Below are 121,896 nucleotides of genomic sequence, written 5' to 3'. Positions count from 1 at the left end.
CTTCCCCTAACAACTCTCTCTTGAGAGACTTTAAACTCATGATACTTCTTGGGAATTGGGGCGGAGGTCTCTTTCTTTTGTAACTTCTTTTTGTTGTGCATGGGCATAGGCCTATCTAGTAGAGCAGAAGTCTCTTTTTACCTGATCTAAGTCAAGGTATTTTTTTTGCCTGAAACCAGCATTCACCCTAACCCTAACAGCAATTTAGTTTGAAACCGTTGGCCCCTCTCAGAGATGAAATGGACAGGGGCCAAACAGGAGACCTAACAGGATGGCCATCTCTGGTCCCTGGAAACAGAAGGCAACATTTGGGGTGAGGGTTGCAGGGTTTGTGACCCTTTTTGATTGGTTGGTGGTGAGGCAAGAGAGCTGTGCTCCAGGAATCTTGTGTTCAGTTGGAAGTTACCATCTTTTACCTGGATGGGGGCTCCAGTTCTGTAGAAGAACTCAAAGACATTGTTATGTATATTTTTTGAGTAAGAACCAGGACCCTGTCTGGAGGCTGTACCAACCTTTGATTGTTTTTTCTGTTTCTGTACCCCCTCCCTTTCCTGACTAGCAATTGTTTGAATCCACCTTTTGGAACTCAGGGAAGGTCAAGGAGGCTGAATGAAGCCTATATCCTACAGACAAGAAATGGAGAACACAGAACAGGTCTGTACTCCAGAGCCCCACAGAGTCCTTCCTGTTCAGTTTTATTTATGGAACTGGGCAACTGTGACTGTGATAACTTCCTGTCAAAATGGGGCATAGGACTGTCTCAGCTTGGAGAAGAGACACTAAATTGGAAGTATTCTTGAGTTCCAAGTCCTAGATCTGAGCCTTGTATGATTAAAATCTCAACCCCTTAGTCTGCCATTTTGTTGTAACAGACCCAATTAGAAGTAGCTGGAGGAGGGATAACTGGAATTTTAATAGACAAAATAAATCTCATTTTTTTGAGAAGAATAGGCCTGAAACCCGGAGAAGGCAATGGCACCCCACTCCAGTACTCTTGCCTGGAAAATCCCATGGATGGAGGAGCCTGGTAGGCTGCAGTCCATGGGGTCGCTGAGGGTCAGACACAACTGAGCGACTTCACTTCTACTTTTCACTTTCATGCATTGGAGAAGGAAATGGCAACCCACTCCAGTGTTCTTGCCTGGAGAATCCCGGGGACAGGGGAGCCTGCTGTCTATGGGGTCGCACAGAGTCGGACACGACTGAAGTGACTTAGCAGCAGCAGCAGGCCTGAAACCCAGTCTGGACCTGGCACTTCGGGGAGACTTGTAGCCAGGTAGCCAGTTGCCTAGTTTTATAAAAAGTAAGGTTGCAGTTACTAGCTTTCAGCAGACATTGTTTTGAGAATGGTGGCATTTAAGCCTGACAGAACTCAGAAAACTCAACTGTTAGCAATACAATGTCTAATCTGAAATTACACCATAGTGTCACCTAGTTATTTTCCAGGATGTCTGAACCATAGCCACTCTATTTTGACTTTTTAACTGTAAAAAAATTTTTAATAGCCAAAGTAGATGTCACCATTAATGACGTCAGTGTTTCTCTAGGTATGAGAAGATGTAAGAATTGGAACTCATAAAACATTTTCTTGAAAGGATCTATCTGAAGGCCTGTTCTGCCAGTTTTTTCCAGAGCAGAGTGCCTCATTCTTGATTTTTACCCTGAACTCTTTTTAGGGGCGTTGAAAGTCAGCAGTTGCAGTGGCCATGATTTAATCTTTGTAGACATAGATGGCAAGTGTCAGTTTTCAGCTGGCAGAGCCCCTTTTTGTTCATAAACTTGACCATGATTTTGAGGGGGGCATTTCATGACCATTTTATCTCATGGTGCTGAGAATGTCCATTTTCAGGTTTGGCAAAGATTTTGTTGATAAGCCACTCAATGTGTTGTTACTGGACTAGGCCATAAAACAGTATCCAAAATTTTCTGGACAACCTGTCTTACTAGCCTCTTGGTCCAGGAAAATATTTCCTCTTGTTGCTTTTTTCCATATCTAGAGTTACACTGTTACCATCATCCATCTCATATGGAGCTATATATTATTTTATCAGAGGCCTCAGTCACACATTTGGCAGCGTAAGAAACAGCAATTTTGTAAAACAGGTGAAATACAAATAACATAGCTAGCAGTATTAGTAAAGTCACAAGTAAGACTTAGGAGCTTTCATTAGATGTGGCCCAGTACATCTCAGGTCATCTGACTTAGTCTGCTCTGTAGAATCTTTATCTTTTAGGGAAATTATATATTGGCACTGTCTATAAGGCACATAGTCCAGTTTTTTAGTGGTACTAGACTATCTTTAGTATGATTTAATTGTTTTCAACACAGAGACTTTAAACCTAAATTACCATAGCCTGGTGTTATCTATATAAACCTATCTCATAATTGTGGGAGATTTTTTGTTGTTGTTGTTGAAACTTTTCTTGTTGCTCTGATTGAGCTTGAGTAATAGAAGAAAGCTCAAATTTATGGCCAGAGTCAGAGAAGGCATTATTAATTGGCCCGATGAAGGGATCCCATCTAGTAATATCATAGTGACCTGAATATGACTGTAATTTTTTTTCCATGTCCAGTTTTTTTTATTTTTAAACTTTACATAATTGTATTAGTCTTGCCAAATATCAAAATGAATCCACCACAGGTATACATGTGTTCCCCATCCTGAACCCTCCTCCCTCCTCCCTCCCCATACCATCCCTCTGGGTCGTCCCAGTGCACCAGCCCCAAGCATCCAGTATCGTGCATCGAACCTGGACTGGCAACTCGTTTCATACATGATATTTTACATGTTTCAATGCCATTCTCCCAAATCTTCCCACCCTCTCCCTCTCCCACAGAGTCCATAAGACTGTTCTATACATCAGTGTCTCTTTTGCTGTCTCGTACACAGGGTTATTGTTACCATCTTTCTAAATTCCATATATATGCGTTAGTATACTGTATTGGTGTTTTTCTTTCTGGCTTACTTCACTCTGTATAATAGGCTCCAGTTTCATCCACCTCATTAGAACTGATTCAAATGTATTCTTTTTAATGGCTGAGTAATACTCCATTGTGTATATGTACCATAGCTTTCTTATCCATTCATCTGCTGATGGACATCTAGGTTGCTTCCATGTCCTGGCTATTATAAACAGTGCTGCGATGGACATTGGGGTACACGCGTCTCTTTCCCTTCTGGTTTCCTCAGTGTGTATGCCCAGCAGTGGGATAACTGGAAGATTATAATTTTTTTTTTCAGTCAATTTTTTCAGGGCCAACCAGTTAGAGTCTCGTAGTAGAGAAATTTACAAAGGTAACCCAGAACTAGACACAGGTAATTGGACACAAACCCAACAATTGGATTGATTTTTAAAACTAGCTTAGGATCAGGCCTATGATAGAAAAGCATTTGATTTATATGCAAAGGTCTAAGAAGTCAAGGAAACATTATAAATGATGATACGAATCAGGTCCAGCATCTTGGGCAAGTTGTCCACCTCTGATGTCATCGTGTTCTCATCCTTGGTGTAGTGTAGTTTCTCCTCTGTTTGAGCATCATTTTAAGGTGAGATCAGGTCAGCTATCTTCTCTATAGACCAATCCAGTGTAGGGGCCTTTGGAAGTGGGAATTAGTCTAAGAGTTAATTTTTCTTTAGTTTCATTGTGCATGAGCTAGTTAAAGAGTACCTGATAAAAAAGTCCTTCCATCCAGGTTGAAGACAGTCCCTTAAACCATCTTTTTTTAGTCCTGGTTGCAGGTCATGAGGTATCTGATCTTCATCCAAAGATAGATTACTGAGATAAGCTTCAGAAACAAACTTAGGGTATTCTTTAAGAATGTAATTAAATTTTACATTAATATCACATAACAGCAAAGAACTATCTAAGAAATGAGTTTTACTATATGCAGACCTCCATTAACAAACTGGGATTTAACATTTATTGAAACATCTTTTTCTCCCTAAAATTACCCTCATTTATATCAAATATAACCAAATTAAGCCCAGTTTGTTTGCAAAATAGGTCTGTTTTCACTAATTTTGGTCTGATGATTTATACAACCATAATTGATCAAAGATTTTTTATCTTGCTGAAACATTTATAGAGTCTCAGATTGAATTTTTAAAATAAAACAGGGCTGGGAAACTCACACCAAAGGCTTATCACAGATTTTGCCTAACAAATCTAAGTGATTTTTTTCTTTTTTAAGGTCTCAAAATTTCTTGAGATTTTTGTACCTGTCAGATAACCTTCCTAATTCATTTGATAAACTTACTGGAAACCTAAGAGTTTCCAATTTTTGGAGGTGTCAGAGAGAAAATATAATTGTTTTGTTTATAATGTATAATTTTACCAAAGTATTGTCATAATTAGTTTGAGAGGAAGGTTTTCTCTACTCCTGGAAAACATAAGATTTAAACCCATAATTTTTCAGACAGAAACCATAAAAGTTATAAGCATATTCTCTGGTTTATTCAGTCCTTTTGTTAACTTTTGTGAAGTCATCAGGTTTTCCATTAGAATACCAGGACATATCAGAATGTTAAGAACTCCATATAATTTCTAGGATATCTGTATTAGTAATTTTACTATACATTATAACATAAGTGGATTTATTACTCATTTGATAATCTTTTTCATGTAATTTAACCAAATAAACACAGTTTAATATCTCTCTTTGGAATGTTTCAGGGGGTCTCTGAAGCACCCCTAAGTTGGCTAGAGGTCAAAAGGACTTCAAAAGGATTCGATTTAGGAAGTTTTATCAAAAAGATCAATTAAAAGGGTTTAGAACATTTGGTCAGATTTAGTTGATGGGTGTATCATTTAGCTTGTTGATATGTCACAATGGGCATAAATACCAAGGCTTAAGGTCTAGTGAAAGTCAGCTCCGCCATCTTGGACCTAATTGGCTCTAACTAGTTGGAGAAGGCAATGGCACCCCACTCCAGTACTTGTGCCTGGAAAATCCCATGGATGGAGGAGCCTGGTAGGTTGCAGTCCAAGGGGTCGCTGAGAGTCGGACACGACCCTGTGACTTCCTACTTTCACTTTCCACTTTCATGCATTGGAGAAGGAAATGGCAACCCACTCCAGTGATCTTGCCTGGAGAATCCCAGGGACGGGGGAGCCTGGTAGGCTGCCGTCTATGGGGTCGCACAGTCGGACATGACTGAAGCGACTTAGCAGTAGCAGCAGCAGTTTTCTTATGGCTGTGTCATTCTTAACAAAATCCATTTATCTAACTAATTGTAATCCAATTTTAGAAAATCCTGATCATGCATAACTCTTTTTAGTATTTTTCATATCTTTTTTTTTGAAACTGAAAACACTTTTTACTTTCCTTTAGCAATCAAGAACTAACCTTTATATTAGCATTTTATAGATTGGTGAGCATAAATACCAGTGATAACTTCTAAAACCCTTGCTTTCTTAGAACATTTTAGGATGGCACCAAACATTATTTACTTACAGTCCCAAATCTGTTTGTTTCTCTGTAAAAGGAAATTAGTGTAGAGTAGTAAATGTTTCAAAATCTTATTTTATTTGGAAATGGCCTAACTATTCAATTGACTTCTAACACTTAGCATACTTGGCACAGCCCTTAGAAATTCAAGTTACACCAATCTGGAGAGACTATTTTAGACATATTTTTAAAGAATAATTATTTTTAATAGAATTTATATAAAAGCTCATATCTCATTTACATTTTTTAGAAGTTTTTTCAGTCGAGGTAATTTTCTTGTTGACAAATTTGTAACAGATATGATAATATTTAACTTATATTAAACCTAGGTACAATGAAAATATTTTACTTAATGTTAATTACTCTAAGACATGTCTATATTAGATAGGTCAACAAACAAACATTAATATCAGGTATTTAATACTGAATATTTACCGGTTCACATGAACCTGGAATTTATTGTTTAATTTAGAATTATTTGATTTGTAAGCACTTACCTTTTTTAAGCCAATTAACTAGAGCTCATTTACAAATTAATCTCATAAATATTATCCAGAGATAGACACACATTTAGACAGATACAATGCAAGATCTAGCTTCATTTTCTAAGTTTAGTCATGAATTAGATATTATAATATAACTTTTACTAGTTTATAAAAATGTTGGAATAAATAAAACTTTTAAAGGCTTTTTCCCATTTTTCCTCAGTGTCAAGGGTTAGAGATGGTCTAGATAAGTGTTCCTGAGAGCCCTGGTCTCAAGGCACAGGGAAAGAAAATCAAGTTCTAACAAAATGGCGGCAGGTCTAAACCAAATGGTGGCCAGACAAAGCAAAATGGCCATCAAAAATTACAACACAGAACAGAGTTAAAACACACACATATAAACCTGGCAGTCCTCATCAGACACTCCCTTAAATACAAGAATACAATCTCTCAGAAAACCTCCTATAAAGACACAGAACTTCAGACAAAGGAAAATATCTCAGGTCTTCAAAAATTTCAAAGGGAGGAAAGGAAGCCAGGTTGAAAGAAGAAGGGGGAGGAAGCAGGAGAGGGGAGCAAAAGGGGTGGCCTTACAGACGTCTCCTGCCACCTGCAGATACCCAGGTATTATGAGACTTTACCCTGGGCCTCCAGAGAAGGGAGGACTAGAACTTGGCCCTACCAGAAATCAGACCAGAACAGAACCAGAATTCAAGTTCTCTGCCAAGAGGAGGTGATCAGTCTCCAATCCTCAGCTCAGGCTGAGGCCCTTCGACCAGATTCCTGTGTCCAGGACCAGGGGACTAGAAAAAAAGGGGAGGATAGGAAGGGTTAAGGAGAGGAAAGAGAGAGAAAAGGGGAGAGAGGTCAATAAAGTCTCTTGTTCCTTACCGGTTGGGGCACTCTGGCCAGTTGTCCACGTCAGGAAGAGACCAGGGACAAAAGGATCCCAGTTGCAGCCACTGGGTCTGGTCATTAGCAGCCAAGCTGGCCCCTGAGTACCCCAAGTGGTCAGGATGTCAGTTGTAGCGAAGAGTCCCACCAGAGTCGCCACTGGTTGCAGGAAGGGGGACCCCTTCCAGGGCCTGAAACTGGGCTCCTGTCTAACACTCGGAAATGAATTGTCCGAGGAGACACATGTGCTGACAAAGCAAGAGACTTTATTGGGAAAGGGCACCCGGGTGGAGAGCAGTAGGGTAAGGGAACCCAGGAGAACTGCTCTGCCGTGTGGCTCGCAGTCTCGGGTTTTATGGTGATGAGATTAGTTTCCATGTGGTCTTTGGCCAATCATTCTAATTCAGAGTCTTTCCTGGTGGCGCACGCATCGCTCAGCCAAGATGGATGCTAACGAGAGGGATTCTGGGAACTGGACGGACACGCGGTGTCTCCTTTTGACCTTTCCCAAACTCTTCTGGTTGGTGGTGGCTTATTAGTTCCGTATTCTTTACCAGGATCTCCTGTCACAAAACAACTCATGCAAATGGTTACTAAAGGGCCTGACCAGGGTGGGCGGTTTCAGTCAGTGTGCTTCCGCTAACAGTAAAGGCTGCTCATGGACCCTGAACTCTCCTCTTCCTCCTTCCCTGGCATAAGGCAAGAGTTTATCCCCAGGCCCCTGGTGGGAAGATGTGGGCACCTGTCTAAATCCTCTCTGATGGAATGTGACGGGAAGAGCTGTGTACACTTCCAGGCCTTAGGGTGTGTGTACATTAGGCCTTAGGGTGACCCATACACTCCCTGATGCTTCCTTTCCTCACTCACTAGAACCCACAGCTACCTGGCCTTGACCACAAAGGCGGCAATGCCTTAGAGCAGGAGTCAATAAACTACAACAGCCACAAGTCAAATCAGGCCCAATGCCTGGTTTCGTAAATAAAGTTTTACTGGAACACAGCCAGGCTCACTCATGTACACGTGGCCTATCGCTGTTCCCATACAACAAATGGCGGAGTTGAGTAGCTGAGACAGAGATGAGCCCACAGACACTAAAATACGGTCTGCTCTGTTTATAGCAAACATTTGCCAACCATTGCTCTAATGTATACAGTAGGCACTCCATAAGTGAGAAATATTAACTTTCATTAAATGGACTCCACTACTTCCACCACCAAATGTACTTGAGACACATCTATCTTGACAAAAGCCTGACATACTTCCAGCCCTTTCCTTTGTTAACTACTAAAGTTCTAGAAATACATGATACAGTGACAAACATTAATATCTTGCTTCCAGCCTCCCCAGCTCCCGAACCCCACATCAGTCCACCTTGCACACACGGGGGCCAGAGGAATCCTCCTGGAACACTACTGTAATCCCACCTACCTGTCTCCCTGCTGCCTTGGTATCAAATAAAAAGACTTACTACATTTAGCTTGCCAGCCCCAGTAACCTGACACTCTATCCCCCAAATCAAACTTAACCCCAGTCCTACCTGAGAGCCAGGGCTGGGACCAGGTGAGGTGAGTGAGATACCTCGGGCACACAATATGGATGGGCACCCAAAGTCAGTCATCGGAACAGATATTTTAATGCAGTATTTTTTAAAAATCAACATGAATGCAAAAAGAGTTACAAACAACAAAAGACCCAAATTTTAAACAAGTCTTTCAGAATTAACCCCCACCTGCTCTGCATGAGTTCAGTTTCTGTGACACAAAAAGGAGGTAATCACTCGTCAGGGGGCCAGCTGCCCTCTGCCCAGGTAAAACCCACGGATCTGCAGAGAGATCCTTCTGAATCTCGCCCCCCCCAACCCCATAACCCAGCCTCCTTGCTCTGCTTCCAGCACTGACAGAATCTTAGCTCTTACTAATGAAGACATAATGTTTTAGCTTTGAGGTGTGGAGCCCCCTGCTGACTCTGGAGCCAGGTCTAATCGCTTTCCATTAGCAGCAGAACCTCTTGACATTTGCTGTATGTACATCCTGCCATCGGTCGCTGTTCTTACACCCAGTGATCCATCCCCTCACAGTTACACTGGGTGACCGTTGCTGTCTCCGTGGACAGAGGAGCCTCACTGTCACATGTAGTTCACTCAACAATGACCCCGGCTTTGTTTTAGTAAAATAAAGATGCGGGTGGCACAGTCTTTGTGGTCCAGGAACCCAGACTCTAGCAGGAAGGGTGCAGACAGGTACTCAGATCGGTGAAAACAATCAGTGAAAAGGGTAAACATGTCAGAGGCAGTGCTGCAGAAGCTCAGAGACAGCAGTGATCTGCACACAGAGGCAGTCAGGACAGGGGGCCATTGGGCCTTAAAACAACTAGGGATGGAGGCTGGGTCAGGGTGAAGAGGGTGGGAGCATTTTGAGGAGAGAGAAGAGTGAAACAAAAGCAGAGAGGGGAGTGTCAACTACAAATTGGCACTTGCCATGGGCACTTGCCATTTGCTTCTAAGGATTAAATCACATGCTGCTATAGCTGATTTTCAACACCCATGAAAAGGAGTCCAGGGTGGAGAACAGAAAGGAGGCACTCTGTGCTGGGGAAGAGAAACTGGCAGGACAGGTCTTCAGATAAGATATTTTCAGGAGTCAACTTTATGAGCCCAATCCTATGAGCCATCTCCTCCTCATATCTAGAAAAGCACTAAAATCGTTCGTGGTGAGGACTGTTCCTCATGACTAGCAAAAGCTTCACAAAACTAGAAGTAGTAAGTTTCTGGAAAAATACGTGTTTCATTGCATGTATTCCTCCTTCACCAAAATCATATACAGACTGACCTGTGCTCCACTGCCTCTTTGGAGCAGTTTCTCAGGAGCTATCTGAGGTGCTGTCTCCCAGGCTGCAGTCCTCATTTTGCATTTTCCAATAAAACTTCACTCACAGCTCTCACACTGCACATTTAAGTCGACAAGAGCAAAGGGCCTTGCACAGTTGCTGCTCAGGAGGCAGGTGGTGGGTCTAGCTCAGACCTTCTCTAAGTGCCTTCCAGCTGGAGTTATAAGACTAGAATTCTCTTCCCACCACTGTGGGGGTCCATTGTCCAGCTAGCGGTGTTTGTCTTATCACAATATGAATAATTTCCAAAAGGTGCTAAACATCACCTCTTCTCACACACAACAGGGAAGCTGCTCAGAACTTTCTTTTTTTTTTTTTTAAAGTCAATTCTTTTACTCAACATTTGCTTTGGGTAAGAATCTGTTGATTAGCTGTGTCCTCCTCCCCAGGGCCATTTACCTTCTATGACTTCTCTGACCATCTCAAGCTTTGGCTCCCCTACTACAGGAATTTCAAGCTGAAGACAGCAGCTGGACAGAGATTTTGCTGGATGCAGGGCCTTTCAAAAGTGCCTGGCCTTGAAAATCTTTATCTACAGATAAGAAGCTTGGCTGAGTGAGATGCTTTCAGAGGAACAGTGACTTTAACAGCTGTATGCTTACCACGTTCCCTGGGCAAACCGCAGCCCCCCGCCCGCTTTCCCCAGCGGGCAGTTAGTCTGCATGGAGTACAGCTTAACAGGTGTTAGCCATTCCTGCCGGTGGGGGGGAGGGGGTCTGTTGCCAGGCCCCCTCCTGAGTGCAGCTGTGCAAGAGGGCTCCTGCCTGCCCCCTAGAGGCCCCAGGAACGACAGACCCTTGTGTTCTGCTAATGTTTATCCCTTGTTCACCACCAAGGAGGAAATTTCCACTCCTCTCCTGCTGGGCCCTCTCCTCCACCCAGCTCTGTTTCTTCTCCCCAGTAAACACCCACTCCTCACCACAGCCCAAACCCCTCTACTATGGGGTTCACAAAGCCCTCCACACCCTCAGCCCTCACCTCCCACAGTAACTGACACCTGGCTCCCCCGCCCCTGAGGTCTGGGCTCTCCCACAGCCCGCCCCAGCACAGGTTGTTCACTTTCTCACACTCCACAGAGTTCAAGGTCAGGAGGTGGGGTCACCAGTTTCCGTACTCTCCAAGGCCACATCCACACCATTTCCTCTCCACTCTCCGAGGTTCAAGCCAGACCTCAGCCCATGCTCACCTCCCTCCTGGCCACTCCCTTTACACACTGAGCCTATGGCCATGGGCTTACAGTGGCCTCTGTGGTCGATCCACCCCACACTCTGGGATCTCTGTTCCGTGATCTCCAAATACCTTCTCCTCCACTCCATTTCAGCCAGATTCCCAGGGGCAGAACCTCCTCCTGATACCCAGAACCCAGACATTGTACCCACTTGTTCTACTCGCCCATCCTTCGGGGCCCGTTCGTCCAGTTTCTCCCACCGCATCAGCAGTCATGCCTCTGCAAGGCCTCAAATCTGTGCACTTCTCCAGTTTCTCCCAGTCTACCAGTCCCTTCTGGCCTTACATCACCTACTCCCTATCCTGTTCAAACTGCGTGCTCCATCTCTTCAATCACTCTCTTGTTCAACTTCTCAACATCAATGCTGTCTTTCCTAACTTTCACCCCAACAGCCTTTTTCTGTGTAGCCCTCACAATGGAGCAAAGCCCACAGGCTGGGAGACGCTGCACATCTCAGCTGTGTCCTCGACGCTGACCACTGCTTCTCTGTCGTAGTGCTCCACCCTGGGGAGCACAGTGCGCCGCTGACCTAACCCTGATCCATTCTCTCCAACTCCTCAGCGGCCTTGAGCCACATTCCCTGCTTTCCTTCTCCTGTCTGGACAACCTCTCCCCCGACCCAGAAACTTCAAGCAGCATCTACACACGTGAAAGTGCTCTGGTCTCTCTTCTCTGAAAAGAAGATAAATCAGCCTTCTCTTGAGCACATTTCCCTCCACCTCCTGCCCTGGCTCTCTCCTCCCGTTCTAATCATGCCTAACTCCCTACCTCCATTTCCCCACCTCCTTGCTTCTTGCCGGCCTGTCATCATCCGGCTCCTGCCTCCAACAACCACAGCTGCTCTCACAAGTCACAGGTGGGTACCACTTAGTGTGGTTCTGACACAGCAGAACCCCCTCCTTCCCGGTGTTTCTGAGACATCACAGTCCTGCTGTCTACCTGTATATCTCAGCCCCCTCCTCCCCTGACCCCTGATGTCGTCCAAGATCTCTCACAAGCCTTGTGCTCTCAAAATTTCCACGTCCAACAAACACGGATGCCTCACAAATCCACATCTTCAGACGTGTTCATCTAACTGCCTCCTCGACTTTTCCACTCATGCTACAGAGACTGCTCAGTAACAACATGGCCAGAACCAAATTATCTTTCTCTTCGACTCACTTCTCCTCTATGTCCCTCTTCTCAGTGAATGGGTGCCCCAACCGTCCTGTTCCAGGGCAGACCCAGGTCCAGTATGTAATTAAAGATCAATATTTGCGCGGCCTGAAAACGAACCCTTGAGCCTCCCTTATTCTCCACAGCGAATCACCAAGACCTGGCAATTTTACCTCCTCCTATATCACCGTGCTTCTTTCTGAACTGAGGCTGGCTGCCTCCTACACCTCCTTCGGAAAGCTTCCTGGACTCTCAACTCCGGCGGGCCAGGGATCTTGCCCGCTGTTCCCACGCCCAGGACTGCTGCCACGGCACGGACCACCACCACGCAATGTCCAGCCGGCCCCGGTGGGTGAGACCCCACTGCACTAGGCGCTCCATCTCCGTTAAGTCCCCACTGCCGGGCACAAAGGAGCCGTCCGGCAAGCACTAAACGGATGGAGTGAAGGAACGGAAGAGTAATAATGAGTGAAAGGGCCACGGAAGGCAAACGCCGCGAAGCCCAGCGCGCACGCGGTCGCGGCGAGAATGCCGGCGGGTAGCGCTGCAGGAAGAGCCTCTCTGGCTGTGCGAGCTGGGCGCCCTGAGAAGCCCGGGGCAGCTCCGGGAAGCTCCGCCCTCGCCTCACGCGGCGCTCCTCGCAACCAATAGGAACTGTCCCCGGGCCGCCTCTGCAGACGCTCCCGGCCCGCGCGCGGCTTCTCAGCCAATGGGAGCAGCCGGCGTCGCCCTCGCGGCGGGGCGGGGCGGGGCGGGGCAGGGCAAGGGGGGTCCCGGGACAGCTCAGGCGCGGCGCTTTCCCGACGTCGTGTTCCGGTGAGCGTAGCCTCGGCTCCCGCTCAGCCCAACCGACGGACGATGGGGACTCTGGGCGCCCGGCGCGGCCTGGAGTGGTTTCTGGGCTTCTACTTCCTCTCCCACATCCCCATCACCCTGCTCATGGACCTGCAGGGGGTGCTGCCACGCGATCTCTACCCCGTCGAGGTGAGGGCGCCTTCGGTCCCGGTCGCCGAGGTTGGGGCCCCTCGTCGTAGCGGTTGCCCCGGCGTCCCCATCGCGTCCCCTCCTCGGGCCTCGCCCACTCAGGGTTCCCTCCCACTTTCCTTGGGTCCCGCCGGCGCTCTTTACCTCGACATCTTGGGCTTTTCTTTGTTTCTCCCTGCGGCTTCTCCCAGGTTTCCGGGGGGGAAACACCTTGCCCCCTTTGAAGACAGTTCTCTCTCTCTCTCTTTTTTTTAAAGACTTCCATACCCCAGCTCTAGTCAGTTGTCCGTATTTGAGGGAAAGGGTCTGGATGAATGGGCTTCCCAGGTTGGCTCTGTGGGTAAAGAATCCGCCTGCCAATGCAAGAGATGCAGGAGATACGGGTTTGATCCCTGGGTCGGGAAGGTCCTCTGGAGGAGGAAATGGCAATCCACTCCAGTATTCTCGCCTGGAAAATCCCGTGGACAGGGGAACTTGGTGGGCTACAGTTGATAGGGTCGCAAAGAGTCCCGCGACGCCACTGGGCACACACACACAGTGGATGAACCAGTGTCTAAATTACATGTCGAATTGGTTTTAAAGTTGTGTTTCCTGGGAGGACTTTAAAAATACCGACTAATCGCAAAGAAATATCGTGCACGTAGAATTAGATGCGTCTATAAAGAAATTGGCAGAGAACGTCTTGATTTCAAGATTAGGATCCTGCAACTTCAAAATCTCGGAAGTGAATTAAGGATACCTTGCAAATAGGGCCTTTTAAAAATTGTGTTTGAATAGGAATGATCATTTGAGTAGAAATACAGGCAAAGGCCCCATTTCCTGGTTGTTGGAGAACATTCTTTACACTAAACTTTGCTTTAAATGCTTTTGGTTTTTTCAGGTTTATTTTCATGTCTGGACTCTATAACCTGCTATCATGGAATTCCAGTCCTCAGTTCTACCCTTCTCCAGTTTGTCAGCAGAACTATAGGCAAGCCTGACTTGTCGACCTAAAGATTTGATTTTGCCTCTGTTTGTCCTTAAATGCTTTTTCTCTGCAAAGCAGGGCTTCTTAACCTGAGGCCCATGAACCCCTCGTGGGGTATGCAGAATTGTGTGTGCCCTGTGTTTTACATAGCTTCCATCAACTTTTTCAGGGGTCTGACCTTACCAAAAAGGTTAAGAGCCACTGCTCAACAATATACCCCCACTCCATAGTCTGGTTTGTTTCTAGCTCCAAGCGTAACTAGGAAGATCTCTGACCTACCTTTTCCTGGGAAAAGTGTAGGCTGTGTGTGGCAAGAGCATTGGACTGAAGTCTGGGGATTTGGTTCTTCCAAAAACCTCTTGAGCGCCTTGGGCAAGTCAGGGCTCTTCAACTGTTAAGTAAGAAAGAGAGAGTTGAGTTAAATCACAAGCTCAAACATATACAAGGTATTGCTTCTGCAGCAAGTTACAAAAATAAAGTGGCTTAAAACAACACGAATTTGTTCTCTTTCAGTTTTCGAGGTCAGAAGTTTGAAATGAGTCTTGCAGGCCTGATTCCTTCTGAACGTCCTGGTGGAAGATCTGTTCCTGGCCTCTTCCAGTTTCTGGTGGCTGCAGGTGTTCTTGGCTTGTGGCCACGTCACATCAGTCTCCGCTTCTGTCCTTACTTAGCTTTGTTTTCTTTAGTTCAATCTCCCGCTGCCCAATGTTTATAAGAACACTTGTCATTACATTTAGGGCTCAACAGATAACCAGGATAGTCTTCCTATTTCATGATCCTGAACTTTAACCACATCTGCCAAGTCACTTCTGCCAAATAGGGTTACATTCATACATGCTGGTATGATTAAGACTATTCAGCCTACTGCCTAGGCCCAGGTGGTACATGATCTTGGCCAACAGAACTCAGGCAGGCTGCCTGTTTACAGTCTCGCGTGTTTTGAGTCCCTTTACTCCTGGCCAGCTCCGTGACTCCAGGTAGCCAGCCTTTCTGGACCGAACAGCTGTTAGTTTCTCTCTCTCTCTCTCTTTTTTAAATTGGATGTGGACTGTTTTTGAAGTCTCTATTGAATTTGTTACAGTACTGCTCCTGTTGTATAGTTTTGGTTTTTTGGCCTTGAGGCATGTGAGGTCTTGGCTCCCTGACCAGGGTTCAAACCCACATCCCCTGCATTGAAGGGCGAGGTCTTAACCACTGGACTGTGCCAGGGACATCCCTTCCATATCTTTTCTGAATGTGCCATTCCCACAAGTCCTTGCTCACAAAATACAATTAAAATTTGTTCAAAATCATAAAGACCCCATTTAAACTTACATATTTGATTTGGTAAAGTTTTCTAAGCTTTAGTTTTTTAAGTTGACTTATTGTCGAAGGTGGGAGAAGGCAATGGCACCCACTCCAGTACTCTTGCCTGGAAAATCCCATGGATGGAGGAGCCTGGTAGGCTGCAGTCCATGGGGTTGCTAAGAGTCAGACACGACTGAGCAACTTCACTTTCACTTTACACTTTCATGCATTGGAGAAGGAAATGGCAACCCACTCCAGTGTTCTTGCCTGGAGAATCCCATGGATGGAGGAGCCTGGTAGGCTGCAGTCCATGGGGTCGCACAGAGTCGGACACGACTGAAGCGACTTGGCAGCAGCATTGTCGAAGGTCAAGGGCCAGAGCAGGCCATATCTGACCAGAAACGGAGTGTGTCTATCTTTGGTGCTATTTAAAGGCCTTAGCTGTACCCGGGTGTCTCGGCTTTGAAGGCCTGCGTCTCTAATCACTTTTGTTGCTTTGGGGTGGGCAATGATTAGTGTGTTGCTTCCATATGGGGAAATAATAAAAGCCTTGAGTTATTTTCAGATTCTCCTTGAAAAAATGCCAAATTTTAACATCTGTTGTGTTTTTCCTCCCTAAAGAGAAGAAATTTTCTCCTCAAACTAAAAAGCTTGTAGAGATCACATAATGGTTAGGCTGAAATTTGCAAATATCTTTCTTGGTTTGAACCAGATCAACTCTTGGGGAAAAACTCTGAAACAGTAAGAATTCAGTTTGGATTAAGACATGGAGAGGATGGAAGCATTTTGTGATATCATTTGCATCTGGGTAGCATTGCTTCTATTAAAATAAGGAAAAAACAGGTGAGCATCTAGGCCTGAAATCAGCCTGTGTGCTCACTCTAAGTTTAGAGGAGTGCAAGACCGTTCAGTAGCAGCTCTGGTCTAGAAATCCATGTGCTTAGGCCAGGTGAATATTTTAATGGAAAACAGCGGTAAGTTGAGTCAAGTGTGAGTCAGGTATAAATGGAAACAGTTTTATTACCTTTTTGGGGAATAATCAATGCCTAGTTGCATGCTGAGATTGTAGTAAGATTAAACTGAACTCCAAGTCTGTATTAATTATATTCAAGTAATCTTAGCATTTATTGTGTGCTAGCCATTGTTCTAGGACTATAAGTATTAACTGATTTTATCTTACCAACAATGAAGTAGGTACTATAATTAGGTAACCAGCTTAGTGAGGTTTAAGTGCTTTGCTCAGCGGCAGGCACTCCGCCCCCAGGTACCATGCTCTTCACTCTGCTTGGGGGTTAAGGGTGTTGACCCTCCAAACAGTTGAAAATCCACTTATAACTTATAGTCAGCCCTTGGTACTCATGTTCCTCCCTATCCTCAGATTCAGCCAGCCACTGACTGACCATGTAGTATTTACCGTTGAAAAAAAATCCATGTATATGTGGACCTGCACAATTCAAACCCATGTTGTTCAAGGGTCAACTGTATTTTAAATTTTGCTATTATCATTCTGAACTTATTAGAAATTACAAATTTCTTGTACAAATCTGCTTGGATTTATGATATAAGTGGATCTGAGAGCATGAATACTAATTAGAAGGTGAAGTTCAAATGAATCAGAATGCCTTTTAAATTTTGTTGTAAATCTTTTAAAATAGGTCTGTCCCTCCAATTTTTTTTTTTTTTTAAGTAAATCTAGAAAGCAAAAGAGGATCTTAAAAAACATTTAGTCCAAGTTGCTTGTTTTACAGATGAGAAAACAGAGTCCAGGAGAGATGCAGGGATTTAACCTTGATGAATATTTTCTACCACATTACCATCCTGAAAAGTGCTTAGAAAGAAGCTAAGGATATTTCCATAAATTTAAGTTTCAAGTCAAATACAAATTCAAGATCACTTGGTCAATAAATTGGCTATCTAGCTGAGGCCCTTCTGTCATTAATTATACTAACTGTGTGTGTTCCTGGATATTTGCTTAAAGGTCACTCTCAGCAAAGAGCCCTCTTATTTCACAATAGTGAGTCTTTAGATTAAAAATTAACAGGAAAAGTATCTTTGGATTTTCCGTTGTAAGCCAGATTCCTAGCTTGGAAGTTGTCTTATAATATCAAGGCGCCATCCAGGAGGTTGAATGCCACAGACCTTCAGTAGTCTATCTGGGGAGAGCCCTAGGCTTCTCCTAGGAGCACAAAAGGGGCAACCTCAGAGCCCCCTGCTTCCTCCCCCTGCCTCCCCAACCCCCCGGCAACATAGATCTGCATCTTTGTTTTGACAGTGTTATCACGAAGCTGGGGCCCATGCTAGCACTGAGACCACTCAAAAAGCTATACAGTCTGTTCCTCTACAAATATCCCACTGATCTCCTAAAAAAAAAGCAACTTTTGAACTAGGGGAGTTAAGAATGAAGAGGAATTTGAGATTTGGAGATTATTTAAATTGTCTAAAATTGCATCTTCACAGAAGTTAGATTTACCTTCTTTCCATTCACCCCCCCTACCCCGCCAAAAAAAAAAAAAAAATTCATATCTGTACTTGAGGAAATCTGGCCCTTGGAGGTTGGTGTTGCTGTTGTGAAAAGACAAACCTCAGGATGGTTTTCATATCATTTCTTTATAAAGAAGGATACTGTTGGCCAATACATCCTGTTTGTGTGTTCAGCAAACTAAGAGCCTATTAAGTGCCCCTCATTGTTGCTCTTGACAGGCAACACACCTGGATGTATGTTATCACAGATAAATTCTGGGCAGCACACAGGGGCTGGAAGAGCTGAGAAAAGCTGCTGGGTGAAGGTAACAGTTGAGTTAGAGCTTGTGTGTGTGTGTGCTAAGTCACTTCAATTGTGTCCGACTCCCATGGACTGTAGCCCACCAGGCTCCTCTGTCTATATCGAATTCCCCAGGCAAGAATACTGGAGTATGTTGCCATTTCTTACTCAGGGGATCTTCCTGAGCCAGGGAGTGAACCTGTGTCTCTTACATCTCCTGCGTTGGCAGGTGGGTTCTTTACCACTAGTGCCACCTGAGAGAGCTTGTGAGTTTCAATTCAATGACCGTCTAGGCTGCACCACTAAAGCCAGCTGTGAGTGCTGCTGGCCCACCAGCTGTGAGTCCGCTGCCCAGGGGCTGGGTGATGAGAGGCACATCCGCAGGGTTGGAGCTGCGGAAGCCAGTCCTGCCAGGTGGCTGTACTCACCGTGTTCCTCGTCTTTTCCCAGCTGAGAAACCTGCAGCAGTGGTATATCGAGGAGTTCAAAGACCCTCTGCTCCAGAACCCCCCGGCGTGGTTCAAGTCCTTCCTGTTCTGCGAGCTTGTGTTTCAGCTGCCTTTCTTTCCCATTGCAGCATATGCCTTCTTCAAAGGTGAGTAAGTGAGAAATCCCATTTTTGCCCTGAGACCAGGTCTCAGAAATCTTTGGGGAAAGTTCCACCAAGGAAGGGGAGTGGTCCCTGAAGGATGTGTGAGGGTGAGACAGGAGTGGGAATGGTCAGGATTGATCTTGGGAAGGGACATCAGTGTGGCTGCAGGACTGCCTCAGTCAACTGGAAATCTCGCACACATGCCACCTGAGGCTACTTTACAGATTGAACTTGTTCCCTTTTGTTTTCCTAGAATTTTTTGTTTTGGCTTTTATTTTTCTGCTTTGGGTAGTATCATACTGGCTTATAAGCAGTAGCAGCAAGTTATCCCTAAGTGGCCTGACTTCTCACTTAAAGATTATTCTTTCAGTGTCCCCATATGACTATTGTTTTTAAAAAGAAGGCACCATACCCGTGTTCATTGTAAATAAACTTATACAGGCTATTTCCCACTGGAGCCCTCAAATCCATCTCTTAGCAGAATCTGTTGATTCTTCTCATCCATATATACTTACTTAGCAGAGAGATGCTGCTGGCAGAGCTCCCCTGCTCCTCACCTCCCTCCCCACCCACTGTATTTGAGACCAACTGAGTTTACCTTATAATGGCCACTTTACTGCCCTCGAGTTTTTCTGAATTCCGACTCCACCCGTGTTCTTTGGCAGTCAGTGCTAGGGCTCCAGCTGTCACATAAGGACTGCACGTTGGACGCTATTATATCATTTGTTTCCACTTGGAAAAGGAGGTAGAATGACTGAACTGAAGGGAGCAGGCATACAGGGTGGAGGGTATGGCGGGCTCCCCTGGAGCCATGAGCAGGCCTCACCCGACTTTCTCTCCTCGCTGACCTCAGGAGGCTGCAAGTGGATCCGCACCCCTGCCATCATCTACTCGGTTCACACCATGACAACTCTGATTCCCATCCTCTCCACGTTGCTACTCGACGATTTCTCCAAAGCCAGTCATTTCAGAGGACAAGGACCTAAGACTTTCCAGGAACGACTATTCCTGATATCTGTCTATATCCCCTACTTTCTCATCCCTCTTATACTTCTGCTTTTCATGGTGCGGAACCCCTACTACAAGTCTGAGGAGAAAAGAAAGAAGAAATGAAAGAAATGCCCCCAGGGCCAGGGGAGAGGTGAGCACTGGGCCGTTTCCTGTTGGACCCAGTACCGGGCACAGTGCTCGGAGCCCATGTTTTCAGTAGTATCTGAACCACAGCAGCAGCAACACACACGAGCAAGACCCTGGCGGGAGGCACAGCAAACCCTCACCTTCCAAGGGCTTTGACAGACACGCTGACTACCTGAGCACAGGCACAGGGGTGTGGGCTAGGTGATAGGAAGTGGTGCCAAAGGTCTCCTCAGCGTGTCCCCAGGTGCCACTGCAGGATTACTAAAAGCAGAACCAGACCAGAAATCAGATAGACTTCCAAGAAACATGGCCTGCTTGGCATATTCGTGAGTCATTTGACTCACAGGATACATGTGACTAAAACTGTCTCATGAGTCTCTACAGAGTATCACTGATGAGCAAAATTCAGTTTGAAATTATACCTAATATTCATTAAAAATTGTTTCCTTGCCCCTACCCTTAGGTAGGGGTGAAATATTCTGTAAGACGTTATAAATTTAGTTTTAAGATTCAACCTTGGCATGACTTTGAGTTGGAAATGGGTTGGACTGGAAGGTATATCGTTTCTGTCCTAAAACAGGTCATCCCAGGAGAAGAGAATTTTTAGAGTCTCCGTGTTCATTCTCTTTCTAAACCTTAGTCTTCCGTTAAGTTTTTACAGACTACATGAGTTCCTTTACTCTGAGGTCTGGTGTCTCAAGCCTGAGCTGGAGGAATGCTTCCTACTGGATAACTTCCTCCTACCAAACAGTTTCATAATTCTTTGTCCTGTACCCACTTGGGGTAGGGGTGGGGGGCTGGCCATCACAGGTCCAGTGTGTGCATATAAGGTCTCTTTATTTGGTATCCTGCTAGTTTTAAGTTCATACTTGAGGCCGACTCAAAAAGACTTGTGAACACACATGAAAAATGGTAGATGCTGGTCCTGGTTAGTACCCCCCTTTTGCCTATTTTGCTTACAAGCCCTAATGGTCTGATTTTTGGGAATATCATCTGACTCGTGTGTCTGGTCAAAATAAAGGTAGCTGCTGACTACTGCCTGGTTTTGTTCTGTGGACTAAGGGCTAGAGAGTCCAGGGTTCTTACAATGGGTTAATAAATGTACACTTCAAGGGCACGGAGAAGAGGTAGATCAAGCCATTTGAAAATAATAATTTATTGCTTTTCCTTCCAAAGCTTTGTGAATTTACAAAAAAGTTGACAGGCTGCTCAGTTGAGACTGAGAACGCAAGAGGTGAGAACCTGGACCACGATGGCCACTGGACGTTCGCCTGCAGATGTGCACTGACATCTGTAACGGACTCCCCCAGGTTTGTTACTGCCTTCAGAGAGGCTGCAGTTCTTCACACAGCTTCTCACATGACACACACGGGTCATTGGCCAAGTCATGGAATGGTACAGAGGTTTTTCTGGTTTGGGGGTTGGGGTTTTTTCCTTTTTTTGCCCTCCTGCTAGAAAATGAAAATTTCAGTTCATTTCTGAAAAATAAATTGGTCAATAAACTCATTTTGTTCTGCTTCTACTTTACACAAAGCTTCATATTCAACCCGATACCTGAAAAACAAAATTGTTAGAGGCTCTCAAAATGGAGGAAATAAACCATGAACTTAATTCTTCCAGAGAAGAATAGAAGTGATTTAGATGATTCCAAGAAATGGTGTGAGTTCAAAATGAAGTTAGTGAGGGCAATAGAGAGAGAGAAATGAGGCAAAGCTCTGCCTAGGCCCACCCCTGAGAAGTCGGCAGCCCTCAGTAGCTTCCTTGCAGAGAACCGGCCAGCTCCAGACACTCAAGTGTGTGTCCTCAAGCTATGAGAGGTCTGTCTGACATTAACAAATTTTCTTCCCATCAAATTAATTTTTAAAATCTTCAAATCAGGATGATAAGACACTATTCCTGGGAGAACAATGATGAAGAGCAAGGGTAACAGGTGACCATTCAAGAGGAAAAACAGAATTGCAGTTGAGTAAAGAACTTGCTTTACAACAAAGCTTACCTTTCAAGCTGCATTTTCTTTTCTGCTATTAGTGCCTGAAGTTGCTGCTGTTGGGCTTCTCTCTGTTTTGCTATAGATTTGAGCAAGTTCCGAGCACCAATGGCCTAGAAAAACATGATATTGCCAAAGAACGTCATTACTTCGTTAAAGTTCTCAATTGGGGAAGGAACCATGGGGCTATGGAGTGGGGAAAGGTCGAGCCTCAGAGTTTTAGGAGTAAGTCAGAAGAAGGCTTAACCTCCTGATCCCAAAGTGCCTGGTGAGAACAGCGCTGCAGCTGAGCATCTGTAGACCTAGGAATCTAGGGCCTGGCACACAGTGGCCCATCTGGTGCACCACTTAGCCTTGTGGCCTTTGCTAAGTCATCTATACTCTGCACACCTTCATTTCTTCATTTATAAAATGAGGGTCAGTTCAGTTCAGTTGCTCAGTCATAAATGAGGGTAAACTACCTATTCATCGTATCTCAGTGATGATGTGAAGATTGAAGGAAACAGAGTATACTGGCATGTAAGAGTTCAACAGTGGGTTAACTGGACCAGGAATTACTTATTTTTAAATTGCAGTATAATTGATATATATTAGTTTCAGGTATACAACATAATCATTCAATATTTGCACAGGCATTCTTATTTAAAATCCTGTTTTAATTAAAGAACCCCCCATCACCTAGCCCTCCCCACCAAAAAAAATAAAAGGGGACTTCCCTGATGGTCCAGTGGTTAAGAATCTGCCTGCCAATGCAGGGGACGTAGGTTCAATTCTTGCTCCGAGAAGATCCCACAGACAACAGGGCAACTAAGGCTGCGCGCAGCAGCTATTGCCACAGCCACTGAGCCTGCACACCCGAGAGCCTGTGCTCCGCAACAAGAGAAGCCACTGCAGTGAGAAGCCGCACACAACCAAGAACGGCCCTGGCTCGCCACAACTAGAGAGAGCCCACACAGCAGCAACGAAGACCCAACACAGCCAAAAATAATTTTTTTAAGAACCAGATTAAAAAAAAAGGAGGGGGGTGGCCAGAAGGATGAGAGACTAGTGAACCAGGCCAAAAGTTAGACAAAATACTTGCTGATCTTACCTTCATCTTCTCATTTTCTGCTTCCTTTGCAAGCTGGTCAACAAGCTCAATTAAGCCACCAACTATTTTCTGAAATTGGCCAATTTCTTTTGTGGAAAGAAGAACAAAAACAAATGTTTTATTTTTCAGCCTTCCTACTCTCCCTCAGCATTTCCTTGTGGCGAGAGGGCAGAGCTAACCGCCTCTTCTAATTTGTGTGAAAAGCCATTTGGTGTCTGACAGCCTTGATCTGAACCTAGAGAAGGGTGACTGTGAGCCCAGAGCTGGGTTGGGTGTATTGGGATCTTGAGTCCTCACTGAACCAGCCAGAAGCTGTAGCTTGGGCTCTGAGGCTCCTGATGGGCGCACCTTCAGATGGACCGCATCCTGCTGTCCTAGGAATGACAGGAAGCACAAAGGGCTGACCTCACGAAAGGACCGCCTCAGCATCTGAATGCTGCCTCTGGACAAGCCACAGGTAAGACACTAGATCTGACTTGATGGGGACTGGGGGCTTTCCACCTGTGACCAGAGCTAATAAAAAGCTCAAAGCATTTAAGGAGTTAATCTCATTTGTTCTCTTCAGTGTATAGTGGAACCCATGTTACTGAGGAGTAAACTAAGACCCAGAGGGTAGGACGACGTGCACACAGCGTTCAGAAGACGTGTGAGAGGACCCACCACCTTCTGCCAGTCAAGCTCTCTCCAGAGCCAATGGACTCCCCAGAAGGCTCAGATACAGGCTACATCTGCTCTATATTTGCTGCTACTGGGCTTGTTTGGCTGCTGGGACAGGAAGCATCCTGGTTATCACTAGCTTAAACCAAAAAAAAATGACTTCATTGAGTCTTTTGAACTGCCTCTCCAAACTCCAGGTGATCAACTCTGCAAACAATGGCAAGTCTGCCACTGAGAACACTATTTCTCCCAAGAAATCAAATCCTAACTCTCTTTCCCACCCCCAAGTCATGGTTCTGAAGTTGAAGGTTCCTGGGATGGCCTACCTAAACAAACACCCTCCTGTCTCCACTACAGTGTTTGATCGGTGCCCTGGGACTACCCGAGAGCACAGGAGGGCTCGCAGACAAGGTGGGTAGCACATGGGAATTCAGGAGGGCCAGGTTCAACCTCCTGGGAGACACCAGCTCCATTCGGGCAGGGCCCAGAGCTACAGTCAAGGGGTGGCAGCAAGACACAAAGCTGAGTGGCACCATGTCCCCCCAGACGATACTCACTGTCCACAAAGTCCTTGCACTCTTCCTTGAGCTCTATGGTCTGCTGGGTAACCTCTGGGTCCAACACCCGCAGCTTGTTCAGCTCATCAAAGTGCAGCCCTGCTTCAGCCAGGATGTCCTTGGCCATGGCTGTAAAGAAACCAGCCCCAGTCCCCGATCACTTCCCAGCCTCTCAAGGAGAAGCCAGCTTCCAGCCCAGCCCCACTCCTGGTCCCAGACACCAAGGCCAAAAGCCCAGATGTTCCAAAGGCTCCCCCTTCCCTCTGCCTCCGCCTCTCTGAGCCTCACCTGTTTGCCTTCCAGCTTCCCCAGAGAAGAGAGGTTCTCGGACAGAGTCAGCCAGGGAGAGGTGTGTCATAGGAGCAAGGGTCAGGAAAGAATAAAGTCCAGTTGCTTGTCACAGGCATCGTTCATTCAACACACATTCCTGGAGTGCCAACTACATGCCAGCACTGCTAGATGCTGGGGATAAAGGTGCGTGCAACGTGGTGCCTGCCCTGGAGGAGCACAGAGTGTAGCTGGAGGAAGACAGACACGGACACTGCAAAATTACACTGTGTTAAGTGCTTTTACAGAAATATCACTAAAGAGCTGGGGGAAAAGAGAACAGTTAACTTGGGGTGAGGGAGTGACATGTGAACTAAGCTGGGAGCCATAAGCATATTTCTTTATCCCCAGTTATGTACCCAAAAGGACATAAAAGAGCTTTTCAAATATAGTGCTGAACATGAAAGACAAGTAAAAGAGAAAATTGGAGTGAATTAAAAATTAGGGTTAAAAATAAACACAGGAAAAAAAAAACACAAGAAGCCAGGGGTAAGAATATTACCCACAGTGTATGCCACAGGTACACCTGCCTCAACTGGGGCCCAAAGCTGGGCCAGTCTCTTTCTAGCGGAAAACAAAAAGGAGTGAAATATCAGCGAGATCATGCCAAGTAAGGAGGTCAGAGAAAGGCATTCCAAGCAGAGAAAACAGCCTGGACAGGAGCGTAAAGCCATTGAAAGGGCCTATTCCTGACTAGAAGTTGAAAGGACAGAGGATGGACAGGGAAAGCCGGATGGAGCCAGATCAGAAACACCCTGTGGACCAAGCTAAGGAGTTTGGCTTTTTTTCTGTAGACAAGAACCAACAGAGGTATCCTCTCCCTTCCCAGGCCACCTCGCATTCCTGGTTCAAAGGATGCCTCAGTTCTGGGAAGGAAACACTGAAAACTCACCCTCATTCTGGCTTAAACACACACACAAAATAAAAATAAGAGAGCACATGCCCTGTCTAAAAAGGGAGGCAATGCTACTTAGGTCTAGCTCTTGGCTGCTACACCAACTTGGAAACCCCCGGTGTTCCAAAGGCTACCACAGCCTGGCCCTGCACCAGTCCTTCCCTCCCATCTCCCCCCAGCCTCCCCTGTTTCCCTTCCCGATACGTTAGAGAAGTTCTGTTCTGAATGGGGTGATTCTGGGAGCAACTTGCCGGGGTAGGTATACCACAGAAAGAGCAATGGTTAAAAAGAATTAAGTTCCACTGTTGCCAGAAGTGATTTTCAAGAGGACCAGAAATCCAGATTTATGTATGCAATCTGACTTTTAAAGAACAGTATCTCCTTTAATTCAAAAATTTTAAGAAAAAAAAAAAAAAAAAAAAAAAAAACACCCAAAACCCACATCCAAGATTGTGTGGGCCAACTAACGCATGTCTAGCTGTGTATGGCCCTGGGCCTTTGGCCTCACTACAGTACATTCAGGTTAAGTCAGCTAGCATCTTCCTTTTGAAACGCTTTAATCATCCAGAGTTCCCTTGTAATTGGGCCTTTTAAAAAGATCTGTCTTCCTATTTGTTCTGTTTACACATATAGTCTAAGTCAGGGGCCCCCAACCTCCGAGATCTAATGCCTGATGATCTGAGGTAGAGCCGATGTAATAATAATAGAAATAAAGTGCACAATGAATGTAATGCACTTGAATCATCCCAAAATCATCACCCCCGCCCTGCCTCTGCCCCCTGACTATGGGAAAACTGTCTTCCATGAATCTGGTCCCTGGCGCCTAAAAGGTTGAAGACTGCTTGTCTGAGCATTTAGCACCTACCAGGTGAGTGGTAAAGAATCCACCTGCCAAAGCAGGACACACGAGAGACACAGGTTCAATACTTGCGTCGGGAAGGTCCCCTCGAGGAGGAAATGGCAACCCACTCCAGTATTCTTGCCTAGAAAATTCCATGGATAGAGGAGCCTGATGGGCCGCAAAAGAGTCATACACAACGAGCGACTGAGCGCACACACAAGTAACTAACCAGACAAACGGCTTCAAATAACCAGAAGGCACAAAGATCTGCTTCAATTTGCACTACCTTCCCAGAGAGGAAGGGAGTATTTATTCACAAACATCTACTGTCCCGGGGATAAAGTAGTCAAGAAAATGCTTCAGTGCTTCAAGTTCCCGACCTCTGGACAGACAGTAAACAAATAATCACAAACTGTGATAAAAGTATGAGGAAAAGCACATGGTGCTACATGAAGCTGTAGCAGAAGGATAAAATTCATGTGGACACAAAATTACCCCCCAAAATTGCAAACAAAAGTCTTCTGAAAAAGTGACACGCTGAGAATTAAAGGCTGTCCAGAAGTTTGTCAAGTGAGGGGAGGAGGCAGAAGGAAAAGCATGTGTGAAGATGCTGAGGCTGAGAAATGGAACCTGTAACAAGAGCCAAGAGGCTAGTGTGGTTGAAAGGCTGAGCAAGGGAAAAAGAGAAACGGGATGAGGTGAGATGGGAAGGCTAGGGCTGGATGGCGGGGGGCTCTGAAAGCTGCAGTAATGAGCCTGATTTTCTCATAAGCGTTTAATGGGCAGCCAGTGGATTCTCAGCAGAGTGGCATAGTCAGATATGCCCTTTAGAGAGATCACTCAGACCCAGGATAGAGAATGGGTTGGAGGAAGAAAGAGGAGGGAGCTACAACTATCTTGCTCATCACTGTTAACCTAGCATCTAACATGATGCCTGCACAGAAACTGGCACTCGGCGAATGTATGTGGTATGAATGACTGTGAAAACAGAGCAGGCTATTTCAGTAACCAAGGCTTGGAGCTGAAGAAAAGTGTTCCGATTTGAGATGTTTTGTAAGTCGAGTTGATAGGACTTAGTAAAGGATGACTGAGGCAGGGGTTTAGGGACGAGTGAAAGAGAGTCAGGCAAGATTCCCGCGTACCTGGCCTGAGCCAGCCGCACGGCTGGAAAGGATGTTGAATGAGAAGCGTCAGACCGGAGAAGAAACAGAGAGCGTTCAAAGCCGACTACCGGATTCTCTCCCAACTCCCACCACACGCGCATCTGAGGAACACCGGGCACAAGAGCCGGACTGAGCTCCAGGAAGATGAGAGTGGTGACGCGCTCTCCTCCAAACCCACCCCCGGGCTCTCCCCGGACCCACGCTGGGCGCTCCGAGCAGGCTCCACCCGTGGGGTGTGGGGAAAATTAGGAAGACCTGGGTGTGGAGCTCGCGTCTTCACTACGTAAACTCCTTGAACTTAATCTGAGCCTCAGTTTCCGCCTAAGATAGTTGCGAGCAGCAGCGCGTAAAGCTCCAGGCCCTAGCCGGGGGTAAAACCGCTCCCAGAGCCTGGCGGAATTCCCACGTTTCTTTCGCCCCGGGATTGCTTTTCCTCGGGGCGCGGTCCTGTTAGGCTCATCTCACCCCGGGCCTGCCCCAAGCCCGCCAACCCAGGGTCACGGCCTACCTGTTCACTCCGCAGCGACAGCGCCGGAGACCCAGGCTAACGTCGGAAGTCAGCGCCTCTCTCCAGTCGGCTGCAGCCGACACCCTGCCCAGCAGCCTCAGCCGCTGCCACGGCGACAGAACCTGTTTACCTCTAACGTCACTTCCCGATCCCGGAAGCACTTAGGCCCATCAAGCCCGCAGGGCCTGCTGGGAAACAGAGGCCTGAGAGGAAGGATAACTGCCTACGAGCCCCAGAGCCTTTGCGCCCGAAAGGCTGCCGGAAGTAGCTATGCTCTCAGCGCAAAATACTCTCAGGGGCCCCTCCCTCCGCCCTGATTGGGTGCTGGGCCTGCCCCGCCTTCTAGTCTCAGGCTCCGGCCGGCTTGGGGCGGAGTCCTCGGGTGGAGGATGCGAGTTTCGGCCGGGATTGCTGGAGCTCTAGCGGCCACAGTTCGGGGGCGGCACGGTGTCGATTTGCAATCCGGCTGAGAGGAGAGGCGCCACCGGGAAGGGTGAGAGCCGAGCCGGTCCATGCCCTAGGGGAAGGGATGGTTGGGTCCTGGGCTGAGCAAACAGAGCCCCACGCGGTCTTGGGGAAAAGGCGTGGGACGGCGAAAGGGGGGTGGAGAGCTCAAATCCTCCCCTGGGAATGGGTGTCAGAACCGGTTTCTGTTTCTCAATAGTGAGAAGGGGTACGAGTTGGGAAAGACTCTACACTGTCATGGAGAGGTTGGGTCTGTATTAATTTCCCCACACCTTTTGGATGTAGCAGTAGGATTACACTTTGGATTTTCTGCTAGATCCGCCCTCTCTGACCAAGATCGGCTCCTCCCCTCGCCATCCCTGGTGTGACGAATTTCTGGGACCTTCTTTCCTTAGGACCCCACCTTCTAACACCGCCGTGATTGTTTGCCCGTTATTCCGCTTAGGTTCCCATTCGCTTTGCCTAGTGTGACACAGATAGGCCCCGAGCATCCCCAAATACCCACACACAAAGTCCGGAAGGAAGAGCTTTCAGTGGAAACTTCATTTTCACTGGAATTACCTTCTGGGGCGTCACCTGCCACAGGATTCCTGGAACCTATTGGCCTGGGCAGAATCTGAGCAACTGAAATCTCAGCCGACGTCGTCCAGGGGCTCAAAGCAATTGCTTTGTTGGAAAAGAATAGATTAGTTTGGATTTGTCTTCCTTTGTTGGCAGCCGCCTAACCTTTGGTGAGCTCCTTTTCTTTGATCTTGGGGAAATTGGGGCTAGACACAAAATGCATAGAGAACTTGTTAAAACCTGTTAAGGGGTGGATTTATTCCTTCCGGGTGGGCAGAGTTTGGTAAAGTAATCTCATACCATTCAAGATTACTTACTGATTGGGCAGTCTACTGGGGCGGGGCGCTCATCTCATCCATACTGTACAAACCACCAAAGGAGTTCAGTATTTCATACAGCACCTGTCCTGGCCCTTCCTTGGACATTCTTCCCAGGATGAATGGTCGGTCACTCAGTCATGTCCAACGTTTTGCAACCGCATGGGCTGTAGCCCCCCAGACTCCTCTGTCCATGGGATTTCCTGGGACAAGAATACTGGAGCGGGTTGCCATTTCCTTCTCCAGGGGATGATCCCGATCCAGGGATCAAACCTGCATTTCCTGTGTTTGCAGACAGGTTCTTTACCACTGGCGCCACTGGGGACCTACTTAAATCTTTTTGGGGACAATTTCAGTCTAACAGATTGACGAATACTTACAAATGTGCATGGCATTGTGTTAAGCACTGCTTGGGGAGTGGAGTAGTAAGTGTGGGAAAACCAGTGCACTTCTTCTGGGTTACACTTAGAAGAGATAATGATGTAAACTTCAGCATGCTATGATGATGAAGTGAGGTCATTTCACTTTTTTTTCTGACTCCCATTACCAGCACTGTAGTCCATGCCTTCGTCGTCTCTTGCTTAGACTTCTGGTCTTCACACTTGCTTTCTTGCATTCAGAGTCTACTCTCTACACAGTAGGCAGGGTGATCTTAGGTCATATCGCTTCCCTGCTCTAAACCCTACAGTTGATCTTCATTGCAGTTACTATAAAATCCACTCTTCAGTATGATCCACCCCTGCCTTCCCTGACTTCGCATCCAGCCATCTTCCCCCTTCTTTCTTTGCACCAGCCACCTTGGCCTTATTTCTGCTTCTAAAACTTGCGTCTGACTGAGGAACTTTGCACCTACTCTTCCATCCGTCTGGAATGCTCTTAAGAGCTTAGCTGGAATGTCACCTTCCCAAAGAGCCTTACCCTGGCTCCCCATCTAAATGAGTCTGTCTTCCTAGTCACTCGCTTTACTAAGTATATTTTTCGCTTCTTAAATTGCCTGCTTCTTTTTTCATTTTCTTGTTGTATGTGTCTTCCCACTATGAGGTTAGCTTCACGGGACTGACTCTTTTGTTCTCATCTGTATCCCCAGCACCTGGCACAAAGCAGGGACACGATAAATACTCTTATTATTTTTATTCTTGTTAATGAACAAGAATATTCATGTTTCTTTGAATTCCTGAACTCAAGGACAGTATCATTTCATCTCTTCCTCCTGCTTAACTTGGTAGGCACTCAATAGTCTTATTGACAAATGAGTTAAATGAGCTGATGATATATATGCCTTGAGTAGTTCCTGGAAAAGAGTAAACATGCAAAGAATGTTGGCTTTTTGTTTTCTCTTGGTGAATGAATTCTACCAATTCTTCATGTAGAACCTAGATCACAAGGGGTGGTCTGGCTTTGCCTTCCTTGCTTCTCCACCCTGTAAACTCCTGTCAGTGTTTCAGTTTCCAAATCACTTAACTGTTCTTAGACTGATTATTTGGTTCTTTTTCCCCATTCTTGTTGGGCGGGAAGAGAGGAGGAGATAGGGCTGGGTCCCCTCTCAGGAAAAAAGAAGCAAAAATAGCCATCCTGTAGTTGTTCTAGCCTGAAAAATGGTGACAATTTCAGGAACTCAGGGCAGGGCTGATGCCAAAAAAGAGGAAGGTCAGGAAACCTCAGCGGGAACCAGGATAACCTCTGCCAGGAACACTGGCCAGCTCCCTCCAGTCTGGCTCAATCTGTGTTCTCCTGAAGTTGCTGTTACTTGCCTTCCTGAAGCCAGACTCTGGGTGGTGCTCAAAGGAAGCACTGGTGCAGGCTGCCCCAAGCCTGGAGTCATTAGAAAGGAAGTGCATCCTGTCCCTCAGACTCCTGGGAAACTCCTAGGCTGGCTGGATTCCCAGAAGGTTTGGCTGGAAATCTTGGATCCTGGGAACCTTGAGAGGAAAACAACTGGAGTCTAACTGGTGGATCCCCAGGGTGAGGTCTTCTGCTCTGCCTAGTCTGTTCCTGGAGCTATCTCTGATTAGCTCCAAGAGTTTGCTTGACCTCTTTGTCACCCAGAGCTGGGAGGGGTCTCAGGGACACTGATGAGGTGACCAGCACTGGGTTCTGGGAAACTCTGCTCCCAGACCTGGTAACTGGTACCATGAAGAACAGCAGGAATGTCTTTTTTGTCGTTGCCTAAGGCTCAGCTTCTGTCAGGGAGTCTTGGGCTCAGAAGGAGAGAATGACTGGATGGTCAGCGTTTGTTTTCCTGTCCCCTCCCAGCTGCGGGCTCTCCTCCACTGACTCCTGTCTTCTCTCCCATGTCCTGCTCACAGCGCTGAGAGTATGAGGCTCTGGCCTCCACTGGCCACTCACTCGTGACCCTTCCACCACGGTGGAGCCTTCCAAGCCAACCTCCTGCCGTGTGGTGATCTACTTGCAGCGGGAGATGTCGGGGGATACCTGTCTGTGCCCAGCCTCGGGGGCCAAGCCCAAGCTTGGTGGCTTCAAGGGAGGAGGCCTGGGCAACAAATACGTCCAGCTCAATGTGGGCGGTTCCCTGTACTACACCACTGTGCGGGCACTAACCCGGCACGACACCATGCTCAAGGCCATGTTCAGTGGGCGCATGGAGGTGCTGACCGACAAAGAAGGTGAGGCGTGGGGGCCTGTTGGGCGGGGTTGGAGTGGGGGGTGGGAGGAGGAAGTGACTTCAGAGCATGGCCTAAGCCCGGCAGATCTGGAATCTAGATTCATTTTTCTTCTTCATGTAGTACAGGACTCCTTCACCTGGAGTTCTTATGCAGCTTCAGAATTCTCTGAAACTGTACATGGAATGTTGTGTGTGTACATATTTTTCAGGGAGAAGAGCTGTACTTTTTAAAAAGTTCACACAGGACTAGATTCTCATAAGAACCATCACCAGAGTGCCTGAGCAGTGGGCAGAAAGCAGGCAGGGCTGGGTGGGAGTGTTGCCAGGAGGTGGGCCTGGAGGGGCTGTGTCTTCTTGGTTTCAGGGAGGAGGGGTGGAGAGCAGCCATGGACCTTAGAGCCGGAGGTTCCTCCTGTTACCCTGTGCCGTGGGCTCTGTGCTCCTTATCACCTGCCACCAGGCTCATCAGGTGGTTTTTGCCTGCTGTCTGCCCTGAGGTACCTGGAGACAAACAGTAACCCTCGGGGGCCTGTCTGAATCCCTAGGCTGGATCCTCATAGACCGATGCGGAAAGCACTTTGGCACCATCCTGAATTACCTCCGAGACGACACGATCGTCCTCCCTCAAAACCGGCAAGAGATCAAGGAACTGATGGCTGAAGCGAAATATTACCTCATTCAGGGGCTGGTGAACATGTGCCAGTCTGCCCTGCAGGTGTGGAGGCAGAGGCAGGGCGGGCTGATGAGGTCGGGGTTGGCTCCCTCCTTCAGGGACGTAGGGTGCAGTTCCTGGAAGGCCACATGGCACATATGAGATGAGTCCAAAACTAGTTAGACACACCATGTTGCCCAGGCTAAGCAAGCTAGCAAAGTGAGTGAAAATCGCGCAGTCATGTCTGACTCTGTGGCCCCATGGACTATACAGTCCATGGAATTCTCCAGGTCAGAATACTGGAGTGGGTAGCCTTTCCCTTCTCCAGGGGATCTTCCAACTCAGGGATCAAACCCAGGTCTCCCACATTGCAGGCGGATTCTTTACCAGCTGAGCCACAAGGGAAGCCCCAGCAAGCTGGCAGCCAGTCAGTTTATAAGGTGACGGACTCAGGCGGACTGACCGGACCCTGCTTCTAGTTTATATGCCTAGGTATCTGGAGTTTAGGTTTCTGGAAATGGGGATCTGCTTGCCAGTTGGCAGTTTCTCCTGCCAGGGGCCTCCTGTCTCTATCTGATGCCTCAACAAGCAGGGGGTGGCCATGGCAGAGGGGCTCTGACAGCTCCTGGGAAAAGCCTGGCAAACAGAAGATCTGGAAAAAAAGGATTGTTTGCTGTGTGTCACCCAGGACAAGAAGGACTCCTTCCAGCCTGTGTGCAACATCCCCATCATCACCTCCCTGAAGGAAGAGGAAAGGCTCATCGAATCCTCCACCAAGGTACTGGGACCGCCAAAAGGTCGCCAGGGGCGGCAGGCTGGGGGTGCCAGGTCCCCGGCCCTCACGCTCTCTCCCCTCACAGCCCGTGGTGAAGCTGCTGTACAACAGGAGCAACAACAAGTATTCCTACACCAGGTAGGGGGCACCCTGGCAAGGGTGGGGGATGGTGCCCAGGGAAGGGCTGAGCGGACAAACTGGGCAGCAGACTCAAGGGAAGCCACCTGCACGCCTGGCACAGTTGGCATGAGTCTGGGTCTCGGGAGAACAGAGCAGAAGGGGAATCAGAGCCGAGGCATCTGGAACTCAGTGCAGGGCCCTGGCCGGGATGGAGACAAGACTGAACATGAACGTGTAACTCAACATGTGTCATGTCAGGCAGCGGGCCAGGGGTTTTCCCTGCATTCTCTTACAGGGGTGGGAGGCCAGGCGGCTGGAACTCCTCTTGAGGCAGCCTTTGTTCTTTGCATCCGGGCCAGTGGCCTCCTCATCCCGCAGTGTCCTCTCAACAGGCCATAGCTAGGTACAGGCAGGAGGCTGCAGGCCCTCAGTGATTCCCCGGGGCAGACATATTGCCAGGGTCACCCATGCAGCAAGGGAAGGAGGCTGACTGCCGTCTTAACAGGAGGACCTGTTGAGATGGCAGTCAGCCTCCTTCTTTTTGGGCCTGCTGAGAGGAGGCCCTCCCTCAGCTCTCTGTTGTAACTTAAGTCCAATTCACCTCCTTCCCCTCAGAGGCCCCCAGATTCACAGGGGACCCCGTGACCCTTTCTCACCGTCCCTCTGGCGTCCTGACTTTCCCTCGTTTTGTGAGCACGACGGGGGGGGGCGGCTGGGGCAGGGCAGGGGAGGGCCCAGCCTGCACCACCCTTGTGCTGGGCCCTCACTCCCAGGCCGGTGGGCTCTCACCGGTTTTTCAGCAACTCCGATGACCACCTGCTGAAAAACATCGAGCTGTTCGACAAGCTCTCCCTGCGCTTCAACGGTCGCGTGCTCTTCATCAAGGACGTCATCGGCGATGAGATCTGCTGCTGGTCCTTCTACGGGCAGGGCCGGAAGCTGGCAGAGGTGTGCTGCACCTCCATCGTGTACGCCACCGAGAAGAAGCAGACCAAGGTACGGGGCTTCTGCCTGCCTGTGTGCGGCTGCACTTTTCACCGCCGGGCGCACATCCTGCTGTTTCCCACACTCACCGCAGTGGCGGCGGTCAAGGACAAAAGCCAATGCAGGGAGTTCAGGGAACGCACAGAACTCTGCTCTGGTTAGCTGAGAGGCAGGGCTGTTGACCAGCGAGGGTAATTGGAGTTGGCCCAATTCAGATCTGAATCCTGGTCCCAAAGTCAGTTTTCTGATTTTGGATAAGACATTTAGACCATCTGGGCCTGTTTCCTCATTTGAAGATCTGAGAATGAAAGTATGAATTTAACAGAACTGTTATGAAAATGAGACAGTTCTGAGGAGAAGCAGTGCAAGGCAGGAGAAAGAGCTGTTCAGTCTTCCAGCCCCTGCTGGTTGGGCGTTCCTGGTCAGTCAGCTTGTCTCTGCAGTGACACCACACTGCCAGGCACGAGTAAGGGATTTGACAGGAGATAACAAATTCAATTTTTATCATCTGTAAAACGGAGACTAGGGCTGTTAGAAATTTAATTCTATATATACACCCACATATATATATTCTATCTATATACACACATATATATTCTATATGTATATACATATATTCTATATATATACACATATATATATTCTCTCTATATATATATACACATATATACATACATATATATAAATATATAAAGATCTTGGGGCTTCCCAGATGGCGCCAGTGGCAATGCAGGAGACACAAGAGATGTTAAGTCCGATCCCTGGGTTGGGAAGATCCCCTAGAGGAGGAAATGGCACCCCACTCCAATATTCTTGCCTAGAGAATCCCATGGACACAGGAGCCTGGCGGGCTGCAGTCCACGGGGTCGCAAAGAGTTGGACATGACTGAGCGCACATGCACAACAAACCCAGCTCTCTCCCCAGGCTGCCAGCAGATGGTGCCTCCCCAGAGAACAGCTGCCCTGGTGTGTTTAGGAGACGACAGACTGCCAGGGTGGAAGGGCGGCTTGTCTCGGGGGAGAGCTGTGTGCATGTGAAGGGCTCAAAGCAAGTAGGCTTTTTTGTTTTCTGTGTGCCCGGCTCTCTGCTCAACACTTTACAATCTTCATATAACATTCACAACAGTCTCTGAGGTCAGTGTTAACATTTGGAAACTCAGGTACCACAAAGTTAAGCCTGAGACCCCACAGCTAGTAAGTGGGGGAGCTGTTTGTACCTAGGCCCTGACCTCTCCACATACTAGTCCACTGGTCTGGGATTGGGTGGGGCAGGGTACTAGTCTTCTGCATCTTTATGTCCATAGAATACATCTCCTCATGCCTCCTTCAGAGGAAACCTACACCCGCCCTCGCAAGACAGAAAGTCATGTCTCTTGAGAGACTTCTGGAGGCCTCATGGAGTTAGCAGGGCCAACGGCCCTGACATGCTGTGCCCTCTTTGGGATGAAACTTCATGCTGTTCTCTCGTCCCAGGTGGAATTCCCAGAGGCCCGAATCTATGAGGAGACACTCAACGTCTTACTCTATGAGACCCCCCGAGTCCCTGACAACTCCCTCTTGGAGGCCACAAGCCGGAACCGCAGCCAGGCTTCCCCCAGTGAAGATGAGGAAACCTTGGAACTGCGGGACCGTGTCCGCCGCATCCACGTCAAGCGCTACAGCACTTACGATGACCGGCAGCTCGGCCACCAGTCCTCCCATCGCGATTAATGAGACCCTCCTGGAGTCAGGGCACGGGATGCCCCATCGCCCCTCTTGTGGAGCCCTGCCCCCTCGGCCACCCCACTCTGCTGCTGGCTGGGTCTCTGCCCCAGCACCCAGAGGCACGACAGGACCTGCCTAGGAGGTCAGAGGGCCTGAGCAGCGGAGGGCTCGAATTTCTCTGCCCGGCTCCCTCAGCACTTCAGGAGGACTGGCCCCTTTGCTCAGCCCCTCCCTTTCTGCCCCTGGGCTGAATGGACTGACCTGTCCACCTCCCACTGGGAGCATTCCTCTCCTCCCTTGGCTGAGCGCCCCTTTGCTCTGCTGAAGGCTACTTTAGGCCTCAGGGGAGGCCCACGGGAAACAGGTCTCTCTGAGGAAGGTGGCTTCTGGTGCTGTGGAGGCCCAGTTTCTTACAGAAGGTGGGGCTCCTTTTTTCCTAAGCACAGGCTTGATGAGTTACATTTTTAACAAATAATCTAGGAAATGACTAGTTTTTAGTTTTAGTTGAATAATGAGGGGACTGGGTATTTCTGCTACCCCTCCAGGGTTCCAAGATCCGTGGTAAAGCAGAACCCTTGGCCCTTTTGCTACCTTTGGGATCTGTTTCTTTAAGCACTTTGTACTTTTATTCAGGAGATTTGTAATCTTCCCTGACCCACGTCATCTTCTGATCTAATCCCCTTTTCCCTGTAGAGTCAATCTAAGGGAGGGGAAAGAAGCAATAAAAAAACTGACCAGCTCTAGCTTTGCTACAGTGGCCAAGCAGCCAACCCAAAGAGCACTGACGGGGTGAGTTTGTGTAAGTTAGGACCTGTGGTCCTAGTAACACCCCTAGAAGAAAGGATAGTTTACCCCCACATCTTCAGAGTCACATATGCACTGACTTTTAGGGTCTTACATGACTGTTCTCTTTGATTCTCTCGCCCTTGGCTCTGAAGCAAGTTGTCCTCACTTACTGTAAGCCCAGAGGGCCGTTGTGGTGGCAGGGGGCAGGAGCTGCAGCAGAAGGCTGGAGCCCATGGGCCCCACACCCACTTGCCCATCATCCGAGGACAGCAAACACAGAGCCCTGCATTCCCGGGGTCCCCACTGAAGTGGTTATGCTTGGCCATCCATCCCCCCACCCCCATCCATGTTGTTGGTTTTGGGGATGGTGGTTCTGCCCAGTGGTGAGTCCCTGAACACAGGAGAATGTGTGTAGCCTAAAAGCCTTGAAAGGGTTCTTCATTTCTTTCCTGTTGGGTAAATTTGGCTCTAGAGATGCCGCACCCCTGGGTAAGGGTGCAAGTTCCAAGTTCCTCTTCAGGGCTTCGGTTTTCATTCCCTTCTGTTTGGCTTGGCCCGCGGGCAGCTGCTTATCTGAATTCTTTTCTAAAGGAATGCCACCAGGAGGGAGCTGTTCAGCCAACCTAACAAACCAGCACTGCACTCAGCAGTACCCACTCAGTCAGGAAAGGACATAACTGATCAAGTTCATGTCTCTTGACTACTCTGACCATAGCTAAGTGGCTGCTTATAGTTGAGCCTATGGGCAAATGCCAGGCCAGCGTTAGTAGACACAAAGACCTGTGCTAGGGCAGGAGAAAGGTGACTCTAATCAGGCGTTTTACGCTAGTCATATTCTTGAATGTATAGACTTTTCAGGTGAGGCACCTTGATGGTCAGCTATGAATGGTTCTTCAAGCCTTCACTGGAGTAACAAGATGAAGACAAATCCATTTCTTTGGCCAGATTCCAACTCTGGGTTTCCCACAGTGACTGGAATGCTTCTGCTTGAGGCCACCAGTCTGTTTCCTCAGCTGCCTTCCCGAAGCCCTTTAATACTCAAAGTCCCAGCTCCCCACTGAGGTATTTTAATGCTTGTCCCTTAACCTCCCCAGTCCCTGGGCCTCTCTTCACTGCTGGGACTTTGAGATCCTCAGCTGTCTCAGTGGTGAGCAGTCTTTTCTTCCTGAGACAGCACAACAGTCTGGGACTCTGGGCACTTACCTCCTCCAGTTGAAAATATCTCTTTGGTTTTAAAATACTAACATTGAACTCACTGAAGTAATCTTAGCTTTTAAAGTCAGACTGTGTTGTAAGGGTTTGGGGAATTTTGAGTTTCCCAGCCCCATTCAGAAAATGCTCTTGGCTGTGTGACTTTTTCAATTCTGAGCAGCCCTGGGGAATGTACACAAAAAGTGTGGATGAAGGTTAAACCTTGTCAGTTTCTAAGAAAACTGGAAGCCTGCTGTTAACCACACGGGCCAGCATTATTAGGTTCTGATCTATTACCTGACCAGGGTCTGCTGAAGGATGGCACAGGTCCTGGCATGAAAGAACTTCTTTATCATGTAACTTCAATTCTCTGTTGCTCAGCATAGGTGATGGAAACAAACACTAATTTCTAATAAAACTGTGTTACACTGCAGTGGTTCAGAGCCGTGCTTACAGGGAGTGGAGCTTGGTCACTCACTGCTCTGTGGACATAATTCATGTATTTCTGTTCACCACCTGACCTTACATTCTCACTGGGGCCTATGCCCCATTGCACTCAGTTGCCCTGCAACCCAGGCTCCCCCTGGTGGAGGATTAGTGAAAGTCGGTCAGTCATGTCTGACTTTTTACGACCCCAGACTATACAGTCCATGGAATTCTCCAGGCCAGAATACTGGAGTGGGTAGCCTTTCCCTTCTACAGGGGATCTTCCCAACCCAGGGATGGAACCCAGGTCTCCCGTATAGTAGGTGGATTCTTTACCAGCTGAGCCACCAGGGAAGCCCAAGAATACTGGAGTGGGTAGCCTATCCCTTCTCCAGCAGATCTTCCCGACCCAGGAATCGTACCGGGGTCTCCTGCATTCCAGGCGGATTCTTTGCCAGCTGAGCTAAGGTGGAGGATTAAGGACAACACTATAAAGGGCTGGAACTGAAATTTAATATTTAGAAAACGACCTCTTTAACAATCACTACGGTAGTCAGGGAGCAAGCAAGAATCCTAAGAATCGGGGCAAAAATGCAGCACATTTTTATCTCTGGCTCTTGGAGATCTTCAAGAAGCTCAGAAAGTAGCTTGGCTTAGTCACTGTCCATACCTAACGCTCCCTGGCTGAGTTTCTGCATTTCTGAACTGGAGGCCTGACAGACTCATGCCCATGGCTGGCAGGCCCACTGCTCCAGGAAACCCAACAGGCTTGCCTCACTCCTTTGACCTTGCTGCCGCCCTCCAGCTCTGCACTTGGCAGAGGGTAAAGAAAACAGAGTCCAGCCCATCCCCCACCTCACTGGCTGAGTGACCTGGGAGACATCAGGCAAAACCCTGCCCCACGATGGAGACAGACACCCTAGCTGAAGGGGCAGCTTCCTGGAAGGGCAGTTAAGGACAGTAACCAAGGGCCCGCGCCGGGTCAGAAAGGGAGCCTGAGACATCGGGGGGCAGAAACGGTGAGGGTGGCCAAGCGTGCACTGGTTTATTGCCCAAACCTCGCATTCTAACAACTGTGTGACAGGCTAGGGAACCCCCACACCTATGGCAGCTGAACACAGTTCCTGTTGGAAAGGTTTACTGGAACACAGCGTAGGCAGGGCATACGGGGAAGGCCAGCCTTGGAGGAGGCCCACGTGGGTCTTCTGGAGAAGAGTTATACTCCACCCGCCAAAGTAAGAACGCCGCAATCAAATGGCACAAACGATTAAGAGACCCACTGTGGCCGTGACAGAGTTCTGCAGCAACTCTCATGGGATGTGGGCTGTTGTTCGGGGCGGAGCCTGGGTGCTCAGGGCCTCTGCTGGCCTACCAGTGAAGGCCTGAGGGCGGTGTCTTCTCGTCTTTATTGCTTTCCAGGGAGAAGGGAGGGATCCGGACGTCAAAGTGGGAACCATCAGGCCTCTCGAAGCGGAAAGTGCCCCTGGGAGTCAGAGAGAAACTGGTTTAGAGGTCTGGAGAGCCCTGTGCCCTCAGCACCACAACTGAGGCAGAATAATGCAGGCCCAGGCTCTTCTGCCTGGCTCATGCCAGGATAACACTGGTCCAGGGACCCAAGAGCCCATCCTGGCCCTTCATGAAAAGAAGAAATGAAGTTGTCCTGAATTCAGCCCTTCGATGCACCCTGGATAAGCCACCCAACTATGCCTTCAGGATACAGAATGAAACACCAAGGGAAAAAACCAACTCATTGGCAGCTCTGTAGCAAAAAGTCAGCAGACCGCTTTGACCTAAGTCCTCATCCCGCAGGGGCCTTCCCAGATGGCACAGTGGTAAAGAATCCACCTGCCAATGCAGGAGATGCAAAGAGACACAGTTCGATCCCTGACTGAGGAAAATCCCCTGGAGAAAGAAATCCCCAGTATTCTTGCCTGGAAAATTCCATGGACAGAGGAGCCTATCGGGCTATAGTCCATGGAATTGCAATTAGACATGACTGAGCAACTGAGCATACACACACACACTCATTCCACAAAATCACGGAGAACTGGGAAAGTCATAAATCAGGCAAGACTCACACAACAATGAATGGCAGATATAGCTCCACCTCAGGACTTCACTGGGTCCAGAGTGAACTGCATGCTATGAGCTCTCACTTTTCTGACCCGCAGTGTCCGTGGACCTAAGCTGCCCCCACACCCACTTACTCACCACATGTGCCCACTGGAGGCCTGCAGGGAGACGTGGCTGCTGTACTGGAAGGCGGGCTGCTCCTTGGATAACACTGGTTCCTGTGAGGGTTCAGGCAAAATAGGTCAGACCAGACAAGCTCCCTGTACCCCAGGGCCACATGCTGACCATCACCGAGTCAGGACCAGATGCTCTCTCAGGCCTCCCACCATAATGGCCGGCCAGCACCTCCTCTCACAGCACCGCCATTGACCTGGGCCTTTTACTCTGGCCCTGAGAAAGATAATCTCAGACTAAACATCTGAAGTTTCCAGACAAAGATGACAAGCCCAAGATCTCTGCAAATATCCCTTTCAGGGTCCATTCACTAAGTGCCTTATGATCAGCAAACATCTGCTAAGTTAAGTCCTGGTAATCATAAGGTAATAGATGTTATCCTAAAAAACTGAGATCCTGGTTAAATAACCTGGCCAGTTATGCAGCAAATAAACAACACAGTGGGCGTCTGAAAAGAGATGAGCTCCAAAGCCCTGTTCTTTCTATCCCACGCTGCCTCCCCAAGTCCCTGCTAATGTGTATAACTGCTTACTGAATGCGGCCCCTTCTCTTGACTATTTCTCAGGAGAGTGGGTGGGGTAGCGCAGGAATTGCAAAGTCAGATCTCTTCAAGGGCCGGCAGAGGATGTACGTGTGTAAAGAGGCAGAGGAAGGACAACTGGGAGTGGTGGAGGGTGTGTACTACACCCAAAGGCTTCCCAATTCAGATTCTTAAAAAGGGTGACCACCAACGTCACTTACTTGGCTCCAAATCCAGGACCTGCTGCTACGAGTTATAAGGACCATGGCCAGTTAAATAACAGTCCCGGTGTCATCATGTGTGAAATGGGTTACAAGACACCTCCCTCACAGTGAGGCTTCTCACTCGCAACAGTCCTGTGCTTTCACACACTGAACCCCTGCCCCTAACCACAGAGGAGGAGACCATGCACCAAGCTCCCAGGCCTGCTGGGTGGGACCAGAAACCAAGACTATTAGCCCAAAGATGCTCACCCTGCCCACCACCCCTCGGCCTCGCACTGTCTCCAAGGTGCCGGATAGACTGAATATCCTCCAGTGTCGCTCCCGGAGCTGAACCACGTCACTGTCAAGGTTCTCCAGGCGGATGCAGTAGCGCCACTGTGGGAGCAGGGGAGAGACTTCACGTCTGAGAAGGAACAGAACCTGGGCTAGCCCCCTGGGAATTCTAAGAGAGAAAAGGGCACCAAAGGCCAACACCTGCACTGCACGGGTCTCATCTCCCGCCCTAGAGGTAAAGCCCCCACCTCCCAACCTGCCCCCACAGGCACGCCTCCTGGGCTCCCCTCCTCCGGAGATTAGACGCTCACCCAGTAGACGTGGGAATTCTGGGCTTCCTGGGGAAAACAAAACACAAAGAATTTCAGTCCCCCAGGGTAGAAAACGTCTATTCCAACCAACATCTCTCCAGTGGAGCAGATGTATTCCAGGACGGATGCAAAGGCAGAAGAAAGCCCCAAGTATCTTGATGACGTGCTAACTATGGCCAACATGCCCAGAGGGAGGCAGGCTCCCTGGGCCCTTCCCTGGCCTCCTTCCTCTTCATCCTATTAAGATCACAGAGCTGGATGAGAACAGAAGAGAGGGCCCTTCCCTCTCACCACTCTCCCCGTCAGCCGCCACCCCTTTGCCCACCACTGCTGCCCAGGCTGCTGTCTTCCTCCTCTGCCTTCCCACATCCCAGCAGGATTACAACACTTAGAAAGGTGTAGGCTGGCCTCCCCCACTACCGTGAGCTCCTGGAAGGCAGGTACAAGTGTTTCATTTTTGTCTCCCTAAGACCCAGGTTACGGCCAAGCAAGAAACAGCTCAATAAATGTATAAAATGTGGGAAGAGGAGCCTACGGTGATTTAAACAAGTATGTGTATGTTCTTCATAATCATGGCTCCCTTTGAGCCAGAAGAGAAGAGAGAGTCAACCTGGAGGCCTCCTTCCTGGGATCTGAGAGTTTCCTTGCTCTAGGTCTTGGTGTCAGCTCTTGCCAAGAGGGTGCTCAACCCCAGCCAATACATGCAGCACTGGAAACCAGAACCTCAGGCACATGGTTTAAATGTGGGACCCACACCAGCAGTCACACTGGGGACACCACACAGAACCCGGGGGCCCGGCCCTGAGGCAAGGCACCAAGGCTCAGCACCTACCCTCATGCCCATGTAGAAGGGGATGACAGTGACACGGATATTCTCAGTTGTTTCCCGGTGGACATCAGAGAGCTCCAGCCAGGGGTGATTCTTCTCCTGCCAGGCCCGTAGCGTCTCCCGAGCCACAAAAGGGGGTGCTGGGGCAAGAAATGACTGGTTAGACCAGGCCAGCGGCCAACTGCTCCTCTTATAAAACCCTTCCCAGTGATGGCCAAGGTATAGAAGACACATGAGCAAAAGCAGCACAGGCTGGAAGAAGGCACAGGGCTGCCTACCAAGAATAAGCCCCAAGGAGGAATATGATGTCAGGGGAAGAGAAGTGGCCTGGGAGTTAGGGGCCCTGGCTCTCAGATCTCACTCTGCCACTACCTAGCAACCCTGAGTTGCTCTCATCATCCCTGAGCCTGTTTCCCTATCTGCAAGGAGGAGATAAAGGCCATCTACCTGACAGGTCTAAAGGGAGGTTAAATCAAGTTGTAGAAACAGAGCTTTGAAACTGCTTCTGTGACACTGTCTTTGAAGAAAGGGCCCTCCCATTCCAGCTTCCCTTTATGAGAGAGGGTACCTTTTGTCTGGTCATACAGAAGAAATCTTTCAAAGAGCTCATGCTGGATAGGAACCTGATCAGTGGAGGTGTAGGGGAGGATGTCTTCGTGGCTGACATAATCCAGGCCTGGCAAAGAGACAGAGACAGAAAACTCATGGAGGAACGGGGAAGAGTGGGGCTGAAAAGAAACTCAATTTCTGGGCCTTGTCCCAGGGTGGGACGAAGCTGGCACCAAGGCTCTCAGCGTCTACACGCCCTCCAAAGCAGATTCAAGGACAGCAGAAAAGCACTGGAATTCTCTTCCTGAGACACACCAGACCCCTCACCGATGGGCACCACTCAGACGCTCATAACTCACCTGGAATGGCATAGAGGGCCCGGCTGTCGTCGTGATTAGCCAAGAAAGTCACAGCTTCTGTCTGAGATCTCTGAGACTAAGGCAAGAAGCAAGTCATAGGTTTTCTCGGTCTCTATCCAGTCCTGAGGACTTGGGGCCCAGCGCGGTATGGAACTGTTGGATCCCTCTCCTTCTCTTGGTCCCCATCAGGGTCCAAGCCTTCCCCATGGAAAGGAACCCCAGGCGCAGCCACCTTGCTTACTTACTATATGTGGACAGTCTCGGGCATCAATCAGCACCTGATAGTAAGTGTGAGTTTTGCCTTTCACCTCCTTCGAGCCATGGCCGGCAGGGTTCTCTGCTCTATGGGGGAGGAGGAAAAGCCCAAGATCAACCTGAGAAACGGAAGCAGGGCCTGCCCCAGCTCCCTACCACCCCCTCACCTAAACAGACCAGTGCCTGCACTGAAGGGGCTTAGCAGCAGCTGGGCAGATGTTCAGCACGCCCTGGCCCAACGCTCCCCAGGCAGGAGCAAGCAATAGAGTGTGGTGAAGAGTCATCGTTTATCTTACTCTCTGGATGCCTCTTTAAAAAAGGGGCCAAGCTGAGAAAATCAAACTGCTGCTTCAGTCCCTGGAGCCCAGAGCACCCCACTCTTCTCACATCCCAGGGGTTCTCTGTGATCACTTAATGGAGCCTTTTCTTTTTTTAATGTACTCTAGGAGAAAGATTCTAACTGAACATCAAGAAATCAAGAAGCCTAGTTCCCCAAATGCCCTCTGGGGTACTTATAATGCAAACTAAGAATGCCTGGGGTGAGCATCCTGGGGAGGTCTGAAGGGACCCTTTGGCTTAAGACTCAGCACTCAGCACTTTTGTCTCCATGGGCATCAGTGTCAAGGGAGTGTTTGGGGACTGTTCCTAAGGCCCAGAAGGAGGCTGTCTTGACTGCTGGGACTCCAATTACGTATGTCTACCATGGGTCGGGCCTCCTCCAGAGGATACTGCGAGGCACAGTGAGAGGGAAACTTACTTTTCTGGGGCTGCAGACGCCACATCCCGGTCATAGAGTCTGGCCTGCCAGGGAAACAGGACGACACCCCGGTAGCCAAAAACACTGTGAAGGAAAAGCTGGGAGAAAAGAGAGGCTTCAGTGAGTCTGCAGCCGAGCGGGTACATCCAGGTGGGGCCCAGATCACTAAGTGGCATGGGTGGGGGCAACTCCAGCACAAGGTCTTGCTATTCTTTCCCTTGGACCCTGAGATCCACCCAGACCAACTGTGGAGCACGCTTACTATCCCTTCATCTGGCTGACTTCTACTCAGCCGTCAGGCCATAGCCGAGGCCTCGAGGAAGCCTTCCCTTCCCTCCCTTCCACTTAGCACGGTGTACAGCTGTGAACCATGTGCATACTGTAATTCTTTTCTTAGACTGTCAGCTCCATGAAGGAACTGCTTTCTGATTTAATACCAATGCATAAAGCCCATTCTACTGTAGGCATACAGAGGAAAAAAGCTGAATAAACAAAAAGTCCTCCTTATCTACAAGAGGCCTAAATCTGTATCAGTAGATCTGGCATAAAACTGGCTCAGAAAAAGAGCCTCACACCCAGAGCTTAAATCACTGCACTCAATTCAACTAGAACAAAGCATCAAAAAGCAGGCCCTCCACTGGCTTCCCACCAACCACTATGTTCAATGACTCTTCAGCAATAGGACTTTCTCTTCAATATAGTTCAAACCATCTCTGTCCACACTAACTTGGAAACAAAACCCGATGACACATGAAGTGCATTCAAATCCAGGAAAACAGGGACAAAAAAAACATGTTAAAACAACAACAACAACAAAACTTTTGATTCTGGTCTGGCACCAAACACCAAGGCAGAAAAATCCTAATGTGCAGGCCTGTGGCCAAATTTCACCCTTTCAGAAGCAGAGCACACCCTGAAAACCAAAGATGATGCCGCCCAGCACTCACCTGTCCAGTCTCGTATTTTCCATTCTGTTTTGGCACCTCGAACACACCAACTGTCTCCAAAACTTTGCCCTCTGGTCGGTTTCTGATTAGGAAGGAAAAGGAACAAGCAACTGAAAAGCTAAGAAGTGAAGGGTACTAATCCATCAGAAAAAGCTGCTAGGATACTGGGGGGGGCTGGGACCATGACAGCAGAGAAGGGTCGCGGCAGTGGGGCCAGCTGAAGCAGGGAAGGGTCCTGCCAAGCTACCCCTCCACAGAGATTCTGCTGCTTCTCCTCTGAGGACCAGCCACAGATGCCCCCTTGGTTTCCATGAGATCTGACAGCTCCCAGATCACTTTCTTCTCTCTTGACTCTTAGCATTCCTCATATCACCCTGCTTCATTGTATCCCTTGCCTCCATTTCTACCCTGACCCTCCTCCTGACCTCCCACAGCAGTGACTGCCTTTCCCACCTTGCATTTCAGTTATTTGTGTCACTGTCTTATCTCCATTAGAGACTGTAAGTTCCCCGGGAGCAATGCTTGTGTCTGATTAGCCTGTGCTCCCTCTCAGAGCCTAGGGTATAAGGGGTGCTCAAAAGAAAGCTTCTTTTGTGTCATCATGCCATGTCCATCTCCACCTCTAAACTGCAGTCCTCATCCTGGCATTGCACCAATGTTATTCTCTCAATCTAGTTTTTGTTCAGATTTACATCAATTTTCAGAGGAGTCTTAAACTGCAAATAGCTATCATCTCTCCCCCATGTCCGTGTCTCATCTCAGCCACTAAAAGGTCAGCTGTCACAGTGACTTCTGGACCCCACTGCTTTTTCTGGGGGCCCTTCAAAGCACCGCTTTCTTACTATTGTGGAGAGGTGAACTCCATGTCTCCTTCCACTTGGTTCACCTGCCCCAATTTGGTCTCTCTGGTCCCATCCCTAGGCACATTGTTCACACCATCCCCGTGGCTTCAAACCCCCTTCCTCAAGTCACATAAAGAGAGTATGTGCCCTCAAGGTCACACTGAAGCCTGGGACCAGACTCGGGTCCTGTTTCCCATTTCCAGCATCTTTCTGAGAGAGGCTTTGACCCACAGTCACGGGCTGGCGGTTCAAATCAAAAGCCCTAGCACTTAATTGAAGGACTTCCCACTAACAGTGGCGCTCGGATGCCTGCACTCGAGGAAGCAGGCTTTGCTCCGAGAGGGTTATTAGTTCCCCCTCGGAGCCAGTCCGGCACAATCCAGGACTCTGGGCCGCGCTCCCTTCCTCGCTCCTGGCACGCGTCCCAGGCAGCGCAGGTCGGCTCTCGGCCGGAACTCTCCCCTGGGTCGAACTCCTATCACCCTCTGCCGCTGGGCCCTCTGGCCCGGGACACGCTCCCTAGGCTCCGGGCCCGACCCCCGCGCTCCGTCCCTCACCGGGACGAGAGGTGCCTCCGCGTCGTCGTGGTCGCCACGGGTGGGAAGGCCCCAGCTCCACCCGCCGCACAGAGCGGCCTCGGCCCCCGGGTCCCAGTCAGCGACCGGGACCACCAACGACTGCCCACGGTCAGGGCCCGCCGGGCCACACAGCCCGCCATGTCTCGCCCGAGCGACCGCTGGGCTGCTGACACACCGCCCGACCCGCGGCCGGGCGGCGTTCCGCCCCCGCCCCACACTGCCCCGCGCCGTTGCCCCGCCCCCTTGGCTCTCTGCCCCGCCCCGCGAGCTTCGCGCTTCTTCCGGCGCAGGCGGACGGAAGTCTCGGTTCTGGGTCACCTGACCGTAAAGTCGGCTAGTAATGGCGTCTAGCTTGTTAGCTGGCGAGCGATTTGTACGCGCTCTGGGTCCTGGTGGGGAGCTGGAGCCAGAGCAACTGCCCGGGAAGCTGCGGGCAGAGCTTGAGGCCGCGCTAGGAAAGAAGCACAAGGGCGGCAATCGCCCGGCTCGCCTGGTTTCTTTCCGCCTGATCCGGGATCTGCATCAGTACTTGAGAGAAAGGGGTGAGCCCCAGTCTCCGGTTCAGAGTCCCCTCTTTTTTTCCCAGAGTTTAGGCCCTCCTGAGGTGTTTTTTCCTGAGGGGGTGTATCTGTTGCTGAACCAAACTCGCGGCTTCTTTCATGACTGCCAGCAAAGCCAATATACTGAGGCAAGGTTGTGGTGAAGGAAAGTACAGTATTTAATGCAGGGTGCCAAGCAAGGGAACGGGAAACAAGGCTCAAATCCACTCTAGCTTGGAATTTGAGTTAAGGAACTTTCGTTTAAAGGAGAAGAACAAAGAGGCTAGGAATAATAGTCGTGTGACTTTTCCTAACTGTGGTTTCAGGAGTCAAAATGTCTCTGATTTACGATTCTCAGGTCAAGTGGTCCTTGGCTCCGGTGTCTGTTAGCTCACTTTGCCCTGGAGAAGCAACCAGAGTTTTCAGGTTAATGATGGTATTTATAACACTACATTAAAGATGTTATCAACAATAGCAGTTTGAGTCATCTGACTCTGCTTCATTAGTATTCTCTTAACACAGCATAGAAGTTAGAGGGGACAGGAAAAGGAATAAAGTTTTGGATAGAGAGATTAATTGTAAGGTCAGTAAGGAAATTCAGTTTTAGGGGGACTGGGTTTCGAATCCATCACTCTCACCCATGGAATGATAATCTGGCCAACCCAAGAGTAACCTCATAAACCCTGAGGAACCAGCCCACTCTCTTCATAATTTCCATGGGAATTTTTCGTGGATGACAAAATTTACTTGTGCAGTTTCTGTTCTCTTGAGTCTCATCTTTACCCACGTGACCCTTGAGGAAGTACAAATTCTAACTCAAAAGCACAGCACAGGTTCAGTTTCTTCCTTTTAAGCCACATTAAAAAAAAAAGTAACATAGTGAGCTTGCCCTGTGTGTGAATCTAGATTTCTTTCCATCTTAAAAACAAGAGTGGTCACATCTGATAGAGTTGATTTTTTGTTTTTGGATATAGAATGATGGGAAGTTCTGTTGAAATATCTGGACTGGGAGTGCCATCTGAATTGTAGTCCTAACTCTGCTACTGACTCTTCATGGAGGAGTCATTTCTCTTCCTTGAGCCTCTGTTCCCTTATATGTAAAGGGGTCCAGTATGACAAACTGGCATGTAAGGTCTTTTGCCAGAATTAACAGCCTGCCCAGAAATGCAAGGGGTAGATTATTCAATTATTAGAACTAAAAAGGACCTTAGAGGTCATCTAGCGCAGTGTCCTCTAAGTATTCACCATCACTAGGCCTTAAACCTATTTAGGGCAAGTTCTTTTGTGGCCACAGAAATGACCCAACTTAAAGGCAAATATAAATGACCTATGAGCTGTGACATTGGTTGGGTAATTAAGAGCCAACAATTAAAGTCACCATGTAGCACTAGGATATACTTATGTATATGGGATTATCTTAGTTTCTTTCCAGTTGAAAATGATCCTGGAGATGAACTGATATAAGAGTAGCCATGTTTTATTTTGGTAGAAAGAATTGGCGAGCTGGGGACTTCTTTGGCAGTCTGGTGGTTAAGATGCCGTGCTTTCAATGCAGAGGGTGCAGGTTTAAGAATTGGCGGGCTAGATCCTTCTCTGATCCTTCAACCTCACCTCTATGCATTTTTCCTCAGGTTCCAAACTGTACCTTCATGAGCTCCTAGAAGGCAGTGAAATCTATCTTCCAGAGGTTGTGAAGCCTCCTCGGGTACGTAAGGGATATATTTGTGAGAATGGATGTTGACTCAGTTGGGTTTATTCATTTTACTTCCAAATTTATGAATCTTTGCGCTCAAAATTTGTTCTTTGAATCCTTGAGAACCGGGGTGGAGGAAACCAGATATTGTCCTCCCAGTCTGACAGCTTGAAAAACTAATACCCCCCCAAAAAAAGTTTCCAAAGCACTGGAGGCAGGACTGGTGCCTGGGTCTTCTTAGCAGTACTTTGCCCCCTGAAACCAGTGATTGTGACGTGTTTTCTAGCAAGCTGGAAATACCATTCTTCTTGTTTGATTTTTCTGCCTCAGAACCCAGAGCTAGTTGCTCGTCTGGAAAAGATTAAGATACAGCTGGCCAATGAGGAATATAAGCGGATCACCCGCAATGTCACCTGTCAGGTAAGAGCCCACTCTTCAATATGTGGACCCTGTAGCCCCTGAAAGCAGTGCCCTGCAGTGGGAAGACACACAGATGAAAGAAACAGTGTGGAAACCTGGTTTGTATACTGTTAATATTAAGGGACTGTAGGAGCTCTGTGTTGCATACAAGCCAAATACAGTTCCCATCCTATTTACTGAGACTGTCGGCTCAGATGGTGACTGATTTTTAAAGGTTGTAGAGGTGGAGATGAGCCTGGAGCCATTCTTTTGACAGAGCACCCTACTTTTCTCTGGCATGCACCTGGCCCAGAGGAGGAGAGGGATACACGGGTACTGGAAATATACGTCTCTTCTCTGAAATGCTTGATCCAGAGTAGACTCCACCTGGTCCTAGACAAAATCCAGGGAGAAGACAGAACTAGTGTGTTGGGTATAAAGAGGGCTGAGCCCAGACTGACAAATGAATACTCTCCGGGCTCTGGAATCCTTTGCTTTTTCTTTTTCCAAGGATCCAAGGCATGGCGGAACTCTCAGTGACCTGGGAAAGCAAGGTGAGGTACTAGGAAATCAGGCTGCGAAAGCCTCTCACTGGGATGGGTCAGCCGTGGTCCTCCTTCCCACTCCATTGCTCAGGATTTAAGCCTGAGCTGTTCAGGCTTGCTGTTTGAGGGAAGCCTGGCTGATGGGGGAGGCAACTGTGAGATAAAAGGGCCTCATGGAGGATGCTGACCTAAAAGTTTCTTGCCCGGGCTCCTCCCCAAAGTGAGGTCAGTGAAGGCTCTGGTCATCACCATCTTCAACTTCATTGTCACGGTGGCGGCTGCCTTCGTCTGCACTTACCTTGGAAGCCAGTATATCTTCACAGAAATGACCTCGGTGAGTAGGTTCTGGGCAGGGCAGGGTGCCCCAGTTGGGAGTGTTGGTGGGATAGGGAGGAGGTATGCAAAAATGCCTTGAACAGGTTATGTATTTATGTGATAAACAAAGGGAGCATTTGATCTGTCCAACAGTCATGGAGGTAGATGATAACCTCAAGAGAATCAGGATCCAGTTTTCTTCCCTTCCCCCCAACTTATGGGCTGGGTTGAGGTCCTCTCCATACTTGTTAGGTGCTAGAGGCTCCAGAGCTGGAAGCTGGTCTGCATCCCATAAGCCTGATTCTCTCCCTTCCCAGCGAGTACTGGCTGCCTTGATCGTGGCCTCTGTGGTGGGTCTGGCCGAGCTATACGTCATGGTGCGGGCGATGGAAGGCGAATTGGGAGAACTGTAACTGTGCTTCCTCATCGAAGTCCGGAGACTCCAGGGTCTCAGCTGCCAATTGCTGATTCTCAGTCAGTGATTTGTACTCAGCCAAGCCAAGGCCACGTGCTCTTCCTGTGGGACAGTCTCATCCTGTCGGTTAACAGAGGGGGCCATAGAGGAGACTCAGACAACAACAGGAAAGAACTGGTCTGTCCGTACATTTTCCTGAAGCCAGTGCCCATCTGCCTTCTACTGTCCATTCTGGGCATTGCTGGGGCTGGGTTTTTCCCCCACTGGAATCAAAGAGAATCCAGGCCTTTCCAGAAATAGACCATACTGCCTTGAACTTGCCCAGGTGCACAAGTCAGTGGTCGTCCTTGCTCCACATATCTTGATGCAGACCTGTGATTTATATCAGAAGACTCCAGTAAAGCAGAGGGATTCGCTTTCTTCAGTTTGTGCTGGAAGAGGAACTGATCAGAGGACATGAAATAAGAGAAAGCCAGTTGGTACAGGATGGTGCAGTTGTACACAAGGCAACTTTTTGGAATCTTAGTTTCTGCCTTCATCTTCTTCCTTCTGCTGGCCTTGTTCAGATTTCCTATGTTTCTGCCTGTCTTCAGTACTCTTCAGCCCTCCTTCAACTTCCCACCTTCTGGTCACCCTTTGCTCTGCTTCCAAAAATGAAAACAGTTCAGATAGCAAAGCAGTATGTCTGCTTTTAATGGCAAAATCCCTTGTACTTGTTTGTATTTGTAAGGAGAGTATGCCTACTGTGAATTGTCTCAGCTAATGAAGGGAGAGATTCTTTGTAGACTGGTGACTGTTTCTAGATTGAACTGTATGTGTAATTTATATGAGTATACACATAACAAAAATATATGGTATGTGTACATATTGTTATACATAAGCCTATTACAGGTTATTTTATGCGGATTCTTAAACATATTTGGGTAAGTGCAAAAAATAGTATGTAAAATTGTTTTAGATGATTGCTTTTGGTCTTCAGAACCATTCCGGAGGTTAGAAAAGGAAGCGGTTTTAGGTCCCTTTTCCAGAAGACAAAACTGAGGCTGAGAGAGGTCAAATGATCCTCAGCAGTCCTTTTTCTGTTAAATGGAGCCAAAGACTCCTAAGTTATCTTGAAGTCTCTGTAATGTTACACTTTTAAGAACTTAGATTAGTGGTGTGTTGATGGAATCTGTATAAGACTTTTAGAAATTACAGTAGCATTATTATTTATCCAATAAATATTTATCAAATCCAGCATATTCTTTTGTTTGTTTGTTTGTTTTTATAGCTTTGGCCATGCCACGCAGCATGCGAGATCTTAGTTCCCTGACCAGGGATTGAACCCGAGCTCCCTACAGTGGAAGTGTAGCATCCTAACCACTGAACCGCCAGGGAATTCCCTCCAGGGTGTTCTTATTTCAAATCTTATGACAACAGAGAAGTCCAAAAGTTTCCATAGTTGGTGAGACTTAATTCAGGTCTGCTCCTAATGGTAGACTATTTCTTTCTGTTTGTTCAGTGTATGAGCTCCTAAGGTCTTTTTTTTTCCCAGGACACTCTTCTGTTCTTAGAAATTATACACTCACCGACTCAATAGACGTTTCCTCTACAGTATTGCCGGTTTCTTGAATTACAGCAAGTCAGCCTCTAAAGACAATATTCTGCTTGAGTGAGAAGGAGGGTGTAGGCCCTTCTGTTATACCACAGATCATTTTGTTGAGAAATCAGGATTTCTGTTGTTGACTGGAAGAAATATCAACTTGAGAAAAAATACAGGTGGCATTTTACAGTGTTTTTAGCAACCCTGACTGTTTGAGTTAAAAAGCTACACTGAATCACTCTTTGCTCCTGATGAGCAAAGCCAAGTCAGATTTTTAGAATTCAAATAGATATCATCTCTTTTCAAGTGGCTGAGTCTTGCAAGTGGAAAGAGCTTTAGCCTTCAGACTAATATCTGTGCTACGTGCCTAAAAAATCTATTTGAACTATTTGTTTTGGTCTATACTCCATTCTCCTCCTTTGACAATATCTCTGGGGTATATGGGCAGAGAACAGTAAGAAAAATGAGGAAAAATCTACAGATTTTATCCTGATACATATAAATCAGAGAACCAGAGAATTTTAAAATGCTACAGAAACTTAGAGAAGTTAATTTTCCCATCCAAGTAGTTCACAAAGACACTAATATTCCAGAGGATCATCTGACTTGTCCTAAGGCTACAGAGCTTAGTTATAGCCAAAGCTCCAACCCCTGGCTCTTGGCTCTCATGTCATACCTCTTTCCACATAACGCTATTCAGTCTCTTCTTAAAATTAGAAAATTGGTCAAGTGAAAGTACGTTTGAAGTACTAACATGAGTGGGAACTTATTCTCACCATGTACTTAATAACTGTTAGCTGCTGCTTCTCTCCCTGACCTTCATGAGTCTTGAAGTTTTCATTGTGTCTGATGCAGTTCCTAATTTTCTGTTTTTTCTCGCTTCTTTTCCTTCATACTTAAAATGCTTGAGGGAACAGTGGAGAATACTGCCTATATTTGTGTAGGGTCTCTATTAAGCTTTGGTATTAGGGAGCCTGACAACACATGTGCCTTCAGACAAACTTTTGGGGGTTAGGCTGATCATCACTTTGCTTTTGGCATTAGTCAGTCATATAGAACTACCCTCCATTTGCACTCTCATTAAAGAAAACATATTTCATACACTGACCTAAAGATGTCTGGGCAGTTCTGATGATCTGCATCAGGGATCAGCAAAAAAAGAGGTATTTAAAAAAATATGTATCTTAAGCATACCAACAACCCTTTTAGAAAGCAACTTGTCTCAGCCATAAAAAAGAGTGAAATAATGCCATTTGCAGCAACATGGATGGACCTAGAGATTATCATGCTAAGTGAATTCAGAGGAAGACAAATGTCATACAATAATCACTTATCTGTGGAATCTAAAAAAATCATACAAGTGAACTTAATGACAAAACAGATTCACAGGCTTAGATAATAAACTTACGGTTATCAAAGGGGAAAGGTGGTGGTGGGGAGGGATAAATTAGGTTGAGATTAATATATACATACTAAAGGAAATCAGTCCTGAATATTCATTTGAAGGACTGATGCTGAAGCTGAAGCTCCAATACTTTGGCCATCTGATGCAAAGAACTGACTCATTGGAAAAGACCCTGATGCTGGGAAAGATTGAAGGCAGGAAGAGAAGGGAACGACAGAGGATGAGTTGGTTTGATGGCATCACCGACTCGATGGACATGAGTTTGAGTAAGCTCTGGGAGTTGGTGATGGACAGAGAAGCCTGGTGTGCTGTAGTCCATGGGGTCGCAAAGAGTCAGACACGACTGAGCGACTGAACGGAACTGATAAATAAAATAGATAGTCAACTAGGACCTATTGTATAGCACAGGAGAATCAATATTTTGTCATAACCTAAATGGGAAAAGAATCTGAAAAAGTGTGTAGGTATAACTGAAGCACTTTTTTGTGCACATAAAACTAGCAACATTGCAAATCAACTATGAAGTGTGAAGTGTTATAGTCTCTCGGTCATGTCTGACTCTTTGTGACCCCATGGACTTTATATTCCAGTATAAAGTAATTTTTTAAAAGGTAAAGGCAAAGGAGAAAAGGAAAGATAATACCCATTTGAATGCAGAGTTCCAAAGAATACCAAGGTGAGATAAAGCCTTCCTCAGTGATCAGTGCAAAGAAATAGAGGAAAACAATAGAATGGGAAAGATTAGAGATCTCTTCAAGAAAATTAGAGATACCAAGGGAACATTTCATGCAAAGATGGGCACAATAAAGGGCAGAAATGGTATGGACCTAACAGAAGCAGAAGATATTAAGAAGAGGTGGCAAGAATACACAGAAGAACTGTACAAAAAAGATCTTCATGACCCAGATAATCACGATGGTGTGATCACTCACCTAGAACCAGACATCCTGGAATGTTAAGTGGGCCTTAGGAAGCATCACTATGAACAAAGCTAGTGGAGGTGATGGAATTCCAGTTGAGCTATTTCAAATCCTAAAAGATAATGCTGTGAAAGTACTGCACTCAATATGCCAGCAAATTTGGAAAACTCAGCAGTGGCCACAGGACTGGAAAAGGTCAGTTTTCATTCCAGTCCCAAAGAAAGGCAATGCCAAAGAATGTTCAAACTAGTGCACAATTGCACTCATCTCACACGCTAGCAAAGTAATGCTCAAAATTCTCCAAGCCAGGCTTTAGCAATATGTGAGCCGTGAACTTCCAGATGTTCAAGCTGGGTTTAGAAAAGGCAGAGGAACCAGAGATCAAATTGCCAACATCCATTGGATTATCGAAAAAGCAAGCGAGTTCCAGGAAAACATCTACTTTTGCTTTATTGACTACGCCAAAGCCTTTTTGTGGATCACAACAAACTGGAAAATTCTTAATAGATGGGAATACCAGACCACCTTACCTGCCTCCTGAGAAATCTGTGTGCAGGTCAAGAAGCAACAGTTAGAACCGGACATGGAACAGACTGGTTCCAAATCAGGAAAGGAGTACATATGTCAAAGTGTATATTGTCACCCTGCTTATTTAACTTATATGCAGAATACATCATGCAAAATGCCGGGCTGGATGAAACACAAGCTGGAATCAAGATTCTGGGAGAAATATCAGTAACTTCAGATATGCAGATGACACCACCCTTATGGCAGAAAGTGAAGAAGAACTGAAGAGCCTCTTAATGAAAGGGAAAGAGGAGAGTGAAAAGGTTGGCTTAAAACTCAACATTCAGAAAACGAATATCATGGCATCCGGTCCCATCACTTCATGGCAAATAGATGGGGAAACAATGGAAACAGTGAGAGACTTTATTTTCTTGGGCTCCAAAATCACTGCAGATGGTGACTGCAGCCATGAAATTAAAAGACACCTGCTCCTTGGAAGAAAAGCTATGACCAACCTAGACAACATATTGGGAGAAGGCAATGGCACGCAACTCCAATACTCTTGCCTGAAAAATCCCATGGACGGAGGAGCCTGGTGGGCTGCAGTCCATGGGGTCTCTAGGAGTCGGACACGATTGAGCGACTTCACTCTCACTTTTCACTTTCATGCATTGGAGAAGGAAATGGCAACCCACTCCAGTGTTCTTGCCTGGAGAATCCCAGGGACAGGGGAGCCTGGTGGGCTGCCATCTATGGGGTCGCACAGAGTTGGACACCACTGACGTGACTTAGCAGCAGCAGCAGCAGCAGCAGACAACATACTAAAAAGCGGAGACACTACTTTACTGACAATGGTCCGTCTAGTCAAAGCTATGGTTTTTCCAGTAGTCGTGTATGGATGTGAGAGTTGAAGTATAAGGAAAGCTGAGTGCCAAAGAATTGATGCTTTTGAACTGTGATGTTGGAGAAGACTCTTGAGAGTCCCTTGGACTGCAAGGAGATCCAACCAGTCCATCCTAAAGGATATCAGTACTGGGTGTTCATGGTAGGACTGATGTTGAAGCTGAAACTCCAATACTTTGGCCACCTGATGCAAAGAACTGACTCCTTGGAAAAGACCCTGATGCTGGAAAAGACTGAAGGCAGGAACAGAAGGGGACAACAGAGGATGAGATGGTTGGATGGCATCACCAACCCGATGGACATGAGTTTGAGTAAGCTCTGGGAGTTGGTGAAGGACAGGGAAGCCTGGTGTGCTGCAGTCCGTGGGGTCGCAAAGAGCCGGACACGACTGAGTGACTGACTGAACTGAAAATTTAACTATTCAGTAAGATTCCTACCAAAAATAAATAGACATAAAAATAAAAACTACCTACAAAAAAAGTGATTGATTCATATGTCAGAGATCTTTGAAATACATGCCAATGTTCATCTCAATTATGTCTAATAATAAAATCCTATATTGGATACAGCTTAAATATCAGAAATAGGGTGATTAAGTAGATTATAGCAATAGATACATTTTTAAAGTAGTATACAAAATATTGTGCAAAATAAGTTGCTATACAACCCTGGAATATTAAAAAAATTAGCTATACTGAACACTGAAACTTTTTTGGAGAGTCACATCTGTCTTTTTTTTTTCGCTGCATCAGGTCTTAGTTGACACATGCAGAATCTAGTTCCCTCACCAGGAATGGAATCCGGGTCCCCTGCTTTGGGAATGTGGAGTCTTAGCCACTGGACCACCAGGAAAGTCCCCACAGCTGTACTTACCTGTGCTAAACTGCATGGCCAGAGTCCCCACATATCGTCAAGCTTTCACAGTCTCCACGTAACTGGATTCAGGTTGGGAGACTTCCAAATTTTAGATACAGAGCAGACCTTTTTCTTTTTCTCTTTTCTTGGCTGTTTAGCTTTCAGGATCTTAGTTCCCCAACCAGGGATCCAACCTGGGCCCAAGGCAGTGAAACCACCAAATCCTAGCCACTGGACTGCCAGAGAATTCCCTGGAGCTGGACTTCTTAAACAGCTTCTGACCCAGGGCAATTTCTCAGGATGCAATTGGAGTCATTCCCCACATACTCCTCCTCCTTGGGAAGGCGTCCTCACTTGATCCCAGCCCCTACTCACAAGCCAAGAGACTGCCGTGGCATTGAGTAATTTGTGTTTGTGTTAGTCACTCAGTCATGTGTTTGTGACCCCATGGACTGTAGCCTGCCAGGCTTCTCTGTCCATGGGGATTATCCAGGCGAGAATACTGGAGTGGGTTGCCATTCTCTTCTTCAGGGGATCTTCCCAACCCAGAGATCAACCCTGAGTCTCCTGCATTGCAGGCAGATTCCTTACCCCTAAGCCACCAGGAGCTCCTTTATGGGCCAGTCAGGCTTCTCAGATAGCTCAATGGTAAAGAATTTGCCTGCCAAGGCAATAGATGTGGGCTCGATTCCTGGGTCAGGAAGATCCCCTGGAGAGGATATAGTAACCCACTCCAATATTCTTGCCTGGAGAATCGCATGGGCAGAGGAGCCTGGAGGGCTGTACCCCTTGGGGTCGCAAAGAGTCAATGACTGAGCATGCGCGTGCACACACACACGTATGGGCCAATTTCCTGGCTTCTAGAGCGAGAGCAGCCAAAGCCTTAAGTGCCTGCTGAGGGAAGGGCCACGGTTCAGGTGACCTCCATCTGTAAGGGCAGAATCAGAAATAGGAATCAGGTGGCCTTTCCTCTGCTTCTCACCCCACACTGGGAACTCTGCTCTCAGCCAGTTCCTCTGTCTCACCATACCACACTTTCTCCAGTGCAGTCTGGGTCCAGGGCTTCCTGGAGAGCAAGGGGAGTCCTTGCCAGAAGCCCAGAGAAACAAGAAGCGAAACCTTTCCAGTTTCTCATATCCCACCGTATGGAGCATGCTAAGTCCCTTCAGTCGTGTCCAACTCTTTGCGACCCTGTAGACTGCAGCCCACCAGAGTCCTCTGTCCATGGGATTCTCCAAGCAAGAATACTGAAGTGGGTTGCTCTGCCCTCCTCCAGGGGATCAAACCTAGGTCTCTTACATCTCCTCCATTGGCAGGTGGATTCTTCACCACTAGCGCCACCTGGGAAGCCCATATGGAGAAGGAGGGGGAACTAGCGTCCATTGAGAGCTTTTATTAATACCGTGTGTCACGCACCACATGAAGCCCTTCACCTACGTTATTGCTTCTCGTTCCCAAAACAGGAAATGAGTATTACCATCCCCATTTTTTCAGGCTCCTAGACTTCCGGAGAGTTTCAAGACTACCTGGCAGCTACGATTTGAATTTAGCACAGACTGATTGCAAACTCCAAGCTCCAGAAGCTGAGTAGCTCCAGAAGCGCAGGGAGCTGGAGTGTCCTGGAACAAGTGGGCGCAGGAGCAAGGGGTGCAGCTGAGGCTCCCTTCTCTCTAGGGTCTGTCAGCCAGAGCCTTAAGCCCTTCGATTAACCCTCCTCCCTCTAACTAATCCTGGCAGAAGCCTGGGTAATACCTCCCACCCCGAATCTGTGTGGAACCTGGCCCTATTTAGGGATTAGGTGATGGAGATAAATTTCAAAAGCAAACGGCCCCCATCCCAATTCATTTGCAGCACAGAACAATCCAGATTAAGGTACAGAGTTGGGGTTTTATTTGAAGATTAGTTGGTATTACAGATGACAGTGATACCAAAACCCAACGCTGCCAACGTGCACGCTCCTCCCCCCACATCCTGAGTCTGTCAGGTTGTCTGCAGCCCCAGGTCAGACAGCAGCCAATCTCATATTTGTGAAAATTAAATCAACATAAGCCCTGGGTTCCTATTTCTACTTTATGACTTTAATATCACTCCCTCTTCAGATCCATGGCTCTGATTAATTTGTCCAGGTGGCAGGAGGACAGGAGAGGGGGGCCCTGAACTATAAAATGACTGGTCCCTGCAGTCTAAAATTAGGATCAGCCCTCTCCCAGCCTTCTTAACAGTCAGGTAATGGCCTAAAGGGCCCTTGGGTACAGGGTGATGGCCCATTGTCCTTTGGAGGGAGGAGGTATTGTCAGCTGGGATGAGAAGAATTGGGAAACTGGCAGAAGTGGAAAACATGGATTTCTATCTCATCCCTCTGTGCCAAGATCATGGGTGGGGAGGGTGCTAGGTAGCAGGAGCAAGGCTGCCCTCACACCATAGAATCCATATCTAGGCTGGTCTGGAGGACAGTGGAAGGGAGGGATCCCTGAGCTAATACTTTCATCCTGTAAGAAAACTCCCTTGTGTAAAAGGAGGGGTCAGGAGATCCACTTCCGGTGTGTTCAGTCCTAAGGGGCAGAGTGGGCTACGGGAACCAGAGTAGGGGTCTTGCAAGTCCTAGACCTAGGTTAGGAATGGTCCAGGTTGGTGACTATGGCTGAGGCATAGATGAGGTCAGACAGAATGCCCAGTGAGGTCTGGGGAGCAGCTTGCTCAGAAGAGAGGTGGGGCCCGGAAGACCCAGCTGGTGCCCAGGGGCCTGCAGCTTTAGTCCCCACCCACCCCTGGCCTGGACCCAAGCCAGGAGCTGGGCAGGAAGCATGTCGACACACAGAGGCACACTGAGCTGTACTGTTGGAGGGTGGAGGCTGGCCAAGGGTCCAGGGCTCCGGGGACCGCTGGATGGTGTCCGGAAGAGAACAGGATCTCTGGGGAGGCTCAGGCCTGGGGCTTAGGCCTCCTGGCTTTCTATTCTTGATTCCCTTGGCTCTGCGGTTCTGGAACCACACCTGGTAAGGAAAGAAGGAGCCTCTTCTGGTTCCAGCATCCCCTCCCCCCAGGTACAGGGAAAGCAGAATCTGGAGGCAGGATACCCGGAGAGAACGGACTGTGGGTCAAGCTTAGAAACTCACTGTGCAAGTGCACCCCCATCCTGAGGGGGGTGATCACAGCTAACCTGTATCTTGGCCTCAGGAAGAGAGGTGACCCGGGCCAGGTGCTCACGGGTGCAGATGTCCGGGTAGGGCCGTGCTGCAAACACTCGCTCCAGCTCCAGCAGCTGCCCTCTGCTGAAGGTGGTCCTCTTTCTCCGGTGGGGACCCAACCCACTGGCATGGCCTGCAGGCCACGGTGGGGGGGTCAAGCCAGGACTCCCTGTAAGAGCCTCCACCCCATTCTCAAAGCCCCCAGTAGACCCTGAAGCCCCTACTCCCCACCCCTCTTCAGACTGCCCCATCACCTTCCCCATATCCTCCCCTGCCCACCCTTTCCCACCAGATCACCTGCCAGAGATGCATCCACCGGGCTGGTCATGGAGCTGGCAGAGTGAGGAGCCAGACAGCCATGCCAAGGCTGTGCCCACACCAGTCCCCTCCGAGTGTGGGGTTTTATCCTGCTCAGAAGCCTGGCCCCGCCTCCAGGAGGTGGGGAATCCCGGAGGAAAAGGGGCCTCATGGGAATATGGGTGGGGCAACCCAGCTCCTCTGGGGCTTCACCAAAGAAGCTGGCCTCATCCCCCCATCCTCACACTTCAAACTCTGGCAGTCTATGTCTGAAATCCTGTACTTTATGAAAATCCTCCCATGGTTCCATCCAGAAAGGCATGGGTGCTCCCAGGGCTTCATCTGCGAGACTGGGTGGAGGTCTATCCCACGACTGAGATGGGGCTGAGAAAGCTAGACAGGATATGGAGGACGATGGGGACAGCAGATGAGCCGGAGCCACCCTCCCCTCAGCAGGATGGGGAGCAGATGTCACTACCAGATCACCCTCGGATCTGCTTTAGAGCTTGGCCTGCTCTCCTGGCCCCCTAAGAGCCCAAATGGACTTCAGGTACATTTGGCGGGGGGGTAGTTTAAGAAAGATGTTATTACAGTGTTCTCGTCCTTTGAAGTCTTCTGGGCCACTTTTCCAAAAGAGATGGGTGCATTTGAATTTCCTTTTGGTCCCTGCTCTTCCCTGTGTCTCCTGCCTCAGTGCCCTGCACCCCAGACCCAAGACAGAGATTTCAAAACCGCATCATCATAGGGACAGGTTTGGGGGAGCACAGTGATCACCTTCCCAGGGGCTCTTGAGTGTCTGAGCTAACAGCATTTCAGGTCCAGGATGGGCAGAAAAGCTAAGCCGCAGTCCACTACCTCCTGACCCCCTGCCCCTTCTAAGATCTGGGTCAGTAACAAGAGGCAAAACAAGCCCCAGGCTGGATAGGGTGGCTTGGTGACTCCTGTCATCCTTAAGAGGGGTTCAAGTCCCTGCTTAGCTGCTGGTGGGTTGTTGGGGACTGCTTGGTGCAGGAGGAAGGCTTGTACTCATGAGGCTCTCCCAACAGGTTTTCTGGCTCACTGAGAGGGCCTGAGCCCAACACAGGCTGGAAACAATGAGGATCTTCTCTGTCCCCTCCCCCAAGCCATCCTGACTGCCCGACTTCCCCTCCTTTACCCAGGCATACCCCTGCCTCCTGCCTCTCCACCTTGGTCAGGCCAGGAGTCCTTTTTTTTCTTTTGGCCACACTGCTTGGCACATGGGATTTTACATCCCCAACCAGGAACTGATCCCGGCCCCAGTTTCTTAACCACTGGACTGCCAGGGAAGTCTCAGGACAGTAGTCTTAAACTCAGGGTCAAGGGATCTTTATTGAGCTGGAAGGAGGATGCTGGAGCAGGGAGCAGCAGTGGCCAGCTGTTTGGACTCAGGTGCTACGCGTGGCCAGGGACTGGGCAGCCCAGCCAGTACTGGGCGATGGAGCGTGGGTAGGGAGGGATCACAGTGTCCACCCGCCGTGTGCGAAGGTTCACTCGGTAGTACTTGTCTGCAAGAGAGGTCGGGAGATGGGGCGTGAGACACAGCCTACCCATCCTGCCCTAAGAAGACCTGGGTGTCTCCTGGAAGGGTGAGTGAACATCCATCAGGCACCCGAGGACTCCGGCCTGCCTTGTCACCACTCAAGGGCTGTGGTCAGCCCCCAGAGACCAGGGACAGCAGGAATGACCCAGCCAGAACGGCTACAGGGTGGGCAGGGGCTCCCACCTTTTGAGAAGAAGTAGACACTCTGGATGGGCTCACAGGTGGCAGGTACAAGCCAGTCCATCTCGTAGCTATCATAGTTGTTGGCTCCCAGGCCCAGCTCCTCGCTGGAGAGCCAGGACAGCAAGGTGGATCGAGATCGCCAGTAGGGGTTCTGGCTGCGGCTGCGGCCTCGGCCACGGCTTCGGAGCGAGCGGTAGCGTTTGCGATGGCGGCGTGCAGATTTAGTCATCTTGGCCCGGGGGAAGCTGGGAGCTGAGCCTGAGACATAGATGTGGCCGGCCATGGCCGCATCCAGTCGTGCCGGCAGACCAAACCAGTCGCGGCTGATGAGCCGGGGCTGTCCAGCACCACCTGCGGTGAGGAAGGGGTGAATGCAGAGCCTCGGTGGCCAAGGATGGGCTGTCTGCCTTGTCCAAGGACAGCCATCAGGCTACTGGCAGAGCCCCCATCCCGGCCTTTCCCCTGGCTTCCCTCCACCATAGCCCTCCCTGGTTGCCCCCGTCACAGCCCCTCCTTCTGCTGGCTGTGCTAGGCAAAGTCCAAAGTGTGGGGTCCGGGTGGAGGTAAGCCTCCCTCCACCAACGTCAACAGAAGCAAAGTCTGGCCTGAGCAACCTGAGCAAACAGCTTTTGATTGATTGCTGCACAATTGCAGCCTCTCAGGCTGGCCCAGCCCTCCCTCTACCTGGGGGCTCCTAGCCCCCTGGACCGGGAAGCAAGACTCATGCTTCCACCATCCCTCCGTACCATAGGAACCGCCCCAGAAGAGAAGTCGGAAGATGTCCACCCAGCTGTCCCGCTGCATCAGGGCAAAGTGTTTAAATGCGGCCGGCTGGGAGCTGCTTTCACACTCCTCTTGACTGGGCTGCTGCTGGAACACATATTCCCAGTAGCGGTTGCCTGGGGAGGGGTGGCCATGAGCAAGAACGGAAAGCCCTAAGGCTGTGGAAGTTGGGAGCTCTGCTGGGGGTTGGGAGTAGGGGAGGTGGGGTGTGGAGGGGAGGTGGGGGATAAACACAGGCCCTTCCCCAGTGAAGCGTGGAAGAAACCCAAAACTGCTCCACTGTCTGCACACCCTCCCGCCCACCTCTGAGTACCCTTGAAGAAGTAGACCCGCTCCCTGCCGTTGAAGTTGTGAGCGGGGAGGGCCAAGGCTGCGTCCACGTCGTCCGGAATACCCCCGAAGCCGTCCGAGATGTTTCGGGGGAAGTCAGGCTCCAGGACACCGTCCTCAAAGCGCCAGTACTGACTACCCTAAGGGGTTGGGGAGGAGAAGAGGGTGGGCAGGAAGTTGGCGGTGCACAGAGGCGCAGAATCCCCCAGTCAAGGCGGGCAGCTCTAGTTCCAGGCTTGTTGCTCAGGAGCTGAAGCCTTGGGCTTTTGTGTGCTCACAGAGCCCCAGCCAGGGACCACAGGCCCAAATCCAGCCTTCTTGCCCATGCTGGTCTTGGGCACAGCTGCTCTCAACTTCTACCCAGATACTCTCAACCCTGACCCACAGCACCCTGGGCCTGGCACCTTGAAGAGGTACGTCTTTCCCTGACAGTTGACACGGGTGAAGGCGGCATCAATGGGCCCCTCAATGCCCCAGACATCTCGGATGAGTTTGGGGTATCCAGGCCTCACTGCCTTTTCATCCAGCTCATAGCAGTACAGCCCTGGAGGGAGGGATATCGTGTAAGGGGGGATGCCCCGGGACAGACCCCTACCCCCAAGTCCTGCCCGCCTTGAGTCACCTCGGAAGGCAAAGAGGGAACCATTCTTGAGGTCAGTGAAGGCATCAAAGGGTTTCCCACTGCACGTCTCCTCCTCTGCTGGGGACTCAGAGGTCCCTAGGTCACTGGTCCCCATCCCAGGCTCTGAGTCTCCCCGCCCAGGTGGTGGGACCTCTTTCTCAGGGATGAGAACCGGTGCCTGGACAGGAGTCTCTAGGGTCTGGGCCTGCAGAACAGGGGCCAGGGTGGTGCTCTCGGGCTGTGCTTCCACGTTGCTGTTGACGGTCTGCGCCTCGCTGTAGTCATGGAACCCGTACTCATCTTCTGGCAGATGGAACACATCCCCACGAGTCACTGTGGGCAGAGAGGGTGGTGGTGACTCTCCAGTTGCACCGGGGACCCCAGGCCCGCCCAGCCGCTCTGCACGCACCTTGGGGCTTGCACTCGGCCATGAAGTCATCACAGCAGCTCTGGTAGTAAGAACAGAGCTCGTCACACTGACACTTCCTGGTGGCGTTGAAGCCCTCGGTGCAGCGGCCCTTGCAGGACTCTGTGAGGAGCCCGTGTCAGCTGGCACAGCCAAGCCCATGCTACCCTTTCCCACCCCACCTTGACCCCAGTGGCCAACAACACCCTCCCGCACCTTGGTCAGCCACAACAACCCACGCCAGCAGGGCCAGCATCAGAAGGGGCCTTAGGGATGTCATGGCGGGGCCTCCAGCCTCGAGCCTGGTGAACTATGTTCCCGTGGTCTCTGCTTTGATGCCCGAGAAAAGGAGGAAGCAGAGAGATGGGGAGTGGAGGCGGGGGAACCAGAGAAGAGGAGCTGCCTTTTCTACTGCTCAGTTTGCTCCACCTCCAGCCCAGCCCCCGGTGCCCCGACCCCAGAGGCTATTGCAGCAAAGGGTCATGTTCCTAGAACTGTGGGTCTGGGACAGCTACGAACAGGATCCTTGCCAAGCTCAGGGACCTCTCTGAAGAGGACTAGCGCAGGGAGCCTGGAGCGCAGAAAGAAGTCCCACTCTGCCGATCCACTGGCCATGTGACCTCAGGCAAACTGCTTTATCCTCCTTAGTTCTCTTTTTAGGCAAATGAGACTAATTATATGTGCCTCACAGGGTGTTGGGAGCTAAAGCCGACAAGAAGTCCAACTCCTGGAGCAGCCCCAACTTTGTTCTACTGCAGTGGTTATTGATCTGTGATCTGTTTGATAAGGCACATCCCCGGCTGGGTAGTTCACTCACCCCTTGTGTATTTAGGGCAGTGGAAGAGGGGGTAGGAGCTGGGGAATTTTTTTTTTTATCATAAAAGAACAAAGTTTTCATTTCTGGGTTCATCTCTAGGGTACATTGATTTCTCCAGGCCAGTCTTCTCAGCACAGTCTGTTGAGTGAATATTAACCCTTTGGAGTGGATAAGATTCCTGCTGCTGCTAAGTCACTTCAGTCGTGTCCGACTCTGTGCGACCCCATAGAAGGCAGCCCACCAGGCTCTGCTGTCCCTGGGATTCTCCAGGCAAGGACACTGGAGTGGGTTGCCATTTCCTTCTCCAATGCATGAAAGTGAAAAGTGAAAGTGAAGTCGCTCAGTTGTGTCTGACTCTTCGAGACCCCAAGGACTGCAGCGCACCAGGCTCCTCCATCCATGGGATTTTCCAGGCAAGAGTACTGGAGTGGGTTGCCATTGCCTGAGTCCGTTACTAATTTATTGCTTCTCAGCAGGCCACATCCCATTCTCCAACCTCATCCTTTCCCATAGGTAACAGTTTTGGTCCTGTTCCCCACACTTTTTGGCTCTAGTGAGAAATAAGATCCCTCTATCCAGAAAATGTTCACCTGGCACAGAATGCCTGATTTCATGCCTACTTTGAGGGGTCTATGGACCTCCTCAAGTCCTGCCACCACCTGGAGGAAATTGTTCTTAGAGATTTCACTGATTTTTTTCTGTTCTGTAATAGATGGGGAAACAGGGGAAACAGTGTCAGACTTTATTTTTCTGGGCTCCAAAATCACTGCAGATGGTGATTGCAGCCATGAAATTAAAAGACGCTTACTCCTTGGAAGAAAAGTTATGACCAACCTAGATAGCATATTCAAAAGCAGAGACATTACTTTGCCAACAAAGGTCAGTCTAGTCAAGGCTATGGTTTTTCCAGTGGCCCTGTATGGATGTGAGAGTTGGACTGTGAAGAAGGCTGAGCGCCGAAGAATTGATGCTTTTGAAGTGTGGTGTTGGAGAAGACTCTTGAGAGTCCCTTGGACTGCAAGGAGATCCAACCAGTCCATCCTAAAGGAGATCAGTCCTGGGTGTTCTTTGGAAGGACTGATCCTGAAGCTGAAACTCCAGTACTTTGGCCACCTCATGCGAAGAGCTAATTCATTGGAAAAGACCCTGATGCTGGGAAAGATTGAAAGCAGGAAGAGAAGGGGACGACAGAGGATGAGATGGTTGGATGGCATCACCAACTCAATGGACATGGGTTTGGGTGGACTCCGGAAGTTGGTGATGGACAGGGAGGCTTGGCATGCTGTGGTTCATGGGGTCACAAAGAGTCGGACATGACTGAGCGACTGAACTGAACTAAATCAGAGGGGGAAAGACCCTGATGCTGGGAAAGAGTGAAAGCAGAAGGAGAAAGGGCGACAGGGGATGAGATGATCAGACAGCATCACCAACTCAGTGGACGTAAACTTGAGCATACTCCAGGAGATGGTGGAGGACAGAGGCATGTGGCATGCTGCAGTCCATGGGGTTGCAAAGATCCTCACACTTAGCAACTGAACAACAACAAATCAGAGGGGAGTGTGCCTTTGGGCAATCTTCTCTATGGACCTCAGTGTGTTTGGCTGTTAAATGAGAGCACTAATTCCTACCTCGCAGGCATGATGAAGACTTAACTGAGAAACAAGCATAAGGTATCTCAAGAAATGTTATTATGACTGCATTAACCGTTAGTGGGGCAAGGGCACAGTCAGTCTTGTTCCCCTCACAGTCTAGTGTCATTCCAGCGTAAAACGGGCGACAGAGGATGAGATGGTTAGATAGCATCACCGACTGAGTGGACATAAATTTGAGTCTACTCCGCCCCTCCACCTCTGAACCCAGTAGAGGGGGTAGAGAACACGACAGCGAGGCGTGGCCAGGGTGTGGGCGTGACTGGGGAAGACTTGGGGGTGGGACTACGCAGGCGGCAGGGGAGGAGCCCCGGAAGACTCAGAGGAGGGGCGTCGGCTCGCGGTCCGCCGCTTCTCAGGGGTGGGGCTGCTGCAGAGCATCTCAGCGAACCTAGCAGGAACTGGAGCCACTCTTTGTTCTAGTTGCTGCCTCCTAAACCCTCCCGCGCCTGGGTCCAGTTTCCTAGCCTTTCCCGCTCTCTCCTCCCGCCTGTCCCCGACAGCTGGGCCCTGCGTCCCCCACCCCAACCTCTTCGTCCAAGATCCTGCGCTCACCCTTTCCCCAAACTTCTGTTCGGTGCCCTTGCCTGGTCCCCTTCCCTCCACCCTCCCTCCTGCATCGTCTTCCCCCCCCCGGTCCGCTCTCGCATCCTCCTTTTCCCAAGCTCTGGGTCGCTCCGCCCGGCCCCGCCCCTCCAGACAGGGGATGTCCCCCGCAGCCCCGCGCCCATGGTCCTGACGCTGCTGCTCTCCGCCTACAAGCTCTGCCGTTTCTTCGCCATGTCGGGCCCACGGCCGGACCCTGAGCGGCTAGCGGTACCGGGGCCGGACGGGGGTGGCGGCGCGAGCCAATGGTGGGTGGCGGGCAGCCGCAGGCCCCGCGAGTTATCGCCGGGGGCAAGCACCGAGGTGCAGGGCGCCCTGGAGCGCGCACTGCCCGAGCTGCAGCAGGCGCTGTCGGCGCTGAAGCAGGCAGGCAGCGTGCGGGCCTTGGGAGCCGGCCTAACTGAAGTTTTCCAGCTTGTCGAGGAGGCCTGGCTGCTACCGGCCATGGGCCGCGAGGTAGCCCGAGGCCTGTGCGACGCTATCCGCCTGGACGGTGGCCTGGACCTGCTGCTACGCCTGCTCCAGGCGCCGGAGCTGGAGACGCGCGTGCAGGCTGCCCGTCTGCTGGAGCAGATCCTGGTGGCCGAGAACCGGTGAGGGGTCCGGGCTGGGGCGGAGGGCGCCACGGGAGGTGGGGTCACCTGGGTCTCCAGTGCTTCGCACTGTGCCTTTCCTGCCTCACCTCACAAATCCTTGCATTATATCGCTGTTGAGAACCAGCGTGTCCATTTTACAGATGAGGAAACTGAGTTTTGGAAGAGTTTAATGACTTGTACAGCAGTCACAGAGTGAACTGCTGTGGTTCACTCTGTGCAGTCAGCATTCACTCCCAGAGCTGGTGGGGTGAGGAATGAGACAGGGAGGGGAGGAATGGAGTTGTAGGTCGTGAATCTGTCCCTGGTTCTGAGAATGGAGGTGGGATCCTCTGAACCCACAGCCCTTCTCCCCTTGGACTGGATATCCCTCTGTGTTACCTTCACTCTGCCATACCATCTCTCTCCCACTAAGAGAAGAGGACACATTGCTCAAAAACAGGAGGGGGGAATACCTTTCCTCTCTTCCCAGGCTGAAATGAGTGCTAACCTAAGGTTACTTGCTGCCTTCATGCCACCCCTAATCCACTTCCTGCTTTCTCTTTTCATTTTGCTTCATGTCACAGGGGCAGACATAATCTCATGCTCTGCCTGCTAATGGGGAACAGGAGGTTTTTAGTTGGGATGATGGGTGGGGGAAGGGGAGACTGAAGTGTGGAGCTAAGCAGCTGCATCTTCCCCACACGAACCAAGATGTAGCAGGCGGGGTCCAACTGAAGCCTGGTGGCCCCTCTTTCCTGTCTCTCAGAATCTCTCCTGGAATATGAGGATCCCAACCCACTTTCTCTCCCCTCTCATGCCGGAGCAGACTAGACTTTCACATTCCAGTTTCACACTGAATTCTCAGACCCCTCAGGTTTAGAAGGGTTTTAGAAGGGTCGCTGCCCATTTATGAAGCTCTCACAAGTGTGATGGACATGGATAACGGGCATTTTCAAAAAGTAAAGATAGCCTTGTGGTTGGTGGAAATGATACAACTGTCAAAAATGCATGAATAAAGCAGTTTAAGTTGGGAGACCAAGTTAGGGTTGTTCAGTAAGTCATTAATCTTCCTGATGGAGATGGTCTGTGAACGTGAAGGGCTAGCAGATGGAGCAGGCTCTCACTGGATGTGATGGGCCAGGGCCCAAGGGTGTGTCCTGTATATCAGATGGGGCAGCTCTAACTTGAACTCTTAGAGAAAGGGTGCAACAGCCAACACCCTAAGAAAAGGAGGGCTTCAAGATGCCAATAGCACTATTTTTCAAAGTTGAAAACAATCCTCACCTGGTTCGGAATTACTGAAAGAGGAGTCACGCTAATCATGTCTCTGGTTCCAAGAAATAACATGCTGGTTGGCATCACTTCAGGACCAAGGACAGAACACAGCGAGCCAGGTTCTGATCAAAAGATCAAAATCCTCACAAAGGCAGAATTTCCCCCATTCCTACTTGGAGAGGAGGCTGGAAGGGCAAGACAGGAAGGAGTGTGGTGACACGCTGAGAATTTGTGTTTATGAAATCTTTTCCTTCCTCCACCAACCAGCTTCCTCTTAAAGGAGGTTCTTCCATCGGTGTATCCACTCCTTTTGCCATTCTCTTTCCTGCAGCTCTCTTCTCCCCGGGGTGCTGCCACACTTACTGCCTGGCGGCTTAGGTCACAGCTTCATTGACCCTGAAATACCAGGAGAAGCCTGTCAGGGTAGGGCCCTCTGAGCCTGGTCCCACCACACTCTTACTGCAACCTGGGGACTTCCCCAGTGGTCCAGCGGTTAAAAATCCACCTGGCAATTCAGGGCATGCAGGTTTGATCCCTGGTCTGAGAACTAAGATCCCCCATGCCTCAGAGCTACTGGATCCCCTGTCCCGCATGCCGCAACTAAGACCTGACACAGCCAAATAAATAAATAAATATTTAAAAATAAATCAATAAAATCACAGCCTGCCCCCTTCAGAAGACCATAATGAGGCAAATGACTTTTCCAAGAATACATAGTGAATGAGTGGAGGGGACGGGTTTTAAAAAAGAAAGAAAGGGGAAAAAAAACTATTGCACTTAAATTCAAATGCAAAGTACAAAAAAGGTACACACTTAAACATTCTGTCTATCCAGGCCCCTTCCCTGGAGGCAAATTGGAGAAACGAGTTTCTTGTGTGTCTTTCCTGAGACAGTCTGTACATATACAAGCACTTTCATATGTGTGTATATTATCAATATATATACACATTGTCTTGTCTATGTGTATATGTGTGTAGTTTACCCCTCCTTTCGATTTGTGATTTGAACCCAGACTTCTAAGGCCTCTAAGGCTACAGAAGAATTGGGAATTGAGTGACTAATTCTCACAATAAGCGCAGAGTTCAACTCTATAAAGATGCCAAGTGCATAGAGAAAGATGAGGGCTGAGGTTCAGAAATGAAAACTTAGGAGTTCTCTAGTGGCCTAGTGGTTAGGATCCCGGGCTTTCATTTCCGTGACCCGAGTGCAGTCCCTGGTTGGGGAGCTGAGAGCTTGCAAGCTGCATGACAAAAAAAAGAAAACAGCATTATTACAAATTCAATAACGACTTCAAAAATGGTCCTCATCAAAAAGTAAAATAAAGTCCTTATAGAATTCCTAAAAAAAAAAAAAAAAGAATAAAGTTCTCTCTCCGAATTGCTGCTTTTCAACATGCCCTTCCCTTCACTGAGCCTCAGGAATGAGGGTGTTGTTGGATTAGAGATTTCTTAAGCAATTCCTGGCTCTGATAAACGTGGAGTGTATATAGTCAGATTGTTCTGGAAGCACAAATTGCAGATGAAGGATCTTGAGCCCTGAAGACAAACAGATGTGAATTCAAATCCCAGCTGTGCCTCCCACCAGCTGTGTAACCCTGGGCATGCCATGTAACCTCTCTGAGCTTTGGCTTTCTCATTGGGTAAAGGAACAACTATAGTGCTGACTACCCGAGTGGATGATTGGAACCCATCTGTTCCTTTGGGCTGCGGAGAAGCTCAGTGATCAGATCAGCAAAGCTCTCCTGGCCTCAGGCCACGTTCTGGGCTCAGCTGGGCCCTGCAGTGGACTCAGAGTCGCAAGCGCTGTGTCACTGTGGTGCTCCCTGGGCAAGGAATTGATGGCTGGCTGGGCCTGTAAGTCTTTGAGGGGCATCACTGGTGGAAGTCAGGAAGACAAGACACTTTCACCTCTGCTTGGAGTGTGGCAACTCTCCTGCCTGCTCTCCTGGCCTCCAAGCTCTCTCCGTTTGACTGTCTTCCCCACAACAGCCAGAATGAGTTTCCTAAAATCCATGTGTTACCAGGTCACTCCCCTTCCTGAAGCCTTTCAGTGGCTCCCCATTTGCTGTCAAAATGAAGTTCAGGGGCTTCCCTGGTGGTCTAGTGGTTAAGAATCTGCCTTGCAATGCAGGGGACACTGGTTCGATCCCTGGTCTGGGAAGATCCCACATGCCTCGGGGCAACTAAGTCCCAGCACCACAACTACTGAAGCCTGGGTGCCTGGAGCTCCACAACAAGAGAAGCCACCGCAGCAAGAAGTCCATACACCACAACTAGAAGGAAGATCCCGCTTGTCGCACTAGAGAAAAAGCCTGTGTGCAGCAAGAAGAGACCCAACACAATCTAAAATACAAATAAGTAAATACATGAACACAAAGTTTTTTAGAAAAATGAAGTCCAAATGTTTTGAGCTGGCTCAAAAGACCCCCAGAACTCTTTCCTCACTCTTCCCTTCAAACTTCCAACTCAACCACTTGAAGTAACTTCTGCTTTTTGCCCCTTTCATGGGTGTAAAGTGACAGCTGTTTTAATGTTTATTTCTCTGATTACTAGTGAATTAGAGCATCTCTTTATTTGCTTGTTAATGTTCTGAATTTCCTTTTGTTATTGCCCAGTGGTATCTTTCACCCCTTTTCTGGTGGATTTACTGCCTTTTGCATGTTGATTTGAATATTTATTTATATATCCTTTCTACATTTGAATCCCTTATTGATTTTATATCTTTCCTTGTTGGTTTTAGACACTGCAAATATCTCTGACCTTCTTTCTCTTCCTGGAATATGCCATGCTCATCAGGCTTTGGGGCTTTTGTTCTCACTGTTCTCTCTGCTTTTTATGTATTTCTTCCAGATACTTGCAAGCAGGGGTCTCTGGACATTTAACTCTCAGATGTCACCTCCTCAGACATATCCCTCTGCCCAGGCACTCTCCATTATGTCACCCGGTTTTGCTATCATTTTGATCAGATAACTGTTATTCTGTTCACATGTTGTTTACTTTACCATTTGTCTCTGTATTAGCTGTGTATAAACTCCAGTCTCTCTTTGTCACTGTTTAACTTCAGCCCCTAGTGCAGTGCCTGGCGCACGTAAGTCTTCAATAAATGATCTGTTAAATGAATAAATAAATACACTCCAGTCACAGAGCACAGAGTGAAAAGAAATTGAAAGGCAAGTCCAAGAATAGGGTCCTTCAAGTGACACTTCAAATGATAAAAAGTTAACATTTATGGAGTCTTTTCCAAGAGTCAGGTACTGTGCCAAGCACTTTTCATGGATTATTACATTGGTTTTCATAATCGTTTATATCTTGTTTATGAGATAAGGAAAAGAATAAAGGAAGGTACACAAGGTCCCAGAAATAGTATATGATAGAGAAGTTACCAGGACCCAGGGGATCTGCTCTAGAGCTAGAATTTTTTTAACTATTTAGTTTTTTGGCTCAGCTGGGTCTTAGTTGCAGCATGCAGGACCTTCAGTCTTCCTTGCAGCATGTGGAATCTTTAGTCTTGGCATGTTAACTCAGGTGCAGCAAGTGGGATCCAGTTCCCTGACCAGGGATTGAACCCCAGCCCCCTGCATTGGGAGTGTGGAGTCTTAGCCACTGGACCACCACAGAAGTCCCTAGAGCTAGAATTCTTAAACCATCCCACATACTGCTACTCCAGGAAAGTGTGTCCTGGAGGCAATGGATGTGACCAGGATGCATGCAAGCATGCAATGCTTACTGGTGCATGTAAGCATTCAGTCATGTCTGACTCTTTGTGACCCTATGGACTGTAGCTGGCCAGGCTTCTCTATCCATGGGATTCTCCAGGCAAGAATACTGGAGTGGGTTACCATGCCCTCCTCTAGGTTTGATCTAGGGGATCAAACCAACCCAGGGGTTGAACCTGAGTCTTTTTTGTCTCCTGCATTGGCAGGCAGGTTCTTTACCACTAGCGCCACCTGGAAAGCCGGTGGCCAAGATGGAGTATCCTTACAATCAGAGAAGTCTGGTTCTCCATGGTGGCTCAGTCGGTAAAGAATCTGCCTGCAATGCCGGATACCTAGGTTGGGACGATCCTCTGGAAGAGGGCATGGCAAGCCACTCCAGTATCCTTGCCTGGAGAATCCCCATGGAATGGACAAAGGAGCCTGGTGGGCTGCAGTCCGTGGGGTCGCAAAGAGTCAGACACGACTGAGCGACTAAGCACACAGCACCAGAGCAGGAAGTGAGGGAGGTGAGGGAGGCAGGGAGGACCAGACTCACGTCCTATTTGACACTACAGTGAGGCCCAGAGGGGATAACTGATGAGGTCGTGACCCCTGTGAGGTTAAGACGAGCACCCCAGGCCGCGGCAACTCCACGTCTCCCTCCTGTTTTCTCTCGGCAGGGACCGCGTGGCGCGCATCGGGCTGGGCGTGATCCTGAACCTGGCAAAGGAGCGTGAGCCGGTGGAGCTGGCGCGCAGCGTGGCCGGCATCCTGGAGCACATGTTCAAGCACTCGGAGGAGACGTGCCAGAAGCTGGTGACAGCCGGTGGCCTGGACGCGGTACTGTACTGGTGCCGCCGCACGGACCAGGCGCTGCTCCGCCACTGCGCGCTGGCGCTAGCCAACTGCGCGCTGCACGGGGGCCAGGCGGCGCAGCGGCGCATGGTGGAGAAGCGTGCCGCCGAGTGGCTCTTCCCGCTCGCCTTCTCCAAGGAGGACGAGCTGCTGCGCCTGCACGCCTGCCTGGCCGTGGCCGTGCTGGCCACCAACAAGGAGGTGGAGCGCGAGGTGGAGCGCTCCGGCACGCTGGACCTCGTGGAGCCGCTCGTGGCCTCGCTGGATCCTGGGCGCTTCGCCCGCTGCATGGTGGACGCCAGTGACACCAGCCAGGGCCGCGCCCCTGACGACCTGCAGCGTCTGGTGCCACTGCTTGACTCTTCACGCTTGGAGGCCCAGTGCATCGGGGCTTTCTATCTCTGTGTGGAGGCAGCCATCAAGAGTCTGCAGGGCAAGACCAAGGTGGGTGCAGGTGAAGGGTGGAGTAGGGATGGGGGATTAGACAGAATCTGGGAAGGCTTCCTGGAAGAAATGACATTAAACTGGGACTTGAAGTATACATAAGGGTTAGGTGAAATAAGGAGAAAGATTAGAGACTAGTCATTGTGGCCTTGAAGGCAAGACCAAGGTTTTACACGGAGGACACCAGCGTTTGACAAAGACCTTCCTGACAGCTGCAAGGAGTTGGTGTTGCCAAGGGTGAGGCTGGAGGCCAGGGGGTCAGATAGGCCATGGCAGGAGGCAGTTGGGATGGTGCAGGTCTGGGGCATAATAGCAGAGGCAGAGAGAGCAGACAGATTCCAGAGGTACTGCTGCTGCTGCTAAGTCACTTCAGTCGTGTCCGACCCTGTGCGACCCCATAGATGGCAGCCCACCAGGCTCCCCCGTCCCTGGGATTCTCCAGGCAAGAACACTGGAGTGGGTTGCCATTTCCTTCTCCAATGTGTGAAAGTGAAGTCGTTCAGTGTCTGACTCTTAGTAACCCCATGGACTGCAGCCTACCAGGCTCCTCCATCCATGGGATTTTCCAGGCAAGAGTACTGGAGTGGGGTGCCATTGCTTTCTCCATCCAGAGGTACTGAAGAGATAGAATTAAGACTTGCTGGGTGGTTGGGTGAAGAAGAGGAAGGATCTGAGGTTGGCTCCTGGCTTTGGACACAGCCTACCCAGTGGGTGATGGCACCCGGTACTGAAATAAGGTGAACTCAGTGAGACAGGTTGGGGGTAGGCAGAAAGTGAATTCATTGGGACACCTGGAGTTTGAAGTGCCTCAGAAATGACCAGCTGGGGCACTCCAGAGGGCCATTTTGTCATTTGGCTCTGGAGTTTAGGAAGGAGATGAAGTATAGAGACACAGTTTTGGGGCAGGACATCTGTGTGTCAGCCAGATAACTCCACCTGAGTGCCAAGGGGTTCCCAGTCTCAAGGCCTGATCCATAGCCTTTGCCCTCTACTTTAACCTGCTGTGTGACCTTGGGTACCTGGCTTCCCCTCTCTGGGCTTTTTTAAAGTTTGGCTAAAACTCAGGGCAAGCAGCGCTTCCCTGACCAAGGATTGAACCTGCGTCCCTGCATTGGAAGCCTGGAGTCTTAACCACTTGACTGCAGGGAAGTCTTGGGCCTTTATATGTCTCATTTTTGTCCTCTGGAAAATTGAAGGAGTAGACCACAGCAGCTGTTTTTACCCTGGATGTGAGACTACTAATAGTTAAATTATCAAAAGTTTTTAGGATTTGTTTTTTAAATATTACAGAAGGTAAAGAGTCTGCCTGCAATGCAGGAGACCCAGGTTTGATCCCTGGGTCAGGAAGATCCACTGGGGAAGGAAATGGCAACCCACTCCAGTATTCTTGCCTGGAAAATCCCATGGATGGAGGAGCCTGGCGGGCTACAGTCCATTGGGTCGCAAAGAGTTGGACACAACTGAGCGAGTTTTACTTTCACATAACGTCACTCTCCTTCCTTTATATTCCTCTGGAGGTTTGGGGTGTTAGTGACCTCTGGTGCACAGAGAATGGTGCACATTGCATGGACAGACTCTGTCTGTATGACAGTGGTCATCTGGGGCTGGACAGGCGACATCAGAGGAATGTGTCTCACAGGTGATTGTCACCCATTGTGTGTGTTCCCATAGATCCAGAAGAGACCATTGTGTTAGGGGTCTCTGAGGCCTCTTCCAAGGTCTGGTGTTCTAGGAGCTTCTGATTCTCCTCTCTGCACCCCAGAGTGGGGCCATGGGAGGACTGGTGTTACAAAGCAGGCCATTCTGCTTTGGGAGGAGAGATTTAAAGGGAAGCACAGAGTGAGGACCCCAAGGAGGGGGTCTGGGCAAAAGCCATGACCACCAACTCTGGCACCTCTTTCCCAGCAAGGCCAAGTGAGAACCGTCTAATAAAGACACAGTGAGTGCCCTGCAGTGTGCCAATTATGGGACCCCAGGGAAGATTAAGACATGACCTCAGCTTCCAGTCCAGTGGAAGTTGCACTATCAGTCAACAACAATGGCATTCAGAGTGTGGCACAAGGTCTAATTGGAGGTATGGGCCCAGCTGTGAGGGAATCAAAGCAGGCTGCATGGCGGAGGTGCCAATCAATTTGGATCCAATAGATCAGTAGGATTCCCACAAGCAGGCTGGAAAAACTAAGGGTCTGGAAATAGCACAGCTGAGGCCCAGAGGAGGGAGAGCCTGTATGGGTGGGTGGTTTGGTGAAAGGGGATGGGAGGAGGAGGGATTGGTGGGCGAGGGCTGCCTGGTGCCCCAGCTGGCAGCCATACTGAGATCTAGGCTTTATCCCAGGGCAGCAGCAGTTGTAGAGGGGAGACATGAGAGGGACCTGGTGAATAGCTGAGGGAGCTTCAGGAGGGGGAGTTCACAGTACTCAGAGATTTATTGGATGAAGGCAAGGCAAAGGGAGACTGTGTGGTTTCAGTGGGGAGAAGAGATGAGGGGATCATCTGATGAGAACAGCTGACTCATTGGCAAAGTCCCTGATGCTGGGAAAGATTGAGGGCAGAAGAGGACACGGTGAAGAGGGCGTCAGAGGACATGATGGCTGGATGGTGGCATCGATGCAATGGACATGAACTTGGGCAAACCGGGAGATGGCCAGGGACGCCTGGCGAGCTGCTGTCCATGGGGTCGCAAAGAGTCAGACGTGATTGGGCTACTGAACAACAACAGGAGGGGAAATCCACAACACTCAGTGATTTATTGGGTGAAGGCAGGGCAAGGGGAGACAGTGTGGTTACAGCGGGGAGAAGAGGGGAGGGGAGGGACCAGGCATGTTCCGGGCGGCTGGTGATTTGGTGCATCCAAGACCTCCTCTCCCCACACTTTTCCCCAGGTATTCAGCGACATAGGTGCCATCCAGAGCCTGAAACGCCTCGTCTCCTACTCCACTAATGGCACCACATCGGCGCTGGCCAAACGCGCGCTGCGCCTGCTGGGCGAGGAGGTGCCGCGGCGCATCCTGCCCAGCGTGCCCAGCTGGAAGGAAGCCGAGGTCCAGACGTGGCTGCAGCAGATCGGCTTCTCCCAGTACTGCGAGAATTTCCGGGTAGAGCCGCACGGGGTCGCCGGCTGGCAGTCGGAGCAAGCGCATCCCCGAGGGCCGCGTGGCCTCTAGGGGCGCCCTGCACACAGGCGACAGCGCCCCATCCCGGCACCGCTCGCCTGAAGCACCCGGGGTGGCCTTCTTGGGGTGGGGAGCCTGTACTCAGCCATTTTCCGAGTCACGGTTCTCATATGGGTCCCATCCACCTCCCTCAGCGCCATCTCCAGCTCCCTCCCCATGATCTTATGCTGGGTGGGGTCCACAGGCTGAGGAGGGGGGGGTCTCTCCTCACATCTGACCCCTCCTCCAGGAGCAGCAAGTAGATGGAGACCTACTTCTGCGGCTCACCGACGAGGAACTCCAGACCGACCTGGGCATGAAGTCGGGCATCATCCGCAAGAGGTACGGAGCCCCCAGCCCGCTAGTTTTTACACCCCCTTCGCTCCCCAGTCAAGACCGCAGCATCCTCTCCTCCCCTGGGTGCAGGTTTCTCCGGGAGCTCACGGAGCTCAAGACCTTCGCCAACTACGCAACGTGCGACCGCAGCAACTTGGCTGACTGGCTGGGCAGCCTGGACCCGCGCTTCCGCCAATACACCTACGGCCTGGTCAGCTGCGGCCTGGACCGCTCGCTGCTGCACCGCGTGTCCGAGCAGCAGCTCCTAGAGGACTGTGGCATCTGCCTGGGCGTGCACCGCGCCCGCATCCTCACGGCCGCCAGAGGTAAGCCTGCCCACCTGGGCCCCCACCCCTGCCCCAGCTTTGGCCCCAGCGGCCAGCCCTGGAGGGATGAGGGGAGACGCACAGTGGGGACTTGGAGCCTCACTGCGGATTGATTGATTGATTGCGCATGTAGGCTGTGCCACACGGGCTCTGAGGATGCAAAGATGAGTATGTTGCACTTTGGCTTCCCTGGTGGCTCACGGGGTAAAGAATATACCTGCAACGTAAGAGACCTGGGTTTGATCCCTGAGTTGGGAATATCCCCTGGCGAAGGGTCTGGCTACCCACTCCAGTATTCTTGCCTGGAGAATTCCATGGACAGAGGAGCCTGGTGGGCTACAGTCCACGGGGTCGCAAAAAATGGACTCAGCTGAGTGACTAACACGGGGATGTGGATGGGAAGTTCTAGTTCTTGCCCTCAAGAAGTTCCCCGTCTAAGCAGTTGTGTTTCTCATAGCCCCAGACTAGAAACAATCTGAATGACCATCACTGGTGGCATTCGCATATGAAGGAAATTGAGACGGCAATGGAAACACATTAACTCCACCCACAGTGCGTACAAATCTCATAAACATAATCAACGCAAGCTTGACACAAGAAGTATACAGTATGACTTTTCTACTCTAAAATCTATAGTATTAAGAGCTGACTGATTGGGCGATACAGTTTTTAAATGCAAATGAGTGATTACTGTGAAAAAAAAAAAAAAAAAAAAACCCAAGTTTCCAGTCTGAGGTGGGTAGGAGGGTGGAAGGAAGGTAGATCTATAAATAAGCATGTGAGGGCAGCAGGTAGCATGTCCAGGACTCCAGTGGGAGCCTAGAGGAAGCACCAGCTACCCTGTGTGCCCAGGCCTGGGCTGTGGAGAGTGGGGGGGGGGGGGGGGCTGCCCAGGTCTTGCAGGCTGTATTGGGGGTGGGGGAGGGGATGGTGGTAGCAGGAAGAGTGGTCCAGGTGGAGGGAGCAGTGTGAGCAAGTGTGGAGGTAAGACCCACCTGGGGGCTGCATAGAGGGGACGTGGGTGGGAAGGCAAGGGGCTTATCCTATTAGCCGACAGCTTACAAAGTGTGGGTGCTTTAGGGAAGTCAGGGTGAAGTCTAGGGTTCTAGTAGCCCTCTTGATTTATTAATTTATTTAATTTACTAATTTACTATATAGCTAATGTTTATCATCAATTGCCATAGACCAGGTCCTGATTAAGTTTTTAAATTTTATTTTTGGCTGTGCTGGGTCTTCCCTGTTCCCCGCGGATTTTCTCTAGTTCAGTTGCGGTGAGCTGGCTATTCTTCCTTGCGGGGCTCAGGTTTCTCATCATGGTGACGTCTCCTGTTGCCAAGCACAGGCTCTCGCGTGCGCTGGTTCAGTAGTTGCGGCACACAGGCTCGGTAGTTGTGTCTCAAGGCGCAAGGGCTTAGTTGCTCGGAGGCGTGGGGAGTCTTCCCAGCACAGGGATGGAATCTGTGTTCCCTGCATTGGCAGGCAAATTCTTCACTGTGCCACCAAGGAAGCCCCTGATTAAGTTTTAAATAGATATTATTCTCTCTCTACATCCATTTTGAGCAGTGGGTGTTAATTTTTTAAATTAGCTTTTAAGCTTTTAAAGAATAAAAGAGGTATACTTTAAAAGTGACCAGTTTGAACAGTTTCGAATGCCTACCCCTGTGTAACCACTATCTGAATTAAAGAACATTTCTATCATAGGTGTTAATTTTACAGATGATGAAACTAAGATTTAAATACATTTTCTAAGGTTATCAGAGTCATTAAATGACAACTGGGGTTTCAATCTCTGCCTTGCTACCTCATCAACAGACAACATTGTGAGTGTTGTCTGACTAGTATAAGAAGATGGATTATTTTCATTCATCCATTCATTCACTAAGTATGCATTAAGCTCACACAGGGGACACGGACTGGGCTTTGGCTCCATTCTTTTGCTTGAACCAAAGCAGATTAATTTCTATCATTTTTACATTGCAGCTCCCAGTACATCCCTGAGATTTAATTTTTTAAAAACAAGAGGGTGCTTCAGCAAAAATAGCTTACAAACACCTTCTGTAGGGAGTAGGAACTCGTGCACAGTTTTTAAGTGGGGGCAGTGATGCACTCGAGGTTGGATTACTTATTTACTTATTCATTTTTGACTGGACTAGGTCTTCACTGCCGTGTGGGCTTTCTCTAGTTGCAGTGAGCGGGGCTATTCTTCGTTGCAGTGCACAGGCTTCTCATTAAGGTGGCTTCTCTTGTTGCAGAGCACAGGCTCTGGAGCACAGGCTCAGGAGTTGTGGCTCTCAAGGCTCAGTTGCCCTGCAGCATCTGGGATCTTCCCGGACCAGGGATTGAACCCATGTCCCCTGCATCGGCCAACAGCTTCTTAACCATTGGACCACCAGGGAAGCCCTCTCTGACTATTTTGGGAGCAAGCCACTCTGCCTGGGCTGAGCTGAGAGGGCTGTGTGTGCAGGGGCTGATGTACCTCGTGGTGAATGATGGGGAAGGCCCACCGTCACCAAGCCATCTCTTGTCTGCTTCAGAAATGCTACATTCCCCGCTGCCCTGCACCGGTGGCAAGCCCAGCGGGGACGCTCCAGACGTCTTCATCAGCTACCGGCGGAACACGGGCTCCCAGCTGGCCAGGTGAGGGGGGCGGGCCGGCAGGCAGCCTGGGGCCTTGGGGTGAGGTCCTGGCAGTGACACCGGGCCTCCTGGCAGCCTCCTGAAGGTGCACCTGCAGCTGCATGGCTTCAGTGTCTTCATCGATGTGGAGAAGCTAGAAGCTGGCAAGTTCGAGGACAAGCTCATCCAGAGCATCATGGATGCCCGCAACTTTGTGCTGGTTTTGTCGGCTGGGGCTCTAGACAAGTGCATGCAAGACCATGACTGCAAGGACTGGGTACACAAGGTAAGCGCTGGCCTCGGTGGCCCCAGAGCTGGCCCGTGGCCCAGGGCTCAGCTTCCCCTTTCAGTCTTTCAGTTTGTTTTATATTTTATTTTTATATGTTTCTGCTATCTTTGGTGTTTTTTTTAATTGGAGGATAATTGCTTTACAATATTGTGTTGGTTTCTGCTGTCCAACATGAATCGGTCTTAGTTATATATATATATGTCACCTGCCTTTTGAGGTTCCCACCCATCCCACCCCTCTAGGTCATCACAGAGCGCCAGGCTGGGCTCTCTGTGTTATATAGCAGCTTCCCACTAGTGATCTATTCTCTTTTTTGTCTGCATATGCCAGCAACTTCCATGGCCCTGCTGGAAGTCAGGAGCCACCGCTGTGACTGTACCAGGACTGTAGCAACTTACTTAGCTCTCTGAGCCCGTTTTCTCATCTACAAAATGAGGATAACTTACCTGTCCTGTTCACCTCATTGAACTGTTGTGAGGGTTAGAGAGGGATCAACATGCTTTGAAAAATAACCTCTGTGAGGGAAGGGAGGCAGGAAAGCACAGTGATAGGCACAGTGGAAAAGTTAAGAATGCAAAGCTGTGAGTTTAAATCCTGGCTCTGGCTTTGGGCAAGTTACTTAATTCCTGAGTTGCATGTTTATTACTGGAAAGTGGGATAATTATAGTACCTACCTCCCTAGGGTAGTGTTATAAGGATTAAAAGAGCTAAAATTTGTGAAGTGCCTAGCAGAATGCCTGGCACATAATTGCTGTATAATGGCAGCAATTATTATTGTTAATATAATTATTGTGAGTACCACTACTGTGTAATTTCCCCATTGTATCCTGAGTGCATAACACATAGTAAAACTTATTGAGTACTTGTAGAATGGATGGATGATGGATGGATGGGTATCACATCTGTAGATTATTAATCATTACTCATTAGTCAGCAGAAACTGGGACCAGGGCTAAGGGAAGCAGGAGCCTGGTAGGCTGCAGTCCATGGGGTCGCTAAGAGTCAGACACGACTGAGCGACTTCACTTTCACTTTTCACTTTCATGCATTGGAGAAGGAAATGGCAGCCCACTCCAGTGTTCTTGCCTGGAGAATCCCAGGGACAGCGGAGCCTGGTGGGCTGCCGTCTATGGGGTCGCACAGAGTCAGACACGACTGAAGCGACTTAGCAGCAGCAGCAGCAGCAGTCATATGGATAGAGGCCTTGTCCTAAAGCAGCCAAGGAGACAAGAATATGCCCAGAATGACTAGATCATATATAAATTGGTGTCAGTGTAAAGTCAGGTAGGTGAAATTCTTACTTGCTATAAGAACATGAAGAACAGAAAAAGTATCAAGGGCTGGAAAAATCAGAGGAGACTTCATGGAAGAAGCAGAACTTGAGAAGAGTCTAAAGAATTTATGTCAGTGGAAGAGAAGGCACGACAGGCAGGGAAACAGCATGAGCAAAGAACAAAGGCAGGGATGAGAAAAGTGCCCAAAACCTACATTATTACTGGTCTTGCCTTCTCATTTTACAGTGAAGAAACTGAGGCTCAGAGAAGAGGAATAATTTTTCTAATGGCCACACTGCTGGGGCAGAAATCAGAATTGGGCTTTGAACTCTTGCCTCTCTGACTCCAAAGCCCATGCACTTTCTTCGGATTCAGCTTTATCCTATGACTCAGATCTGAGGGGTGGATTCAGCTGACACCAGAGTGACTGTCTGCATTTCTTCCCAACTCTAGGGTGTAGGAGGGGCTGAACACTGGGTTTGGTTTGGGGAGGGGAGTCTGGGTCAGAGAGACACCCTGGAGAATCATGGCTTAGAGTAGGTGGCAGGCAGCCTTCTGAGAGAAAAAGAGGAGCATTTTGAGCTCCAGGACAGCACAAACCTTGCCTTGTTCATGATGCATGCCTGATGCCTAAAACCATGCATGGGACAAAGTAGGCTCTGGCAGACTTTATAGAATAATTGAGTCAATGATCAAACAGATGATTCTGATGAAGCTGAGATGAGCGGGAGAATGGACTTCCTTCATGAAGTCTCCCTTGATGCTTTTTCTGTTCTCCATGTTCTTATAGCAAGTAAGAATTTTACCCACCTGACTTTACACTGACATCAATTTATATATGATCTAGTCATTCTGGGCATATTCTTGTCTCCTTGGCTGCTTTAGGACAAGACCTCTGTCCATATCTACTAGGTTTATTAGGTCAGAAGACTCAACTCAGTTTTCATTCTTACCTGGCTGTTTGATCTTGAGCAAGTCATTTCTTGGCCAGCCTCTAAATCTGTGCAGTGAGCACAGATCCCTGTCTTTGCTTCTGTTTAATGGATGAAGCAAATGTCTGAAGGTTCCCCAATAAATTGCTGCAGGGCCAGAATTCACCCAGGTGATCAGCAGAGAGGCAGACAGCTTGGCTGAAATAGCCCTGGACTTGGAATCAGAATGCTTGAGTCTGGGCCCCCCTGGGCTCACATGTGTGTGACTTGGGAGCAAATCCCTTCGCTGGGCTTCCTTCTTCTCAGTTGTAAAATGGAGAGGTTCCCCAGAAGCCAGTCGGGGTCGAAGTTACAGAGATTCCTTCCCCAGGAAGGCTCTGTTCCACAAGGGTACTTGATATCCCTCACTGTTCCAGCTGACTGCAAGGAGGGGTGAGCAGGCAGGTGGTGGGAGCCTTCACCTTGGACCAGTCCCAAAGGCTCCATCATCCCTCCTTGGTTGGTTTTAGTGCTTAATTGCTTCTGGTTTTGAAGCTACTTTCCCCGAAGCCACATTTATAGCGGGTAATCAATATGGAAAACCACAAGTGAACTGCACTCAAAAAGTCCAATCTCTGGGGTTTCCCCTTGAAAGGAAAAAACACTCAATAAGCACTTACCCGAGCACCCATTAATAGCAACATCCTCAGAACAACCTGGTGAGGTAAGTTTTATTATCCCCACTTTACAGAGGAGGAAATGATAACACTTGTTATTTATTAAGCACACACTGCATGCTAATTGCTAGTCTAACACTTGCGTGGGATAGCAGTTATTCCTCCCAACAACCCTACAAGTTAGAAACTATCATTACCCCTATTTTAGAAATTAGAAAACAGGCTTTGAGAGCCTGTTGTTTTTGCCTCACATAACAGAGCCTGTGTCAGAGAACCCAGATGTGAACACAGATCTGATGATTCAAGAGTGCAACCCCCAAATGCTGTACTATTTTATTCATTCATACAGCCCCTCAGCTGTTAAATATTTAGCAAAGGCAGGCTGTGGGCAGGGCTTTGTGAAAGATCGGGAGATACAAGGGGAGTGAAACCTGTACATTGTCCCCACCTTTATGTCTGGTGGAGAAGACAGATATTAAGTAAATTTCTCACTTGTGAATTTAAATTTCCAACTGTAGCAAGTGCTGCAGGGCCTAGGAAAGCCTGTAAGAGGAGCATCTGATCTGGTCAGGGAAAGTGAGGGAAGACTTCTCTAAGAAAGCTGATTGAGCTCAGATCAGAAACATGAGTTGGTATTAGCTAGGTGAGAGGGAAGGGAAGAATGTTCTAGACAGAGGAAGAAGCATGTACGAAAAGGCCCTGAGCAGGGAGGGAGGATGGAAAATCTAAGAGGCTGCGAGATCTGTGTGGCTGAGGGGACAGTGCCGAGTGGAGTTTGAGGAGTGAGTTGCGGACAATCACACAGAGCCTTGAACCCTATTCTAAGAGCCATGTGAAGTCGTGAATTCGAAGTAGGGGGTAACATGATAAGATTTGTATTTTGCGAAGAGCTGCCAGGTGAAGGGGCAACCTGGAGGATGAATGAGAAGAGGCTAGAATGGATGAGAAGAGACCTGGTGGGGCTTAATGGTAATACGGGGTTGGAGCAGGGCAGTGGTGGGGGTGGAGGTAGAGAAAAAGGAGGAGATTTGAGAAATGAGTAAGGACTACAACTGGTAGGGCTCCGGATGGATCAGTTTGGATGCAGGGGGTGGAATGTGCTTCTTGATACTAAAATTTGTTTGGGATTTTTTTCCCATACCAACAACTAGTTCTCCACACCACCACACAGCTGGCTGTCCCACAGTTCAGTTCAGTTCCGATGCTCACTACCCGCCTAGAACAAGCGTCAGACGCCATGGTTTAGCGGCGGCCCCCAGCCATGCGGGCACCAAAGATCGGTTTCGTGAAAGACAATTTTTCCAGAGGCCAGGGAGGGGGATGTGCACTTAATTGTTGCATCAGCTCCACCTGAGATCATCAGGCATTAGATCCCAGAGGTTACAGACCTCTAGTCTAAGGGATTAGCCTCACAAGTCTGCCCTCACTTCAGACCCAGTCCCAGGTCCCAGGCCATCTGCACTGCTTGTCCGTCTTGGCTACAAATTCAGGGGGTTCCCATGACCACCCCTCAGGTTCAATAATTTGCTAGAATGACGTGCATGCATGCACACTAAGTTGCTTCAGTGGTGTCCGCCTCTTTGCAACCCCATGGACCGTAGCCTGCCACGCTCCTCTGTCCGTGGGATTCTCCAGGCAAGAATACTGGAGTGGGTTGCCGTGCCCTCCTCCAGGGATCTTTCGGACCCAGGGATCGGACCCTCATCTCTTATGTCTCCTGCATTGGCAGGCGGGTTCTCTACCACTAGTGTGACCTGGGATGATGTGCAGAATTCAGGAGAGAACTATTACTGGCTTATTATTAATATAAAAGATACAATTCAGGAACATTTAAATGCAAGAGATGCACAGAGCAAGGTAAGCAGGGGGTGGGGGAGTTGGGAGCGTGGGCAGGGGAAGCATGGAGCTTCCATGCCCTTCCATGCCCTCTCCAGGCCACCCTCTCTGCACCTAGATGTGTTCACCAACCTACCTAGTCAGTCCTTAAGGGTTTTATGGAGGTTTCATTATGTAGGCACGATTGAGTCACTAGTGACGTCTCAATCCAGCCCCTCTTCTCTCATCCTGGAGCTATGGGGGGCAGAGGAGCTGAGGCTGAAAGTTCCAACCTTCTAATCACAGCTTCCTCTTCCTGGGCATGAGCCCCCCTATCCTGAAGCTATCTAGGCACAGCCCCCATCCCCAGGTCATCTGAGAGGGCTTTAGGAGCTCTGTGCCAAGAATATATATATATATTTGGTGGTGTTTAGTCATTGTGTCCAGCTTTTTTGCAACCCCATGGACTATAGCCCACCAGGCTCCTGTGTCCGTAGGATTTCCCAAGTAAGAATATTGGAGTGGGTTGCCATTTCCTTCTCGAGGGGATCTTCCCAACCCAGGGATCAAGCCCGTGTCTCCTGCATTGGCAGGGAGATTCTTTACCACTGAGCCATCTAGGAAGCATCTATAAATATGTATTTACACACACACATACATATATATGTGTGTGTGTATATTTATTATACCATAGTGGGTAAAGAAGTCAAGGTGGACTTCAGGACCAGCATTCAACCCTGGGCTCAGCCTTGGGCTACTGGCCCTCCCAGTGCCTGCCCGGCCCCAGGGCCCCCAGATGGATTCCCAGTGTCGTCCTCTTCTCTTCTTTCTCTAGGAGATCGTGACTGCTTTGAGCTGTGGCAAGAACATCGTGCCTGTCATTGACGGCTTCAAGTGGCCAGAGCCCCAGGCCCTGCCGGAGGACATGCAGGCTGTGCTCACCTTCAACGGCATCAAGTGAGGAGGGGGCGGGGAGGGTTACACAGGCCCCCGACCCGCAGCCCTCTGCCCAGCCCTCTGACCCAGCCGCCTGTGTACCCACAGGTGGTCCCACGAGTACCAGGAGGCCACCATTGAGAAGATCATCCGCTTCCTGCAGGGCCGCTCCTCCCGGGACTCGTCTGCTGGCTCCGACACCAGTTTGGAGGGCACTGCACCCCCGGGGCCCCATCTAACCAGCCCCTAGCTCCCATTTCCATCATGACTCCCATTTCCATCATCCTCCCCACCCCAGTGGAACAGCCCCTCAAACTGGCCTCTCTGGGCTGAGGCAGCCTAGGCTCTTCTCAGGAAATGGCTGACTCCCCTGCCCTCATGGTCCACCTCAAACCCAACATCCTCAGTATCTGCAAAGAGAAGGGAAGCCAGGCATTGGGGGTGCTAAGACCTCCCCCAGGCCCTTGCCCTCGGTTCCTGTCTTGAGTGTGGAAGGGTCACTGCTCAGCTCTGAGGAGGTTCTGGAGGAGGAGGGTTTTCTGTGTGTTATGCTTTCCTGCCCTGCCAACAGCCAGCTTGAGTAGAGTGAAGGCAGGCAAACTCCAGCAGGGGTTGGTGCCATGGCCACCCCTCTCCGTCAAGCAAGGGCTTGGGCCTGGGAGCCAGCCAGGGACGAGAGGCCAGCCATGGTCTCCACTGAGGGTGCACCTGGCCCCTGCGCTCACCACTTCCTACCGCTCTGTGGCCTTGCCTCATAGCCACTCAGTGCCCGTAGCTAGCCTGGCCTGACCCCAGGTCCCCTCCCAGCCTTCCTGATGTGCAGCCTCCTTTGCCACACCTGGGGTCAGGGTGATGGCGAGCCAGCCCTCACTCAGGCTGGTCGGCAGCTGCGGCCTGTGCTCACAGGTGCAATAGGAGCTCCTGCTTGGGCCTGAGCAGGGGAGGCTGTGTCTCAGAGTGCAGCTAGCCAACCTATTATGCCTTGGTGCTGTGTGCCAGGCCTCTGCCCAGCCTGGCTCAGCCCCCCATCCACCCACCAAAGGCTGCTCACCACCCACTGACTCAGGGAGGTGGAGCGAGGCAGCCCCATGGGGCAGCAGAAGTAGCCTGGGCAGAACCTGTAGCTCCCCCAGGTGTGAACCCATTGCCCTCCAGGAGGGGAGGGGCAAGGCCGGTGAGGAAAGGCAAGATCCTGAAGAGGGGGAAGGGGTGCACCTGAATCACAGGAGGATTTTGTTAAAATTCCATTCAGGACACCTGGGGTGGGGCCCGAGCTCCTGCATTCCTCATGAACTCCCGGGTAGGCTAAAGCTGGTGACCAAGGAATGACATTCAGTACCTTAGGCAGCCAGGCTCTAAGGCCTCACAGATGTCAGTCATTTCCCTGACACTTCACCCCCTGGCCTCTAATCACCAGAGCAACCTTACCTGGTATCATCTCCGTCTGACAGAGAAGGACCTGAATGACGTGCCCAGTGTCCCAAGTCACCAGAGACAGCCCCAGGACGCAGACCGGGCCTCCTGGCGCCCCGTCCATGGCCAGGGGCACTGCTCCCTTGAGAATTATCCAGGAGGCTGCACCCCAGGCAGGGCTGTTGCTCTACAGAACGGCCAGCTTCCCTCTTGCCCCCCAGGACTCTAGCCATGGGGGACAGGCTTTCACAACAGACGGCTGACCCAGAGGCTGTAAAGAAATAACTCAGCAGAAGTGTCCCTTGGTCCCTCTCTCTGCCAGGGGTAGAGAGCATCTCCTGCCAATAAATGCAGGCTCCAGCTAATGGGCTCGGCGGGCACCAGCCCAGCCCCTCCCCTCCCAGGGGCAGTGGGTTCACAGCTGGCTCAGGTCCCAGAGCTGCCTCCCACGGATGCAAGCCAGGCCCCCTTGGAGCTCCCCAGCCAAATCTATACAAAGACAAAGGTCTTGCTCCAGGCTTGGAACTCCTTCCTTCCACTCCCTTCCCTGCCAGATACACTAGCCAGTCCTCTGGGTGCCCTTGACCCTTTCTCCTTCATGCTTCGTGAACGCCCACCAATGTCAGGCCCTGGACAGGAGAGCAGATGTTGCCCCCTAGAGCAGAGGCAGTAACAATATAATGTGACGAGTCTCCTCCAGAGAAGGCCTTGTCTTCTTGTTCCCCATCAGTCCCACTCCCTCCAGAGGCCCCTCACCGGCAGTACTCGGAGAGGTTGCCCAGCACACCCTCCACTGCCTGCCTCCTCTCTCTGGGGAATCAGAGCCCAGCCTCAAGGCCCTGCTGGAGCAGCTGAAATAAAAACCCTTACCAGTGCATTCAGGGGCCTGCCTCCCTCGCCATAACCAACCACTGCCCCGATTGCAGCCAGGGCGGGCACCTTGGCCCTCACTGTCCACCTAGGCCTGACCTCACAGAGCCTCTCCTGAGACAGAGGGCTGAGAAACAGCCTTCCCCCCCACCCCCAGCCTGCTCTGACATTGCTTTGAAAGGGTCAGAGTTTTCTGCTTAGATGGGCTGTAACTGCTGCCCCCACTATGGGGCTGAGTCAGCCTCACCCCATCCCAGCCCTCTCCGAGACCAAGCCCTTGCTCATGACCAAGAAACACTCAAAAGTCAAAAGTCCAGCTCCAACTCATTTAGCCTTCCCGGGGCCCCACAAATAGAGGCATTCCATTTTAGAATGTATGAGGTAGGAAGGATCTAAGAACAATATTTAATCTAGTGTTTCCTAACTGTCGAACCATGACCAGATAACTGGGGGTGTCGCTGGGCAAGCCCTTCACAGAAGGCCACATACGAGTCAGAGGCGGTACCTGGAGTAGATCCCAGGCCTGAGGTCAACCCAGAGCCTTTTTGCCTACATCCGCACCGCTGGGCCAGGAGAGGGGCCTCTCCTCACTTGATCCCACGACAGGGGACAGTGACACAGGAATCTGGTACCAGGCCACGACCGGTGGATCTTGGTTTGCCTTGGGCCACCCCCATTTTACCTGCGTGATTTCTAACCAGGAAACTGGCTGGCAGGGCATGTGAGAGAGAATGAGGGCGGAAATACCAGCAGGGGGCCATGCCCTGTGGCCAATTCTGTTTTGAAGAGTCAGGTGTTAATCTGATTTTCTTGGGGGTTTATGGTCCTCATCAAAGCCAGTGCCTTAAGACCCAATCTGATTCTGCCTTTCAATTTCAGGCTTCCCTAACACCCTAGAAATGGGCCCCGCATTCTCTGGGACTTGGGCCTCCTGAACCATATGGGGAGGCTGGGCCCATCTTCAGGTTCCTGTTGACCTACAGGTGCTCAAGAGAGCGTGTCGGCACATGGCCCTGCTGAAATACCTAGAGATGGGGAGTGTTAGAGAGCTGAGTGGTAGCAAAAATTGATTCCGCTTGGGCTGGTGTAGCCATGAAGATCGGGACGGGTGCCTTCATGGAGTGGATCTCTGACCCCGAGGAATGAGCAGCCAGGGCTCTGCCCAGAGCTTCTCCACTGGCCTAATGCAAGCGTGCCAGCGCTTTGCCGCCCAGAAGCTCAGAAGACAATGGGCAGTCAGATGAGGACTGAGCCAGCTGTGCCCGGTACCAATCTCATGGCAACTCTGGGGGCTCCTGTCCTTTCCAGAAGCTGCTGCTGCCTGGTCTATGGTGGGCAAACTGGGAAAACAAGGCCCTAATGCCATGGGGGAGCCAGGAAGTTCATTTCAGGGCGATTATACTGACTTATGATGATTGGCACTGCTAAGCCCAGCAGATTAATTCCCACCCAGAGACAGCAGCATTCTCCCTCCAGGGGACACCGAGTCCCTCCCACAGCACCCCCTCCCCCAAAGGTACCATGTTCATCACTAAGGAGTGATGAATTGAACACTCTGAGCTGCCCAGTTTGGGTTGGAAGCAGAGGTGCCAGCCCTCAGGCTTCAACTGGTCCCTCCGTCAGGACCTCTCCCCTCCCCTGGAGGGTTCTGTGTGATTCATGGCCTAAAGGGTAAACAGACCCCTGTTCCAAATAGGGGCTCCCCCACCACCTGCCCTGAGTGGGTGACAATTTGAGATCTGGGAGTCATAGGCTGGCACAGCTGTGGAAGCGGCAGGGGCCTTGGTCCAGGTTGACCATCCTGTCCAAGGTGAACACTGCCCTTTGGGGGGATCTGCCGCTATGCTAAGGGCTGGGATCCAGATGCGTCTCCTTCCAGCTGGTCAGTGCTCACGTTGCTCCTCTTGCCCTCTGTCCTTGGGTCCAGGCAGATCAGGGGCTCTGGGAAAACTCCTGGAATTCAGGGCAATGATTATCCCTTTCCAGTATCCTGTGAGAGACCAGAGAGACAGTTCAGACTTAACATGGTGGGGGGGACCCTCAACTCCTGGAGGAGTGACATGGGCTTTACTGGGTGGGCTGGTCCAGGTAACCACCACCCCCCCCACCCCAAGCTAAGAGGTGGAAGACAAAACAGAGGGCTCGGGGGAAGAGAAGCAAGTGGGTCAGGTGAGCACGGGGCCCAGCCACAACTATCCCAGGAAGCTCTCCAGGCTTCCCTTTAGCACATTTCTGCCACGGTTGTTGCATCTGTAAAACGGGAATGGAGAGGGGCGAAGGGATCTGAGTGCGAGAACACAGCCCTGCTGAGCAGCACTGTGAGCGTGTCCCTTCCCCTACTGGCCTCTGCCTTGCCCCTGGAGAGCCGCTCCCAGAGAATCAGACAACCATCTGTGAGGGGAGAGAGACACCCACAGGGGAAGAGCTCCAGAAACGAGGAGGTTGGGAGGAGGAGGAAGAGGAGCCCTTTAGGTAAACGGCTCCATTCTGAGCGTGAGTCACAGCCCTGTATTACCCCATCAGGATGGCTGGGATGAATAGCAATCCAGCTCCCAGGAGGAAAGGGAAGCCCTTCATGAGGTTCAGGGTGGCTGGGTAGAGCGAGTTGAAGATGCCGGAGGCCATCAGCATGGCCAAGCCATTCACACAGGCCAGAGCAGAAAAGAGAGCGCCTGTGAAGAAATAAATACCACACAGCAATTTGAAAGACCTAAATGCAAATTCTGGCACTACTATCCAACAGCTGTGTGATCGGGGGCAAGCCACTTCACCTGAGTCTGACCTTTCTCACCTATAAACCCTACATCATATGTTGTGTGTGATAAGGCTTCAGTGAGGTCATACATGGAGAGCACCTGTGCTATAAAACAAACGGCTGTTATTAAATCTATTACAAGGACATGTGATGTCTTCTTGAAGAAGTTTGATAAAGTCTGATAAAACTGTGTGGGGTTTATCCCCTTTGGAATCATCTCCTGTTTAGGATAAATTTCTGGGTTAATTCTCAGTTTCAACACTCATTAGCTGTGTGATCACTGAATAAGTCATTTATCTTTCTGGGTTTCTGTCCCCCTTCTGTTAAACAAGGACATTACCTTCATGGATTGTTAGGAATGCTGGTAACATTATATACACAGGTAAAGCAGCTATGCCAGGGCCTGCCCTCCTAGAGGCAATCAGTTAGCAAAGGCTGTTCTTTTCTCCTGTTCCTCTTGGCATCTCTGGGCACAGTGAAGGCACTAGAAAAAGGCTTATTGAGTGAATGAATGGAAACAACAGAATGGTTGTGAATGAATGGTTCTGGAGACAACAGAACCCACAGTGGGATATATGATGTGAAAATCTCTGCCATCACCAGAACCTCTTTCCCGGGTAGAAGGGAAAAGGAGGATAAGCCAGATGTTTTCTGACTGCGACCTAAAGACCCAGTGACCTGAGAAACTGCTCTTTATAGATATGCCAACAGAACATGAATTCTGCCAAGTAAGCTCAACCCTGGGCTTCCCTGGTGATTCGGATGGTAAAGAATCTGCCTGAGTGTGGGAGACTCGGGGTTCGATTCCTCAGTCAGGAAGATTCCCTGGGAGAAGGGAATGGCAACCCACTCCAGTACTATTGCCTGGAGAGTTTCAAGGGCAAAGGAGCCTGGTGGGCTACAGTCCAGGGAACTGACACACAACTGAGTCAGATACAACTGAGTGATTAACGCTTTCATTTCACTTTTGCTTTGAAGCTCAACCTAACAGAAGTTGAGATTAAACTATCAGACTGTCAGAGCTCGAAGGGCCTGCAGATGTCACCAAGAGCAATTCATGTGTGTTACAGGTGAGGAAACAGGCCCAGAGAGGGAAAGGGACCTACCCAAGATCACACAGCCGGTGAGACAGAGCCAGGACTAAAAACCCAGATCCCAAGCCCTGGTGCTCTTAAAAATACAGCTGGGTGTGCAACCTAGGTCCACCACTTACTGAGTGATCTTAGGTGAATCAACTGAACACTCTGGGCCTTTGTTTCATCTGCCACGTGGAAACAATGAAACCTAAGTCACCAAGTTGTTTTGTCTCCTTCAAGCTCGGACACTGTGACCCCAGGGAAGCAGGGGCCTGTGGCATGGTCACGTCCATTTTGCAGATGGAAAAGCTGAATTCTGGAAAGGGTAAATCCTCTGCTGGGCTTAAAAACATAAGCCCAGCAAAAGAACATAATCACATGCAGCTGACTGCAAATTCCAACTCTGATTTGGTCAGGAAATGCAAATCCCTATGGTCCTCTGGCAGCCCTGGGCGCTTGGACAGCAACGCGGTTGTCCTAGCTACTTCTCCAGGGTGGGAGGAAGGAAGGTAAGCTCCTCCCAGCCTATGGCTGCCCTCGGCCCAGTTTAGGCAACACTGGCCTGAGGAACCAGACGCGGGCTGACCCTGATACTCACCCTGCTCCGATTGCCTCACCAGTCTAGATAGCTTGGCCCGGATGATAGGGGTGACGACCAATGACAGGAAAAGGAGCCCGTACCCTGGGGAGAAAGAAGGAAAGATCGAGAGAATGGGGCTGGGGAGGGGGTGCCCCAGTGAGATGTAGCAGAGCTCTTGTGTCCACCCATGAGGGATGCAGGTTAGACACCGGAAGAACTTTCTGATGAGGAAGGAGACGATGACCGCGCACAGTAAGCACACGGGAAATGCGAGTTCCTTTTCAATGGACATTTAGTGACTCAAAGGCTTATACTGTTTCCTTAGGAACCGTTTCTCTCCCTTGTGCAACTGTTACCTCCTCAGCAAAACTGCAAACTGTTAAAGGACAGTGGAGCCTCCAAAGTGGGTACACGATGAGGCCCCGCCCCCAGAGCCCCTGAAGGTAACAGGCACCCCCAAATCCCTGAGCAATGACAGTGCCTTCATCATCTCTGCAGCCCTGAAGGCATTGAGCCCAGCACACGGGAGATGTGTGTAGAAGGAAAAGGTGCCTGGCCCCCATCAGCTGCACTGTCCAGAGGAGCAACCACATTAAGAAGTCTGTGATTACTGGGACTTCCCTGGTGGCCCAGTGGTTGAGAATCCACCTTCCAATGCAGGGGATGAAGGTTCGATCCCTGGTTGGGGAACTAAGATGCCACATGGCTCGGGGCAACTAAGCCTGCGAAGTGCTGCAACAACTGAGCCCTCGAACTCGAGAGCCCATGTGCAGCAACAAGAGAAAGCCCGTGTGCCTCCATGCCAGATATTTAAAAAAAAATTTTTGTTTTAATCTGTGATTACTGAATGGCTGACTGTACACAGTTTCAGGCTCTATTAAAATAAATCTGTCCATTCAGGAAAGTGAACTTCCTCATTTTCAGCTGTCCCCTCCAACCAAAAAAAAAAAGAAAAGAACTAACACAAGTAGGAATCTGATAGCTGTGGTCTGAGAAGGCTGGCTTTTTAAAAAAAACCCAAAGAAGCTGACCAAGGTCCTGTAATCCTTATCAGAGAAGTCAGCATTAAGGCATTAACAGCATGGACTTTGCTTAAAAGCACCAGGGAGGTAGGAGTGAAGCAATTAGTGTACAAGAGATACTATTGTCTTTGGCTCTATCTTACAATATTTATGGTTGGTAATGTGAATTAATTACTTTGGCTACTGAAGGTCTATCTTTTCTGTATAACAGGTGGGTTGTTTTTTTGTTTTTTTTTTTTAATGAGATTTCTTAGTCGTTTGTCCTCCAGTGCAGGCTAGGGCCACAGTGATGTTTCCAAAGACATAGGCATGAACTGCATTTGGGGACAGCACGTGGCCACCCAGTAATTCTGAAACAAACTGTAGCTGAACCCATACACTTTACCTGTGAACATGAGGGGTGTGATGGTAGCAAATGCGAAGACCATCATCCCCAGGATATTGAAGACCAGGCCAATCTCAGCCACCCAGGTGTCAGCCAGGCAGTACTGCAGAAGCCGCAGGCCCAGCAGGCTGGTGAGGTATGGGAGCTGCTGAGCTGCAGAACCGTAGCTGATCAGCCGAGAGTCCCAGCAGAGGGGTGCACTCAGCTCATAGAGGGTCAGGATGTCCTGGGCCCCAAGGTGCACAGTGATCATCACGAAGATGGCCAATGAGTACAGGGCTAAGTGCTTCCTGGACTTCTCCGGGGCCTGGGTCACATAGAGCTGGATGATGGATCGGTGGTGACGGAGTGTGAAGAGACGGGTAGGTGTCCGCTCCTTCACTGTCTCACCAAAGCAGAATGCTGCATAGAGAGTCATGACGGTCAGCACGGCCAAGGCGAGCCAGAAGGGGTTGACATAAACCTGCTCCTGGAGCAAGAAGCCACCAATGAAGCTCGCCAGCATTCCCGCCACCCCAATGCATGCTTCCAACAGGGCCATTCGGATAGTACGCGTGCGGCTGGAGCTGACATCAGCCACGGAGGCAAAGCCGGCGGCCAGTAGCCCACTGAAATCGCCGAGGAGGGCACAAAGGATGCGGCCCAGTACCAAGTAGCCGATGTGGAGATGCAGCTGAACCACGAAGATGGACAGCACGGTCTGGAGCAGCAGGCCGAGGGAGGCCAGCACCAGCAGCGGGCGGCGGCCCACACAGTCACTCCAGGCGCCCAGCAGGGTGGACGAGAAGAGCCCCACCAGGAAACCGCCCACGTTCATGTAGAGGGTCCAGTGGGAGGTAAGTGTCTCCACTTCCTGTGGGGGCAAGAGTTGTATTATGGGGAGCGGGGGAGCTATCCCTTACTCTGGGCTGCCCACCCCCCACACTGTCACCAACCTGGGAGATACAGGGATCAGGACTTTCTCTGAAGCCCTAAACCTCAAGAGAATTTTAGTATGGATGCTGGAGAGGGTATGGGAAATTTGTAAGATCCATTCCTTACTTTTACCACTGTGAATGAAAAATGCTGCTGCTATATCAGGGTTCAGTCCCTGAGTTGGGAAGATCCCCTAGAGAAGGAAATGGCAACCCATTCCAGTATTCTTGCCTGGGAAATCCCATGGATGGAGGAGCCTGGTGGGCTACAGTCCATGGGGTTGAAAAGAGTTGGACAGGACTGAGTGACTAACACTTATCACTTGTAATCTTTTGATTTTTCTCCAACCTGGTTTTTATCACAAAACTCCTATATATCCTGGCTCCTCCCTTATCTCTCAGGAGCAGTCCTTCAGAGCTGTCTGAGAGACTGCCTCCAGGGCTTGAGTCCTCAGAAAGTTAGCCAAATAAGACAATTTCTGGGGCTTCCCAGATGGCTCAGTGGTAAAGAATCCACCTGCCAGTGCAGGAGACGCAGGTTCGGTTCCCGGTTGGGGACGATTCCACCTGCTGTAGGGTAACTAAGCCTGAGTGCCACAACTACTGAGCCTGTGCTCTAGAGCCCCTGTCCCCAAACAAGGGAAGCCACCGCAGTGAGAAGGCCCAGCACTCTGCAACTAGAGAGTAGCCCCCGCTTGACACAACTATAGAAAAGTCGGGGCAACCATGAAGACCCAGCATAGCCAAAAATAAAACTGAAAAAAACTCTCATCTTTTTAAGTTGTGCATTTTGTTTTTCAGAAAATACCCCCTTGTTAACCCTCAAAGCTCGCTTTATCTGCATCAGCTTTAAGCATCTCTACACCGCAGTTCTCAGGCTCCAACTTTTGCTCCCGCCCCGCCCACCACCCAAGATCCTAACCCCCGCGGCCGTCCCCAGTCTTTACCCAGCCCCCCGCCCCTGCCACGCTCCTCGCTTCTCCACCCCCCACACCCACGCGCGCGGCCCCTACCTGTGCGATGGGGTCCACGCTGTGGTTGCTGCAGCTGTCCCTGTGACGGGTGCCATTGTAGCCAAGGTCTGCACTGAAACGGTGCCACAGGTACTGCGTGGTGACCGGGCCCTGCAGGACCAAGGCGAAGTTGGCGAGGAAGACGAGTGGCTCCACGCAGCCGCGGCACAGCACGGACCGGGTAGGCCAGGCGCGGGGCTCGCCCGGGGAGTTCGCGCGCCCCTCCATGCTTGCGGGTTCCTTGCAGAGTGGGCGCAAGGCAGAAGGTTCATCTTTCTGCGCCTGCGCTCAGCGTCTTTTTTTTTTTTTTTTTTTTTTCCAAGTGGGCGGGACGGAGCCAGGACTGGTGAGCCCCTCCTTCCTCTCAGCCCCTCCCTCTCTGGGCTGGGAAGGGCAGGCAGCGGGGGAGGCGGGGGAGGCGGGGGAGGCGGGGGAGGCGGGGGAGGCGGGGGAGGCGGGGGAGGCGGGGGAGGCGGGGGAGGCGGGGGAGGGCCCGCAACCCCTGACTTACAGAGTGACCTCGCCTGCAAACTGTGCCAAGATATCGCCTGGCACTCCTTCCCAGGCCCCGAAAACCCCATAACAGTAGGAGAATATCAATAATTAACATTCATTGATCACTTATGTGCTGGGCGCTGTACTAAACTCCACGTGGGTTAATCTTCCAACAACTTTATAAGCTAGTTATTGTTAAGGATCCCAATTTACCCATAAAGAGACAAGAACAATCGGGCATTCAAAGCCGAGCTGGAAAAACACACGACTTCTGATGTCTGTGCTGATGTTCTGCCCTGCGACAAAGCGACTCGGTGGATAAAAGTGCAGCCTCCAGTTCTACTTCCTCAATTCCATCACCTAGGTTCTGGGCATGCCACTTAGCTCTTTGTGCCTCCGTTTCGTCATCTTAAAAGGATGGTGCTAATAGAATGTGACTCAAAGAGTTGCTCGGGAAGCACAATGTCTGATATATTGTAAATGCTATTATTGTAATGAATAGACTGTCACTTGTTCGTTCCCCTTCTGCCCACAGAATCTTTTTCCTGGGAAGCTAATCTGTTTCTGGGGCTGGGTCATGGCTCTACAGTGCCCTTGGAGGAGCAGAGAAGGAGGAGGAGGAGATGGTGGAGGACCTGGGAGGCCCTTAAGTGCGGCCCTGTGCTCTTTGGTGCTCCTACTGCAGAAATAGGGGCAGAAGGCTGTCAGATCTCTATCTGGCCCTGTTTTATTGACTGTAAAAGAGAATAGTACTACTTGACTTTCTTCCTTATCAGTGCATTTGTTGAATACCCCTTGTATGTTGGGGACCATGGCCAGGAGAGGCCCTGGAAACACTGCAATGTAAAGAGAAAAAAAAATGTTGCCTGCCATTCCAGTTCTATAGGGATCAAGCCATTAGCAGCTATAGTCACTCACCATCCACCCTAGGACAGTATACCTGAAGGACCTTCTGTACTTTGAACCCCACCCTTAGATAGTTGAGATCATTTAGGGAAAAATCTCAGTGATCCCAGATTCTTGTGTCTTCCCATACACTGAAAAGTTGTTGTTGTTGTGTCAGTAAGTCGTGTCTGACTCTGCGAGTACTCAAATCTCTTTGTGGTTTGCTGTTAATTTTCTTATGTTTGACTGTTTGTGTCTTTACCTGTTTTTGTTTTTGTTTTTGTTTTGTCTATACCTTGAAGGATGTGGAACTTACCTGCATCCCCTGCAGTGGAAACCAGGAGTCTTAACCACTGAATCACCAGGGAAGACCCTCAGCTAGATGTTTTTCTTTGCATCGGGTGACCGATTAGTGGCTAATGGCTTGACCCTTATAGAAATGAAATGGCAGGCAACATTTTTTTTTTTAAATCCTATTGTGTTTCCAGAACTCCTCCCACCCCACCCCACCCAACCCCCCAATATAGTCCTAGACATACAGAAAAACTCACATATATCCTGGTTTCTCTGTTGCCTCTTCAGAACTGTTTCTCAGAGCTCAGTAAGAAACTGAATAAACCCAACTCACAGTTCTAATGTGCGTTTTTTGCAAGTTGACAGCAATGAGGGAACAAAGCCCTCACTGGGGAGAGGGGCGGTGTGGGCTGTAGTTTGTAGAATGGTGGGGGAGAGACATCAAACAGTCCTACTAATCCATGTAGGATTTGAACTGCAGAAAGCGCTTTAGAGGAGACAAGCTGTGGGGCTCTAAGGGCACAAATTCAGGAGCCTGGCCAGGTCTGGAAGGAGCTAAACCAGGAAAGGCTACCTTCCCTGACAACAGGGCAGCTGACTGGATTTCTAGAGGCAAGCCTTGTGCCATGACCCATAGGCCTGATTCTTGGGATGGTGGGGGCTCCATTTCTGGCCATCATGGCTATGTGTGAGTTCGTTGCTGGCTTATTAATTATCGCCTACCTCCCCTGAGCCAAAAGGAGCCCCAGGCTGAGACAAGGTAGATGCTAGCTAGATATGGTAGACTAAGGGATGCCTGTACCCCCAACAGCCATCACCATCCTCAGCTCTTCCTGAAGTGAGGTGAAAGTCACTCAGTTGTGTCCAACTCTTTGTGACCCCATGGACTATACAGTCCATGGAATTCTCCATCCAGAATACTGGGATGGGTAGCCATTCCCTTCTCCAGGGGATCTTCCTGACCCAGGGATCGAACCCAGGCCTCCCACATTGCAGGCAGATTCTTTACCAGCTGAGCCACAAGGGAAGCCCAGGAATACTGGTGTGGGTAGCCTATCCCTTCTCCAGCAGATCTTCCCAACCCAGGTCTTCCTGCTGCTGCTGCTGCTGCTGCTAAGTCGCTTCAGTCATGTCCGACTCTGTGCGACCCCATAGACGACAGCCCACCAGGCTCCCCCGTCCCTGGGATTCTCCAGGCAAGAACACTGGAGTGGGTTGCCATTTCCTTCTCCAATGCATCAAAATGAAAAGTGAAAGTGAAGTCGCTCAGTCGTGTCTGACTCTTAGCGACCCCACGGACTGCAGCCTACCAGGCTCCTCCGTCCATGGGATTTTCTAGGCAGAAGTACTGGAGTGGGGTGCCGTTGCCTTCTCCTCAGGTCTTCCTAGAGATAGGAAATAGTACATGAAACATACAAGCCCCTGGGTTGGTTCTCTCCCCTTTCCACTACTTTCGGAGGGACCGTAGTCTTGAAGCAGGATTTTGTTTTCCTGTCCAGGGATAGCCAGTTCACCAGAGGTAGAGGCTAGAAGCAAAGTTATGTGATTCTTACCCTAATTGGAAGCAAAAATGTTTCAAGGAGGCAAAAGCTGCAAAATGCATACAAAGTGTATTATTAGAGACACAGCACAAAGTATGGGAGGGCACACAAAGAAACAGCTTGTTTATGTCAGAAGCAGGGCAGGAATACAGATGTCCAGAATAAGAAGCACAGTAAGAGGAGCTTTAAGCCCCTTATATCGCACAGTCCTTCTAGGGATGTGTGTGTGTGTGTGTGTGTGTGTTCAGTCATGTCTGACTCTTTGTGACCCTGTGGACTGTAGCCTGCCAGGCTCCTCTGACCATGGAATTTTCCAGGCAAGAATACTGGAGTGGGCAGCCATTTCCTACTCCAGGGGATCTTCCCAACACAAGGATCAAGCCCAAGCCCCTGTCTCCTGCATCCGCAGGCAGATTCTTTAGCACGAGCACCACCTGGGAAGCTGGGTCTTTGTTCACTTTTTTCACACCTGACTGGTCCTTGGACTCTCCCCAAGATGCATGCACAGCTTTTTGCTAGGATGGATCCCGCTGCAGAAGCCTGTGGATACATTTCCACACTTATTATGGGGTGAGGCTTCCTCTCTTTTGGACCCCCAAGAAGCCTTCCTGCACATGTGCAGACAGGGACATCTTCCTTGACCTGAGAAGTGGGTACCTTATCTCCTAACTTTAGCAGAGCTTAGCTTTTGCCACCTGCTTTGTCCTTGGGAGTATATGGGTGAGAAGAAAACTTCTATTTTACTCCACTTGACAAACACCAGCTGTCCCGCCCAGGGGCCCATCTATTTCCTGCCTGCACGAAAACTTGGCCCAGTTAGGTAAGCGGCAGTGAGGAAAGGGTGGTGTCCAGCTGAAATCTCTCTTTTTTAAAATTAAATTAAAATTTTTTTAAAAATTTATTTTTGGCTGTGCTGGGTCTTTGTTGCAGTGCTCAGGCTTTCTCTAGTTGTGGAGAGCAGGGGCTACTCTTTGTCATGGTTCAAGAGTTTCTCATTGCAGTGGCTTCTCTTGTTGAGCACAGGCTGTAGGGTACATGGGCTTCAGCAGGTGTGGCTCGAGGGCTCCAGAGCTCAGAATCAGTATTTGTGGTACACAGGCTTAGTTGCCCCAAGGTAGGTGGAATCTTCCTGGACTAGGGATCGAACCGCTGTCCCCCACATTAGCAGGCAGATTCCTCACCACTGAGCCATCAGAGAAGTCCACACTACTTTTTTTTTTTTTTAATGGTTGTTCCCTGCACCATGGGGGATCTTAGCTCTCTGACCAGGGATGGAACTCGTGCCTCCTGCATTGGGAGCAGGGAGTCTTAAGCACTGGAACACCAGGGAAGTCGTCAGCTGAAATCTTAGCATTGTTTCCAGATAAAGAACTAAGACTGAAAGGCGGAGGGCCAAGGAATGGGACAGGGTGTGGCTTGTCCCGGAGCTGGAGCCCTCAGTCCCCACTCGGCGAGAGGCCCCTTCTCTGATTAAATAAGATTATTTTTAAGTCAGGACAAGAATAATTTTAAACATGAAATTCTCTCCCTGCCCATTTAAGCCACTATCCCTTGCCATTACTGTGCATTGTGCAGCTGTGTAAGACATTAACTAGATCCCCTTAGCGGAGAAGGCAATGGCACCCCACTCCAGTACTCTTGCCTGGAGAATCCCAGGGACGGGGGAGCCTGGTAGGCTGTAGTTCATGGGGTCGCTAAGAGTCGGACACGACTGAGCGACTTCACTTTCACTTTTCACTTTCATGCATTGGAGAAGGAAATGGCAACCCACTCCAGTGTTCTTGCCTGGAGAATCCCAGGGACGGGGGAGCCTGGTGGGCTGCCGTCTCTGGGGTCGCACAGAGTCGGACACGACTGAAGTAACTTAGCAGTTAGCAGCAGCAGATCCCCTTAGAAGACCCAGCAATGCCTATTCAACCCCTGCTGCTGCTGCTAAGTCGCTTCAGTTGTGTCCGACTCTGTGTGACCCAATAGATGGCAGCCCACCAGGCTCCCCCGTCCCTGGGATTCTCCAGGCAAGAACACTGGAGTGGGTTGCCATTTCCTTCTCCAGTGCATGAAAGTGAAAAGTGAAAGTGAAGTCACTCAGTCGTGTCCGACTCTAGCGACCCCATGGACTGCAGCCTACCAGGGTCCTCCATCCATGGGATTTTCCAGGCAAGAGTACTGGAGTGGGGTGCCATTGCCTTCTCCGATTCAACCCCTACCCCCCTAGAAAAAAGCAGTTTTGTCCTGACACCAGCAAGGTAACTCCTTAGGAGACCTTTCTTCCTCAGTCCTGTAAAGGGGTCACACTAACCCTCGACTAGCCCTCCTTGATGTATAACCTTTTGTCTCAAAAATTTATATAAAGGTAGGACAATCTTCAGAGCTTTCTGAAAGACCATCTCCCAGATTATACTCCTCAGATTGGTTTTCTTTTCTTCTTTCTCTTTTATATTTTTAACTCTTTTAATATAAACATGCATTTTAGTCATGGAAAATAAAAATTTTAAAAATCTGATAATGTTCTTCTACTTTTTTTTTTTTTAATTTTTTAAAGTAGTAGACTTTTAAAGGTGTAAGCTTGTGGAATTTTAGTTCCCCGACCAGGGATTGAACCTAGGCCCTCTGCAGTGAAAGCATGGAGTCCTAACTCCTGGACCACTAGGGAATTCCTCCGCTTGGAATTCTGGAGACATCAACAGGACCTGACTTTCCCTGAAGCAGGCACTGTGTGAGAGCATTACGTTTTATCTTAGTCAATCCTCACCACAACCTTATGAAGTAGGCACGGTTATTTTTACAGATGACATTATCTATGGCTTAGAGAGATACAGGAAAAATCCTTCCTACTCTGGGCAGAGATTACATCCATTCCAGTGTTTGCTGCATTCCAAGCCTTGGTAAATATTAGTCCTTGTACCAGGACTACCCTTCCCACCTTGCTTAGCTTTAGTAAACTCCTGTTCATCCTTCAAGACCCACCTCTACACCACACTTCTAGGCATAATTAGTAATTGCCCAGTATATGCTTCCACAAGACTGTTTTCATGCATCTAACCCTGTTTTAGACTTCACCTAGTTATAAATATGTGTTCATAGGTTTGTCTCCTCCCAAACTCTACCCTCATCTTACCTCCAGACTTGCGGGCAGGGCTATTATTTACTCATCTCTGTATCTCCTAGCAATGGGCCTGGCATGCAATGAGATGAAAAGCCATACACACACTACCACATACAAAATAGATAGTCAACAATCAACTATGCAGTACAGGAAACTCTACTCAGCCTTCTGTAATAACCTATGTGGGAAAAGAATCTGAAAAAGAAGGAATCTGTATATATCTATCACTAAATCACTTTACTGTACACCTGAAACTAACACAATATTGTGAATCAACTATACTCCAATATAAAGTTAAAAAACATTTTTAAAAGATGAAATGGTAAATAGGTTTGATGGCGTGCACCAACGCCAGACAATTGATTGCAGCTGCCTGGATTGCTACATGGAAATGAACTATTTCTCTGGCTTGTGGGAAGGCGTCATGTGATCCATTAATTCTGTCTGCCCTGGCCTCAGGAATAAACATGTCTTCTGAAAGAGATGGGAATACCAGACCACCTGACTGGCCTCTTGAGAAACCTATATGCAGGTCAGGAAGCAACAGTTACAACTGGACATGGAACAACAGACTGGTTCCAAATAGGAAAAGGAGTACGTCAAGGCTGTATATTGTCACCCTACTTATTTAACTTCTATACAGAGTTTATCATGAGAAACTCTGGGCTGGAAGAAGCACAAGCTGGAATTAAGATTGCCGGGAGAAATATCAATAACCTCAGATGTGCAGATGACACCACCCTTATGGCGAAAAGTGAAGAGGAACTAAAAAGCCTCTTGATGAAAGTGAAAGAGGAGAGTGAAAAAGTTGGCTTAAAGCTCAACATTCAGAAAACGAAGATCATGGCATCTGGTCCCATTACTTCATGGGAAATAGATGGGGAAACAGTGGAAACAGTGTCAGACTTTATTTTTTGGGGCTCCAAAATCACTGCAGATGGTGACTGCAGCCATGAAATTAAAAGACGCTTACTCCTTGGAAGGAAAGTTATGACCAACCTAGATAGCATATTCAGAAGCAGAGACATTACTTTGCCAACAAATGTCTGTTTAGTCAAGGCTATGGTTTTTCCTGGGGTCATGTATGGATGTGAGAGTTGGATTGTGAAGAAAGCTGAGCACCGAAGAATTGATGCTTTTGAAGTGTGGTGTTGGAGAAGACTCTTGAGAGTCCCTTGGACTGCAAGGAGATCCAACCAGTCCATTCTGAAGGAGATCAGCCCTGGGATTTCTTTGGAAGGAATAATGCTAAAGCTGAAACTCCAGTACTTTGGCCACCTCATGTGAAGAGTTGACTCATTGGAAAAGACTCTGATGCTGGGAGGGATTGGGGGCAGGAGGAGAAGGGGATGACAGAGGATGAGATGGCTGGATGCTGGATGGCATCACTGACTCGATGGACGTGAGTCTGAGTGAACTCCGGGAGTTGGTGATGGACAGGGAGGCCTGGCGTGCTGCGATTCATGGGGTCACAAAGAGTCGGACATGACTGAGCGACTGAACTGAGCTGAACTGAACTGAATGACAGGGTTGTCTAGACCTGGCCTGGGTGCTCTGTAACTTTTGTGGGGAAGCTTTGGAAAAGCCCGGGGAAACTACAATGGCTTCTTCACTCCCAAAGAATCTTGTCTCACAACCAACCACTATGAGAGAGACGATTGGCAACAAGAGTTCCTCATCCAGACAGCAGTCTTGTCATGACTTCCACCCAAAGCCTGTGTTTGCTTTTCACGGCTGGCCAACCACAGCTTCGGGAGAGCTGTTTTTGTTTTTAGATATTACAAGGAAGGGAGAAGAGAGCATGAGAGTAAAGACATTTCCTGTTTCTGGTTGTTGCTTCTCCCATGCCAACTCTGAGCTTTGTGTGACTGTATCCAAATGCCACGGATGGTGGTTGCTCTTAAACTGAGCTTGAAGACGGGAAGGGATTTTAGCAGAAAGAAGTGAGGCTGTCCCATCTGAAAGCACCAGCTGAACCTTAGAGCAGAATGCTGGCCAGGATCCAGGGAAGTGCAAAGCTGCAGACACAGCTCCCTAATCACCTACCCTACAGGGGAGGTTCCTTACAACCCGAAGCTTGCAGGATCCCAGTTCCCCAAACGAGGACTGAACCTGGACCATGGCAGTGAAAGCCCAGAATCCTAACCACTAGGCCACCAGGGATCCGCCCTTCCCGCCCCCCGCCACCGGTTGGCCTCGTCTTAAATGTTTTGTCCTTGACAGAACCCTTCTCATCCTCCACCCCTCCATCCACTCACTTAGCATCTACTGCTCGCCAGGCTCACTGCCAGGCGCTGGGGTGACAGACAAGTGTTTACACAATCCTCTTCTTCAGGGCATTCCCTCAGACAGCACCACCAATTCCAAATCACAATAATAGAAGGATGCAGCTACGGAAATCAGTTCAAAGTGTCTTCACGAGGAGGTCAAAGGATTCACAGCAGAGGAGCTGACTTTTGAAGGATGAGATGGTGAGACGACGTCATCAGGCAGAGAGAAGAAATAGAGAAGGGTTTTCTGTGCCCTGGGAAAGGCAGGTCTGTGGATAGCACAGTTAAACAGCATCATGTTGTGTGTCTTAAAATGTTTTCTTTCTTTCAATGTAAATGTTTAAAATATGCTGTAAAAATCTGTCTTGTTTGTAGAGATGTGGATGGACCTAGACACTGTCATTCAGAGTGAAGGAAGTCAGACAGGAAGAACAAATATATCGTATATTAATGCATATATGTGGAATCTAAAGAGGTGGTATAGACGATCTTATTTGCAAAACAGAAATAGACAAATGTAGAGAACAAATGTACGGACACTAAGGTGGGGAAAGAGGAAGGGTGGGATGAACTGGGAGGTTGGGAATGACATATATGCAGTATTGATACCATGCATAAAATAGTTAACTATTCAGAACTTATGGTATAGTTCAGGGAGCCCTACTTAGTGCTCTGTGATGACCTAAATGGGAAAGAAATCCACAGAGGGGGATATATGTATATGTGAGGGCTTCCCCGATGGCTCAGCTGGTAAAGAATCTGCCTGCATTGCAGGAGACATAGGAGACTCGGGTTTCATCCCTGGGTTGGGAAGATCCCCCAGAGGAGGGCATGGCAACCCACTCCAGTATTCTTGCCTGGAGAATCCCATGGCCTGAGGAGCCTGGTGGGCTGCAGGACACAACTGAGCCACTACATACGCTCACATGTGTGTGTAAAGCTGATTCACTTTACTGCACAGTAGAAACTAACAACATGGTAAAGCAACTACACTCCAATAAAGATTAATTTTAAAAAATAAAGAGAAAAAATAAAATTTGAGAACCTGTCTTGGGAATTCCCTGGTGGTCCAGTGGTCAGGACTCCATGTTTTCACTGCCATGGTGTGGGTTTGATCCCTGATTGGGGAACTAAGATCCCACAGGCTGCAAGACACTGCCAAGAAAACAAAACAAAATATCTCCTCTTATCCTCATGACAACTCTGTGAGAGAACTACTGTTATCCTTATTCTACAGATGAGGACGTTGGAGAGGTTATATGATTTGCTCAAAGCCACACAGAGTAGCAGAGTCAGCGTTTGAGTTGGTTTCAGTTTGACTCCACAGGCTCCAGTTTCCATTGTCTCTGTGGTGGTTGGTGGTGGTTTAAAGTTGTATCTGACTCTTACGACCGCATGGACTGTAGCCTGCCGGGCTCCTCTGTCGATTCTCCAGGCAAGAATACTGGGGTGGGTTGCCATTTCTTTCTCCAGGGAATCTTCCCAACCCAGGGAACGAACCTGGGTCTCCTGCATTGCAGGCAGATTCTTTACCGACTGAGCTACAAGGGAAGTTTATGGACATATAGCCTGTGGGCAGGATATATGGCCCACATGTGTGTTTTGTTTGAGCGGCACAATGTTTATAAAAAACTAGTTGGCTCACATAGTATCTTGTAAATTTTGAATTAGTTTCCAACTAAATTTCACATGAAAATCCAGATTTCTAGATTTTCTCAAAAACTCAGGGACTTCCCTGGTGGGCCAGTGGTTAAGAATCTGCCTGCCAACGTAGGGGACACAGGTTCTAACCCTGGTCCAGGAAGATTCCACATGTCACAGGGCAACAAAGCCCATCTGCCACAACTAGTGAAGCCTGCAAGCCTCGATTACTGGACCCAGGTGCTCTAGAGCCCGTGTTCCACAACCAGAGGAGCCGCCGCCGCGAGAAGCCCGTGCACTGCAACTAGCTCGCTGCAACCAGTTGCCCACATGTAGCAATGAAGACCCAGCACATCCAAAAAAATTTTTTTTAATTTTAAATTAAATATAAAAATAAAAAACAACACAAGATTTAAAAAAAGAAAGAAAACTCAAAATTGTGACATCATTACGTAAGCCTATCACCTGGTTGAAGCTAGAATGGGACTGTCCTGTGTTTTGAGGCAGGGCGTGTGTCCTCCAGTTCACCACTCCCCCACCTTCACTTTCACTCACATAAAAAACACCTGGCCTTGTAGGCCCGCAAGCTTGCAGCCCTTTTACTGGGCTCTGCCATTGTGTGGAAACAGGATTCCAAAGTAGCCCAGAGTTTCTACAGAGCCTGTACTGATGCTTTCTGAACAAAAAGCAGATGGAATCTCTGTGATACTATGCCACGCGGCTGTAACAAGGGTCTGAAAAGCATTGTTTCCTCCTATACTTTTTTAAAAATACTCCACAGTTGCTTTACAACGTTGTATTAGTTTCTGTTCTGAATCATGTTTTCATGTTCTGAAACAACAGGTTTCAGGCCTGTGTATACATATATCCCCTCCCTCTTGGACCTCCCTCCTACTCCACCTTTCTAGGTCATCACCGAATATGGAGCTGGGCTCCCTGTGCTGTGCGGCAGGTTCTCACTAGCTATCTGTTTTATACATGGTAGTGTATATATGGACTCCCCTGGTGACTCAGAGGTGAAAGAATTAGCCTCCAATGCAGGCGACGCAGTTTCGATCCCTGGGTTCGGACTATCCCCTGGAGAAGGAAATGGCAACCCACTCTAGTATCTCTTGACTGGAAATCCCATGGGCAGAGGAACCTGGCAGGCTACAGTCCGTGGGGTCCTAAAAGAGTTGGACATGATTTAGCGACTGCACAACAACAATGTATCTCTGTAAATCCTAATCTCCCAGCTTGTCCCCCCCTCCCCTGCCCCCCACTGCTCTGTGTCCACATGTCTGTATCTCAATTCCTGCCCTGGAAATAGGTTCATTAGCTGTAAACCCACTGGGCTTCCCAGGTGGCACTAGTGGTAGAGAACCCGCCTACCAATCAGGTAGATGTAAGAGATACAGGTTCGATCCCTGGGTCGGAAAGATCCCCTGGAGGAGGGCATGGCAACCCAGTCCAGTATTCTTGCCTGGAGAATCCCATGGACAGGGGAGCCTGGTGGGTTTCTGTCCACAGGGTCCCAAAGAGTCGGACACGACAGAAGCGACTTTGTGTTCGCACGCAAGGCCACCATAATCCAGTATTGCTACACCTTACAGCAACGGGGAGAGAATGTGAGGCCAGAGAGGTCGGCAGGGGCCAGATGATGCCCCTGAGGAGTTCAATTCTGATCTTACTGGGTTTGAGGTATCTGTGTGACATCCCGGTGGAGGGGGGCTCCAATGGGCAGCTGCACACAGAGCTCGTGAGGAAGAGAGGGGCTGGAGTCATCATCCCCTGATAGAGTCGGGGGGCGGGGTAAAGACCCTCCTGAGAAGACAAGTGACAAGGAGCCTGGGCAGGAGGCTGTGAGGAGCACAACAAGTTCAGATGGACAGAGGAAGAAGGAGTGGGCAGAGACGGAGAAAGAGGAGAAGATGAGTAAGGCCAAGAGAGGAAGCCAAGAGAGAAGAATTTGCAGGCAACGCTGGTGACACGTGGGATATTAAAGAGAGATCAAGGCAACTGGGGGTTAGCGCTGGGCACCCCAGAAATTTCAGCCAGTGAGACAAGGCCAGGGAAGGCTAGAAATCAGATCACAATGGGTTAAGGACGGATTGGTGAGGCATTTAATACCAGGAAATGAGGCAAAGGTGGCCCTTGATAAGCTCACCCCTAGAGAATGTAGCAAGCAAGATGCAGCACATCTGGGGTGAGACTGGCTCCTCTTTCAGAGGTGGGACTGAAGTTCATGGACGGCCAGGGCTGATATCAGAGACCAGTGGAATCTCAGGGAAGCATATCTGAGGCTGAAACCCAGTCAGGGGGAGAGAGAAAGCAAGAGCTGCAACCCCAGCTAACCCTGGCCGGGCTCGGTGTTGACAGCAGCAGACGCGCTCTCCCATCCCCTACAGCGTAACCTGTCGAGGCAGCCAGTGCCCTCCAAGGTCCGAGCAGCGCTGATGCTCTCATACTTACACTCCAGGGCTCCTAGGTCGACTGTCAGAGGCTAGGCTGGGGCACGTTTGCAGCCCTGCCAAACCCACACTTCAGGCTGTCTCACTAGCCTTCTCCATTTTTAGCTTCTCTATTTTTAAATTTTATTTATTTTTTACTTTTTTGGATGTGCTGAGTCTTTGTTGCTGCGCATGGACTTTCCCTAGTTGTGGCGAGCAGAGCCTACTACGCAGTTGCAATACTCAGGTTTCATTGTGGTGGCTTCTCTTGTTGCAGAACACGGGCGCTAGAGCACAGGTTTCAGTAGCTGTGGCGCGCAGGCTTTAGTTGCTCTGCAGCATGTGAAATCTTCCCTGCCTAGGGACTGAACCCATGTCCCCTGCACTGGCAGGCGGATTCTTAACCACTGGACCACCAGGGAAGTTCTCTGTGCAATTATTTTTGTCATTTAATTGATATTTGCCCCTTCCCGCCCCTGCCGCCTTTTTTTGGACAGGAAAGTAGGATTTATTGGTGGGTTAGTGTAAGGAGGGGACAGCATCAAGGCTCTCATGAGTGCAGGGCCTTCTATTTATCCCGAGGGCCATGATTCAGGATGTATCTGAACCCACAGCCATTCCGGATGAACCCCTTTTCTGCCTCCATGTTTTCAAATTCATCCACATTAAACTTAATACATCCCCGCTTCTTGGAGATGTGGATCTTCTGGTGGCCAGGGAACTTGAACTTGGCCCTGCGGAGGGCCTCAATCACACGCTCCTTGTTCTGCACTTTGGTGCAGATGGACATTATGATTGGCCAATGTGGACCCTGGCTGCTGTGCCCTGGGGCTTTGAAAAAGTGCCGTGGACACCTGTCTGGGGCCTGGGACTGGGGACAGCATGCCAGGAATAAATGTCCACTGGAAAGGTCTGTCTCCAAGGTCCCTTAGGGCAACCTGTACAGACAACAGGCTGCATATACTATCAGGGAGGCTGCTGTTTGCAGCCACTGCACCCTGGGCCCGCATGGGTACCCTAATCTTACAAGACTGAGTGGGCAAAGGGAAAACACTGAGCTGACCCCATTGTGGTGTCAGATAAAAGAATGTCACCAGGCCCCTGAAAGCAATGGGTTTGGGCCACAGGCAAGTGCTCGTTGCCCTGAGAGTGAGTGACAGGTGTTCAGCAGTGAAGGAAAGGGGCAAATTTAAAGAAGGCTTGTGGCTCATACAACTCAACATCAAAAAAACAATCCAATTGGAAAATGGGCAGAATCTCCGAAAAGCCATTTTCTCACAGTAGACATATAGATGGCCAGCAGGCACATGAAAAGATGCTCAGTGTCACTAATCACCAGGGAAATTCAAGTCAGAGCCGCAGTGAGCTACCACCTCCCGCCTGTCAGGATGACTATCACCAAAAGGCCACAGATAAAACGTCAGGATGACTATCACCAAAAGGCCACAGATAAAACGTGTGGATGAGGGCGTGCAGAAAAGGGAGCCCTCGTACACCGTTGATGGGAACGCGAATCGGTACAGCCACTATGGAAAACAGTATAGAGGTTCCTCATTAAATTAAAAATAGAACTACCATACAATCCAGACATTCCACTCCTGAGTATTTATCCGAAGAACAAAAACACTAATTAGAAAAGCGGCCACTCTTGCCTTCTGAGATGGCCCACATTCTGCCTGCGGAGTGTGCTTCTCTCTAAATAAGTCCACTTCTTACCTATCACTTTGTTTCTCACTAAGTTCTCTGTGATGAGACATCAAGAACCTGAGCTTCATTAAGTCCTGACTCCAGCCTTCAGGACCTTCCCTGAGTTCCAAAGTAGCTAATCAGGAGAGGAGCAGCCAAGAAACCACCTGAGGCAAAATTCCAGGGACTAGAGCAACTCATCCGGAGAAGGCAATGGCACCCCACTCCAGCACTCTTGCCTGGAAAATCCCATGGGCAGAGGAGCCTGGTAGGCTGCAGTCCATGGGGTCACTAAGAGTCAGGCACGACTGAGCGACTTCACTTTCACTTTTCACTTTCATGCATTGGAGAAGGAAATGGCAGCCCACTCCAGTGTTCTTGCCTGGAGAATCCCAGGGATGGGGGAGCCTGGTGGGCTGCCGTCTATCGGGTCACACAGAGTCGGACACGACTGAAGCGACTTAGCAGCAGCAGCAAGTGCCAGTGATGTAATGTACAACATGATCAATATAATGAACACTGCTGTATGTTATATATGAAAGCTGTTAAAAGAGTAAATCCAAAGAGTTCTCATCACAAGGAAAAACTTTTTTCTATTTTTTAAATTTTGGCTCTGTATGAGATGACAGATGTTCACTAAACTTACTGAGGTAAACATTTCATGATGTGTATAAGTCAAATCACTCTGCTGGACACCTTAGGCTTATACAGTGCTGTATGGCAGTTCAGTTCAGTTCAGTCGCTCAGTCATGTCCAACTCTTTGCAGTGCCATGGACTGCAGGCTTCCCTGTCCATCACCAACCCCCGGAGCTTGCTCAGACTCATGTCCATTGAGTCAGTGATGCCATCCAACTATCTCACCCTCTGAGATATGATGGCAATTATATCTTGATAAAACTGGAAGAAAAAAAATAAAGAACCCTTGTGGATTGATGAGACTATATATCCAGGGGTGTGTCTAAAGCATGAAGAAATGAAAATAAAATAAAACATGAAGAAATAGTTAGTGTTAGTTACTCAGCTGTGTCCAAGTCTATGCAACCCCATGGACTGTAGCCGGCCAGGCTCCTCTGTCCATGGGATTCTCCAGGCAAGAATACTGGAGTTGCCTCCCTTCTCCAAGGAATCTTCCCAACCCAGGGATCCAACCTGCGTCTCCTATGTCTCCTGCATTGGCAGGCGGGTTCTTTACCGCTAGCACTGCCTGGGAAGACCATGAAGAAATAGAATGCCTTTAAAAGGATGGATTAGAATCAAAACATCTACCCAGAGCACAGTATAAATCACCTTAGGATCACCAGTATGAACTGGAGTGCAGATGATGAATACCAACATAGGATTCTTGCAGGAATTCTAATTCCTCAGGCCAACACCAGGACACCCTCCTTTCTGTTTGATATATATTTGAATCTCCTTTCAGATAAAAATTTTGCTTGTGCACTACCATTCCTCTTGTTTTGAAAATGTACATTTGAATCTTTTAAGTACATATTTTCTTTTCTTTATCTCTATTTCCTCTGTTTTCAAAGTGCAGGGCTGAATCACTTTCCATATGTACACTAAGTCTGTTGATTGTGAGTGCAAGGATGTCCCTCCTCTGTGGATCCTGAAACAGTTTCTGGAAAGATGGCAGTGTTGCAGAGAGCTCCTGGGTGTTCCCCGTGAATAATAGGGAACCTGTAAAAATTGACATAAGCAGTCAGCCAGCTTCTGGATAGTGTGATTTCCTCCAGTCTTTCTGATATGCAATTTTTTTTTTTTTTTAGGAAAGTGCAAAAGTGACCCATTTTACAGTGATCCATATATTACAGTGACCCAAATGCAAGAGTAATATTAGTAGTTAATGGTTAATGAATATTCACCATGTGACAAGCACAGCAGTATCTCAACTAATTCTAATAAAACCTTACAAGGTGGTTATTATCCTTCTCCTTTACAGAGGGGAAGACTGAGTGCTTCCCAGGTGGCGCAGAGGTAAAGAATCTGCCTGCCAATGCTAGAGATTCAAGAAACTTGGGTTCAATCCCTGGGTTGGGAAGATCCCCTAGAGGAGATACACTCCAGTATTCTTGCCTGGAAAATTCCACGAACAGAGGGGCCTCATGGGCTAGAGTCCATGGGGTTGCAAAGAGTCAGACGTGACTGAGCAACTATGCACACACATAAAGGGGAAGATTGAGGCATTTAAGGATTGAGTAATTTATCAGAAATCCTGTGTAACTGAATCAAAGACATCACTGGAACCCTATTTGCCTGCATCCAGGGCTGGACTGCTCGCTCCTGCCCTCTGCCGCCTCATGGGTCTGTAGATCTGTTTGCGGACAGCCAGGTCATTAGAGTCCTTTCTCAAACAAAGAAATGAGTGTTCAATTTCCTCTTGAAAATTTTCAAGGAAGTTCACTAAAACCCATTCACATCACAATCTTCTACTCAATCTTCTATAAAGTCCCTGTTGAGAAATCAGCCTCAGCAAGCCCTCATTCCCAAGCGTAAATGAATTTCCCCTGTCTCCTCAGTAGGATGAGAAAATGAAAATGGGGTGATAAGAAATGAGCCTAGGAACTTAATTTTCATTGCTGATACGGTTTAATCCATCTTAACTTTTTTATGATTATGAACTTATTCAAATCACACAAAATAGAGTAGCACAATGAACTCCCCATGGACTCATTGCTTAGATTCAACAATTATCAAAATCCTGCCACTGATTCAACCACTTTTTTTCCTTGGCTGAAGTATTTAAAAACAAATTCCAGACATTATGTTGTTCTGTCATTTCACCCCCTATTTTACACTTCTAAAATATATAGACATTTTCTCACTTAAGTCCAATGTTATTTCATACTGTAAAATATAACAATTCTTTGATATGATTCAATACTGGGTATTCAATAACTGCTTCCAAAAGATCTCTTTTTATTACTGATGCGCCTGAATCAAAGTCCAAACAAGACCACACAATGCATTTTAAGGGCACATCACAGCTTTTAACTCTCTTTTGTTTGGAACAGTCTCTCTGTTCCCTACCTTCCCCCTCATCTGTTTTTTCCTCCTCTTCGTCATTGCTGCTGCTGCTAAGTCACTTCAGTCGTGTCTGACTTTGTGCAACCCCATAGACGGCAGCCCGCCAGGCTCCCTGTCCCTGGGATCCTTCAGGCAAGAATACTGGAGTGGGTTGCCATTTCCTTCTCCAATGCATGAAAGTGAAAAGTGAAAATGAAGTCGCACAATCGTGTCCAACTCTTCACGACCCCATGGACTGTAGCCTACCAGGCTCCTCTGTCCATGGGATTTTCCAGGCAGGAGTACTGGAGTGAGTTGCCATTTCCTTCTCCCTTCATGTCACTGATTTGTCGAAAAAACAATGTGTAATGTTTCTCAAAAAAAAAAAAATCATGTATAAATGGAATAATACTGAGTTCTAAAAAAACTCATACATGTTTATATAATAAATAGGAATTTTATAGCATTCATGGGTTCTGCGAATGGACTCTACCATATCACATGTAAATCTATTTATGTACTTTTGTATCCTTAACTTCTACAGTATGTAAGAAATAAGCACTTTTTGAAGTGGAAAAATGTGTCATATGAAGAGTGGTCCAGGGACTTGCCTGGTGATACAGTGGTTAAGTCTATGCATTGCCAATACAGGGGTCATGGGTTCAATCCCTGGTTGGGGAACTAAGGTCCCATGTGCTGTGCAGTGTGGCCAAAAGATTAAAAACAAACAAACAAATAAATAAAAAACATTCCCCCCCCCACCCAACGAAAAGAGAATGGCCCAAGATAGGATGAGGGAGACATCCAGGAAATGGAGATCAAAGGGAAAGATGAAATTTGATAAATTTTTTAAAAATTAGTTTCTATTGGAATATAGTTGCTTTACAATGTTGGGTTAATTTCAGGTGTACAGCAAACTGAATCAGTTATGCTGCTGCTAAGTCGCTTCAGTCGTGTCCCACTCTGTGCGACCCCATAGACGGCAGCCCACCAGGCTCCCCCGTCCCTGGGATTCTCCAGGCAAGAACACTGGAGTGGGTTGCCATTTCCTTCTCCAATGCATGAAAGGGAAAAGTGAAAGTGAAGTCGCTCAGTCGTGTCCGACTCCTATCGACCCCATGGGCTGCGGCCTACCAGGCTCCTCCGTCCATGGGATTTTCCAGGCAAGAGTACTGGAGTGGGGTGCCATTACATATACATATATCCACTCTTTTTAAAGATTGGTCCAATCTTAAAAAATCTTAAAAAGAATCTACTCTTTTAGATTCTTTTCCCATATAGGTCATTACAGAGTATTGACTATAATTCCCTGTGCTATAGGTTCTTATGAAATCTGGTAATTCATCCACTCTCGGGTGAGAGGCATTGAACTGGGTAGACATAAGCCTTCACTTCACAGGCAACACGGAGACCTCATTGGACAAGAGTCCTTGTCAGCAAGTTGCTCAGAGTCTTCATAAATAACCTTACAGTCTACACATACACAAGCCTTCAGTCTGCATCTCCCTTGGTGACTCCTGATGACCCTTCCACCTCCAGGGCCCTTGATGAATGGGGTGGAAGCGTCTGTTGACAGGTACACCTACTCTGGTCCCTTTCTGAGGATTTCTTTAGATTTTCTGAAGTTTGATTCCGTACGAGGAGTTAACATGTAGCTATTTGGAACCATGAGGCAGTCCTGTGTGGTCTCGGTTACTGTGTGTCAGCTTCTGAAAACCAGACACTGTCCGGCCATCCTGACAAGGTGGCATTTGGCTGCCCAAGATTTTGCTGCTGGGCCTGGACGGCTCTCAGACTGGCTGCCACCCTCACCACTAAACATCTTGCCTGGAGCACGAGGCCTCCTGGGACCTCTTTTCCTCTCCTCTCCCTTATTCTGAAGCCCCAATGAGCCACCCCAGCAATTTCTTCCCTGACCCCACTGCCACTCCACCAGCCCAGGCCCTGTCTCTCCTCGGACTGTTCCAGCTAACTCTTCTTTTTTTTTAACCATTAAAAAAATTTTATTGGGGTATAGTTGATTTACAATGTGTTAGTTTCAAGTATACAGTAAACTGAATCAGTTATACATACACTTTGGGATCCTCTTCTCTTACAGACTACTACAGAGCACTGAATTTCCTGTGCTATACAGGTCTTTATTAGTTATCTATTTTATACTTAGTGGTGTGTATGTATCAATTCTAATCTTCCAATTTATCCCTCCCCAAATCTTTACCACTTCTAGGCATACAGTTCAGTGGTAATAACTATGTTCATAACATTGACCAATTATCACCACCATCCATCCCCATCAACTCTTTCACCTTGTAAAAGTGAAACAATACCCATTAAATACTTCTTCACTTCCTCATTCCCAGCTCCTGACAATCACCAGGATTATTCTTCTTCTAAGAATATATCCAGACAACCTATGTTTTCACCAATTCATCAAAAAGAAAACTGGATGATTGTGTTAATAGTATAATTAAAACCTCAAATATTAAAAATATTATGGTACTCCATCTAGAAATCCTCAACACTGGTGTCAATATATGACAAACCTAATTTTAGTTTTTTGTAATGTAGCTGGAAAGAGGTACATACAGCTAGATGTCAACTGATGCTCATTCACTTTCACATCCCTAAACCTTTCTGTACCCTCTTGTTTTTACTCAGACCCACCTATTTTTATTTGCTTTAAAACATTTTATTGCAATCTTTCTAATAAAGATCACCTAATTGATTTTGGTCCCCAAACTTCTAATCAGCCCATCCCCTCTGCACCGGAGTTTGACAGCTGTTCACACAGGTTCATGCAGGAAACATGTGAAGTTCCAAGGATCTGACCAACACCAGGTAGGACATCCTCTGCATCAGCAAAATCCTAAAACACAGTACCAGGCAGAAGGCATGCTGCTCTCCACTTCTTGTCACAGCCTGTTGCTGAAGTGGCAGGAACCACCACCTGGACATCCCAGCCACCCCAAAAGTGCTTCTCCAAGAGAATTCTAAACCTTAGGCCTTCAGTCACCAGGTTAGCCTGGAATCTCTGTGAAGGGGTACTGCCCTGGCTGGGCTTCCAAAGCTCTCAGGCCTTCTTTTAAAAATAACACACCGGTGGACGTTTTAACTCCCTCGTGGTGCCTCGGACCCTCCTTCGAGAATCAGGAGCCTGCACGCGGTAGCTGTGCAAAGACGGCGCAGGCGGCAGCCTCCCCCTGGTTTGGCGAAGGTTCCGCAGCAGACTACTGGGGAACCGCCGGAGAACCATTTTTACTGTCCGCGTGTTCGCGGAACAAAGAGCCAGCTAACTCTTAATTTGTCTTATATACTCTTCTGTCTTCATCTGCTTCCAAACCTTTTTCCACAGCAACCTTTGAAAAATCTTACTGGGTCACTTCCCTACTTAAAAACCTTCAAGAGTTCCCTTGGCCTGACATCAGAGGCTCTTTCTGATCTGGTGCCAGCTCCTTCACACTCAGCCCCCACTCCACATAAGACTCTCTGCCCATTTCCCATAGTGCCCTGGCACCTGCTACTGCCCTCGCCTAGAAAGTCTCTCTCCCATGCCAACCACTCCCTCCCTGCTTATTTCCTGGAATAACTTCTTACACATTCTTCACATTGGAAAAGACTCTGATGCTAGGCAAGATTGAAGGCAGAAGGAGAAGGGGGTCACAGAGGATGAAATGGTTGCGTGGCATCACTGACTCAATGGACATGAGTTTGAGCAAACTCCATGAGATAGTGAAGGACAGCAAGCCTGGCATGCTGCAGTCCAAGGGGTCACAAAGAGTAGGACACGACTGAGCGACTGAACAGAACTGAACTGGCACACCCTTGTAGAGTCACCTTAGATACTCCCTCCTCCAAGAAGCCCACTTCCCATCTGGAGCAGGCACGGCCACAGGGCTGTGCTCCCCTCGAAAGAGTACTAGTGTCTTTCCTTATCTAGCAGTGTCTGACATGCCAGGAATAAATCTCAGATGATTGATTAAGTGATGTTTTAAGATAGCATGCCTTTTTGGCTCCAGGCTGAACACCTCTGCTCCTTCAATAACTCCTCCTTTGGTGGCATTTCCACATTCCTCCTCATAGTGACCTGTCTTGCAGGAACAGATTACTTTGCAGGATGGTGCAGGAGCATCCCCTGGTCCCCTTAATTAAACCATAATTGCGGGTAGGGGTGGGAGTGGTAAATAACCCACCTGCCAATGCAGGAGACAAAAGAGACACAGGCTCAATCCCTGGGTGGGTAAGATCCCCTGGAGGAGATCATGGCAATCCACTCCAGTATTCTTGCCTGGAGAATCCCACGGACAGAGGAGCCTAGCAGGCTAGGGTCCATAGGGTCGCACAGAGTCAGACACGACTGAAGTGGCTTAGCACACACATACACACGCACATGGGAAGGGCACTCTCACTGCCTTGCTGGCTCCTGCTGTATTGTTCCATGAATCCCCAAGTTTCCACCTCAAACTCTGCTCCTGGGTCCACCTTCTGGCCCGTGTGCAGGTGGTTTGGGACCCATGATCAGGCCCATACAAGTGGCCCTTACACGTGATGTCATCTTGTGAGATTGAGCCAATTTGTGTCACTTAGCACTCTCCAGTTGCAAGGAAAATAAACAAATTCTGGCTTTTTAAAAAGGATTTGTTTAGGATTTCTCTGGTGGTCCAGTGGCTAAGAATCCACCTTGCAATGCAGGGAACATGGGTTTGATCCCTGGTCAGGGTATTAAGATCCCACGTGCCATGGGGCAACTGAGCCAGTGAACCACAACTAGAGAGCCTGTGCACCTCAACAAAAGATCCCGCATGATGAAACAAAGACCCTGCATGTTGCAGCTGAGATCCGACACAGCCAAATAAATAAATTTTTTTTTAAGGATTTGTTTAAAGATCTTGGAAGGGTAACTCTCAGGAGACAGACAATACTGAACAACAGGTCACAATTAGGACAGGAAATGGGACCATCCTGGGAATCCAGGCAGCAGGAACCATCAGACACACTTTATTGGACATTGCTACCAGGAGAAAGCAGCTATAACCCTGTTCCATCACTCTCAAGATTCTGGTCCTCAGGAAATGGAGAGGTTGGCTGGGCTGGCAGGTCACAGGCACACCTTTCGATCTGGGAGAGGAATCTTGTTGCTCCCAAGGCTGCGTGAAGTGGGGCATGCAGAGAAATATGCTCTTACCAGAAGGTGAGTTGATGGCCAGTCAGAAGAAAACATTGACCTCAATCCAGCTTCAATCTGGATAGATTCTAGAGATACAGGAAGCGGGATAGAGAAGATTCAGTGTGGTTTGCAAAGGGTTATCTTCGGTCCAGTTCCAGCAGGGTCTCCCCAAGGCTCTCTTTTGAACAGCACAGCACTGGAGTGGGTGTTCCTGAGAGCAGCCAGACAGCCAATATGGCTCTAGGGCTCTAGTCTGTTCAGAGCAGACCACACTGAGGGACAGGCTAGAACTTAAGGAGTGTGCCCAGGCTCAGTGACCACCCTGAGGGTAACACCAGGGACCAGGCTCCAGCAGCAAGACTAATTTCAATTTCTGTGGCCTGGGAGATTCTTGGCTTCCTGGCCACCGGGAGCCTTAGCTGCCCACGTCTTCCTTTTCTCCTTGCATCCTGCTCCTAGTGAACTTTCTCTCTAGACCTGTCCCAAGCTCTCTCACTTGCTTCCTGGTGGCCATGCCCTAGTATGACTGTACTCGCCAGTCTCTGACAAAGTCCCCAACCTGCAGATAAAAACCTCACCCTACATCTTGAACGTGAACCCAAGCATATTTTTCAAACAAAGACTTGTCAAGAGAAAAGGTTCTTTTCAGTGGGTGGATTTATGTAATGACAGGCTTTATAAAGGTATGCACAAGAACAATTACCTCTAGCAAGCCAGTTCTAAGTCATCTCTATCGAAAAGAGTAGAAGTGCATGACCCCAGGACTCTCCTAGAATCTTGCAAGTAAGTGTCAGACCACAGCCTCAGCAAACCTCCCAGAGACCAGCCCTCTTGGTTCTGTGGTTCTTTTCACCGAGGAGAAAAGTGCACAGTGTTGAAGCATTAGCCTCTCAACACTTCACATCCCCTTTTACCAGGAACTTCCTTCTCAGCACACATACTTCATTTCCCCAGGCTTCCTTGATCACAAGACCTCTTATCCCCTCCAGGCTTGAGTGCCAGCATTTCTTCTCCAGATCCCATCAGCCTTCAATCCATCACCTGCTATTTTCAACCTCCATGTAATTAGTGTTCCTATTCTCAAAGAGGAGGAAAATGAAGTGAGAGAGGAGGAGGGGATTATTGAGAAGACAGTACCTCCAGCTGACCTTCAAGCTAGACCAGGACAATCAGAAGCTCCTCACACTCCCCTGTGCCTGGAGTATGCGTCCAACTGGCCTTTCTAGAAGCTTCCCTCTCCCCCTTCTAGAAGGTGCCCCAAGGACACAGCCTTAAGATAGACATTTTGAGACCATTTGGTTAGTATATATGACTGAGCGCAGATAAGGCCTCTACGTAAATTTTAAAGATGCTGGCTGGTGGGTGTGGAGGTCTACTCCTCTTGCAGTCACCCAAAACAAGCCTGGTGTGTAAGTTCCGGTGATTTTAAACCTGTCACTGACCCATCTGGAGTGGCTGCTTCTCTATTTGGTCTTTCCTTGCCCCGCATATCCAGAGGCCAGTTTGCAAACCAACGGTGGGATCGGTCACTGTATTAAACACTTAACAATATTATCACACTGCTGCTGTTGCTGCTGAGTCGCTTCAGTCGTGTCCGACTCTGTGCGACCCCATAGACAGCAGCCCACCAGGCTCCCCCGTCCCTGGGATTCTCCAGGCAAGAACATTGGAGTGGGTTGCCATTTCCTTCTCCAATGCATGAAAGTGAGAAGTGAAAGTGAAGTCGCTCAGTCGTGTCCGACTCCTAGTGACCCCATGGACTGCAGCCCACCAGGCTCCTCCATCCATGGGATTTTCCAGGCAAGAGTACTACCATGTGCAAAATAGCTAGCTAGTGGGAAGCTGTTGTATAGCACAGGGGGCTCTGTGATGACCTAGATGGGTGGGATGGGGGTTAGGTGGAAGGGAGGCTTGAGAGGCAGGGGATATATGTATACATATAGCTCGTTCACTGTGTTGTACAGCGGAAACCGACACAATATTGTAGAGCAATTATACTCCAATTAAAAGAAAGACAAAAAAACCATATTATCTCGTTGAGACCTCTAAATAGTCCCATCTTACAAATGGAGCAGGTGCAGAAGCCCCACAGCCATCAAGAGGCAGGGGAAATTAAAAAAAAAAAAAAGAGGCAGGGGATATTAACAAGTGGGGGTTAGGGGTTATGGGGGGCTCCTGACAAAATGACCATACCCACTGAACTGGTCTTGGGCCAGAAATCCTTCTCTGGGAAAGTCATTCCTCTGAAACTTTGAAGCTTTGGGGCTGAGAATTCTCACTGCAAATGGTCATTAATTAAGGATTCATTGACCAGAATGTTTTATCAACTGAGTCCTCTGCGTGTGTGTGTGTGTGTGTGTGTGTGTGTGTAGAAGAATATTAACAACAAAGTCTTTAAATAAAGGATTTTTACTTCCTTCTGTCATGCAAACACTTGCAATCTGTCAGGAAGGATTTAATTTTTTCATGTGTTTATTTTTAACTGCAGGATAATTGCTTTACAAAGTTGTGT

General features: G+C 49.1%; 9 protein-coding genes, 2 long non-coding RNA genes and 1 pseudogene across 14 annotated transcripts; 5 read left to right on the top strand and 7 right to left on the bottom strand.

The window, feature by feature from the left end:
• Nucleotides 1-12,868: 12,868 nt before the first annotated feature.
• Nucleotides 12,869-21,332, top strand: TMEM97 (transmembrane protein 97). Its single transcript, XM_006042206.4, has 4 exons — nucleotides 12,869-13,082; nucleotides 18,548-18,692; nucleotides 19,543-19,830; nucleotides 21,003-21,332. The coding sequence occupies exons 1-3, from the start codon at nucleotides 12,957-12,959 to the stop codon at nucleotides 19,800-19,802; spliced, it is 531 nt and encodes a 176-aa protein (XP_006042268.1). The 5' UTR covers nucleotides 12,869-12,956; the 3' UTR covers nucleotides 19,803-19,830; nucleotides 21,003-21,332.
• IFT20 (intraflagellar transport 20) lies at nucleotides 20,967-28,042 on the bottom strand. 4 transcript variants are annotated; one of them, XM_006042209.4, is made up of 7 exons: nucleotides 27,852-28,032; nucleotides 27,323-27,444; nucleotides 24,406-24,635; nucleotides 24,118-24,246; nucleotides 22,904-22,989; nucleotides 21,823-21,926; nucleotides 20,967-21,380 (listed from the first exon to the last, which is right to left on the bottom strand). In XM_006042209.4, the coding sequence occupies exons 3-7, from the start codon at nucleotides 24,473-24,475 to the stop codon at nucleotides 21,299-21,301; spliced, it is 471 nt and encodes a 156-aa protein (XP_006042271.1). In that variant the 5' UTR covers nucleotides 24,476-24,635; nucleotides 27,323-27,444; nucleotides 27,852-28,032; the 3' UTR covers nucleotides 20,967-21,298. The 4 variants fall into 4 exon arrangements, with proteins under 4 accessions (XP_006042271.1, XP_006042272.1, XP_006042270.1 ...); XM_006042210.4 differs by lacking the exon at nucleotides 27,323-27,444 and having other exon boundaries at nucleotides 24,406-24,658; XM_006042208.4 differs by lacking the exon at nucleotides 27,323-27,444.
• Nucleotides 28,043-28,212: 170 nt separating this feature from the next.
• Nucleotides 28,213-38,462, top strand: TNFAIP1 (TNF alpha induced protein 1). Its single transcript, XM_006042212.4, has 7 exons — nucleotides 28,213-28,344; nucleotides 31,501-31,818; nucleotides 32,363-32,532; nucleotides 33,158-33,247; nucleotides 33,330-33,382; nucleotides 34,165-34,360; nucleotides 35,822-38,462. The coding sequence occupies exons 2-7, from the start codon at nucleotides 31,614-31,616 to the stop codon at nucleotides 36,056-36,058; spliced, it is 951 nt and encodes a 316-aa protein (XP_006042274.1). The 5' UTR covers nucleotides 28,213-28,344; nucleotides 31,501-31,613; the 3' UTR covers nucleotides 36,059-38,462.
• A 1,013-nt stretch (nucleotides 38,463-39,475) lies between these two features.
• POLDIP2 (DNA polymerase delta interacting protein 2) lies at nucleotides 39,476-47,375 on the bottom strand. The gene is made up of 11 exons (XM_006042205.4): nucleotides 47,126-47,375; nucleotides 45,727-45,808; nucleotides 44,780-44,877; nucleotides 44,013-44,109; nucleotides 43,768-43,843; nucleotides 43,428-43,535; nucleotides 42,863-42,999; nucleotides 42,031-42,057; nucleotides 41,696-41,821; nucleotides 40,667-40,746; nucleotides 39,476-39,938 (listed from the first exon to the last, which is right to left on the bottom strand). Exons 1-11 carry the CDS (start codon nucleotides 47,284-47,286, stop codon nucleotides 39,824-39,826), a joined length of 1,107 nt encoding a protein of 368 aa, XP_006042267.1. The 5' UTR covers nucleotides 47,287-47,375; the 3' UTR covers nucleotides 39,476-39,823.
• Nucleotides 47,376-47,446: 71 nt separating this feature from the next.
• On the top strand, nucleotides 47,447-52,288 carry TMEM199 (transmembrane protein 199). Its single transcript, XM_006042204.4, has 6 exons — nucleotides 47,447-47,688; nucleotides 49,317-49,390; nucleotides 49,709-49,798; nucleotides 50,289-50,331; nucleotides 50,544-50,656; nucleotides 50,955-52,288. The coding sequence occupies exons 1-6, from the start codon at nucleotides 47,487-47,489 to the stop codon at nucleotides 51,048-51,050; spliced, it is 618 nt and encodes a 205-aa protein (XP_006042266.3). The 5' UTR covers nucleotides 47,447-47,486; the 3' UTR covers nucleotides 51,051-52,288.
• Nucleotides 47,664-57,506, bottom strand: LOC112583770. Its single transcript, XR_003107991.3, has 3 exons — nucleotides 57,243-57,506; nucleotides 52,621-52,777; nucleotides 47,664-48,086 (listed from the first exon to the last, which is right to left on the bottom strand). It is a non-coding gene; the product is annotated as an uncharacterized LOC112583770 (long non-coding RNA).
• A 2,330-nt stretch (nucleotides 57,507-59,836) lies between these two features.
• SEBOX (SEBOX homeobox) lies at nucleotides 59,837-61,225 on the bottom strand. The gene is made up of 3 exons (XM_006042203.4): nucleotides 60,710-61,225; nucleotides 60,385-60,545; nucleotides 59,837-60,217 (listed from the first exon to the last, which is right to left on the bottom strand). The coding sequence occupies exons 1-3, from the start codon at nucleotides 60,879-60,881 to the stop codon at nucleotides 59,837-59,839; spliced, it is 714 nt and encodes a 237-aa protein (XP_006042265.4). The 5' UTR covers nucleotides 60,882-61,225.
• An 815-nt stretch (nucleotides 61,226-62,040) lies between these two features.
• Nucleotides 62,041-64,986, bottom strand: VTN (vitronectin). Its single transcript, XM_006042202.4, has 8 exons — nucleotides 64,811-64,986; nucleotides 64,598-64,717; nucleotides 64,189-64,521; nucleotides 63,971-64,110; nucleotides 63,550-63,706; nucleotides 63,200-63,352; nucleotides 62,454-62,804; nucleotides 62,041-62,235 (listed from the first exon to the last, which is right to left on the bottom strand). Exons 1-8 carry the CDS (start codon nucleotides 64,872-64,874, stop codon nucleotides 62,123-62,125), a joined length of 1,431 nt encoding a protein of 476 aa, XP_006042264.3. The 5' UTR covers nucleotides 64,875-64,986; the 3' UTR covers nucleotides 62,041-62,122.
• Nucleotides 64,987-67,356: 2,370 nt separating this feature from the next.
• Nucleotides 67,357-89,131, top strand: SARM1 (sterile alpha and TIR motif containing 1). The gene is made up of 9 exons (XM_006042201.4): nucleotides 67,357-68,259; nucleotides 73,891-74,509; nucleotides 77,392-77,604; nucleotides 77,912-78,003; nucleotides 78,088-78,323; nucleotides 80,858-80,960; nucleotides 81,036-81,225; nucleotides 86,741-86,862; nucleotides 86,950-89,131. Exons 1-9 carry the CDS (start codon nucleotides 67,790-67,792, stop codon nucleotides 87,089-87,091), a joined length of 2,187 nt encoding a protein of 728 aa, XP_006042263.2. The 5' UTR covers nucleotides 67,357-67,789; the 3' UTR covers nucleotides 87,092-89,131.
• A 370-nt stretch (nucleotides 89,132-89,501) lies between these two features.
• SLC46A1 (solute carrier family 46 member 1) lies at nucleotides 89,502-97,170 on the bottom strand. The gene is made up of 5 exons (XM_006042199.4): nucleotides 96,870-97,170; nucleotides 94,943-95,795; nucleotides 93,554-93,637; nucleotides 91,640-91,796; nucleotides 89,502-91,114 (listed from the first exon to the last, which is right to left on the bottom strand). Exons 1-5 carry the CDS (start codon nucleotides 97,095-97,097, stop codon nucleotides 91,057-91,059), a joined length of 1,380 nt encoding a protein of 459 aa, XP_006042261.2. The 5' UTR covers nucleotides 97,098-97,170; the 3' UTR covers nucleotides 89,502-91,056.
• LOC102404992 lies at nucleotides 96,967-99,485 on the top strand. The gene is made up of 3 exons (XR_326155.4): nucleotides 96,967-97,050; nucleotides 97,193-97,215; nucleotides 97,900-99,485. It is a non-coding gene; the product is annotated as an uncharacterized LOC102404992 (long non-coding RNA).
• Nucleotides 99,486-110,440: 10,955 nt separating this feature from the next.
• Nucleotides 110,441-110,540, bottom strand: LOC112584106 (annotated as a pseudogene).
• Between the last annotated feature and the right edge of the window lie 11,356 nt (nucleotides 110,541-121,896).

The sequence above is a fragment of the Bubalus bubalis genome, chromosome 3 (assembly GCF_019923935.1).
Source record: "Bubalus bubalis isolate 160015118507 breed Murrah chromosome 3, NDDB_SH_1, whole genome shotgun sequence".
Classification (NCBI taxonomy): domain Eukaryota; kingdom Metazoa; phylum Chordata; class Mammalia; order Artiodactyla; family Bovidae; genus Bubalus; species Bubalus bubalis.
The sequence above is the reverse complement of the archived record's forward strand: the minus strand, read 5'-3'. Positions and strand labels throughout refer to the sequence as shown.

Coding starts and splice junctions, on each gene's coding strand:
- SARM1 (XM_006042201.4), top strand. CDS start 67,790: ATGGTCCTGACGCTGCTGCTCTCCGCCTACAAGCTCTGCCGTTTCTTC. Junction 74,510..77,391: donor GTCTGCAGGGCAAGACCAAG/GTGGGTGCAGGT, acceptor ACTTTTCCCCAG/GTATTCAGCGACATAGGTGC. Junction 86,863..86,949: donor CTCACCTTCAACGGCATCAA/GTGAGGAGGGGG, acceptor GTGTACCCACAG/GTGGTCCCACGAGTACCAGG.
- TMEM97 (XM_006042206.4), top strand. CDS start 12,957: ATGGGGACTCTGGGCGCCCGGCGCGGCCTGGAGTGGTTTCTGGGCTTC. Junction 13,083..18,547: donor GCGATCTCTACCCCGTCGAG/GTGAGGGCGCCT, acceptor GTCTTTTCCCAG/CTGAGAAACCTGCAGCAGTG. Junction 18,693..19,542: donor AGCATATGCCTTCTTCAAAG/GTGAGTAAGTGA, acceptor CGCTGACCTCAG/GAGGCTGCAAGTGGATCCGC.
- TNFAIP1 (XM_006042212.4), top strand. CDS start 31,614: ATGTCGGGGGATACCTGTCTGTGCCCAGCCTCGGGGGCCAAGCCCAAG. Junction 33,383..34,164: donor AACAAGTATTCCTACACCAG/GTAGGGGGCACC, acceptor CCGGTTTTTCAG/CAACTCCGATGACCACCTGC. Junction 34,361..35,821: donor CCGAGAAGAAGCAGACCAAG/GTACGGGGCTTC, acceptor CTCTCGTCCCAG/GTGGAATTCCCAGAGGCCCG.
- SEBOX (XM_006042203.4), bottom strand. CDS start 60,881: ATGAGGCCCCTTTTCCTCCGGGATTCCCCACCTCCTGGAGGCGGGGCC. Junction 60,546..60,709: donor GGTGGATGCATCTCTGGCAG/GTGATCTGGTGG, acceptor CGTGGCCTGCAG/GCCATGCCAGTGGGTTGGGT. Junction 60,218..60,384: donor TTCCTGAGGCCAAGATACAG/GTTAGCTGTGAT, acceptor TTTCCTTACCAG/GTGTGGTTCCAGAACCGCAG.
- POLDIP2 (XM_006042205.4), bottom strand. CDS start 47,286: ATGGCGGGCTGTGTGGCCCGGCGGGCCCTGACCGTGGGCAGTCGTTGG. Junction 44,110..44,779: donor GCGTCTGCAGCCCCAGAAAA/GTAAGTTTCCCT, acceptor CCTCCCCCATAG/AGCAGAGAACCCTGCCGGCC. Junction 43,000..43,427: donor TCTGTATGACCAGACAAAAG/GTACCCTCTCTC, acceptor TTCTTGCCCCAG/CACCCCCTTTTGTGGCTCGG.
- IFT20 (XM_006042209.4), bottom strand. CDS start 24,475: ATGACACACCTCTCCCTGGCTGACTCTGTCCGAGAACCTCTCTTCTCT. Junction 22,990..24,117: donor GTGCAAGGACTTTGTGGACA/GTGAGTATCGTC, acceptor TTTCCACAAAAG/AAATTGGCCAATTTCAGAAA. Junction 21,381..21,822: donor AAGAAAATGCAGCTTGAAAG/GTAAGCTTTGTT, acceptor TTTGTTTTTCAG/GTATCGGGTTGAATATGAAG.
- VTN (XM_006042202.4), bottom strand. CDS start 64,874: ATGACATCCCTAAGGCCCCTTCTGATGCTGGCCCTGCTGGCGTGGGTT. Junction 64,522..64,597: donor GGCCGAGTGCAAGCCCCAAG/GTGCGTGCAGAG, acceptor CTCTGCCCACAG/TGACTCGTGGGGATGTGTTC. Junction 63,707..63,970: donor GAAAGACGTACCTCTTCAAG/GTGCCAGGCCCA, acceptor CCAACCCCTTAG/GGTAGTCAGTACTGGCGCTT.
- TMEM199 (XM_006042204.4), top strand. CDS start 47,487: ATGGCGTCTAGCTTGTTAGCTGGCGAGCGATTTGTACGCGCTCTGGGT. Junction 47,689..49,316: donor TCAGTACTTGAGAGAAAGGG/GTGAGCCCCAGT, acceptor ATTTTTCCTCAG/GTTCCAAACTGTACCTTCAT. Junction 50,332..50,543: donor CAGTGACCTGGGAAAGCAAG/GTGAGGTACTAG, acceptor TCCTCCCCAAAG/TGAGGTCAGTGAAGGCTCTG.
- SLC46A1 (XM_006042199.4), bottom strand. CDS start 97,097: ATGGAGGGGCGCGCGAACTCCCCGGGCGAGCCCCGCGCCTGGCCTACC. Junction 93,638..94,942: donor CACACCCCTCATGTTCACAG/GTAAAGTGTATG, acceptor CTTTCTCCCCAG/GGTACGGGCTCCTTTTCCTG. Junction 91,115..91,639: donor ATCCCAGCCATCCTGATGGG/GTAATACAGGGC, acceptor GGTCTCTCACAG/GATACTGGAAAGGGATAATC.